General features: G+C 40.1%; 2 protein-coding genes across 3 annotated transcripts; both read right to left on the bottom strand.

Annotated features, from left to right (window-relative positions):
• Nucleotides 1–46764: 46764 nt before the first annotated feature.
• TC2N (tandem C2 domains, nuclear) lies at nt 46765–74917 on the bottom strand. The gene is made up of 12 exons (XM_033063311.1): nt 74851–74917; nt 61868–61994; nt 60960–61190; nt 57486–57650; nt 55643–55734; nt 54978–55053; nt 53703–53803; nt 52914–53030; nt 51870–52061; nt 49825–49939; nt 49151–49350; nt 46765–46875 (listed from the first exon to the last, which is right to left on the bottom strand). The coding sequence occupies exons 2-12, from the start codon at nt 61932–61934 to the stop codon at nt 46765–46767; spliced, it is 1467 nt and encodes a 488-aa protein (XP_032919202.1). The 5' UTR covers nt 61935–61994; nt 74851–74917.
• Nucleotides 74918–88496: 13579 nt separating this feature from the next.
• FBLN5 (fibulin 5) lies at nt 88497–133897 on the bottom strand. Of its 2 annotated transcripts, none has more exons than XM_033063848.2 (11): nt 133452–133897; nt 131292–131346; nt 128835–128886; nt 127458–127700; nt 104946–105068; nt 102065–102181; nt 101299–101418; nt 98417–98539; nt 97727–97853; nt 94648–94843; nt 88497–92818 (listed from the first exon to the last, which is right to left on the bottom strand). In XM_033063848.2, exons 1-11 carry the CDS (start codon nt 133541–133543, stop codon nt 92657–92659), a joined length of 1410 nt encoding a protein of 469 aa, XP_032919739.1. In that variant the 5' UTR covers nt 133544–133897; the 3' UTR covers nt 88497–92656. The 2 variants fall into 2 exon arrangements, with proteins under 2 accessions (XP_032919739.1, XP_032919740.1); XM_033063849.1 differs by having other exon boundaries at nt 128835–128883; nt 133452–133890.
• Nucleotides 133898–143917: the final 10020 nt, after the last annotated feature.

Here is a 143917-nt window from a genome sequence, read left to right as displayed (position 1 = left end):
TTTCTTGGAGTAATGAGTTAGAAAGCAAGTCTGTCAGGTCAATTCCTTCTCCCCATTTCTACTGGTTTGAAAGTTTGTGTCCATAAGGAAATATTTTCAGGCATCAGGAGATGCTGTCATTAACTGAGTTAAAAGGTCTAGGCCCCTTTAGTTCCTGTAAATAATGAAGGACCTAACCCTGACAGAAACTTTTGCCCACCAGGAACTGAGTAATAAATGATGAGATGGAGTGTTGAATGCAGTTTTAAACTTTCATATTCTTAGGAAAGTAACTACACATAAATCAATGCAATAGAAATAACCCTAAACTAGGTTTACCATAGAGAGCTTTGCACAGCACTTTTTGCACAGTCAAGACTAAAGAACAAGAAAACTTTTTCTTTCAGTTTCTAATAGTAATTTTGGGAAAGAAAATTGCATTGTTATTGTGGAGAACTTCAGGTCACACATATAAACTTGGTCTGGTGTACAAAGGCATTATGAGAGCTCCTAAAACTCCTAGTCAAATATTTTCTGAACAAAAAAAATATGTTAGGGAAACGAACAGCTTCAGACTTTATTGTGGTGAAGATTATTGCTAGAAGGAAAGTCTGTTCTTGCCTGAGTATATAGATATGGCTATACTCAATATGTGTAAACAAGGTTACAATCCATACTACACACACCCACCCACCCACTGTGTCTTCTTGCTCCCAAGGCATGTATTCTGACTTGTGCCCCAAAAAGCTGTGGAAAATGAATGACTGAGTGAAAATAAAAAAATTAAATAGAAAAATTATCGTAATAGGGGGAGGCTATAAAGAAGACATCTATAAAGGAGTCAGAATATTGTGATCAAGAAAGAGGGGAGATTCAGAAAAAATATGTTTCTAGTTTAGTGGGGAAGCAAACACAGCAGTTTGAACAAAATACGTACAGTAGACAAAAAGCAAACCTATCAATCATTACAAGTTATGAAGCACAAAAAAAATGGATAAGGATGTCAAGAAATTTGCGTGGTTGGTAGTTTTAGGAACAGCTCATGTTTCCTAAATCTTAACATTATTTTAGGCCTACTATATCAATATTTTTAAAAATGTTGATATTGATAAAAAAATATTGTTTAATAAATAAATTTTTTTCTACTTGAAAGGATGTGTGATGTGTTTGTATCATATGATGATGACTAAGTGCTTTCCTGGTCATTATTTAGAAGGATATTAAACAACTTTTCTTAGGGAGAAACATATTCAAGTATGCAGGTCCTAAAAAACTTGAATTTGAGAGTCCTAAAGAGGCTTGTGTGATCTCAGGAAGCATGAAACCTTATTAACTTTTAATAAAGCTTAAATTGTTGCAGAAATTCTGCAAGACATGAAGACTGACTATAAGTATTCAAATTGGACAAGTGAAAACCCAGATAATAGTAGACTGGTTTATCTGACCTCAGTCAGACAATAAATGCTCACACAGAATGCAATAAAGAATTACAAGATGGGCTTATAGCATTGGCAGCTGATGTGGCTTTAGGAAGAAAAATGTTTCATTTATTGTTAAATTACAAAGTTGTTCATAAAGGTAATGGTGCAGATAGTTAGAATTGCATTCTGTGAAGAAAGCTCACATCGCATGGGTCAGATTTGAGGTGACTGGCATAGCTCAAGAGGACTTACTGACCTGTGGAAATGATCCTAGATGATTATGAGAAATCAAGAGTAGGATTCATGCTACTTAGGATTTCTTGTAATGTTTAGAAAGTCAATGTAAAATATCTGTGTATAAAATCTGTATATGACTCAGAGAGCTTGGAAGAATGGCAAGAAATGTATAAGGACATAAGGGTCAGAAACAGACAGGTTCACTTACTGATGGTGCTGATGTAGAAAGAATGGCTTAGCCTGAGACGCCAGGACAGTTACTGGCAGCTGCTTCTGGCTTATTCCAGCTTTACAAATGTCTGTCAGGTCATCAGTGCTTCCCAGTAATCACTGCATTTTAAAGGCAAGCAATGGCACTTAAAATGTTGAGCTGTAAACAGTATTTGTTCAACACCTGATGGATGAGCAGCTCAGGCAGTCAGGTTGTGGCCTGGCTGTGCTCTGACCTACACCTCCTAAAACAGGACCCTTCAGATACAGCCAAATACAGGGTCACATCTATGGGAATAAATAGTAAGACAGCTCTGAAAGAAGCAAGGCTGCACAGTAAACAAATAACCAAGACAAACTTCTGATACTGCTCTTTGTCTATCAGATCCTCTCATATGGCTTTTGGGCATATTGTAAACTAGCACACTGTGGAAGAATATAGCATCAGGAATAAAAGTAGCTTTAATGCTACATTCTATAATTCTGGTGTCCTCATGACAAATTTTAAGAAACTGAAATAGGTCAGAAAGGACTGCTCTGAAGAGCTTTATTTTTTTGCAGATCCATTTGTTGCACTCCAAAATCTCAGACTCCTGCAGCATGCATTTTTGCAGCCATACCCTCTGAATCATATCTCAGATGCTGCTACTCAACTTTCACATCCTGCCACAGACCCCTGAGAAGCAGTAGTCCTGTTCTTGTACCTGAACCACAACCATGAATCTGTGAAGGTCAGCAGTTAAGATACTGTCACGCTTCCTCCTACATAATGTGCATATGAATCCCCTCAATAGAAATGTCATCTTTTTCTTTCAACCCCTATTATCATCTTAATTTTCACAGTACTGAAAACAACCATGTCTTCCAAGTGGAGCTTCCTTTTAAGAAGTTTTCTGCAACTCTACAGTCATGCAAACTCTGTATTTGTTTTGAATTCCTGTATGCCTCTCTGGAAATGCTATGCTTTATCTAAATATGTAGGCCTCATTATCATCAGACTGAAGAATGTCAAAGCACTGCTGATGCAGAGAACATGCCTGGGTCATTTATTCTTCTAGCAGTGAAAATTCCCCTCCTTCTGTGAGGGGAACTCCAAAACATCTGAATTGTGCTGGCTGTCCCTAAGCAGTACATATATCTACTTTTACATGTATTATTTTGCCTGTTGACTATGTTTGTAAAGTTTTAGTAGGAGTTATTGAGTGCGTTTTTTCCTTTTTTTAAGGCAGACCCTATTCCTAACTTTTGCTCTCATTTTTTTTTTTTTTTTAAATAAGGTTTCCAGTACTTCATCCATAACTCAAACTACAACAGGCTTCTCTTGGATCCATACATTTTACATTTCTTTTGAGAAAATGATGGACAGAGAGGCAGGAAGTGTGAGATCCACATCATAGCTTTGTTTCCAGGAAGCTTTGAAAGTCCATCAGAAACCCATAAGGGTAAAAACCACCTCAATTTTTCTATTATATCTGTACCTAATCACCTGAAAAATTACTATCTGCTGCAACACTCTCATTCAAATAAATTCCTCATTACCTTAGGCACACGCTGAGGTGAGTGTGGGAACTGCTGAAGGTGTTTCCAGTTTGTGTAAATAAGAACTACATAGGTGGATTTAGAGCAAAAAGGGAGAAAGGTGAAAAGGGATGGATAAGGGACATTGTCAGAGCCAGAACAAGACAGCAGCACATGGACACAGGTAGGTGGGCACTCATACTGACACACACAGAGTCTCAGCAGGTTGGTATTTCAATTGCAGCAGTCATCTGGGATGACTGGACTAGACCTGTGTAAATTTAGGATCAGGTTCCTGGCCAAAAGCTAGTGAAAGCGACAATGCATCTGTATGTAAGAAAGTGTAATAAATGTAAACATATGTCAGAAACCTGAAGAAATGTCCTGGGAAAAAGGCAAGTTTTTTGAAGAAAGTAATTTTAGAATCAGCCATTATACTGACAACAATTCAAATATAAGTTTGCGTTTTTCCAATTTTATAATATGAGTCACTTCAGTGTTTGGGACAATGATGGTCTTAGAGAAGCAAATAATTCAAGGATTGCACAGAACAGGAATGATTGTGGTGAAAGTTGCAACTAAGCAATATAAACAGATTGGGAGCACATCCAACCACTTGTGAGATAACTTTACTAATTTTCTTAGCTGGTTCTAGTGTCTTTCATTTTGCATATGAAGCCAACAAAGCAGAGGTGACAATCTGACCAAGCTCTGTGGATGACCTCTGCAGTAACAGAGGCCAAGCATTTATGGAGGGAAATGTGCACTTTCCTCACTTTGCCCCTGTTTTCTAGCTAAAAGCAAAGCTAAACAGACCAAATGCAAAACTGAAGGCTTTGCTATTACTGTTACCTAGAAAAACAAAATTGTTACGGAATGGGTTTGCCTCAGTAGCAACATAGAAATTCCTCTGATTCTACATTCTCAGCCTAGCCTCCTCTTTTTCTATTTATGTTACCTCTCTTCTGGTTGACACCAGAGATAGGACTTGGGCTCACACCTGAGACAGGATTTGGCAAACATCTGTAACATCTTGAAAAGCTTGAAGAAAGTCAGCAAGAGTCAGTTGTTTAATGTCCCCTCCAATATGAGAACTGAAGAGAAAGAAGTCCAGCAAGTAGGTGGGATGGTCAAAACAAGAATGATTGTTCTTTTTCCATAGCTCATTGAAGAAAGTGATGGAATGCTCTACTGCAAGGAAACATTGATGCTCAAGTCAAACTTAGCAGTCCAATGTACTAATGTACTATGAGGGTCTCTTGCAGAGTGTGGGAGGCCTTGAAGCAGAGCTCTCAAGGCAGACACTTCTGTGACTGATGGGCAAAGGCATTAGAGGCATGTGGGGATTATCAGCGGATATGCAGCAGGAAGAAGGTTGGGACTGGCACGAGTGCCAGGAAGGTCTGGAGCAGTGAGGTGCAAAGGGAGTCTGGCAGCTTTTACACCCCAGGGTGCTGAAGTGTGGTGTGACTGCAGTGACATGGTTCTGGCTGGTGCAGGACAGTGGGCTAAATCCACAGGGAGAATGACTAGTCCTAAATAAATACAACTAAGGCTACACTTGGACATTACTACCAAAGACAGAGTAAGTGCATATCATTTCATTAATCATCACTGCAGCTTGTCACTACACAGAAACCAATTATTATATTATTAGAATGATATTAAATATTCACTAACAATCGCCTAAACTAATTAATATGCAGGATTTGTGATGTTTATAGCTTTCAATAGTGACAGAACATGAGAAAATAATAATGAGAGAATGTATCGTTTATAAGAATATATCACAGTTCTATGTGTTTGTGTTTAAGACTAAAAGAGTATGGTGAGAATTCTTTAAATTTTATGAAATCTACCTAAAAAAATCTAGTAAGCATCTATTCTCTGGTAGATAGGTGTTTGAGGTTCCCTGATGTCAAGACATTCTCTACAATTTCAGATATGTGGTATAATATAACCATTCAATTTAATGTGCTTGTATGGGAAGACCAGAATTGCCAGCTGGCATTTGTGGAGGTCCCCTGAAACAGCTACCCTAGGGTCTTGATCAGCTAAAGATCTTACAGTGCTTTGCAGCCATGAAAGTATTCTGGGACAACTAGAGATAAAGGAAAACAAGACTAATTCCAGTGAGTAAAGCTGAAACCTTGATCCCTTCCTGCTTTTCACTTCTCGTAATCCCAAATCATTGGGATAATGATTTATACTTTCCTGTTACCTTTTATATATGAGATGGACCAGCCCTAAATCCCTTCCCTGACCTTCTCACCAAGGAGATCACAGATCCAATCAAGCTCATCTCCCTCCTTTACTCATACAGCTGTTCTCTTTTTATTTCTACTGTGTTCCTCCCAATTTCCTCCCAAATGAGTTGTGCTTAGGTTATGTTCTCACCTTTCATCCTGCTCATAGCTATCACTAGTTTGAAATCTCTGCTATACCATGTTCCCTACTATAGGACTGATCTTTGTGCTTGCAAGGTCCTGCACAACTTGGCTCCCCCTCAAGTCAAATACTTTTTCAGAGGTTTTTTCTCTTTCCTGTTTCATACCTGCCTTGAAAGCCTTCCTCTATCAAATGGCATGTATCAGCCTCTGGATTATCCCACGTGTGGTGTTTTTCTTCTTCACATTGCAAATATTGTTCTCAGTTTTCCCAGTAAGTGACTTTTTAGGGATTCCAACATACAATTTTGTCATTTACTTCAGTATAGTCTTTTTGTAGATATGAGGAGTGATAAGGGAGAAATAAGATCTCTGACAATATTGCAAAATAACTGTATAGATAATCCACTGTAGCCACAAACTATGATGAAGGCACAGACATGGGAAAAGTAACAGTATGGGGGAAAATTAGAAATATGAGTTTAATAGGAGATACAAGTTTTGTAAATCAATTGCATTTTAAGCACAAGACATACCATACAATTTTACTGAAGTGTAAACTCAAATCCATGCATTTCACAAAATGAAAAAAAACTTCTTAGCAAAACAAGACTTCAGCCATTTAAAGAGGAGATGTGTTTGGAATGACAATTAAATGGCACTTTTCTAATAGTAGTACACTGAATGGTACCAGAATTGGGAACAGTGCTGTTTCTTGCCTCCAGCTATCTCAGTTCAGATCTTTCATAGCAGAAGAACTTAGAGATCCTGAGGGATTTTTTTTTTCCCCCTCCAAAACACTGTACTGAAAATAACCCCCTAGGAGGTCATAGGGTTACATGGAAAATAGCAGTTTAATTTATTCATCCTCAATAGCAAAAGGCATATTTTAGCATATATTAAAAATAGACTCCTTTTATGCACTTTTTCAGTCTAGTGTCTGATTTTGCTGTTGATTTATTTCTGCACAGTGCATTCTCCTTAAAGAAAGTTGTAGGCTGTTGTTGACAATTTTGTCAGATAAATGTGCACATAAGAATGGTTCTTTTGCAAAAATGAATGCACAAGGTAGGAAGTTCTTCTCTTTCTGCATCAATTCCTAGGCACCACCTAATGGTGTCTTAGCTTTCTTAACAGCAGTTCCTTTAGGAGAGGAAAACCATTTTCATCTTTTGTATCTTTCTGTAGCCATGGTTCAGCAGTCAGTGGAACTGGAGGAACGCAATGAATTGATTTGCTACACATGCTGCCATTCTTCTGTGTTGTAATATATTCTACTACATCCCAAATACACAAGGTTTCTGGGATAATCACAGTTGTTGTAGATGTACCCTATAGATAGCTGTGTTGTGAAAATAAATTAGTAACTTCCAAAGCAAAGATAGCCATTTAAAAGAATGCAGTAAATTCCATGTTTGCACTGACAGATACAGCTGCATTGCAAAATTTGCTCCTGCCTACTAAACTAGCACAAAGGCATAAAGGGATGTGTTTGAATTTATCTTGGAATCACTCATTTCAAAACTGGCTTTCTCCTTCTGTAATGCTCCTACAGCAACGATCAGAAGACCATTTAATGGATTCCTCTGTCTTTGAAGAGTTCATAGTTCTACATTTAATGCAATAAAAGCCTGATGTTAGTTTTCACTGTATGTGGCAAGGCCATACTTACACCAGAGTACTTGGGAGGAGGAGTTGCCAATAATGAATTGGTAAAACTGGTAACAGAAATGACGTGGACAAGTATGGTACAAGCAAATCACAGCCACATGATAGGCGCCGATGTTATTTATGTGCTTGCATATTTTTAGCTATTGGCAATGCCTGTCACAGTAGAGAGGGGTGGTAGATACAAATGGAAAGAATACTTTGAAAAGGATGTTATTTTTATACTGAGCTTCTCATATTGCTCAACTGATGTTGCCTCAACACGACACTGAACAGAGAGAAAAAGTATCAGTCACAAGAGTGTAAGACCTGCTACACCGGTCAGATCAAAGCTCCATCTATTTCAGCGTTCTGTACAACCAAATGATGTTTTAAAATAAGTGTTTCCTTTTGTTTGTTTCAAATTACTACACAGCTTTTGTGCTTCTGAGAAACAATGAATCACCATAATTATACAACTGGTTTTATGTTCCCTCCACCTTTAATCATCTTTTTTCCATAAAGAAATGTGCTGTTCGGTTTCCCTTGAATAGAACCTATTTATTATTTCTGATCCCTAGTGCTTAACTTACCTGTATCTTATCTAGTGCTACTACATTGATCTTTGAGATTGATAACTAGAAGTGCATGTATTTGAGATTCAAGGTTGATACAACACTATCACAATATTTTCCTGGTTTGTCCTCTATTCTTTTCATAAGGAAATACTTGTAATGTTCAGTTTGTCTTTTCTTGCCACAGGCATGGTGTTGCCAACTCAAATATCCCAAATCCCTTCCACGAGTAATTACAGCAAAGAGCTCTGTTTTGTATTTTTCTTTCAAGTGCCTGTGTTTAAATTTGATAAGCATACACTGTATGAGAGGTTTTATTGTCTGGCTGCTCAGCATTGGTTAAAATTTTATTCAACTCCTTGCTGTCTGCTTTAGTTGTGGCTTTGATGCACTAGTTATCTTTGCAAACTTTCCTGCTCCAGTAAACACCTTTATGTTGCCATTCATGAATAGCTTGTACAGCAGGATCTGGACAGTTGTAGATCCAGTAGACCCCATTTTCTTTGCTACTTGTGGAAAATCATATTTTTTTTGGATCTCCCATTTTCTCCCATTCCATGAGAAGTTAATTTCTTCAAAAGTTCTTAGGTGCCTTTCTCAAATAAGCATTCTACAAAACCAAATACATAAAAATCACCAGCTCAACCTCATGATTACTACATTTGTTATGCAAATTCCTTCCTCAAACACCATATTGACACTTTCTTCATATTTGAATTTACTAAAATTTCTACTTGTTCTATTTTACAATCATTTCAATTAGTTTGCCACCCACAAAAGTCAGACCTTGGGTATTGTTGTTCCTCAGATAACCCCTGAGATTAGTAGCTTTTAAAAACTGGTGACATGTCTGTCATCTTCTATTCTCCTGGTTGATTGAAATGTTGGGTTAAGCACCACAGTTTTCAAGCGAGAAATTTAATGTTTAAAATTCTTGAATGACTTTTCTAAGTCCTGGAAGTCATTTACTATTTCTTTACCTGGCTCATTTGACAACCTTTCCTTATGATGAATCAGCATAAGAGTTCTCAGATTATTTTTCAGCTCTTGAAATGTCTCACTACCCCTCTATAACTTCCCTTCTGCATCAAAGTTGTTCCATTCCATCAGAAGGCATTCTTACAAAGGTTGATCTCACCCATTGCCTATAGTTTGATTACCGTCAATCCTTCTGAACTACATCTCATATTTGTAATTAAATGCATGTCTTTGGAATTGAAGAGAAAGACCAGAAAGAAACTGACTATTTGGAGAATGACAAATGAATATTAGAAATAATAATAATAAAGTAATAAGTAAGTTTGAACCAAAAGGTTCAAGAAGAGGGACATTACCTGAAATTTCATAGAGTAACTTTTTTTTGGAACAGTTTTCATTATGTGGAGTAATGCTTTGCTGACATATATTAATAAACTATCCAAGGACTGAGAATGGATGACCAAGGCATTTCAGAATAAAATTTTATATATTTTACATTAAATAAAATAATTGTTTGACTCATTCTTAACATAACTCTCCCATTTCCCAAAACTATTCAGAATAAAATTTGTATTTGAATGACCATTCAGAATAAAAAAAGGTGGAAGCAAAGCTATCAATCAAAATTTTTTTCTCCCTTCATAGCTCGCAATGGATGCATTTTGTAAATGTAATGACTTTGCTGCAAACAGAATTCCAGTATGTAGCTATCCATTTAATCCTAGTCTTCTTCTGCATTCACTTCCAGCAGTGATTGATTGCCAACAACAAGGTTTATTAAACACACTTGAAGCATTAGATAAGCTGTGAAATTGAGAAAAAATGAGAAAAATTGAGAAAAAATATTTGTATTTACTACTCTGTAGTTTAAGCAAAAGGAAAGGGAAAAAAATAATTCAAACTTTAGAACTCAATTCTATTCAAAGCTATGTGAATGGAATATGGAAAGTTTCTTTATCATAACTGTGCCTACTCCCTCCATGACACCAGTTATTGCTTCTTTACCAGTTTGGCTGACTGGCTAACTACAGTAATTTCACAACTATAAGGTGCACCCTTTTGACTAAAATTTTCCTCCGAACCCGGAATTGCGCCTTATAGTCCGGTGCGCCTTATATGATCTACAAAGTTGCAAAATTTGCTGATTCCCGGGGGTGCGCCTTATAGTCTGATGCGCCTTATGGTCGTGAAATTACTGTAGTCCCTTATACTGTAGCCAAGGAAAAGAAAGTAACTTTCAGGAAGGATATTTAACATTTTTTTGCCTGTAGCCCCTCCATCTCCACTTATTTCATGTTTTAAAGTCTTTATAAAGTGTAGATTTGAGTTTCCTTTCTGACTTCAACTGTTCTGAGCTTTCCAGCTGTTGCATTTAATTCTTTGTTACAAGGCAGCTCCCTCCCTCTTTTTGTTGTTTCTTTTATAACAGACACACACCCATCCACCCACACACCCATCCAACCCCCATACCACAAACATTTCTTTTTAAGTTTAACCATGTTAATGCATGAAAGAAAATACATTCAAGCATAAAGGAAATTCTCACAGCTGGTTTTCTTTGCTTTGATCTCAGTGAGGATTTGGGTACTAAAAATGGGATTTGAGTTTCAAGAACAAAAAGCTGAATCTGGGGTTAGAGTTTGCCTTTCTGTTTGGCTTCAAATTCTCAGTGTTCACAGTAACACAGAATAATTGAAGTTAGAAGGGACTTCTGGAGACTACCTAGTCTAAATCCCCTGCACAAAATAGAATCCACTAGAAAGGGCTGCTCTGGATTTTGTCCAGTTAGGTTTTGAATATCTCCATGGATGGAGAGTCCCCAAGTGGTATTTAAGCATCCTCACAGTAAAATAATTTTTTCTTATGTTTAAATTGAATTGTCTGTGCTTCCTTTTGTGACCACCATCTTTGCCATTGTGTTTTTTCAACCCTTGTCTGAGCATTAGCAAATCTACTGTGGCCTATGCAAATAACCTCCCAGCTCCCACATAAGTTAATAAGGATCCAAAGGTAAGTAGAATGGCACATCAGCTTTCCAAGGAGATCTGTTTCATTGGCACAGAGTTAGGTAAAAGAAATCCTAGGTGCCCCTCTTCAGTTTCAAAATGTGTATGTAGCTACATTAGTTTTCCAAAACCAGCTTTTGCTTGTTGTGCTGGCTCTTGGCAGTACAACTCTACTAGAGAGCTCACCCAGAAAGTTCAAGCCCTGTGTTCAACTTCCTCCACAGCCTGAGTCCAAACCCTTTTCTCAAGGGACAATCCTTTTAGCTTCTAAAGCTGAGTGAGGATGTTACTGTTTCCATCTTTCCTAGAGCAGAAATATTTGCTCTTAGGCATTTACACAAGGAAATGAAGCCAGAAATACAGTATGTGTGAGGAAGCATGGTGGCTCAACCTGTAACACTGCAGCAGGAAGAGTGTCCTAAGCTCCTGGCTGAAGACTGAAACTGGTTTGATTTCCTACTTGAGTGACTAATAGCAATAGTCTCAGGACCAGAGTTCAATGATTAGGTTGCAAAGTCATTGTGCAGTGAGAATCCAGAATGAAGGGCTCCTGCTCAGAGGATGGACTCATCAGGTAGCTATGGGAGGGAAAAATTTCAGCCAGAATTCCAGACACAGCAAACAATGCAAGACTATTGGTACATTTGTAGAGTAGACAAGCATCAGTGGCAGCAGCTTGTTTTTCCTTTAAGAGGCAGAAAGGTCAGACAGGTGTTACTGAAACTAGTAACTGGGCCTGAAACAAATAAACTGACTATCAAGATTTTAGCATTCTTGAAGGGTATGCATATTATATAAGCATCTTGATGGGTCACCTACTCCCATCATGATCAGCTATAAATCCTGGTGTTACTCTGATCATCAGCAGGGTGCTTGCTTAGCATAGGATAAAGGACTGCTGTGTCAAGAACACCTTGAATTCCTTCCTGCCTCCTCTGATGGGTTAAGTGTAGCTCACATCAGATGCATGCAAGAGGATTTTGTCTCCTCTGAGAGCTGGGATTTTCAAAGGTGCTCTTTGGGATCTAAGAGCATAAATCTTGCAAATTTCCTAAAGGGACCTGCATTCATAAATTCTGTAATCTTTAGGAAAGATGTCTTTGAAGTTTTCCCCCCCGATTTAGAATGTTAAGTTCCTGTATCTAGACAGTAGTTTCCTTAGTGATTTGAATGCTGCGAATACCATATGCTTGTCTTCAATAAGTGGTCCATCAGGGTAAACTCCAGCTTTAACTAGTGAAGACCAATTACTCAAAATTACACTTCTCAAGTCTGGGTGGGAAATGTTTATCTTAGTAATTAAGACAATCTCCTCCTAAACAATTTATCGTGCAAGTTTTACCAATAGAAATAACTTTCTTTACAAGACTTACCCACAAAAATCCACATTTTTTTCACACAATCAAAATAATTATCAAATCATACTTTTTTTTTCTTAGAGTAAGATTCTATTTATGTACTGATCTGTGTTACTCATTCACTTTGCTTCTATTCTATTAATTTGACCTGTTCAGCGATGTGCTAAGCACCAGCTATTTAGAAGTTGTGTATGTGACTGAGGGGCAGTAACTGTGTCCACATGGAATAGGAACTGTTGCCTTGCTGGAAAGGGCTGTTTACAAGGTTCTTTTAAATCTCATCAGGACTATGAGTTGACAGAAGATAAGAATGTTACAAATTTACTAGACTGGTAGTATTGGTAGGTAAGGAAATCACCTTTCAGTAAGAGCAATATAAAAAGAGTCAGCCTTTTTCTGAAAGAGACAAAACTTGAGGGGTCTCTGCCTCAAGCAAAGTCATGGGAAAAAGGGGAGTATAAGTTATGCCCAAAGAGTAGAAATTGGCTGAAACGGAGTATTACCTCAGGGAAGGTGAAGTAGAAGGAACAAGCAAAAACTCAGAGATAAAAGAGCAATTAGCCAAGAATTAGCAGAATAAACACTATGGAAAATGAGGTATTGAAGTGATTTGTGAGCTCATAAAAGATTTTTAAGTGCTAATAATCACCTTGTAGTTGACAACATCTTAACCTACTATAAATCACGGAATCATTAAGGCAGGAAGAAACCTTTAAGATCATGAAAGTTCAACTGTAAACCCAACACTATCACTGTAACCCCTAAACTATATTACCCAGCACCAGATCCAGATGCCTCTATAGTGACTACTAATTACTGTAGTGATCTCTCAAAGGATTACATAACAATGTTCAAAGCACATCCCACATAAGAAAAAAAAACATTTAGGGCCTATTTGTTTATAGACAGCTATAACCACATTTACATGCATGCTTGAAATAAATGGGAAATGTTTATGCATTTAAATCCAAATTATGAGTTTAAAAGCTTGGGTTACAAGCTCAGCAGAACTGTGAGGCAAGAGCTGCTGCTTACAGAGCAATAGCTTCTGACATCCCTTGCTGTTCACAAGACCAGGCTGCTTGTAGCATCCTGGGCTGTGTGGTGGCATGAGTCAGCAGGAACTTCTCTAAGTCTATGACTGTTGCTCAGGTAAGGCAAAGCCATGCATGACACCAACATGCACTAACTCAGTCGGGGTTTTGGCAGTTCAGCAGTGTAATTAACTCACATACCCTCCTGCAGTGGAGGAGAGGTCAAAGAAGGGCAAACCCCAGTGAGATCAGGGAATAAATGTAATATAAAGGAAGCTGAACTTACTTCATTATCAGGTAAACTGGACCGTAACCTTGGTTTTACTTATAGACACTTCCATCAGTGAATCACCAGGTTCCAAAACTATTAAGAAAGAGCAATGCCTTTGTAAGCCAGTCAGACCCACACTGGGGGATGGGGTGTGCATAGGTAGTTTGGCACAACAAAAAGCATAAAAATTGGACAAATGATATATTTTGAAGAGAGCAACAGGCTTGACCTGGCTTTCATCCATATATTCCTTCCAGTTGACCAGGGGTGTCCAGTGTCATGACAGTGAGCATACAGGGACCAGCAATGAGAATCACACAACAACAGAGATTTAATTACAGATGAATATTGCAACTGCTATATCATCCTTGTGCTGTGATTTCAACTGATTTTTGTAAAACTCTGCTAAATTGAACTGTCATGTAATGCCAACTACACCAAATAAGTAAATTTGATATTAAACATTAAACACCCCTCACATGGAATATCTAAAAGCAGACAGTCAGAGAGTATTGGGCTCTGACAAGTTACCACAAAGTAAATTTTGCATCTATTAGGTGCAAGACCTTTTGTGTCCTGCTGATGTCTGAACTGAGGAGAAGCAGTGATCTGGGAGCTGCTACTCACTGTCAGACATGTAAAATACTTAGCATGTGCTAAAAGCAATGACTTTTAGCTAGTATGTTCTCTGAAATTTGCATTCCACATGAAGCTTCCAAAGAAGGGGTGGACCTATTTTGAATAGAAAACAATAATATTGGAATACAAGACCACAATTCCCAGCTTGAAATATTAATGCACCCTTTACTGTAACAAATTTGAGTCATGTTCAAATGCATCTGCATCTTACTAGGATTAGAAATGCCAGTGTCCTCATTTATAAAAGTTAACATTTATATATGCAGGGACTTCTCTCCTTAGATTCAATGGGAAGCTTCTCCAGAACATTTACAATCAGAGGATAAATAATGTGACATCTATATATGCAGGGACTTCTCAGGTTCAATAGGAAACTCCTCCAGAATATTTACATAGAGGATAAATAATGTGAACAATGTCCCAGTGAGAAGTCTGACTACCAGAGCTGCTCCAACTGGCCAATAATGACAAGAAGTATAATTTTCTTACTGTTTTGGATAATTCCCCAAGTAAAAAGGTGTCCTTTATATTATTTTTTTAAATTTAGAAGAAAAAATTTCTACAGTCAAAGCAAATAGGAAAATACTACATGCGGGTAGATTCTCATAATGCTACCAGCTGGCAGGACAAGTTTATATTCTGTCATTGTACATCCTTTGCTTGTCTGCTGAAAAACACAAAGAACAATTACCTTCTTTCTAGCAAAGAGTTCATATAGCCTGGTCCATATATATTCTGTAGACATTGCCACAGTTATTGGCAGAAGGGCCTGAGCTGTTCAGTAAGTGAAACAGCTGTATCAAACTCAAACTAAGAAGCCACACTAGAATTCCTTCTAGTCTGTCTCTACACATAGACATAGCAGGATATCTGTATGCACATACATATAGAATACAGTTCCATAATCTCTGCTTATGGGAGTACTCATAAAAAGCAGTTGTTTTTCCTTTACTAAAATGCATGGTAAAGTGCCTTGTGATATCTGAGAGAGCTGTTTTGGAGCACACATTCATGCAACAGGGTACATACATCAACTGAAACTGCCTGGTCCTTAAATAGGTCCATAAAGGTAGCAAAGAATGTAAAAAGTTTCTATACAGTGACATGTGAAATGTACAGAGAAACCATTTCTACAAAGACTCGTGGTTTGGGGAAGACAAAAGATGTGGGAATTCGTTACTTTTAAATGGCAACATTTCTTTAAAAATTACCCAGACTTTTAGAATGTTACAAAGAAGGTAAGGTTGTGGTGCACATGTGAACATTATGGAAGACAGTATGGTGGAGAAATAGTGTTAAAATACCCCCAAATTTTCACTCTGTTGATTTATTACTGACTGTAGTAAATGTTGCTTAGCAAAGTTTCCTTTAAAATGCAGTATGGGATTGAAAGCCCTATCTCCCCTCCGTGTTTATTCCTACTTGTATCTAACTCTAAAAATTTGGACTAGATCAGAAAAACTTGATACAGACAGAAAGAAAAAAATATATCAGTTTAACAGCAAACACATTTGAAGAATCACTTCACATAGGGCCATGATTGCAAAATCAAGGAACACTTGTGGAAGAGAAATATTTATCTAATAAACAAGAAGACAGGTAGAAACCATAGAGTATTTACTTATTTGAAAACATGCAGCTTCTGAGAAGAGTTCAAATGATTTCCTAGAAAGGGGTAGCTAAGGACACAAATCTGTCAGGATTGAACTGACATCTTTTACAATGCCTGTCAAACTGTTTATAGATTATAAAAAATGGTGTAACCTAAGAGATTTTCTCAAATAGTTTTGGTACTAACAATCAACTATACTCACTGATGCTATATAGCTTTCTGTTTCTTGTTGTGTGCATCTGAAAACTTCTGATAAAATAATAACAATACCAATAACAACAACATAATACATCTTTAGAACTGATAACTATTTTGTTTAGGTTGAGTTGCACAAATACTCAAAAAGTAAGATACTGTTTGTTATATATGGCAGCTATCTGTTCTTGAGCTCATCCAGGAAAGGAGCTCCTGATTTTTCAGAGCTCTGTATGCATCATGGAGGTGGCCAAGTGTCCTGGGTCCAGGCAGGATAAGGTTAATTTTTTCAGTAGTCAGGAGGGAGCACAGTCTAGGAGAGAGGGAGTCTAGTCTAGTCTATTCTAGAATGCCTCATATCATTCTCTAGGTGCAAGGCAAGTCTTTTATTATTAATACTGTTACTGGTTGTTTTCTTATCTCATTGCTGTTCACAGTAATTTGTTTTTCTCTCAACCTGTGATCTTTGACTTTCATGCCCCCAGTTCTCCTCTTCAGCCCTCCACTGAAGGCAGGGAAGGGAAGAAGGGAAGGGGGAGTGAGTGAATGGCAGCCTGGTTTGGAGAGCTTCACGGGGAGCACTATTCCTAAATCAAAACACTAAGGAATCTATGAATCTTTGGAACTAGAAATAGTCTGATGACATCAATACCCACCTAAAGGCAGACCCAATAGTTTATGCTAGATAGGCTATGCCCTTGCTTTCAGAACTTGTTTCCTTCAAAGCAGAGGTGCAGTGGTGAATCAGAATTACTCCTGGTGGATTTGTTTTTGAAAAAGCTGAAAAAGTAAATATTCATAAAGAATGTCATATTTGACCATACTTCCACAATCAAATAATAAATTTCCACATTTGTTAGAACATTTATTTGCTTATAACTTCTAAAACACCATATTAAAAAAGTAAAAATAAAAGTTCTGAAGTATTTGGCCAATACCCTTTTGCTGTTTAAAAGTATTAAATACTAGCATATTAAGTATCCTCATCTTACCAAAGTGTATCACTTAGCCTATACAGAGGTTATGAATTTTTAAGCTCTTGATACTGCCTTTCATTCTGGTTGAACTATGCTCAAAAAATATTATTTACTGCTCAGTGATGTATCATGGGTATGATACATGGTCAAATAATTTGTTTGCTTCCTAAAAGGTAAAAAAATGTATAATGTAAAAATATGTAATAGTAGAAATTGAGAATACAGTAAATTCACGAATACAAGTCGCACTGAGTATAAGCCGCATCACTGGGTGTTGGCAAACATTTTGGTTTTTGTCCATAGATAAGCCGCACCCGAATATAAGCCGCTTTGTCGTTCGCAGCGAGGACCCGCGTGCAATTAGTAACAGAACCGCGGGAGGGCGGGGTTTACTGGCTGAGCTAAGGCTGTGCAGGCTCGGCCCGCTAGGGGCCGCTGACAGGGCCAGGTGGCCCAGCCCGGTGCTGCCGCTCGGGGCCGGCCGCCGCTGCCCCTGGGCTCGGTCACCCCGGGTCGGCGCTGCCCTGCGGTGGCAGGCAGGGACGGAGCTTCCCCTGCTCCTACGGCAGCGGCGGCGGGCGGGGACGGAGCTTTCCCGCGCCCGTGGCGCCGGCGGCGGGCAGGGACGGAGTTTCCCCGCTCCTGCCGCGGCGGCAGTGGGCGGGGACAAAGCACCCCGTCGGCTCCCCGGGCCGCAGCAATGGCGGCGCGGGCTGCCCCCCCCCCTCCCCGGGCCGCGGTAGGGGCGGCCCGGGTCCCCCCTCTCCTCCCCGGGCCGCGGCAATGGCGGCGCCGGGCCCCCCCCGTCTCTCCCCTGGGCTGTGGCAGAGGAGGAAAGAGAGCTCTCCCGCCTCTCTCCCCGCCCCTCGTGCTGCCTACAGGGAGCCAGGCTCCACCCGCGGTGCAACGGAGTAGCGATTTGTAACAATCGCAAAATGCCGACTTTGCAGCTGCTCGGCTCAGCACTCTGGCAGGCACTTCTGAGGTTGTATTAGCCGCTCCTGATTATTAGCCGCATTTCCGGTTTAGGAGCAAAATCTTAGTCAAATTGGTGCGGCTTGTATTCGTGAAATTACTGTAAGTTTATTTTTGTGCAACATAATTCAATAAAAAAGCCCTTGCCAATTGGAAAACTCTTGGTTTTTACAAAGAGGCTGTTTCTTCACCTCAAAATGGACATGTTGTCCATAAAATACACATCCTTTTCAAAGTTTCCTTTATTTGCTCTCAAATGGTAGAATTTGTAAGACCATAAGCATTTCTTTTTCATAGCAAAGGACTAGCTGGATTGTGGGAGTACTGTCAAAAATCTTTAAATAGCATCCAAGGTATTCTTTTCGAACATTTGCTTACAGATCATTTAAATTGTTAGCAAAAATGAGAAGTAGATGGTACAAAAGCATTGTATTACTGGTTGATGGTTGGTACTATGGAATTGATTCAGCAGGTGTAATATTCTGATGATGCTATTGTCACCAGAACACTAATGGTCAGGAACAAAGCATGCAAAGAGTGTGCCAGTACAGGTAGTAGCACTGCATTTCATGGGAGGGAGGTGACTTGTAGAGTACCACAGTTCTTGCATTCTGCATGTTTGTTTTCAAATGACTGAAAACTGAATTGGAAAGGAACGAAAAACAAGGTGATGAATGTCACTAATGATTCTAAGCACAGTACAGACTGTAGGCAGAGGGATGTCATGGTATAATGAGACTGATCATAAAAGAGCAGGTGAAATTCAATGTGGATAAGTGAAAAGGTGTAAGTCAGAAATGTAATTTTTCATATACACTACTGTCTGCCTATGCAGCAACACTCAGCTGTGTTCCATGGGTGAGGTGAACACTCAAATCCCTCTGCATCAGGCAAGGGTAAACCTGGCCACAAGGGTAGGATGAAAAAAGTCCTCTTCAAGCACACTCAGTTTGGAGGGAACTGAAGAAGGGCTCTAAATACAGAGGTCAAATAATTCTCTCTGTGGTAAAACAGGGACTGCTACATAGAAAGGATTGATAGTTATCCCTCACCTGAATTTTACTCTGACTGCATTATTGTTGTCACACAGTCCAGCTTATACATTTAAAATGTACATACAGCTGTATATACACAATGGCCTGGCATTTTTTCATACAATAACAATATTTTTGATTCAACACCTTGCAGAAATCAAATCTTCTTGAAGTTGTGTACAACGACAAGCAAACTGTTCCTTGCACATTTAAAGGATATTTTGCAACACTTAATTTTTGACAGCTGACCTCCACTGATTTTAAAACATTTAGCTTCTTTATTTCCAGCCTATCAGATTTTGACTTATTCAAAAGAGTTAAATGCAAAGCTCCCTAATGTTCACAGTACAAACTGACAACACTTGCTCTGTTAGTCTCAGACCTGGCAAATGTTTCCAAACATACAGAACTGAAATACAGGCAACAAATTAGAAATAATCACATGAAAAGAAAGTTGGGCAGCTTAAGATGATACACAGCAGAATTGAAGTTCAGTACTTCAGTCAGATCTCTTGCTTTGGCATACACCTAAAGAAACACTTTCAGAGCAAAATAGCAAGGGGAAGAAAATAATCTTTTCAGAGCAAATAGAGATGTTAACAAAATAGAATTTTGTTTTCCTAAGATACCACGTACATTTACCTTACTGTGGTCACTGCAGTGAATACTTACATGTAATAAATTCAAGAAGGTTCTACAAGAATAAAGGGCTTTGTATCTATTTACTTATCTATAGAGAATGGAAAACATAGATCTCAACTCAAAGCATGGGAAAAAATTATAAATTCCCATTGATTTCAATAATCTTTTATACACCATTTCCTTCTTCCTAAAGCATCAGTACATCTCCCTCAGTGAAAGTTACGTACCTACAATGAAATTGATAGTTTTGTATAGTAGAGGACAAGTGAGCCAAATGGATTTTAATTCTCACAGACCTTTTGTCACACAAAAATGACACATTTTATTCTCCTTCATGGCAAAATATAGTATCAAAACATTCAATTAAAATCAGCTCTTGGATTGGTGAATCAGTGTTCTGTCACAGAAGGTGGCTTCTAGAGTTGTCTCCTTACACAGGCTATTTTTTGTCAAGTGAAGAGATTAATTAAAACACAGCTGAACTAAATCTATACTTTCCTGATATCACCTGTGTAAGCCAATATTTTACTTGGCACACTACAACAAACAGAAATGGAGAAAGGACAGTCTGTCAAGATTCAATCCATACAGTGACAATACATGAGTTTTTTAATTACAGCCATCTGCATTCTGTAGCAGATGAAGGAGGAATATATGGTATATGACTGACAAGCTTGCTATGTCCTTTGATGACCTCTCAGCAAGTAATGAAGCACAACTGCTCATGCTTAGCACAGTCACAGGCTACACTTTCCTTGTTTGTGTGCAGGTATCACTGTAATACTTTGTCTAGAGCCTGCTGCTCTTCAACTAGGTAAAGAATTGTGCTTTGATCCTGCCAACTACACAACTAACCATGTTACTACTGCTTTCTACAAATCTTCTCTTCAAGTATTCTAACCTGGAACTTCATTCAGAACTTACTAACAGGAAGAATGAATGTTTCTGTCAAAAACATGTTTATGGTAAAACAGTATTAACAAAGTATGTGTGAAACTTGCTAATGCAGATTTTTTTGCAGCTGTCTTGCCACACTTCATGGCAAAAGTAGGTTTAGATTCTGCACCTGCCTTAGGGAAGAAAATTCACCTTATCACTCATGAAGGTGACCGAATGACTGTACACACATATTTGCTTGTACAATTTTTTCATCTTCAAGATTTAATAATTGAAAACAACCTCCTCCATCACTAGATAACCACACCTCTTAAATAAATAGCACTCTGAATTATTATATATACTCAGAGGCAGAGCCACTGCAGAGACTGCTTTTTAGTTGGTATTTTCTGAGAAGAGTACCCATCCACTTCATCAAGTATAAAAGTGTCATTTATTTTCATAATTGTCTGCAAACTGCTGCACATAGACTAAACGGACTGAACACAGAATCTCACTTATAAAGAAACCTCCCCCTGTGGAGATTTCTTTGTAACAACTGATTTACAGAAGCTTCTTCTGCAGTCTCCACAAAAGCCTAAAATGAAGGATTTCCACACTAAAGATCATTTACTACTGATGTTAATGATAAATAACTACTATTTTAGGAAGTCTCACAATTTAAATTACTCCAAATGAAAGAAACAGTGCAAACCCTGCAAAACAGCAAGTCCATTAATTGAAAATGTGTAAAATTAATAATTTTGAGCTTCATTCCTCTAAGTTTCTGTGAAACTCTGCAAAAACAGATATAACACAGATCTGGACTACTTACATCTTTACTTTGCTACTAAAGGGAAAAAAAAAAAAGAAAAGCTTGTTACACCAACATTCCTTTCTTTGTATACCTCATTTCCATAAGCAGAGAGGGATGACTATGTGAAAAAGCATTCCATATGGCAAAAATGTTCAGAAATAAAAACACTGGAAATATTAATGTGGGGTTCCAGCTTGTGGCCTCCTATATTGCAAACAGCAACCACGAACTTGCGCTGAAGAAAAATAACACATTAAGCATCAATATGTAGCAGTATAATGGCACTGCAGCTATTTTACAGACCACCAAGAAAGTTAAACTACAAGCTAGGAATGAATTTAAAGCCAGGAGAAGGTAAATACTACACGTGACGGAGAAGGAAAGCTGGAAATAAAGACTGAGTAACGTTGTTTGCCACGATCTCCCCGGGAAAGGCTCCTCATCCCTCCCAGCCGTGCCAAGAGTCGCAGCTGTCCCTGGATGCAGCCGCACGTCTGTGCACTAGGCGGCACTGCACAGCGAAACCATCATTCCCCAAAAAATAAAAAGAAATCAGCAGCGACTCAATCTCTTTGACATAAATCTATACACCATGCAAGTTAACTTTCAGGCAAACATAATAACAGACAAAACGAGTGGTTAGTTGTATTTGGGTATAGCTACATCACTTAAAAGCTTCTCAAGGCAAAAAAAAATGGAATCTGGTCAGCACTCTGAAAGACCTCCAAGGAAATAGCACATGAATTATTCTCCTAGTCACGAAACTGAAATGTCTGAACATAAACAGCAGCAGCACCAACACCCGCCACTGGAGATCTAATTATTCTGATTATACAGAAGATCAAAGCTTTGTTCATTCTGTTTAAAAACATCCATTTGCATTCTTATAAGACCATTCACTGGTAACATCCCAGTCAAATTCAAGTAGCTGCAACTAAACTCCAGGGTTCCAATTCAGAGTTGTTTGGCCCACGCTAAAATGTACACTCATTTTCTGGGCAACACATGTTCAGTACATCCATTTGGGAGTTTCAGCTTCTAGCTTCCCACTCCATACTGGGTTCTATTCTGAAAGTAACCTTTTTGAAATAAACAGCTGCCACCTGCCACTATTCACCTCACCTTCAATTAGCTATCATCAAGTTTCTTACCACTGAACTTCAAAATATTGAATCAGGAATGAAGGAATGAGACTGAATGAAGTCTTACCTAAACATGTAATTTCTCTTGTGATGGTCTCTAATTTTGAGGGACTTGCAAAGATGCCTAGCAGATAAGACAAAGACTAAATGATAGGCAGGGTATCTATACAGTCCCACAAGACCTGTGGCAACACAGAATTAGTGAAACAAGCATGTCAGCATTGCCATTAAAATTAATTTTTTACTTATGCAAATCACGTATGTACTAAGAAAAGCTGGGCTTTTAAAGTGGAAGATGCAAGAATGGGTGATGCTCATGATCTTTGTTGGGAACAAGACCTGCAGAGTTATACATCAGTAAAAGCTTCTCATTTTCATATTATTCCCCTCATTTATGTGATATACATAACAGCTGTTTTTCTTAGAAAAATACATGTTTTACCTTGAGAAGTCTTCTGCTAGTCTTTCTTTGCAATTAAACTGGTCAAATACTTCACATATTTCATAGATGAATAACTGATTGAATTGGTTTAATTCTTGGCACAATTCTTCCTTGAAAGCAGATGTACTGTAGCAATTCTGGGATCAGAAAGGCCATAAACTTAGTGAAAACAACTTCATATGTATCATCACTTTCAGTCTAAAGTTAACATTTGCAAGTTATGTGTTTTATGCAAAAAGACAAATTTATGAGTGAACACTGAGGATCAAATTCAAAGTCACAGGTTGCAATTAATTGAAGATGACAAATACACATTTTCAAGGTGGAAATTTCAGTTCCATAACCAAAATCAGAGTGCAAGACTGATAGCTGCTGAGCTCGCTACTTGTTCAAGTGGAACTACCCTGAGTTTATTGCCCAGGACCACGCTGGGATGCCAAGTCAAACAGCAAGGACATGTTTCCAGTTACATTTTTCATATTAAAAACTGTGTGACAAGTATATGGCTGAAAAAACCATAAATTTTGAGATCACCTCACTACCAGTCCCATTTAATTAAATAATTCTGTTCAGTTCAGTGAATCACATGCTTCAGTTCAAAAATCACACACCACAAACTGGTTAACAAACTAGATAGCTTCTCTCAAAAGACTAAACAGGTATTTAATAATACTACCACTTCCATAAAAAATAAGCATATAAAAGAAAATCCATTATTCTATGCCTAAGAAAATCTACTTTTTAAGTGACATACAGTCATCACCAAAACAGTAGTCTGCCTCTCAAATCCACATTTATGTACATTAAGATTACTAGCACAGAAGAAAATATATTCCATTTAAAATTTGTTGCTGGTAATGCCTCTCTGATACCCAGATCCCCTGGAGAGTAAAGGCTATTGACTCTTTCTCTTTTCACTCCTTGGACTAGAAGTCTTGCCTCAATGGCTTCAATCACTAGAGAGCTGAAATTCACCTGCATTTCTCTTCTAACCCTGTGAAGACCAGCAGCAGCATTTAAAAATGTTAGAGCTACCTACTGCCAATCTCTCCACCTGGGGAGTTAATACAGTGCATTTCAACTTGGAAACAATAAGATGCATGCACACAGCCAGCTGCATGGAGGGGGCAGCAGCATCTGAAGCAGCCCTCACACATCTGCTCCTACTGTTAATTGGTATGAGGTACATTATTCCCTCTGAAGGGGAATGCCTTATGGCAGGCTTTGTACACTCCAGGTCAGGTGTGGAAAAGAACAAAATCTAAAGAAAATCATTAACCCCCCTGTAACAGTTATGTCAAGACAGACTGGACTGGCATCATCACCAGTCTTTTATCAAAAACTTTTCATGCCTTATCTCAATGAACTTCTCTCAGGCAACTCCACACAGCACAGACTCCTTTCCTCCCAGGCAGCTCCACACAGCACTGACTCTTTCCTCTGCAGGACTAGCTTACTCCAAGCTGTCCCTTATCCAGCTACCTAACCCTGTCTGTCCCTCACACAGCATCTTCTTACCTTGTCTGTCCCTTGCACGACCGCATGTCCCTTACCTCCTCACAGCCAGCAGACCCTACGGCTCAAGCACCAACTACAACTTACTCTGACTAGCTGACCCACTCTTTTATAACATCCTCATTGGGCAGGCAAGGCTGTTTCCACTCCTCAGTAATCAGTACAGCTGTAATTCATCAGGAAAGATTGCCTCCTGCACTATCCTTACAAGCTATTCTTACAAATTATCTTCCCACACACTATTTTTTAAAGATGTAATTTCTTTCAGAAGTATCCATATTTATCATTATATAGACAGTGAGTAAAAATCACAGCATCAGTCAGCTCTGAATGCTCAGCATTTTCTCCTTCTTACAGAACAGGGAGCCAAGTGTGAACAAGCAGGTTACTGTACCACAAACAGCTGTGCAGCAATACACTGCTGACATGCCTGCAGTTCCACCAGCTGGCCAAACACAAACCCACAGGAAAGCCTTATTCACAGGTGATGACCTCCCAAGTTGCAAAGGAAAGAGCTTCAAATACAGGGTAATAAAACCAGGAAATAATTGGACATCTGTGGCAAATACCCTGGAACAAAGTGCAAAATGAGGAAGTTCAACAGGTGGAAGCAGAAACAGAAGGAATAAAACCAGTAGTGACACTACTGCCTGGCATAGCTAACATATGCCCTGTACATATGAATGTACATGTAAATACAAAAATAAATGTTTATAAAACATTAGAAAACCCCCTTAAGTCAACAGGACTTCAAAAGTCACAACAGTAGTAAGTCTTCTACAGTTGTCACAACATACACATAGAACATCTCTATATTACAATGCCCAGCTCATAGAGTTAATAGTAATTGCAAGTTACACTTGCAAATATCTTAAATATTTGTAGTATTAGGTATTAAGTATTATGTATTTTTAAGTATTTTTAAAATGTCAGCAAGCTGAGTTCCAATGTCCCTGAATTCCAACATGCCTGAGAACCAGACAGGCTCAGTGTGATGGTGAAAATGGGATACTGCAGTGAAAACTATTGTCCCTAATTCACCAAAAATGTCTTTGACAGTCAGGAAAAAAGACTTTTTGATCTCAGAATTTCAATTTCTGATATCAAATACTGATGCAAAGCACAATGGTAGTCTGTAAAAAGGTTTTTATGTACTGTTGGCTCACTCTCTCAAAAATAAGATCATGTTGTCATTATGATACTGGTATATTATCAGTGTAGGAGAACAATGCTTGCCAAACATAGTGTTGCAAAAGCAATGATAAGCCAGTAAAACATGACAATTAAAATAAGCAGTAGAAAGTTGTAATTAGGAAGGAAAATTGCCACTTGAAAACAGCAGGAAAAAATATTTGAAGAGGAAAAATAGAAATAAAGAAAACTTTTATATTAAAGAGAATTCTAATTCAAACTAAAGAAAACACTAATCATTATAGAGTAATCTTCTGAGTTTAGTTCTCACCAGAAGGTTAAGAAAGAAAAAAACCAGCAGTCACTGGGAAGTATAAAGAAGGTCATAGTGTAGTCCATATTCCCCAAAGCAATTTCTTAGTCTCAAGGAAGCTGAGAGAGCTTTCCAAATACTTACTGTAAATTGCACACTCCTTCCCTGTCACAGAAATTTAAAGGTCAGTGGGGTCCCCAGGTCTAATCTCTGTAAGTTTCCATAAAATAGTTCTGGCTGACTTCTTATTTTCTAAATTTCTTGCTATTACTGGGTGCTCTCTTTGCATTCCTGAGGCCTGAACTGCTTAGCAGCAGCAGCAGCAGAAGTGCAGCTTCAGAATAATACATGCTTCTTCCTGAAACCTAATCTAAAGGATCTGATGCTGAAAGAAAAAAGGGTTTGTATAAATTGATATTTGTGATAATGAGTTCTTATATTGCTGCAGGTTTTTCAGAAGTGCAGATTAGTTCACTATGAAATGGGTCATGGCCAGCAAGCATATTTCATAGAATCAAATACAAACCTGTGCTTCTTTAGGACCAGTGGTCTAACAGTGAAAGGTTGATCACTCATGGGCAATCCACCAGCATCCAGCCCCTCACCTTATTTGCTAAACATGGACGGCATCTGGAAAATTTAAGACATCTGTGTTTTAAGAAGGATTTGGCTTTCACTCTACATACTTTTTCATCATACTTGACCCTGCAATAAAACTCTAGCAGCAAAGCTCATTTTGCAAACATGGAACACAGGATCACTGTAGACTCAGCCAAATGAGAAAACAAAGGTTAAGGAGATATATTTCTCTACAAATACACTTAGCTCCAGAATTAGCAGAGGCAACAGGGGAAGTGCTTGGCTTAGTGCATCCATCTAAAAAGGAATTTTTTAAAAGTTCATTCTAGTGCTAATAAGTGTTTCTCAGCTAATGCTGGAATCATTGTTAAATGGGGGAAAGAAAATTTTCAAAATGTCCTAGGTGAACTTCATTGGCCCAGTTATGTTCCAATCCTTCTATAATTCTGTGCTAAAATGGAATTTTTTTTTTTTTGCAGTGAAGTCTTTGAAATTTATGAACCCTCAAATTGTTTGTTGGGAACATTAGGAAATGGCAGATTACTGACATTTGTCTCTTACCTTAGATTCTAAGTTCTCTGGGAGAGGTATTGGCTCTTTATTATGTTTCTTTAGCTAAAACTTGGCAGAACAGAGGCCTGCTCCCTTCCTGGCCCTCATCTGTGACTAGTGGGTCAGTCAAGGAAAAATTTACCATTGGCTTGAATGGGCAAAAAATGAGACTCCTCAGTAATATAATATGATCCTGAAAGAGTAATACCTGGAAAGAGGGTCTCAACAGGTTCTAAGTGTTTATTTCAAAGATAAAAATGATTGAAAGTGTCTCTCTTATCAATCTGGATACTAGAAAGATGGAGTAGCCAACCCAGAAAACATCTGTTTTGCACATGTGTATTTGAATCACTGGAAGCACAGGGCCATCAGTCTTGCTTTTCAAGTAGCATGGAAACTCATTCTTTTCAGTAAATGAAATGGCATAACTAAGCCATATTTTTAAACTGTACTTTTCTTGGACATATAAATTAAAATTAATACCATCCTGACTGTACATCTTGTGACCTTAAATGGAGAGAATTCCTTTGCAAGGAAGATCAGGAATTCATTCTGCCAAGTAGTATTAGAAATGGGATGGAAGGCAAGAGATTGGCTTAAAAGCCTTCTTGGACAATGGGGTAAATTTGAACTAGCCTAATGTAGTCTCTTTGTGTATGTTCTTTAGGTAAGAGAAGGTGGGTTGATAAAGAGAAATATTTCGCAATCAATGTCTGTTCTAAGTCAGAATAGTAATTAAATCTGTGTGTTTCGAACTCATCAGACAAATGCATCGATGGCTCTTTACCAGACTCTGTAGACGCCCTAACTCCAGTTGTGTGAATTACAAGTCAAAAAAGTCTCATATCCTCTGCAAGGAGGGACGCAGCAGGTTCTCTCACCTGACTCAAGGCAGCAACACGTGCTGAAATGGCCAAATCAATTTGAGAAGGCCTAATTGCTTTTGAATCATCTATATGAGGGTAAAGGACTACTCATTTACCTATAGGAATTAATTTTGTTGGTCGAGGACTGCCTAACAGCCGTTGTTTGTGCTTTCACCTGTGGCAGTCCCCAGAGTGGTGTCGGTACCATGCAATGCCATTCCCCCATTAAGACTGGAGCTAACAAGCACTTGCCGAACTCCCAGAGCCCGGTGCTCCTCAGCACCACTGCGAGAGGGGCACATGGCCCTGAAGGAGCGGGGATAGGTTTGGCAGCCCTGATGTGTGCAGTGTTCTTTGTGGGCCACCCCTGGTCCTGCCACCTCACACCAGCATCAGCCGCTCCTGGCTTCCAATGCGGCTCTGGTACTCACTTTAACAGATAAGAACGCTGTTAGAATAAATGAAACTCATCACTCTTAGTGCTCCTTTTTCCCCGCTAAAAGAACAGACGAGGAGCTTGGGAACAACCTGTGAGCTGACTTCGGAGCGTGTAGATGTGCGAGCCTGGATGGAGCCGGAGCTCACAAAGTCGGCGGGGGTGGTTGGGTGGGATTGTGCTTTTGTACTTCGAACTAACCACAACAGGGTGGGGTCATTAAATCTGCCCTCAAACTTCCCGATTAATCCGAGGCCTGACACACGATTTTCCGACAGCTCTCCACAGCAGCCACTGCGTGGCAGGAGAGATCAAGAGGAAGGTTTATTTTCTGCGGCGGGCCGCCCGGGAGGAGCGCGGAGCGCGGCGCGCGGCCGCCGGCGGGCGGCGGGCGCCATCTTGTCTCCCTGCGGGCGGTGTGTGAGAGTGCGGGCGCCGGGCACGGGCACGGGCACGGGCACCGGCGGGGAGAGAGCCGCGGCCCGGGTGTGCCGCTGCCTGCTGGTGGTTAACATTAGCGGGGCGAAAGCACCCGGGAGCAGGCAGCTCGTAGCGGACGGGCACACGTACAGGCTGGCACTGCCGAGGGCGGTGGCCCCGGCCTCGCTGCCGCCCCTCACGGAGCCGGGTGCCGGGGGCGTCGTGCCCGGGGCCGCTCCGCGGTGGCGGCTGCGGGACGCGGCTGCGGGCCCGGGCGGAGCTGGTTCTGAGCAGGAGCTGCCGGGGTGCGCAGGACTGCTGAATATAAAATTAATCCCCTCAGCAGAAGATAATAAATAAAACTCCAGGGAGTTCCTCTTTGGCACGGGGAAAAATTAAATGGTTTTAATTTTGTTACATTCCAGCAGACTAGGGAACTGTATTCGTAGCAAATAATACATTTCAGAGAAACATGCTCGCAGAACATAGTAATTACTAACCAAGTCTTATGCCACTTAATAAGAAGTGTTTTCCAGATAGCTGAAAGCAGTACAGAAAAGGACTATGCATGTTGTTACTGCAAAACTGTGACCAAACTAGATTTGTGAAGTTACATTTACATTTCCATTTCAAAGTTGATTTTCCAGGTGATACATAAAAAGAAATAAAAATAAACTATTTTGTTTTGGGTTGACTAAAATGTTTTCCATTCTGCCCAAACCAGAATTATTTTCCATTTGTTTAGTTTGGCCACTGAAGTGAGATGCTAGTGTGTCATTATTCACACACAGCAGCAGCAAAGACATCTGAAGGACAGACAGGATTTTAATTTAGCTCCACTTCAGTATTTAAGATTGACACTGAAAGGAATTACAGTCACAATATGTATATCCTGGCCAGGTGTTAATTTTGAATTAGATACTAAAAGCTTCAGGAGTGAGTCGGTGCCTCTTTGAATTAGTCACACACCTACAGAGGAAAGATGGCACCAGCTCCATGTGCTTGTAGACAACAGATGTAAACAGAATTGGGTAATACAAAATTAAAGAGAAATATGATTGCTTATGATGTAGTGTGTGTAATAAGCTACAGTCTCAGCCATTTGCTTAAGTATTGACGTACTGAAAGACAAAACCATACCAAAACAACCCAAACCTGCATCACTTAAAAGAAGTCATGGTGCCAAAACACACTTGAGGCGATACCAGACTGTGTTTAGACAACGGTGTTGAACATTGCCATGGGAACAATTGATGTTGAAATCCAAGACTACAAAAAAGCACAAGCACAAAAACACACATATGGATTTACAAAAGTTCAAAGAAACATGATCCAAATTTTAAGCAATTGTTTTTTTATATAAACCCATGAAAATTAAAAAGAAATTAAGGAATGCAAATACAATTATTCACTCCTTATTTGCTTGTGTGGGAAATGTTTAGGAATTCTGTAATGGATCTGTGCCTTATACCTTGTTTGGAAAGGACATATGTCTTACAAACCATTGCAATGTTTCAACGGCCAAAATGTTTGTCTCCCGTTTCTCCTGGCAGTCTTTCCAGAACTATGATATTAGTTCTGAAAGGCAATGTGCAGATAGCCTGGATTTTATAAAACATGTGGAATGTATGTCTGTGGATGTGGTCATTAATCTCAGTGGGGCTGTTTGCTATGAACTTTGATTAAGCTGGCAAGCATAACACTTTAAAGTCCCTCACTTCTACAAGCAACAACTTTGCACAGGTTAAACAGGTTTGCAACTAAACAGGAAAGAACTGTGAGAAAATTTAATGTTGATCAACTGAAGACACTGTTACTGCAAGAAATGACTCTGACAACACTGATCCTACTTCTTGGACACCTGATTCTCTGGCTAAACTTGAAGAGAGAGCTTTGGGTGTACATGGAATGAGGAAGCAAAATCCATGTCAGAAATGGCCAAATGGAACAAACAGAAGATCCTGGAATAAGGAAAAAAACCTAAAAGTGATTCAGATTTACTGAATTCACAATGAGCTATTTATTAATGTGATCTTTATACATAGGCCTCTTAAATTGGTAGTCTTGTGAAACTGGTTTTCATTGTGCACTGCAAAGTGAAAACCAGAGAAGCACTTAATGAACAGTCATTGGTTTGTACCCAGTTTCTGCTCGTCTATTCAGTTACAGGCTGATTTTGAAGCTGTAGAATCTGATAGTGAATCTAGATTTTTCCAGGTACCCTGCCTTCTCAAGCCTATGTGACAGTTCATCAGCATGATACCAATTTGGTATGCTATCCACTTGTCAAGAAGTTGAACTGTTAATTCCATCATATCTGGAATGTCTCCGCTATTAGCTGGCAAAGCTTTGATTTGGGGACATAGAAAAAAAAGCCTTTCAGCGCTCTTGCAGTCCTATGCCAAAAAACGTGCAAGAATGACAATTACATGGGGAATTGTTTCTTTCCCAAGAGGCTGGAACACCCCCACGTGTAATTTTTAATATTAGTTTATTATATTATATTAATATTTAATTTATTATATTATATAAATATCTCATCCTGATACTTTCAGGATCAGCGTTTGTATTGTGAACTCATTCACCTGAGGGTGTTACAAAATGTATCTTAGTGTTATTATATTTATTATGTACTTATTATATATTGTATCATATTGTGCTATATTTATTATATTTATGATAGTGTATTATATGTTTATTTTATTTTATTATATTGTCTTAGTGTAATTATATTTAATTAAGTTATAAGATTGATGAAAAGCTTGATTAGGGTTTGGCTCTTTCATTTGCCAAATGATCCAGGATTTGTTATCCTGAGGCATAGGTTTGCATCCGACACCAGAGGTGGGCTGATGATTTCTGCCAGACTTAGAATCCTGTACCACTTGGGTGAGGGTTGTCTGGTTTTCTAGTCCCATAATCTACTGCCTTGCCTGTGTCATCTTCAGAATGTGTCTTTGCCAGCTGCTCTGTGTGAGCAGAACCTGGAAATTTCTGGCTCCAGGCACTACTAGTGGCCCCTTTGTATGTTTTTCTGATGAGTGCAAGTTTGCATTTTAAACAGGATGATTGACTTAGTCATAAGCCTCCCACGTCAGCATGTTGGTAGAACCTTAATCCTTTTCCATGTTTACAGGTCATGGCAGTCCATCACCAGGCAGACTCCAAGCCCTGTGATGTGCTTAGTCTTCATACCACTCTGTATATGATTTACCTGAGCACTCTCCTGGGAGCATTTCTTTGCAGACTCATGTCTGTAAGAAAAAGCACTGAGCACAGACCTGCACTAGCCTTGTTATTTTGAAGGTATGTGTGGTTTGTCTCATTTGGGAGCTGTGTAGATACATCCACAATTACCACAGAGAAATAGTCTCACTACAGTGACCTGTTTCACTGCCTAGGCAAAAGGGACTGATGGTTCAAGTGGAAACTGTATATATTCTGGTGATGTCACAAAAAGAAGAAAGACTGAAAAAAGTCACAAGGAACCTCATAAACCTCAAGGATCTCTATCACCTCTGCACCTCATCTGACCTCCAAGCAAAATGTTTCATACAGGCAGGCCCAAGTCTTCATCTGGGCCAGCAGGTTTCCAGGAACCTTGCAGCACCCAATTTAAGACCTGGAAATTCCACTACATTTGAACTGTGAGACGTAAATTGCACTATTTAGAACTTTTGATGTGCCACATTACAAGAGCAGCAAACCCAGAGCCATTGAGGTGGAGTTAAGACTCCATTTGTCTCTTGAGTGCAAAGGATCTTGAGATAAGCATCTCTGTTAAGTATCCAAATGTACATGTAAAATACATGAAAAACTAAAATTGTTGGAGGGATGGGCAAGAACCATAATTGCTTTTCCTATACACAGTACTCAGTGCCCAAATATATAGCAAAAGTTAATATTTTAGAAAGTAATTAAGTATTGACTAGGCATGGGAAATCTTCCTCAAACAGATGTCCTGTTGCCAATTACAGCATTTATCAGCCAACTGATGATACCGTTTATTGTAAGTCTGCTCTTTCAAAGTGAAACCATATGTTGAATGGGAAAGAGTGAAAGCCTAATGTAAGATAAGACTGTTTATTAAGCTGTGCTGATGGATATTTTGTGGATGAACTTTCTTTACAATATAGTTCAGGGTTCATATAAATTCTAATTGGTATATGCAAACAAATGTGCAGACACCGGGTATAACATGATTTAAGCTAGCTGTCAGACGACACTTCTAGAAGATAGTGGGATCAGTATTACCAGTGTCAAACTCCAACCTTGTATAGTTCCCATGTTCCAGTGTATGAATAATGCTAGCTTCAAAGGAGCAAGGAGAAAGACAAGTTGATAATAATTTTTATTCCACTGCTTTTGGAAATTTTGTGTTGCAGGAAAAGGTGTAAAATCTTGGAATACAAGAGGAAGCCACATTTCCAGCTATCCCCTAAGAGTTCCAAAAGCTAGAGTCTAGAAAATGTCACCCTGCTGGTCCCTTGGAGCTGTACCCGAGGTTTCAGATTTGGCTTGTGACTCTGTCAGTCTCCTGTCGTGTTGGTTGCCTGCAATGCTTCCTTGGAGTAGCAGTCTCCTCACAGAGAGCAATTCCTAATAGAGGACAGTGAATCATTTGAGCTACAGCTCGCATAGGAAGATATGGGAGTATTTCCAAAGTAAGGCTTTTCAGTTTTTGGCTAAGAGACTATTTCTGAGTATTTAATTAGTTAATTCAAAAGAAAACAAGATTTTCCCCAGAAATCAGTATTTTTGTTTAAAAATGTGCATTTAATAAAGATCTAATTTTCTGCAAAAGCTGTTTCAACCAATGCTGGGAATTAGTCCCTGACAAAACTACTTGAAAATGGATTTCATAATCTAGAGTAAAATCCAGACAATTTTTTCCAGATGACTTTAGAGCGATGCTCTTATTACTCCTAAACTAAAAATGATAAACCAAGGAAACTTGTAATCAAGGTTAATGAAAAACTAGCACATTAAATATATTAAAAATACATCATCTGAGCATGAAAATTGCTTCAATCTCTGCTTTCTCATGCTTTAACTTGATAGTTAAGAAAAAAAGTTTTATTTGGTTTCATTTATTCCAGAGCATCTTGAAGCAGCCAGAGCACACTGAATAATCAAAGAGTCTTCAGAAATAGTTGGTATTGCCAGAGTAGCACAAGCTCAGTTCTATTGCTCATCTGTCAGCTGCCTGCTAACTTTTGGGTTTCTCTGTTCTTCTGGGGGAGTCATTCTGCACACAACTATCTTGTGGTCCTTCTGCCAGTTTCTTCTACAGTCCCTTCTGCAGATTCCTCTGTAGATACACACAAAGCAGATGCATGAGAAACCCACACCATATTTTTACTATCTGTAGTCATTTGGGCATGGCTTGTTCTTAAATCTTCTGTTTCTTTCTTATTCCAGCTTTGTAGAATTTACCTGAAGCAATGAATAGTCTATAAAGAAAATAAATAAAATTAATGGTGATTCTGTCATTTCTTACTAACTGACTTATTCTCCTTAGGAAAAGAACAGCATTAGAAATTACCTTTCAGAAGTAACTTCCTTGGTTTTTAAGGGCCTAGGACCTTACCTTGAGACCTGAACTTTTTACAGAAAGTTAGCCATGGAGCTAAATAATAATGGTATTTTGTTTTGTCTGTTCCATAAGAAAACATCTTCTGAAGAGAACGTGAGAATAAGGCATTCAATTACGGCACCTAATTCTGTTCCATTTTTCTTGTAGAGCTTCACATACAAATCTTGGAAGCATTTATGGCCATTGTTTTTTTAATTTAAATTAATACTCATTCCAAGAAAGGTCTAAGTAATTAGAAAATAAACTACATAATCTGCACATTCATTTTCCTCTGTAAAAACATCTATTTGTTATTTCTGCAGTGATGTTTTTATTGCTGTAACACAACCTATGCATTTTAAAAGCTTTCTGTGCCCAGAGGAAAACTCACAAAATCAGCTGAGCTGAGATTGAATCACAGGTGTTATAAGAGTACCTAGCAACGCTGCATAACAAATGGAGATGGGAAATTGAAAACCACATTAAACAGCTTTGGAAATTAATTTGACGCTTACTAAGGCCAAGTATGGTAATCGTAGTTGGCCTTTGTCCAGAGCTTACATTTATAAGCTTCACAGTAGTAGTTGTATATTTGGTATCAGCTAAAATTTGTTTATGAACAAAACTTTTACTTAAGCTAGAAACTGAAGACAGAAAGTACATTTGGGATTTTATAGCAGAATTCTTGCTGAAATTGATCGAAAAAAATTCTATTCTGAGAGTATCCGGGGTTATTCATGAGGCAGGTACTTGAATGATGTCACAGCTAATGCTTAGCATCATTTTCTCATAGACCAAATCCTTTCACACCCTTTTTAAACAAAAAGTTGGCATTAGACCACACAACACTACAAAAGGAGTCAAGACTCTATGCCATTCACACAGTGGCACGTTGCCAACAGGAAGCGCTGTAGGAAAAAAAAGAAATAGTTTCAATGTATAACTGAAGTGTAATAAAATATCATAATCAGAAAATCAACATGAGACATGGTAGGCCAGGTCCTGTTATACCTGAAGTTGTTCTGGAATCAGCAAAGCTGCTTGTGCGTCAAACTCTTAACAAATATGACTGGATACAGAAGGGCTTTGAAATTCAGGATGTGCTTAATCAATTTCACTGGGACTATGATACAGACTATACTATAAATGTGGATAGGTTGGGACTGAAATGCAAATAAGTCAATTATAAAAGTCTCCGGTGGTGCTGCTCAGGTTTCCAACTATGCATTACAGATATGTAAGCAAAAGCTACCTTAAACTTTTCCCTATGCATGTGTGCCATTAATACAGAATGTGGGAGTTCTAAAATTACCTTTTACTTGTTACCAAGTCAAAATATATTCAAGTTCAAGGCAGCCAACAGTTCACCAAGTTAAGGCAAATTCAACTTAAAAACCAAGAACAGACTATATTTTCTTGCTGCCAGTTGTTCTGTTCCACATTATTAGCATCGATGTTCTCTGATGAAGCCCTTGCCATCCCCATAGACAGAAACATCAGATTCCAGCTTCTAAGTGAAAAAGAAACTCATGGTACCATGAGATGACACTTAAAAAGATTAAAAAACCCTCACAGTTTAAGCATTTTTACTGATTTCTGTATGGTCCCATTTCTTTCAGGAGAGGGAACTGGAACAAATTCCAGCCTGGTTGTATACCACCATGATTTTATTGCAGGCATCTTCATCTCGTTTCATTTAAAGTCCCTGTTAATAACTACATTGGTGAAAGTGGGCTTGGGCAGTGAAAATCACTAGAGCTTCCAAAATGAGATCAGAAAACAACACTTGCTAAACTTTTTCAATAGTCCTTTATAAACTCTTATTTCTGGCTGGTGGCCTGACCAGCAAGTACTCCATGCATACTTGACACACCCCTTGCAACGAAAGGTGCCCTAGGAAGGCGTGATGAGGCCCCTGACTGAGGAAGTCAATGAACCTTTGTTTTAGCTTTTTGTTCATACATGATGTAATGGAAAGCTTTTACAGAGCAATGTTTGTGGGACAGAACAGACAGTAGGGAATTAGTGGATTAAACAAAAGCGGAGAAGCTGTGTTTGCTGAAAGTTGTGCTTTATGGTAATACTAACATTACATTTATCATGTGGACCATTACTGTATCAGAAATTAATATCTACCCAATGGGTGAATTGCTTAAGGTTATTTCCTCATCAGCGGTGAGGTGAGTGCATCACACTCCCTTTGCAAAATTAACTTTTGGTCAGTCTTATTTCTGAATGATGCCAGATTTTCTTGAAAGGATTAAAAAGTCAGTCAAAAAGACATATAATTTTGATGTCACTAAAACTTCCCATATATCATTTTTGAACTGCTGGTAAGAACTGTTTTTTAAAGACTCTTCTGCAGGACAGCAGACTAAAGAAGTAAAGAAAACCACCTTCTCATTCATCTTCAGTAGTAATCAAACTTTTAAGATAGGTTGTATCTGAGAACATTACTTTTGCTTGAGAGTTTTATAGAGATGGCAAAATATTGCTGGGCCATTTAAAAAAATCAAAGCAGATATTTTCTAGCTGAAACTTCCTTGTAATCTGTGATGACGTGAGTATTCAGTTCATCCCCGTGACATGGAGAACAGTCTTTGTCTTTCTTTTCCACAAACATTTGCATATTAGAATATTAGAATTTTATCTCAATGCTTTCTCTTTTCCATCTTCAACCACCCAGTACCTTACTCTTTACTCAGAGGTCAGATGTTTTTGTTCTTGATATCATAATTTCCTTTAAACTCTCTCTGTTTTGTTCTGTATCTGTCTTGAAAGACGGTGACTACACAACACTATTCTGCAGCTGGGGCTTTCCCTGTAGAAAGTGAAGCAATGTGTAACTCTGTAACTCTGTCATCTGTGCAAAACTCTTAACTATGGTCTCAGGTACTTCCTTTTTCTTTTTTTCTTTTTTCTTTTTCTTTTCCTTTTTTTGTTTTGTTCCCCAACATTAATATATTGCCAGTTCAAGACTCTTCATTCTGAATGATAATACCAGTTTCAAAATACCAGTTTCACCCTCTGAAAATGGGTGCTGTTCCCATTTGTGCTTTCAATTTCAATCTCCAGAAATTCCTGTGCTATAGTTTTATCCTTACCATCTCCTTCCTGTAAATTACAACAGGAGACTAATTCATTGCAGCTGTCAGAAGATGTTTCAATATTTTAAGGGTGTATGTAATTGGAGAGGCCTGCAATCAGCTTGGGTAAACACAAATTAAGCAATTAAGCTCAGCACACTGGAATATTATCCCTGGCATGATTGCACATGATTGAATGGACTATAAAGAATCAGTGCGATCATACCCCAGTGGCTGTGTGGTACCAAAACTTGCCTTTCTTTCTGTCTGATAGTTGGCTGAATCTGTAGTGTCTCCATACAAATGTGATACTGTGCTATGCTCCCTTTGCTTTTCAGATTGTTTTGCACCTTCTGTCTACACTTCCCAAAAAGGCCTGGTGTCAAAGTGCTAAACAGCCTTTTCCTGTGGAGATATTCAGCATACACTTGTGAGGATTACATGTCTGGGAATGAATGAAATTCTCTCTCCCTAAGCAAAATGTGCTCTTTGGAGATGTGGCATTTGAAGAAAGTTTGATTTTTTTTTTTCTGATTTACTTCTTTTCACAGTAATAAGCTCACTCAACAGCAGGACCACCTCCTGTGAGGCTGCTGCCTAAACTATTTGTCCCCCAGTCTCTGGGGGTGTGTGTATCTTTATGTGTGCGTAATGCCAAGTAAGTGACAGATCCAGAAGTTCAGAATATCAGGATTTTTTTCTTTGCCATCTCTGACTCTAACTGACACCAAGGCAGTTGGATACTAGTTTCCAACATAAACACAGTCCCATTAGTTTCTTAGCTTTCACTCTGTGACCCTGTGTAATAGCAGTCAGTAGCTTGTGTGGTTTCATGAGAACCATGTGCTTTACTGTCACAACGTGGTCCCCTGATCCTTCCACCTCGAAGAATTCCTTTGGTGTAGCAGTGCACTGCTTCATCTCTGCCCAGGGTACTGGCATGAACAATCTCCTGGGTGCCTGTCTCGTCTACTGCAGGTTTTGCACCTTTATCAAAATGCTGAACATTGTCTTAGGCTGTGCCATTTGCTGCAGCATGGAGAAGAAGTGTGGATTTTTCCTATAATCTCTTCTTTAGTGTTAGCTGCCTTTGTTCTGTCTTTGTTCTTTAGCCTTCTTCTGATATTTTGGTTCACGTATGTAACCATAGCATTAGTAAATCTATAGGAGCTTCTGTGAGCTGGATGCCTCTGCTTTGCGAAGTCCAGTGGTATTATCACAAATTTATTTTATGGTTTGCAGTGTCAGTTTCCAGATGTGTTCTGGTCTCCTCTTGGGGCCTCAATGAACTACTCCAAATTCAAAGATTATAACATACTTTATTTACCCTGTCTTTCTAAAAATGTGAATTTAGTGATTTTCCTTTTTTCATGGAATGTAGTCGATGTATTTCTGTAAGACAGTTTCATACATGGTTTAAGTTATTCTCACTAATTAGAAAATAGATCTCAGTTAAGAAGTGATAAAAAACTTACCACCATGATGTCAGGTGTGCTCTCAGGAGACCAGACTCAAATGTCAAGCTCCCCCCTTTCCTATTTCTCTAGGTATGCTTTGAAATTGCTGTGATTTTTATGTGTTGCAGATTCAGAACATTTCAGTTTCTTGTTAGTGAAATATTTTTTAATGTCTCCAATTCTCTAATTTTTATCCTTAGAACTAAGATTTGCTGCATAGCTCTAGTTGGCTACCATGGGTAAGACATTAGTTACCTCTAAGACTGAGCACTGTGGCACTCAGACCCTAGGGCAAAGATTGCTGGGCTAATGGTTTAGCAGATGCATTCTCAAGTATGTGTGTTGGCTCCCCTGTAAAAGACTGAGCCACAGAAATGAGAAGTCTGTACACAAGCACTTCACTGGAACATTTCTGGTCTTTCATACTGTTTTGTAACAGCTGCAGACACCTTCTGAGAGCAGATATCCTTGGAGTGAAAGCATTGCATTATTTTGCAGACTGCAGAACAGCCTCATACACTGTTACTTCCAGGGATAATCAGCTAGAGTCTTATTTGCACTTGTTGGAATTACAAGTTAGTAGTCAGTTCTGCACCTACCCTTCCTGTAGATGCTTTGCCACCCTTGCTTCCAACAACCTTTTTAATTTTGATTTGGCATACTGCATACTGATAAACAGGTAATGTAATGTAAAAATTAAACCAAAATTCAGATTTTAGATCCAATTCATTACAAGAAGTTATTAAATATTCTCTACAGATAGCCAGTTATTGAATGAATACTGCATGAGACAAGTTCAGTCTCACTCAGAGGTAATAAGGCAAATTTATTTGCATTGCTCAAAGTCGGAAATGCAGGAGTTCAAATGAAGAAAAAGCAAACATCTGAAAAAATCATTGCTAGTTTAACTCTCTGAGTTGTTTAGTAAGATAGATACAGATATATAATACTACATTTTAATGAATAAGCAAACTATTTGCTGTTATTATATTCTAATTAATAAACACTGCATTTTATGTAATTATTGATTTAGGTCTCTTCTGTAAGGCAAGAAAGAATTGTCTTTATTGCATCACATGAAGAAACAGATTTGGTGCCAGCATCAAAGAATTAGTTTGTTGTTTTTGTGGGGATTTTTTATTCAGTATCTTAATATTTTCTGTTAAAGTGGCTCCCCACTTGCAGCTCAGAAAACTACTTCAGAGAAATATTCAAGTAGCTTATAGGAGTGTTGACAAGGATCACAGCAAATATTCTTCCCTTCTACCTTCTTCTTCCCTGCCAAATCAAGAAATCTTGTTTAGTAAGATGAATACAAGTGGACAAGGATTGTTGATCATGAAGCTGTGTTTCCATCAGGAACCACTACAACAGAGAACATAAATCATGGATGTCTGAAGTAACTCTGCATCAGTCCAGATTATAGGTGAGGATTCTTTTTTCCCATTTTCATGTGAGCTGCTGAAAATGTGTTTCCAGTCCTGAACACTTCTGACACCTTGATAGGCCCTACTGAAGCTTTCCAAGAGATGAACAGCAGCAGTCACAGTCTCCTTAGTTTTTCAGTGGAAGATTGTAGCTTCTGTGGCTTGCATGTCCAGACTCCCAGATGAGCTGGATCAGATCAACCAATGCACAGTCCAGTTTATATTGCACCACCTGAGGATCTACACCTGAATACTGGATCCATGGCTTGTACTGCCAGAATTCCTGCTGAAATGTTGATGCAGTTGGCATGGCTCATGTGCTTGTACTAGTTTTTTATCTGTTCATACAGAGGTACATGTTTCAAGAAAACGTCCATGCTTTAAGAAATGTATCTTTAGAGAGACTGCTAGAGCTGCCTTGAGAACTAGTATTGCTGGAATCAGGATCAGCACTGATCTGAAAACTTCTATGGCTTGAGGCAGAACAGAAGAAAACACAGCTAAGCCCGAGGGTCTTGAAGCAGCAGAGCTGGCTTTCACTCATTTCTCTCCCAAGGTCCACAATAATTTTTGAGCCCATTAGTTATTACAGCCAAATTTGACTGTTGGCAGAGATGTCACAGATAATTCTGTCTCCAAAGGATTTAAGAAAACCCAAGAACGTTGAGGTAGAAAAGGGCAAGCCAGTTTCCAGTTTCCCAGGTGAAAGAATAATTGCCATAGGTTCAGCTCTTATTAGAAATCAGAGAATCCATCAGAGACAGAAACTCTGTAATTATGTGATTTGCAGCAAAAAGATGGCAGAAGTCTACCCTGATTTCCACAACAAAGTCAATCAGCCAGGAGGGATGTATCCATAGGAAATCAGGCATAAGTAGGTCTAGAACTCAAAGGTCAATGAACACAGCAGAACAAAGCATTATATAAATAGAGAGGATGAATCCAATCTCATGCCAGGAAGTATTGGTAGAACCTAAGCAAATACCTAAATGCGTAAGCATCTATCTTTAGTTATGTCAAATAAAAGCTTTGTCAATAGTTACAGGAATGTTACATTGCTTTGAAAAGCAATGTTTTTCAAAATAAAAGCACTGCTTTTATTTTACCTCCTTCACTACTTCCCTTTCAACAATTCCCAGCCCAACTTGCCCTTACTGCAGGAAAAGAGACAGCTAAGCATATATAGTTCCACCTCTGTGTTGAAAGGACTAATGATACCAATGCAGAAGAAAGCCAGCCCTGTTCTGTGGTGTTACATGCCCTTTTCTTCTGCTGTGTTTCACAAAGTAAGAATCTACTCCTCTCCTACAACAAGTGACAAAGCTTAGCTGTATTAAAACTAAGAAGTACATTCCTATGACTGTTTTTTTCAAAAACCTCCAAGATCTTCTAGTTCGATTTCTGCTTCACAGAAATACATGAACCATGTAATTCGTCAAAAGGAAAATGTCTCTATTTAGCCACTCCATAGCTCCAGAAAATTTTTCAAGATAAGGATAAAAAATAAAATATGCATCTGACAAGGGATCCCAGTCCCCAGGCTAATGAAGGTTTCCCAGATCATATATGGAGGGGGTACAGGCTTTCCTCCACCTGGAGGTGCAGCTTTTAATGACTCTTCCTTGAGCCTTCCTCTGTCTCAAAGGACTGCAGTGGCAGTCAAACAACACTACTGTCCTCAAAGGTCAGAAGCACAGACTGCTCCTTCTCATCACACAAAATTACTTCCTAAGGTAATTTTTGAAGGAGGAAAAAGGAAAATGAAGATAGCCAGGTACACATAAAAAATCTGTCCCATTGTTGTATTCAATGGAAGTAGACAACACAGAAATTTGGGGAGCACCAAAAGAACCGTAACACTGAAGCTGTGAACAAAGGCAGTTAAATAATGTAGAGCATCAGACAGAAGCCAAGCCCTAGGATGAAAGGCTTCTGCTTGTAACCAGTTCTTTAAACACTCAATTACACGTGTACAGTGCTGGTCCCAGTACTAGGTAAAGAAGGGGGAAGCATTACTAAAAATGCAGACAGTTAATTGCAAAAAGCAGACTTGTTTATGGACACTTTTATGCTGAGGGAGAAGAGCAGCCTACAGTCAAATCAAAGGAAGGAAAAAACTGCATGCTCAAATAAGGGGAAAGAATAAGCACAGGGGATTTATTCTAAAACTTCCAAAATCTATGGGAAGAACTACATTACATTAAGATATGCATATCCACTTTCATGAAATTCAGTTTCTACAGAAACATTAGTGTGAAGACATTTTCATCTATTTTAAAAACAGATTTTTAAAAAGTTGTGTGTAACCTTTTGTTAGATAAATCAAACCAGGTTTGAAGACTGGTTGCTTCTGCTGAAGACAGTGAGAGTTCTGCTGTGGACTGAGAGACAATGGCCTATTCCTCAGTGCAAGCTAGAGAAAAGAACATATATGTGCTGGAGCAGTGTTTGTGAAACATGGTGCTGATTTTAGTGATGGCTTTTTCCATGCACCAAGCATGAGATCATGTACAGGGCTGTATTTACATGGTGATGTAATTTTGCAGCAGAAGCTGGAAAAAACAAGGAGGGTATATCTTGTCCAGGGTGATATATGCCAAGCTTTCCACAACTATGCAGCCATGTCATATATATGTTGGCAGGATAAAAATGTGGGACAACCCTGCCCCAAACTTCTAGACAAGCTTATGTTTTGGCTGCAAAATCAACTCATAACTCTAAAGGGAACTTTCATCAGCAAACAGTTTTTGAGTGAAATAACATATGTACTTAATTGAATGCTTACAAAATCACCTTTTGTTTTACACAGATGTTCAGCCAACGAAAGGAAAAACCAGAGATGCCTAATGGATTTAACAACATGGCTCTATTTATGCTGTGAACACATAAGATCAGATGCTCAAACACAATTATTTTCCAAGTGATGTTGTATGATAATGTGGTTTACAAGCTGTTACACCCACTCATCTTCTGTGGTAGAATCTCACATTGTTTTCCTTAAAAAGAATGCCATGGTGTGTCACTGAGACATAAAAACTTGAAAAATAAATTTGTTGACCTCGTTTACATACAGAACGCTATTAGTCATAAATAAATAAAACATGATTGTTTGATTAACCAGTGAAATTATACACACACTTTTTGGAAAATTGGATGTCTATCAAAGTTTAGTCTATGGTTGGTTCCTAACTACGCAGGCACAGATCTCTGTATGAATAACATTTAATATAAGATCATAACTGTTCTTCCAGTTCATCCACATCCAGTTGGGAGCTGACCAAAATAAAACTGATGCAGCTCTGAACCCCTACTGCTCTCATCAGAATTGTTTTAGGTTAGGAAACTGAGTGAGTCACTAACTAGAAGCAAGAGCAAATCCAACTATAAACCATGTGTTCCTTTTGTCTACAAAGTGAACTAACAAAATAGCTTTTAACACTATTTTCAATGACAGTAAACTTGGATGTAGCAATCAAAATAGTGGCTGAGGATGCTTTAGAGGGACAACATACAGCTGTGACCACTAGAAGAGTGTCCCAGGACACCTCTTTTTCCTTCTTGCTTGTCAGCTGTTAACTCATTGAATTCTTACATGAATGCACACAAATGCAGAACACACCGAAGCCTGGGAATGAGCACAGGATGAAGCAGTGCCTCAGAGCAGTTCTTCAGAGTGCTGCAGCACCTGTGAGCATCTTGCACAGAGAAGCCTTATGCATCTCCTCCATGTCTGCAGTTAACTCCCCTACACACAGCACTAAATGAAACTGTGTTTGTTTTCTCACAGAAAAAGAGTAGGAATTGAGCTTCACTTTGAGATGCTGCTAAACATTAGTATAAACAATTGGGAAAAAAGAGGAATATTTGCCATTCACAGTTTTTATTATAAAACAGATATATGAAATATTGACATAGCAAAAAACAAAGAGAAAAAAACCACAAAAAAAATCAACCCCCAAAAAAAGGAGACTAGTAGGCCTTTAAAAGGGTAAGTGTCCTAAAACAGTCTCAGAAATAATTTTATACAGCATCCACTGAGTTGGCAAACTCCGTAGAATCACTTCTGTGGTAACTGAAGTCTACAAAACACTGGGATATTCCCTGTCCTCTCTTTTAAACAGAACAGCATTCTGCATCAGGAAACAGTTAGTTTGCACTTTTGTTTATTGCCACAGTGAATAAAATGTTCAGCCACAATGAGTAAAAAAGATCCATGTATTCAAATAAAGATACTCCAAAAATATCAGTTCAGCCCACTTCCTTTTTCCATTTTACCCAGCAGGCCAAACTCCTCCCAGCTGTTTTAACTGGCTGAAAATTATCAGTGTCAGAAAATTGTCATTAGGCCCAAGATCCTCTGGGCCTAATGGGAGTTTTGCAAAGAGTAAGAGCTAGAACCAATGTTTGTTCTCCAAGTAACATGCAAAACCTTTTTGTAGTTCTTTTATAATGACTGGTCAAAAAGCAGAATACATACAAGTCTGTGAAAAGCCTTCTGTTTTCAAAATATTAAATTTCAATAACAACAATCTGGATGGTTGAAGTTTTGAAAGTTCCAATTATCAACTGATGAAAAAAAAAATCTAAGTGATTCCATTTTTTTCTGCCAAAGACAAAAAACCTGAAATAAAGATGTTCTGAGCTGTATGCTTGAAGAGGATGTGTTTTCCTGTTCCAGTGTTTTCTCTTTTGTGTAGTCCAGACAGCCAACAATAAATATGTAAGCATTGGAGTTAATGAAATATGTATGTATTTTTTAATCAGGTAGTTGAAGAAGTACAAAGAAGTCTGTGCTTTTAGATTCATACATTATTAATTATATACTTGGTATTTTTCCCCCTTAAAAATAACTTTGAATAAACACCTGATAATATGGGAACTAATAGAAATTATAATCTTAGGATTTTGTTGTAAAAACACAATTTGCAATTAAAAATATGGTAATTTCTTCTTGCTAGAATCAAGTAATAAAAATATACTCCCACACATAATTTTTTATCATCCTAGACACGTAACAAATACTTCTGCAGTAGCAGCCCATTCTTTAAACAAAGTCTGAATCCCTTACAGTGCTCCATTTTAATTAACATCAGAAAGCACGCAAGCCAGTAAATCTTTGCTTACTCCTTTGTACATGTTAGCCTGTGTTTTGGCAATGTAAGCAAATGCTAGAGCATGTTGACTAGATAGGAAGTGGTTTACACATAAATATTCTATATAAGAAAGTAATCTAAAAATATTGGCTCCAATCCTAGGCAGGGTCATTGCCTCTTTGTACTATTCCATTGATTCTAGCCAGAATTTACCCAAACAGAGCAAGTTTGGAGGTCCCCTCTTGTAAAAATCACTAAGTCAGAGGAATTTTTATCTTTCCATATCTCTCTTTTGACAAAAGGATAGGGGCAAGCTCAAGCCACAGCTTTCTGAACAACCCTTCATCCAAAATGGAGATTAGAAAAGTCTTGGGTACTGCCTTACTGTGTACTTCTCTTTATGCCTTCTGCTGCCACAGCTTCCTTGTGGGAATTGGGGTGGGTAGGGAGCTGGCTTCACTTGCAGATGCAAGAGAGCTTCAGCTTCAAACCCTGGGAGACATCTAGCTAGGAGGAAGGATATCCTCTGACATCGTGGTGACAGAGCAGAAAGTTGTCTCATGGTAACTAACACCTTAATCAGTTTGTTACAAATAAGGTGCTCTTGCTGTTTAATATATGGTTGGCTGGTGGCCAGCTACCTTTATGGTTCTGTTCACTATCCTCATTGTTGACTGGATCCTGTGCCCTCCAGCCCATCTATACACCTCTGTACTTTCTGGGTTTCTGGGTCTTTGGAGGTTGCCCCTTGTACCATGTGGTTTCTACATTTGTTATTTTAACATTAAAAGTTCTTTGTTTCAAGGCGACTCCATTGTTCCCGTCTCTCTATATTTACACCATGGACTTCCCGGCTGGCCTGGTTCTGTGCTCAGGCACATGTTACTCTGATCAAATGGTGTCAACAACCCCAGAGGCTCACAGGTATCCAGAATCAAGCCACTGACACGATCCATACCCTGGACTTTGGAGTCTGCCAAAGACAACACTGCAGATGAGCATGATGTCAGTGGCTAGTGAAACAGAGTCGATTCAAGCTGCTTCTCTCCAAAAGTGAATTTCTGTGCTTTTATGAAGTCCAAAAGGGGCAAACATCTTTCTTTCAAGATGGATTTTGTGAAATCAAATGAGCACTTTTTCCAGTTCCTAAGTCTTCTTTTTAATAGTATTTAGCCAGTATTTCTGTTGATGAAACTGAATTTTCCCCATTTCCACAGAGGCATGATGCAGTGAAGAACTTCTGAAGAACTTGCATAGACAATATCTTTCTTTGAATTTATACTATTTTAGACAGCTTATTAATTTCTGTAGAAAAATTAGTTCTGAAGTTCATCTCCAGTCTTCAAGATGGACCAACGCTGTACCATTTAACAACAACTTTTTCAGGGTTTGCAATGGTATCTCTCCACTGCTCTACTGCTTCACTGTTGCTGCTATCAGAACTTAACCAGATCTGCATACAGGGGGAAAAAAAATAAAGTTGAGTTTATCTGATACAATAAACCGCAGCTTTTACTAGTTACAAATAAATATTATTAAACTGTAGAACAAGATACAACATATAGACTGTGACCAAAGCATAACAGCAACAAATACAGTTCTGCTAGTCCTAACATTTTGGCTTCCAGCTGGGAACACAGGGAGTCTGTGTTTAAATTTAGCCTCTAAAATAGTTTAGAGAACCCACGACATAATAATGTTTCTGTACTCAATAAGAAGTTTTAAGGGAAGCATTCCTTGCTGCGTTCAAATGCACATGCTGGGGTCAGGGGCTCCCCAGGCCAGCGGCGGCTCTGTGTGTTTGGACGCAGTTGGCCCCAAGCCACGCAGCATCCGGCACGAGCTGTCCAGCATTTTCATGAGCATTTAAAATTGCACACTCCCACAGCCAGGGCCAAACCTGCATTCCACAGAGGTTACTAACATGCCCATACCACACATAGTCACGTAGTAAGAGTCCGTTTCTTCTCAGTATTCAGTTAGTGGATAGTGGCCATTAAATGAGGAAATGAAGTACAAGTAGGAAATTTTCCCCCTTAACATTATCACCAGCCTCCATTGCCAAAAGAATTCTGCTTATGTAAGTAGGTAACATTATTTACAGGACTCTATTTCCTCTAGTCTTCCAAGAATGAGTCCTTTTAAGACTTCTCAGAAACCTTGACCATGAAGTACATTTAGCCTATACTGCTGGGGCATGAGTCTTAAGAAGTGAGAATAATGTCTTCCAGAATACCGCAGACAGCTGATGTTTCATCCACAGAGATTCAATGTACATCTTGCTCATGATTAAAGACATGCCTGTGAAAGCAGCCTAATCTAAGTATTGTCTGCTTAGAACAGCATCCAATTAAACACCATTCTCTGAAGAACAAAGTTAATAGATGCAGCTATATTCATTTTTTTTCCAGTTACCCAGCCAATTGCTCGAAGTACATTTTTCCCTGAGCCATATTTTATGTCTTCATGTGTTATGTGGCAATGTCTGCATTCATGAGCTGAAACAACCTCTTCCAAATAACCTCTGAGGAGCACAAGTTTTCCTCCCCGTAAAAATAAGATCCACAATTAAATGTAACTCATCAGATTGCTAGACAACTGCAAAATCATACTCAGTTCCACACCCCCCACCAAGGCAGTACAGCTAAGAAGAACAATTTTTTTTCTTTTCCTATTTCAAATCTAATTCCACCAACAGGAAGATGGGACATGTGCAACACGAGGCTACAAAAAATGGAGGAACTTCACATAACTCTTGCTACACATCATTTCTATATCTTATAGCACATGAGCGTCTCCTGTAGCTGCCTGTCTTCAGCAGGCACAAAACACGTCACCAGAATAGAACAGTATAAACTTTTTGTACCTAAGGACAGCACAGTCCTGCATCTGACATGGGACATTACACCTGGGGGGTCTCAAAATCAAGTCTACATTATTAATTTATGCATTTATTAAAATTCTGTTACTGCATCTAACTGGGTCAGGAAAAGCACAGAGTATTAAGAACAGCTATGGTTCACTATATCAAAAAGAGAGACAGAAAGGACAGGATGATGGTGAATTAGAACAAGCAGAGGAAGAGGATGTAGAGAATAATGAAACGAGACTACTAAGTTTTATGGTGGTTAAATAAATATGATCATACAAATGCTTTCAAAGAGATACTACTGAAGTTGTGTCTGTTAACTAAAAAACAAGCTAAAAATATTTTGTGTTTGGACACATATTAATTCTTGATCATACACAGACTATTGTACTGATTTCAGCATTGTTTTACCCAGGAAAGGAGTCTCATTGTAGCTGCTGATACTTCCTTTTACACATCTCTGTTGTGACTGTATTGTTATGGTAAGCCAACACCCCCTTGCTGTACAGGACACTGTAGGTTATGGAGCTCCTGTGGGTGCTGTATTTTTCTTTAGAAAGCTAAATGCAACCAGGAGATCCTATATCTCTTGGAAGGAATCTGTAACACAGTAATACTCCATACAAAACTGATTTTAGGATTTATTTTTGAAAGAAAAATCAAGTGTCAACTCCCATTCTCAAGCTGGTTTATGTTTAAGAGCCCTGTACCATATTTGCTTGGATTATATACCGAAGAGTTTAGTAGAATTTGCTATTTTTTATATGTCACCTCATTTAAAGTATTTTAAAATTCATACCAAGAAACCTGTGGAACTGGATTTTAAGTAAAGGGATCAGGCTATTTAGCAGAAACCAACCTGTCCTAGGAAGTGTTTTCTTCTCACTGAGCTTTTGCTGTAGAGCTTGATGAGAAAGCTAATTCCTTGTTCTGCTTGGCTAACTGGAAAAACCATCATTTCTCCCCACTTCACTTGGCCATTAGTGGACTTCAGAAGGCGAGTCTTCTTTTTATAGATGATCCCTTCTGTACTAAACATTCCAACTTTCACAAAGAAATCTAGCATAAAAGGGAAAGAAAAAGGCATAGCACACAAAGGATTACTCACAACACACCCAAAAAGGAACCAACAAGATCCATATGTATGCTTCAAATTGCATCAATTTCTCAGAAGTCTGGCCAAAAGGACTCTACAATAGCTTTCCTGAATAGTCACACAAACAGAATACGTTCAGTAATATTGGACTGATTAACACAGTATCCAAACAGCAAGTGCAAGCTAATGCTCTTGTATATGGGGATTAATACTGGGATAAAAATCTTCCAAAATATATAAACACACATCTTCAAACCAAACAAAATGTAATCAAGTAAGACATCTGGGGAAACAAGCCTTGGCAATGGAAATCTACCACACAATATGTTAGTCTGAGGTTTGTAAAGAATGTTATGAATTGCCAACCCATTTGAGCAGCAGTTTACCTGCTACAAACACTTTCAGACAGGAGGCATGAAACAGCTAATGTGACTTACGTGAAGACAGTGGTGTAGATGAAACAGGAAGGTTTTGTGCTTCAAGGATCTGTAACTGTATCCTCCTGTTTATTGCTTGAAAACAAGTTCCTATTTGAAGTTCTGCACGGCACACCTACAAGCAGAAGAATGTTGCCATAACCTCTGGATTAAGTTACTTACAAACTCAGGAAACACAGGAATTTTGTCATATGTTGGGCTCTCACATTTCTATCTGGGATTTCCTGGACAGAAATACAAGCATGTGTTGTGTACAGAACCTGCAGAGGCACAGTAAGTGCATCTTGCACTTGTCATAGCTGCAGTACATGTGCTCCACTGATGAGATGCTTATGTGTGCTGCACACACGGCCCTCGTGGGCTGCAGCCAGGATACTGGCCAAATCACCCAGCCCTCAGGTTTACCTGGTACAGATTTTGCAGTGATGAGAGCAGACACATACAGGGGAAAACAGATGTGCCATTGCAACTTTACTAAGTCTGGGTGTGGAAGTGAGAGAGTATGTAAGCTCCACTCACACAAAAACCATCAGAGTTCCTCTCCCACACTTCTGACTTTTGCAATATGGAGATATAAGCAATGTTTTCCATAGATACAAGACCCTGACACTTAATGTCATGAGTGCTTAGGGTGACTGCATACTGGGTAGTTTCCTGTGCTATGACAGTACTCATGTTTTCCATGCCTACACACATACACCACTGCCACACACACAGTGTATGTATCAAGACCGCCAGTGTGATTCTTGGGGGGATTTTTAGAATTTTTGCCAGTGGCAAAGTTGCACTGAGTCATCCTCTTTGCTCTCCTGTCTCTCTAATGTCTTCAGAACACTGCAAGAGCAGCAGGTAAAAGGCCAGTGGAAACCCACCTTTCCTGGCAGCCTTCATTTAAATGGACTCTGCTAGTCTTGGTTTTCTCTGAGTTTTTTAATGCACTTCAGTGAACCAAAATACACAAAGCAAGAGAGCAACAGGTTAGATAAAATAAAGGCCCCAGTTCATCAAAGAGACCCAAATTCTCTTTGTAGCTCAGCTTCAAAATTTCTGTGTAACCCTGAGAGGAAGCCACTAAGTCGACTCTGAGCTTTGGCTTTCTATTGGCAGAGAGGGTAGGGTCTGCTGCCTCACAGGGTACCACAGGGATGAATCCCCAGAGTGTCTGCAGGGCTCTTGGATATAATGGTGATGAAAGCCAGCACAGACTGAGAAACTATGAGATGATTCAGAAATTTACACTGAGATGAAATGCTTTCTAAAACGGCTACCTCTGTCACTTATCTTACTGCTTTTGAAGCAACAGGGTTATTCGCATTAGAATAAAAATTGTCAAGTGTAACTTATGTTAGAAATCAAGCATATCATTCATATTACTCAGACACACTTAAATAAAATTTACTTTTGAATTACTAATTCAAGTTTAATTTGTTGAAAATACAAATGTCTAGACACAATCTATAAAAGAAACAAACAAAGTGAGGGTAAGGAGAAAGGAAATCCCACTGTGAAAACCACCTGCTTCTTATTACACTAATGGATATGAACTGTCTGAATTATTACTTCACAGCATGCAATCTGAACATTAAATATATGGCTGTCTCTGCAGTTTCAGGCCACTGAAGATCTCAGCACTTTTCTTCCATAACAAAAGCAGATTCCATTTGCTCTGAGCTCTTGCTGTGAGTCCTAAAGATCTTCTGATGCTTTTTGGTCAGAAAAGATAATTACCTGGTGTTCTTTGCTGAACATTTCCCCAGAATGTCCCTCCCTCAAGCTGTGAGCCATGGTGTGGAAGAGTTTGCTCTAGCTCTTTTCCTAGAAACATCTACAGTTTATGACCAGAACAGCTATGGGCAGAGTTCAAAAGTCTGCATTTTTTCTCCATCAAAATGCCTTTCTCCAAGGAAGTAGGATAAAGGGAAGGAGGAAAAAGAAAAAAAACCAAAAAAATTCCTCTAGTTTTTACTAGTGAATTATTTTACTTTCATTTCCAGCTACCCTTTCTAGCTGAGATAAGAGCATACTTTCACAGTATTGGCACTTACAGGTGCTTTGGAAGGAGGAGATATATCCAGCCAATGATTCGACTCCTGTGAGCTCAGCTCCCTCAGTGCCAAGGAACATTCTCCAATAGTTTTTTTCCTGGGAGTCTGTGTCTGGATTTTAAATACCAATCTGACAGCCTGCAGGCTTTGCAGTTTAATAGCAAAAACAAAAGTTTCCATAAATTCAATGTCCTAGAAAGAAAAACAGATGGGTAACATCATCATTTTAAGAGAATCCCACTGAGCTCAAATCCTAGAAACCAAGGCATCCTGGTTCTATAGCCACTGCTCCTGACTACCACTTTGGGTTGCCATGGAAAAGCTTTTATAGTGCCAAGTCCACACACACTCACCCCCACCTTGTTACACCCTGGCAGGGCTGAAGTTCTGGATTGTTTTTCACTACCACAACAAGTTGTGGCTATCTCTTCTGGAACTTTACAACAGCACACACACCTTTTCATAACAGATTCTCTAACCTTTTGCTACAGTCTCTCCAGCTAATCTTATTTTCTTTCACCTTTGGTTCGCATTGTGGGAGGTTTATGTTGCTTTATCTTCCACCCCCTTAATATTCCTTTACTGCCACTATCAAGAATCTTGTCCCATGTGACAATTTTTACTATTATCTGTAGAGACAAAATGTGAATATTGTCTCCTGCCAGAAGAGAGGCAGTACCTCAGCTACCTTCCCTGGGATGAGTGTGCACCTACAGGTGTGCCCTGTCCTTCTCTTGTCCCCCACCACAGAGGTGCCATGGTCAGCAGCTCACAGCACAGTCCCCTGTGAGCAGATCTGTCCTGCCAGCTGGCGGGAGGAGGAGGGCAAGAGTACAATGCAAGACAGGATATAGGGGGAGGAAGTGGAATAAGGCTTTTAATGGGATTTTGAGAAGGTGGGGGAAGTAAAACACACCTGGGCAGTTATCACAACAAATATTGCACAGGAGTGGGTGTTTGGTCCATTTTAAAAATTCATTTACATGTCACATTTACTTTTCATGGGGAAAAATATGTTTCAGTATTTTGCATGCCTCTACTTACATTGCAGCCCTCCTTGGCAGAAGATTTGAAATGCACTGGCTTGGGCAGTGTGAGAATTCCCTTGACACAGATACGAGGATTTTCCCCACAGCTAGAAGGCCAGCTCAGGTCTTTGCACTGCAACAGTGAAAACAATCAGTTTAGATAATGCAAAACTTACCAGTTGATGTAGTTGCAAAGTTTCTGTCTACTCAGAGTTCCACTGCCTGAAAATTAGTCTCAGTTCCTGAAAGTATATAAAACCAGCACAACAGTATCACATTTGCTGACAAAAAAGCCTCAAGAAGCTACCTGTCCTCAAATTTCTATCAGGGTTCTGCCTGAAGAAACAGTTAGATTTAAAGTCGTAGAATCACAGAAGTCACTTGAATGGTGCCTCCACAGCTGCTCCCTCTTTCTGCCTTCAAATTTCCACAGGAAAATGTCCATAGCAGGACCAGCCTATGACCAGCTCAGCTTTCTAATCTGTGCTGAATAATTCTTCGCTTCACAACCAGAACATATGTATAGTAACATAAGGAGATACATACTATTTATTCTTATTAACTGCAGCAGAGATTGCAACAGAAAAAAAATTAAAGGAGAGGAACATTCTTTGAAGGCTAGTATTACATTTGACTGAACTTTGTTTGTATTAACACTTAAAAATATTTTTTTTTCTTAAAAATATTCATTGATGTAACAGAGAAACAAATTTTATGAGAATTGCTATGAAGTATAGTACAATAGTCATTGATTATTGAATAGTCATTATTTAAATAAATAACCAACTTATTTATATTTGCTTACATGTAAAACTGTGATCCAAATCTGTTCTACAGAGGAAACATAACACAGTTTCACATTCAGTCTCCCGAAGTCTCGTTCATCACCTGATAATGTAATAGTATCTGTGGAAGAAAGCAAATTAATATTTTTAGAAGTAATGCAGTATCTTAAAAGTTCGTTCCAGAAATAAGGGTACTCATTAGTAGGGAGACTGCTTATCTTTGCAAACTTCTGTCAAAGTAAGTTTGAAATATTTTAACACCTACATTTCAAGGACAAAGTATCCACCAAGTCCAGTAACCAGACCTTCTGCATGGCTAAAAGCCTTCACGTTTCATGGAATGGAATTATGTAATCACAGAAAAGCCTGAGTTGGAAGGGACTTTTAAGGATCACAGAAGTCCAACTTCTGGCCCTGCACAGGAGACCACACCAAGAATAACTCCATGTGCCTGGGTTATCTCCACTGAGTTTAATAACTTGTGCTATACTCAAACAACTTTTAGAAAGAAATAAAGCATGTTCCTGAGACACCCAGAACACATTTATATCCTATCACTTCCCTTAATTTCTTTCCCTGTTAAGTTTATAAATTGGCCTCACTTTTATCTTTCTCAAATTTCAATTCCAGTCTAGTAAACATTTTACTATTATGCTGTCTCCAAGTCAGAAGAGCCATTTAATATCCAGCATTACTCTGTCACGACTGGAATAAGGTCATTGCCTCAGTCTTCTTTTAGAAGGAGACTGGGTCAAACTTTGACTTATAGAAGGGTGACTTTTGTGGGGACTTGCTTAAATTTTGAGGGTTTATTTTGCCATATCTCCACTTCTTCAGCATTCTTTCATAAACAGGAATACTGTGTTTGTATGCAATTTTCTTGTTTAATTACCAGTGTAACATGGGTATTGGATTTCAGGCACTCCACACAGATAAATACCGACACATGGAAAAGGACTAGACCTGGGACCTACTGCTGCATTCTATCCTAACATGGTGACTGTTAGTTCACTTTTTAATTTCTTAGTTCACTTGGTAGTAAATCCAAATATGAATTTCTCAAAAGCATGAGAGCTTCTCAAAGTCTCATTTGCTGAATCTCCAGACAACAGGACAGTGCATGTCCAAAATTCTTAGTTTCAAATTGCCAAGTCATCTCCAGCTGACCTACTAGTCAGACTCATCTCAAAAAACCCTAAACTAAGCAAAAAACATCAACAGCAGAGTAGAAAGAGCTTGATTTTTCATGTGCAAAGGGAAATATTTCATTACAAGGTAAACAAACAAAACATTACCCAGACTCCTGTTACTGCCTTGTGAATCCTTCCTGGAAGAGGTACTGCTGGGTACGCTGGAGACTGAATCATATCTCTAGGGACAGGAAAAAAGGAATCACTTAATTCAGAGCAGCAGAGATTATACCATCAGACAAGATATGATGAAAACTAGGTACTCCATTGCAAGTAATTGCCTCATTCCTTACTAGCTTCTTGATCTAGCAGCATGCAATTACTATTTTGATGCAATGAGCTAATAGAGGACACATTTGACCAGCAGAGATTTTATTTTTTGTCATGAATATATACACAACTTCATTGTCTACGTAAGACATTATTATTATAGAAGCAATAAATAAACAGTGTTTTGTGCCAATGGAAACTGCCAGTGTTCTCAACTTCTCAACTGGTGGGAAAAACCTCAAGATGATGAACCATGACATGCTCTCTGTCCTGTCGAACTGTTTCTCAACAGCCCTACTGGGCCAGAACAGCAAATGTCAGAGGACACACCAGGAAAAAGCCTCTTGAAATTGGTCAAGATGTTGAAATTTTCCCTCTAGTCCTCCCAGTGTACAGTGCAATGCCCTCCAGTGTTTACTTTGGAAACATTCATGCAACAGGAGCAGCTGCAGTGAGTAAGCTGATTTTTCAGTATAACCCTGGCTACGAGGGGAGCTCACCTTCATGAATCGGTGGGGCGGGCTCCTGAGATCGAACATCGAACGACTGACATCAGGGGGTCCAGGCAGAGCACTGGCTCTTAGATCACTAACTAGTAAGACAAAGAAAACAATAAAAAACACGTTAGCATCATTGCTAGGGAAAAAACCCAAGTAGGAATAACTTCCACAAACTGCAGGACATTATCTGCTCAATCCTATAGATTACAAATGACCAAAATGGTTGAGACAGTATGATCTGCTGTTTCTAGTAATGTTTTCCAGGAACATGGGGATGGGGTAGGGGTGAAGAGATGCTGTCTTTTTTAAAAAATTAAATTTTTAATGAAAAAAAAGGTCAATTTTTATACAGAAGGTTGTCTGTAAAATATAAAAAAGCAGAAATATTTTAATAATAAAAAGATGTTATTTACAATAATAAGTAATTAATTTACTTTTCAGTTTGTTTGTGCGGAGATTTTGCTTTTTTTAAGATGAAAAGAAGGGACTTCACACTAAAATTCAAGAATTTACTTTTGTACCTTCCAAATAAACACATTCTGTAGTTCTAAACCCACACACATGAGACCTATCATTGCACTCGCTGTGACAAACTAGGCTTAGAGTTTTGATTTAATAGTCTATAGATGCACATGAAGTTCTAAGTTCTGAAACAGCTGTCAAAAAACTCTGAAGGAAAGAGGCATTTTAGAACTGTACTTTAGACATACTAAATATCCTTTCTTGTGTTTTAAACTTACTAAGACAAAACCAGTAAAGTGTTCACTTCACTTGAAGAAAAATGGAAAAAGAGATGATGAACTGAAAGGAAGATGTTCAAGACAGTTTAATAAAATCCATTTGGCTTCCACCATAGGTACTTACAAAGCCTGGTAAAATCATATGTATTAAAGGCTGCTAAATTCTACGTGTGCTTTGTTCTCTTAAAAAAATATATGGAATAGTCTTTTCATGTAGTCTCTATGGTGATTCAGAATTATTTTAAAACAGGACACAGACTGAGACATTTTCTCCCAGTTGAAAATAAGAATGCTATACCATTCTAAATAAAACATCTTTAAAAATGTGAGTTGTTGCCAGCTTCCGATTTCATGGAGAGCGTGTATCTTTCCTGGAGTGTTTGAGGTTTCTGAATGCCTTTGCCTCAGCGATCACAAGCAACAACTAATAATTTACTTCAGTCTGAGCAGCATCCAATTTAGGATATATACACCAACAAACAGCACAGGAGACAATTTTTACCTAGGTAGCCAAACACTTTCTATCTAAACTTTTACTATCTTGCTGCCCTCCCTCATTCTTACACACACTGAAAAGTGGGGACATTGCTGTAGCTTCAAAAGCACACTACGAAAAAAAAGTCAGCTTATAGCATCATGCCCCATTTTCACCTGTTCTTATCATCTGCTCCTGAATGTGTTTTTGTTGCTTGTTCCTCTCCCCATACATGTACTCCTCAGGCACTCCTCCTACTCAACATACTGCCTGGTTTCCTTTTTCCATCTCCCTCACTCCTCTTACTGGAAGCTGAACTCTCCAGTACTGCATCCTGGTCTGGATCAGAGGCAGCTATGCTATCTCACTTTGCCAGTTTCTCTACCTTTGTGTGATGCACACAAGCATTGTTAAGCCCCTAAAAGACAAAAAGTAACAGTGCAGCTGAAAATCAAGCAGATCTGGCACTGCAGATTGATTCACCAACCAAGGAGTGTCCGTAGCACACTGACCAGCTTGGGAACTGCTATAACCAAACAAGTCTGTAGACTAATGGCTTTTATTCCTCTTACATATAAACCCTGAAAAAGGGAGGAAGACAGAGAAGCAAGGGTGTGGTCCTTCTCACCTGATCCATATAATTTCCTGCTCTCTGATTTGGCTTGGAAGCGCCTGATGAGATCTGGCGAAATGCGGTGCTCCAGGTAGAAGGGGTTGTACACGTCATAGCGGGGCCACTGGAACACGCCGTGCAGCTCTGCCTTGCGGTCACCAAACGAGGCTCTGGCTGACTCTGGAGCACAAGTAAACATCAAATGCAAGAGTTCCAGACATAACACATGCTGCCTGGCTTCTTAAGGCAGGCAGAGTGCCTTCAGGGCAAAGGACAAAATATTTCAATATTATCTACTTTGGGTGAAGGGGAAAAAAAAAAGAAAAAGAAAACACACATTTACATTCTGTCAGGTTTCCACAGTGTGTGAGCAAACACTGGAAGTAAATTGGCTATAAAAAAACTATGCATACCCTCTCTTGGGGTTTTGCAGTAAATGCCTAGGTAGTTAAATACAGAAGGCTCCAAAGACAGACAGCAAGACAGAAGTTAACAGGAAAAGAAGCACTTTGTGTACAGAAAACCTCCAAATTATTTAGTTACCTATCCCCAGCATATTCTTACAGAACTAATGAACCCCCAGACTTTCAGGAAGATCTTGTACCAAAAGACAATGCAGCTTGTGACTGCAGCCTCCTTATCTACTTTCCATGGCAAATCTGTCCATAGTAAAATCACTGGTCCAAAATTACTTGAATTGTTGACTGAGGCGTGAGTAGACATATCAGAGACTTCTTGAATCCCAGCCCTGTACTCAGCCCATAATAATTTCAGAAAAAACATGTATGCCTTGGTCAGCAAAACAGTGAAGAGCACTGCTGTAGTGTTCTTTACTGGCTGGACTGAAAAGAAGCCCTCTGTAACAGCACATTAGAGAATGGGGTGACCTGGGTTCTGCCAAACTCTGACATTTGCTTCCTTCACTTCACCTCCCTGGACTTAACCTATCTCTTAAAAAGTTCTTTACCTTGCAATGAAGTACCTTCAGTTCTGCAAGTCTTGCACCATAAGAGGTAAACTACCACTGCTCAAAAGTCCTCTCCTGCATGTGTCAGTAAAGTAAAATCTAAAACACTGAGATTGAACACGGGAGGTGATAAAGCAAGAACTCAAGCACAATGGGCTTCAGCACAACATAAACCAAGATGAACACTAAAAGTAAAGCCACAAAGAACTGCTACACAGCAGATGATGGAAAATCCAGTGTTCCAGACCAGGAGCACACTTCTTCCTGCTAGCTTACTTCTGTGAGAGCAGGAGACACACTGCAGTGCACACTGAAGAGAAAGGCTGCCAGAACTTAATTGCTTTCAGAAGAGTTGCCAAGAGCTAACACTGAGCATGTCCTGTTTCACCAAAGGAAAATGGCCAGACACGCACAGAAAATGGTGAGGAATTGAGAGCAGGACTTGGACTTCTACAGATATTTATCAACGGTCTAAGAAAAAAGTACTCTAAATATATTTTTTGAGTATGCTGGTGCTTTGGCTAATGTGAAAACAGAATGACAGCACACTTCACTCTATTTAGTAAATCTCCCTAAAAAGTAAACACTGCATTTTTAAACACAATTTTGTGGCTTAAAGCTGTACTTAAAAAAATACGATTTATATTTGGAAAGAGAAATGAAAGTTGCCTACTTGACATAAGAGTCACTTTTCAAATATTTGTTCAAAAATTTAAAGTATTTACTCAAGAGGCTCAGTCATGAAGAGTCAGGTCATCCTGCCAGAATATCTAACAGCTTATAGCCCAAAGGGACACTGTACACCAGGTCCCTCAGAAATTATCAGGAAGCAGAATCCTCAGTGTAGACAAGTCACTGACTGTTAAGATTGTGTAAGAACAGCATGAAAAGGAAAACATTCATCTAAAGGCTGTTAGAGACATCTTCCTTCTCTGTGGAGAACATCCATGCTTCAGAGCCCTTGATGAACTTCTCTGTGCAGTATCTCGAGGACAAGATAAGGCTAAGCAAGGAAGAGCCTAAACTCAGACCCAGTAAGGAAGGGAGTTATCAGGAGCTTGTCCTGCTTTTTCATAGCATATCCAACTATGGGCTTAAAAGAACTATCTACTGAAATAGCAGGCAGCTGGGGAGATCAGGCTCAGAGATGAGGGGCCCCGCATGTTCTACCTGCAGCTCTTCAACTGCCTGTTAATGGCTGCTGACATGACAAATAAAGCCCACTAGAAGATGTGGCACAGAATGGCCAGTCTGCACTGAACAGCTCTGCTGGCTGCTTAGCTTGGCTATGGTGCCAGTGGTACATGCAGCAGTGGGTGGGGAAGAAGTTTGGTAACAGCCCTGCAGGAACAGGGAAGAAGCAACAGGAGGGACCCAGAGAGAAGGAGAAGGAAGGGTGGGAACGAAACCCCACAAACACAAAAAAACGTTAGGTAGTACTGCATTAGTTATTATGCAACATATGTTTGACTTCTTTCAGTTATTAGGCTTTTCACCTTCAGAAAGGAAATAAAGTCACATGGGACTAAGAACATACTACTAGCTTATCATGTCCTTGAGGCAAAAGAGAAAACAACTGTTCAGATATGTCTCTGAGCCAAAATTTTCCCTTACCTAATTCTATAAATCTCCTGGCAGGACTAAGAGCCTAACAGCAGCATATGCTCTGTAACTCATGTTAGTGGGACAGGATCCTATTCTTTTAAAATGCCACTGTGTCTAAATTTCACGTACCTCATTTTGGCAGTCTGAGTATGGGAGGAACAGAGAATGAAGTACAAGATAGTTGTGAAGTAGAAAAGAAATAGCATCATATGAAACCTCATAACAGGGGATCCATGCCCCCTGGCCTCCCAAAAAACAGCAAAAAGAGCAGGAGATAGTAGAGACCAAAAGTCTGCCAGATAGTAGCACAAGCCATCTATTGGAAAAATTTGAAAAGGAAGGTATGTTAGTATGTTAAAGCATACCAGAATATTAACCATGAAAGCAGAACACCCTCCTCTTTTTACTTGGGTGATATGGATACTGGGGATATGTTAAGTCTTTCCTTGTACCCAATAAATTCAATAAATTCTTTCTGAAGATTCCATTTCCTTTAAGTGTCTTCCATTACTTTTGAGTATGAGCAATGGTGTGCAATCATCCCACTTGGTTTTATTAATACAATGTCACAGAGATTCATAGTGGGATGACATACTTCCCAAAACCTCTCTGGGTGTCCAGGCAGAAAACAACCAAGCTCCCAGGCTCCCCAGGGCAGTGGTCACAGCAGCAACCTGACAGAATTCAAGTGTTCAATGCTCTCAGGCACATGTTGTGACACATGAGGTGTCCTGTGCAGCACCAGGAAATGGACTTGATGATCCTTGTGTGTCCTTTCCTATTCAGCATAATCTGTGATTCTTTGAAATGAGACCAGGCTTCTAGCAAAATTCTGCAAACATGTATTTCAGTAGGAATACTTGGCAATATTCAGCAGAAGCTGAAGAACTATTTCAGCAATACTGTCTGTATTTTACCTTTAATCCCTCCAGCATGTGAGATACCAGGAAGGTTCTTTGGCTGTACATAAGCCAGTTTGAATGGAGGGACCACAAATGGGACCTCCTGACCATCCAGGGGCAGTTTGGAAAGCAAATAATCCTCGGAACAGCCAACTTGACGCTTCACTGACACAGAAGACAATGGAGGCTGCTCTACAATAGCTGGCTTGCTTGCAACTACTGCTTCAGATTCCTGCACCATGGAAACTGCTAAAAATAAAGAGCAAGACAGACAGTACACATGTGCATTAATTTTTGAACAATACTATGAAGAGATCTCTCTTATTTAATAGTGTCTCTGCTTGATACATTACTTAACAGCTGTGAGTATTCAGTTTTACAGCATTCAGGACTAGCACCAGGAAAAGATATTCATCCTCCTGACACCTGTACTGATCCAAACTCTTTGTTGTCCAAGCTTCTATATTTATAGCTACCTTCTTCTAAAGTGAATTTTCACAAGAGTTACGCCTCTATTATAGAAGAGTTCTTTAAACAAATATGACACCAAAAAAATCCTAACGGAGTTAAAAATATCCATAGAGGTTAAAAAAAAAAAAAAGCAAAAGAAAAAAAGTGCATTCAAATTCTTAGAGTTTGAAAGATATAAGACCTTTACACAACCTTGGGTAAAAAGGCTGGCTTTTTTGGACAGTATTCTAGACTGCAAAGAGCTGACTTCAGACAAGCGCTATTTCTCAGCTCCAATTCATAACACTAACAAGCATGTGTTCAATCTCCAAGTGCAGGTATGGAAAGAATTTTGAGTGTTGTAAGAGAAATCAAGTTTATCAGGGGTAACATGGTCATTTTGTTAATGGAAAAATCTCATCACTAATGAAAAAGCAAAACTTTTATTAAACCCCCATTATGTCAGAACTCACGATCATTTTTTTCCTTGTCCATGCAGAAACACAATTTACAGCAGGCTTTTATACATTCTGTTGCCATTGTTTTCAGTGTTATAATTTAGAGGGGACCTCAATCAGTGATCCAGTGCAGCTGTCGAACCTGAAAAATATGATAAAACAAACTATAGTATATGCGAGTGAAATCAGAAAGCAGTGTTCTCAGCTATTTAATATGCAATTCATTTTTCTACACAGTCCCAGGATCAATCAGAATGTTAATTCAGTTATAAAAGGACCAGAGCCATCAGATTTCTCTCACTGAGAAAAATCACTTCTATATAAAAGCACAAGGAAAGAGATAATTTTAACATATGGCATTCAAATACTTTCAGTGATCCACCCAGTCTGGTACCTGTCTTTTGAAAACTCTAAAATTCTCCTCATTTGTGTGTGCCACTGGGCTTTGGAGTTTACTCAGCTTCACAGCTGTTTTGACATGGTATTGTCAAGTCATTTGCAAGATGTGTTTTTAATTGTTTCCCTTGTTCATGTTTCTCCTATCCTCTTTCACTCCCCTACTATTTTCACATACATCTACACATGTTTACATTTTTCGCTTGACATACTCCATACTTTTAACTTGAAAACAGGCTTTGTGAAAGATGCCAAAATTGCCTTCTTTGAGAAACTACTGCTTTCTCATAATTGCATACACATGAAACTGAAGACCTGGTTTATTATATAATTGTGTGCTGTGCACACAGAAATAAAGCACACTGACTTTCAGCAAAATAAGAGGCATGTAATCTACAAAAGAATGAGAACAAGTCTCTAACAGCTGGTTAACATTATAAGAACTTTATGACAATGCTAACTGGCCTCATTTAAATGTCTTTCTTCATATCCTTATGTTCTCTTTTCAGGGAGACACAGACAGCTGCACTGCCTCCTGTCCAAAACTTTAGTTAAGTCTAGTCCTTTTACATCCACCTAAAGTAACCAAGGTTCTTAGGAGAACACACCAAGACACAATTCTAACACAATGATGATTAGAAGCCACCAAACAGAACATAACCATAGGTTGAAAGGATGGGGAAGACAACAAGTAAGATGGAGGGAGAAAGTACACAGAAAATATGCAGTTTTACCAAAAAATGAAAAATGGACATGTTTGCTTAGTTATTTCAATTGCAAGAAATTTCTGAAAGCATCTGTGCATCAACACAGAAACCATTCCCACTGCAGCTTGAACCGTGCCATAATTTTCTTTGTATAGTCAAAGACAGCTAGAGAATCACACTAAGTCTATGGAAATAATTATCTGCAATACCCCCAAATTTTTCTTGCATTAAAAGTCCCTCAAATTCTGTAGATGTCAAGTGGCGCTACTAAGCTATGGGCACCTCCTCTAACTCAAACTCCATTACTTTGCACAGAATCCCTCTCTCAGTATTTGTCTTCATCATACAATTGCCCATGAGTGTGAGTGCAGCATGAGATCTGCATCAAAAACGTTCAGAGGCAATGCCACCAGCTCCAGAACCTGCTCTGCATCTTTACAGAAGCACAGGAGCAGGCACAAGAATTTCCCATTAAATTCTCCATGGTTCTAATGATCAGATTTTCACTGCTGCTCCTCCCTTGGAGGCAGACTCATGCTAGCTAAGGCTGCTAATTTACTTTGGGTTCCCTCGCAGTGATTTTCCTTCCCAGCTGTTATCAGTACACAGCTGGAGTTAATATGCTACACTCTTGTTCACCATGTTTAAACTGGACTGAAACAGCTGCTCTGTTTGCTCTAAGCTTTGCAACAATGGTATCTAAGCCTCAGTGGCAGTTTGCACAGGCAAAACAGACTTTTATCTCAAAATGTCCAGATTAAATTTATTTGCTACTGCTGGTGAAAAAACCAAAACGTTAGTACCGCTCTACTTTCTAGCTACATAAAGTAGAAAAAATAATTTTTCTGCATCAGAGAAAATTCAGTTCATGGTAGGGAATTGTTTAGCTGGAACATTTAATGTGAGCAAATAAACAAATGGAAATCATCTGTTATATCAGCTGCCTTTCCTTCACAGGGGTGAGTGCCTTACCTGAAAGAAAGGGCTTCATATGGGTATTGAGGATCTAAGAGTCATAATGCAGTTCAACACCTCCTGTTCTTCAACCATTAAAAAAGACCTTGTTTTTCACAGTAATGCCAACTCAGCTGTGATAGTCTCTAACCATTATCTTTTCCCCCTGTTTATCAATATGCAAATGTTCATACATTTTTCTTCTATCTAAAGACAAATAGAAAGCAATTCATTACTGCCTACTGTAAAGAAGAGTTAGGATTACAGATTGCTCTTTAGCAACAGGCAAGGCAATATCAATAGTGAATGCCAAAGTATACAGACACACATCTTAGAGCCTCCATTTTGGTTTTAGCTTAATTATAGGAGTTTGAGAAGAAAGTCCCATGACTAAGAGACTAGAACACTACTTACACGTCTTTAAGATTAAAAATGTAATTGTTTCAGTGACAAACCTTGCACTTGGGTCCCTAACACCACAGCTACATTGCAAAAAAATTACTCCATTTGCTGAGAGACAGGCCATTTAGACATAGTGCTCTCTCATTCTGCTCAGAACACTTTGCTTTGTTCATGGAATCACAACATGAATTATGCAAATTACTTAAAAGAGTTTTAATTCACTTAATTCAGCTACCATGATAAATATTATTTTTTTGGTTTGAGCAATCGTGGAAGTAAATTAGATGGCTTGGCTCCCAGTTAGTATATTTTCTTGTATCTGTATTTTCCAAGCTGCCTACAGCTATTTATACAACTTTCACTGCATGCAAAAGTTTTCTCTTAACCATGTGGGAGAAAAAGAAATTTAGCAGGTTCTGTTGTATATTTTAGTAACTGAAAATAAGCAAAAACATTGTAGAAGACTAAGCAAGTATTTAATGATCTTGACAGAAGTTGACATTTCTATCAAAGGTTAAAATTATCCCACATGCCAGATCCTTTTGCTGTTGTTGGCTACCTAGAAATCCTCAGTATACAACTGAACAGTTGTTAAAAGGTTGTACTAACATGAATTGATCTGGAAATATATTTATGAAATAAACCAGAACTGTAGAGACATTTGTTTGGTGCACCACCAAATCCCCAAGAAGTACTGACTTCCCAGCAATGTCATCCATTTTAACAAGAAGTTAAGACTCCTTGACACTATCTCAACTTTTCTGGGGTCAGTGTTTGTTAGGCAATATGCTCATAACAAGGACATCCTCCGCTTTTGAGATTCTAGACTGACAAAACAATGGGGGAAAAGAGAATTTGCCCTCATTTTCAGAGAAATAAACAGAGAGAAATCAGTTTGCAGAAGAGGGAACTGAATCCAGGTCTTGTCACTCTGGTGTCAAATTCTCTCTTTCTTGGTGTTTTTCACCAAATTCAGTAAGCCAAAGTACAATAAGCAAATGTAACTCAGCAAGAGTACTTCCACACTAAAGCAAAAGGAGAGCCAGGCTTATTAGAACATCCTGGAAATGGCAGTTTAAAACCTAACCACACACATACACTGAGCCTAGAGAATTATAATAACTATTATTTTAATGGGTTTAGATGGAAAACATAAATTATCTTAATGATTTCCAGATTCCTCTGATAGAAATTTTGACTGAGCTAAAATCAGATAAACAGAGTATCAAAGACTTCAGTTCCAAATGCCTCCAGAACGATTACAAGACAGAGATGTTTGGAGAAGAAAGTAAATATTTTCAACAACTCATTAAATAAAAAGAAGATGATAGAAAACGGATGATCGCAATATTAAATATTAAAGGCTGAAAACAGTCTGAAAACAAATGTCAGGTCTTTACTGCCTTAGGAGGAGAGGGTGTTTTGCAACAAAACTGCAGGTTGCCAATGAATTTTACTGGATTTAGTCGCAGCTCTGATCCATAGAAGTTGAACAGGTAGCACATTTATAACTACACAATAGAAACAAAGGTGAAGTAGCTGTTCTCAAACAGGGAAAGCTGGCTAAACCAGTGGTTTCAAGTATTTTGAGATTTATTGCCAGTCATAAATGTATACAATGCATTCTTAGATCTGAATTTTAGAAACATACCACAGCAAAATTCTGGTAGCAGTAAGTTCTCACACAGCAGGATGTGTAAAACAAAAGATCCGGAAACAGGGATTATCAGTTGTTATAAAGCATTTGGGACAGATCTTCAGATGACATAAGCGTCTACAAATCCATGAGCCCAGTGGAGCCAGGACACTTTGCAACAGATGAGGATCTGCCCTCTGGAGAAACTGAGCTCAAGCTTGCTAGTTCACACCTCAACCAAACACCTTTATGCTACCTGTTTATGCTCCCCTATGACTTTCTGCCTTTCAGATCCAGAAGTCAGTCCCAGTCATAGAAATCCTTCAGAGAGACTAACAGCACCAGCTCAGGTCTCCAGATGTTTAACAGAAGCACAGCGCAGCAAAAGCTGCTTCTGATGCAGGTCAGATGGATTATCTTTTGATGGTGCAGATGCTGCTAAAGGCTTAACTTCCACAGACAGCTGTTTTGTGGTTTTGCTTCTGGGGGAGAGTGTCTGGGAGCTGTGCATCCCTCTCAGCACAGCTCTTTAGGTGAAGAGGAGTGGCTGATGGCCACCACGTTTCAAAACTGGCCAACACCAGTACAACAGCCTGAATGGCTTTGAGACATTTGCCTCTGGGTACTTTGCTACTACAGCAGCAAGGACAGCACATGTATCCACACACACTTAGCAAAGACAAACCCACAGTTTAAAAAAAACCCCAACAACTGTTTTTCTGGGGACTGTAGGCAGGTCTGAGTTGTACTGCCCACACAGGAGAGACAGGTATTTCAAGTGGGTCTGATGTGAAAAAAGAGAGGACACAGCTTTCATTCCTATTTATTATAAACTTCAGCAGTAGCAGGATGTCTGCAGGGATAAGAAAAAAGGAAGCAAAAAATGTCATGCCAACACACACCTACCAGGTGCATGATAAGAAGCTCTTTTCTATACCTGTTTCTAGAAGAACCCCTCAACAGGGATATCTGCAGTAACTAGTGGGTGTGGGTGGGTGTGTACATACACCCTCCTTCTCTGCTTGTAGCCACAACTCTTGGAAGAGTATGAAAGCTCTGGAAAATTGCATGAAGAGATTATTCTGCTTCTTCTGCCTTCCAAGGAAATTATGATTATGTGAGGCTTTTTCTTTTTTTGTGACTGGAAAAAAAAGGGATTTCACCCTGAAAATAGTGGATCACAAAGAAGATGCTGAAATAACACAACAGAAAAAGATAAGTTATGAAAAGGCTTTTGAAGGACACAAACAGAAAGACATTCCTGTGAGAGACATCTCACAAACAGTTCAACAGAAACATAAAGAAGAGATGGAAAACTCTCCCAGTCCACAAAGTGAAAAAAAAAAAAAAAGAGTGCAATTGCATATTTAAAACTGAAGAGAAGACGATGCATCATTAACCTAATTTAGCTGATGGAGATTTTATGACAGACCCCTGCACAGCCTGCCTTGAGCAAAGGGGCTCCCAGTGTTGTTTAAGCAGTTATGCAGTTGAATCAGGTAACAGAAATAGATGGTAAAGTCACACTCCATGATGCAAACAAACCACCAACTGCCCAGGCTCAGGAAGCAGCTTCCCACGCTGGTAAATGATGACACAGCAGCCCATCAGGGAAAGTTTCATGTGTTATTCTCACTGATCAAAAAACAGGAAATGGAGCGGAACAGGTCATGGGTCTGAACTGTCACAGTTCCATGCTGCAACCTCCTCTCATTCACTTACAATTTACTAAAGCAGAATTTTTCTTTTGAAGACCAGAAGGCCTGTCATGAGCCCTTGTCCCACTCCCCTCAGCTTCTGGCACCACTGGATTTCAACAAGTTATGCCTACACTACACTCAGCAACTTTAGCAGAATGACATGTTTTTATTACAGAAAATATTAAAATAACTAATTTTCTTCACTACTGATATTTTAACTCTATTTCCAGGCACTATCCACCTCAGACTCAATAATATCACATGATAATCTAAGGTGAGAAAATATTTTATTTAATAACATTTGTAAGAACAAGATTGCTCTCGCTCTCACAGCACTATATTGACATTCCAAACTGTTACCAGTCCACTACTGGCTCTGCATCCTTCTGCCTGTATTTTGACCAAGTGAAGAAGATGAGGAAGTGGGAGCCTGCAGACATCAATCTCTCTTTGGTGACTGCCACAGCATTCAGGTAAGACTGTTTGTTGGGCTCTCCTACAGGTAACAGTTGCAGGCAAAGTTTAAAACTCTTGGAATCAGCAGGAATGCTTAATGTGTTACTGCTATCAGTCATAATGTGACAACTGTACAAAAGTATTATTTAACTTCAGCGAGCTTCTTTTGAGGGAAAGAAAAACACCTCAGATATCAGTTCTTAGCTTAGGTGTGGTCCTAGCAGTAAAAGCAGAACTCATTGTGAGCCCAAGAGCTTCTTTGCATGTACTCCTGCCAATGAGGTCTAGCTCTAACTGTGCCAGGGCAGAAACTTCTCCTGGAGCAGCCACATCTCCCCACATGCACTCTTGAGAGAACATGCTGTGTCTCACTCCAGCTCTGCCTTCTCCTTCCAGCTCCTCTGCCCAGACAAAGATGATCTAATGTATGTCTCTCCTCGTGCAGGCCCTGAGCTGAACCCTAAAGATCACTTGTGCAATCTAGCTGTGGTCTCATTCAGCTCAGCAGCTGCTTCTTCCCAGGGCTCCAGCCTGGAGGAGGCCAAATGGCTTTCAGCACATCTGCACACACAGCCCAGGCACAGAGCACCAGAGTACATCACAAAGAACTAATTGCTCCTGCCTACTTCCCCGAAGAAAAATAAAGCTGAGCAGGTGTGTGTGCTTGAGCTATTGTGCTACAGGAACAACTGCTTCTGCTTTTCAGGCACCCCTTGGAGAAGGGAACAAACCCTGGCATGAGTACAGGATCCAAAGTTGTCCTTCTGACAGGGGCCCCAGGGACACCCTGCCTCTGGTTTAGCACTTCAGCCTTGCACCTGCAACTCTTAAATGCAGACTTAATCCAATCCTACCCCAGTGCGCAAAACATTAATAATATAATTTACAAAGGCCAAAAGAAAAAAATCCATAAATCTGAACCAGTTTTTCTTTTGTGAGATTTATATTTGAATTAAGAAGGAAACATTATAAATCTATCCCATGATAAAGCTTAAAAATTGGGATTTTAATATGCTGAATCCCCTATGCCCTGGGCTGTAAAAGTTGATATACTGTTTCTTCCTAGTGTTGCATTAGGCAAGTAACCAAGTCATCCAATTACTGATCTGACAACAGCATTCCTGTGAACTGAAGATAAATTCACTGACTTGGACAAGAATGTACAATATTGTATGTATTGGGGCAGTAAACACAAAAGAATAAATCCATTATGTTGGACTGCAGACCTTTCTGGATTCAGATGGAAAATGGCAAAGCAAGAGTTGAAGTCAGGACACCAGAAAAAGCTGAAGAGACTAAAATATCTGTAAAAAGAACTTGGCATTTGATGAGAACATGGAAAGAATTCAACATAAGATAAGTCCTTTGCTCTAAGCAGATTAGGAACAAATCACAACAATCACCAATTGTTACTTTATAATCTAACTTAAGACTTTCTTTATGTATTCTGTGTCGGTTTTTAATCCAATTTTTTTCTCTTTCTGCCGTTAATGCCAAGAAGTCATGAAAATAGAACTGTCAGCAGTCCTTCTATAGCTCTGATACCAAAGAAAACTGGAAACATCTGGATTCATTTTTCAACAGGACAGCCAAGAAGAAGGTATTTTAGGCAAGAGCATCTGCCTGTGGAGTTCCCTAACATGGCTAAACGTGTCTAGTTTTGAAAAGATGGCCCTTGGAAACCAACTCAATGCAACACTGAAAAAGAGCATTAAAGGGCATTCAGGACTCCTCAGGCACTGCCATGACCACAGAGCCATACACAAAACACATGGATATACATATAACATCCAGACAGCTAATGCAAATAGTTTTTTGCATATTTGGGGAGGGAAAAAAAAGAAGAAAAAAAGAGAGAGAGAGAAGGAGACACAAGCAGTTTTCTATGGAAAAATAATTTCATTGCCATTAAAACAAGAGTGAAGATGGACAATTTCTTTACATACACACGGGCACACACATCTACTGCTTTAAGTGAAGCAGTTTTAAAATATTTATTGTACTAATTTATTGTAATAATTATTATCCTGTTTCATGATGAAAACAAAAAGCCCATCAATTATGGAGTTTCCAATGGGTGGGGATTCCCTGTTCAGCAGTTCTGCTCCATACTGTCACTGTAGACTCAGTTACACAGTGGTGAGAGGAGGCAAACCTGTAGTTTGTATAGATGAGAACTAAAAGACTGTGTCTGAGATTAAGAAAGGAAAGGTGACTCAAGTACATTTCATATATGAAAACAGGTTAAATGAATGAATCAAGAACAGGAAATGGGAACTGATCTTAAACAATTCAAATCCAAACCAGATTGGGGGTATGGCTCTGCAGGGCATTTGTACTGAGCTCAGGAAGCTGCCTAAACACACACTGAAATAGAAGTCCAGAAGGATACTGTCCTTATAAAGTACAACTATTTATTACTTTTTGTATTAAATCCACCCAGACCAGGAACCCAGAACACTTTAACAGCCCCAGAAGTGCCTCTCAGAGAGCTGTACTGGCTGGAGTTGTTGGCAGCTGCCCAGCCAGATGAGTGGTAACCAGGCATTGTGTAACTGAGGCATTTTTCAAGGAGTTTGCACAGACATGGGGAGAAACAGCAGAAATCAAAACTGTGTCAATTTACTGGCAGTATCTAAGATCCCAATCATTATTGCCAAATGCTGCTACAACTCTGGGACACGGTGGTGGGGCTCTGCTCCCTTCTGAGAAGACAGAGGTCCTGAGAGCAGAGGTTGGCAGCTTGAAGCTACCATTCCCTGTTTTCCCTTAGGACAGAATTGTTTAACGACACAGTGAACAACAGCTACACCATAAATGTATGGTTGGTTTTTTATTTTTTTTAAATCCTATTGAGTTTAATTCAACACTCTTCCTAAGAGGTTTTGGACCCATGATTTCACACACTAGTGAAACTAGATCTGGAAGCACATGTACCACTGAATGGAATGAAAGCCAGAGTAATTTAGGCAGATGATCTGTGTTTTATTAAGGCTTCATGGAAGAAATTCTTTTGCAACTCTGGTCACTGCTGAGAAGACAGAGAACCTGAATGGGAAAGTCAAATAAAGTTCCCAATCTAGAGGCCAACAACTCCATTTTGCAAAAGTAAATCATAGAGGAAAAAGCCCAGCAAACCAACACAGAATTAAAAGTTTTAGAATTTCCCCCATTGCAAAATTAAACTGGTCTTGAGAATGTTTTGTTGTCACTTAGCAGTGTTAAACAACAAAATTTCTTTCAGAAACAGGGGACACAACTTGCTTTTGTATTAGTTCACTACCAACCACAAAGGGACTGCTCAAGTGACTTTTAAACCTTATCCTGACTAACCCTCCTCTCTGCATGGCAGGCACTTTCCTTATTGGAAAACGTACAAACACAGCAAACTGACTGCAGGCCTGAACTTTATAAAGAGAATTCTGCCACAGCCTCGCATTTCTCTGCCCTCTCCAGCCCCTGTCAGGTCCTGGTCAAGGGCTGGGCCATCTGTAGCCACATGAACCCCCCTGACTCAGCTTCAACAAGCAGGGTGGGCAAAGCCACATCCAGCCCCTTCTGCCCAGAGGCGAGAACTCTGTGGGAGAGAGGGGTGGCATTCCTGCAGGGAGAAGGGTCCCCCCACAGCTCTGATGATCAGGCTGTCCCACAAAAGCCAGGCAGCCTCAGGCTGTCCACGCTTCAGCCACAGCTGAGGCACCCCATGTGTACATTCCTGCACCCCCAGTATGCTCTGAGGATGAGGTCACAGTGGTGTGCCCAGAGCCAGGCACCCCTGCCCAGGCTGCAGCACCCTGCACCAGCTAAAATCCCAGTTCCAGGCTCCAAAGCATAGGTGCCAAATTAATGGAGTACCATGGAGGTTTCAAAGTCATCAGGGCATGGTCCTTCTAGACTGCTTTTTCCAGATATCAAAGCTGGCTTAATTGCCAAAGGAGCATCTCCAGAACTCACTCTTCAGGCTACTGCAGTGACCACAAGGACCACCCCCCAAAAATCAACACCCTGCATCCCTAATTATATGTTCTCTCCAGTTTAAGTCTGGCTATTCACTGAAAAACCAAGACTTAAAACAAAATCATCAGGGTACAATTTACAGGAAAGATAAGCACCACATATTTTTTTGGCACTGAATCAGTGCAAACTTCAGCTGCAGTGACAGGCAAACAAATACTCATACTAAGTTTAAGAAAAGTATCCTTACTAATTCTGCATGGTTTGATGTATTAAGAGTATTAAAAAATATAATGGTACACAAGATCAAGCTAACCCAGATCCTGAACCTCTTCCACATGAGACTTCTTAGTTTAGATGTGAAGATCCATCCCAGCTGCAAAAGGTTATCAGCCTAACTTCTCTGCATAAGCAACTGTCCTGGTGGAGCCTGAGCAGCATTATTAACTAGAATGACATGGCTTGACTCAGTGACTGTTCTACTTCAAGTCAGAGCTTGCTCTGCCTTTCACTTTAAAGAGATGAGATCTTAAGTTCTCTGCTAAGAGAGATTGGGTGTTGTCTTAGATTAGAGAGAATATTTACCAGATTTAAGCTATCTGGGGAGATAGCAATTCAGAGCAAATAAAGCCATTCTTTTATAAAATTAAACAAGAGTCCAAAGAGGGAAGCAACAGGTCAGGATATGCATCACATAAAATTCACTAAATGAAGTAAATAGCATCTTAACCAAGCAAAAAAGTTCAATAAATGTTTCACCAAAGTCAAAGTGTACTTCTGTGTAAGTCACAGCAGACAGGAGAGACATGAAGGCAGGAGGCCTAAGCTAGCCAAAGCCTGGCTTCCCAGTTTGGGCTGTCCTGATAAGGCAGGTCCTCTGGCTCTGCCCACCACACTTGGGGGCTGCATCTGCCTGTCCCAAACTTGCTTAAAGGGCTGGCTGCTGCTGGGGGTCTGTTCAGCTCTGCCCTGCCAATAGCCATTCCTGCAGGACCCAGTAAACATGCAGCTGCACAGTGAGTTGGCCCAGCTCGCTGATTAGATACAAAATTAAATGACCAAAATAAACAACCTTTTTTTTTTGCCTTTAAAAAAAAAGTAGTTTTCCAACTCTCCCTGTGGTTGACAGTACAAGGTGGGGTCACAATACAGTGGGGAAAACGGGGGGGCCAGAGCAGGACTGCCCATTTCACAGCCAAGCCACAGCCCTGGGGAGTGCATTTAGAGTAACTTAGCTGAAACAAAACCACCCACGAATAGGATGAACAGAGGCTGAGTGAAAAGCAAAGCAGCTGATACTAAACAAGTGACAGAACAAACAAGGAAAACAATTGAGCCTGAGGTTTAGGACAAAGAAAAAGAGACCAGTGCCTAAACTATTTTTCCAACATTGTAAATTAATAGCCTACACACACATGACTGACTGAACAACCCGCCCACATTCATTCTTTCCACAGCATAAGAAGAAAAGAGGAATTAATCACCTGGGGATCCATCATCTAAATTAAATGCAGGGGAGGGGAGTGGAATTCATGTGACATCTGTGAAGTCCAACATACCCTCTTGGTGCAAGGTTTTTAGTAGGTGTCATTTTTATAAGCATTGGCAAGAATCAAGGGACACTTCAGTAATAAATGTATTCTCTTGAAATTAAGTATTGCTTAACCACATGTATTCTGCAAATATATATTTTAATATTTAGCATACAGTTGGAAAAAGGACAAAAAATTAAACTTCCCCACTCCTGGATTCATGCCCTAGCCACCAAGTTGTAAGATCACAGCTCACCTAATGAATATTTCTGTACTGAAAGCAAGGTGAAACAGTTGCATAAGTAAGAAGCCAGAGACCACCAGCCCAGCACAGCACAAAGGTTTATGGGTCTAGCACTCTCTTGACAAATGAAAGATGCAAAATCACAACTTGATTCTTCACATGTGTCTAACAGCTATAGATAAAACCTAGAAAGAACAGGAGGGGGAGGAAAAAAGGCACGGCAATGTATTCCCTTGCACGGTTTTTAAGTAGTCCTGGTCCCCTGATGTGTAATCTAAAGACACTTGGTCTCTCCAAGAACTTATCAAGGTACACCTTGCTTCTGGATGCCTGCACAGCTTGGACACCCAGCTAAATCAACACTGTAAAAACTAAAGGCACCTAAAGCAGCATTCAGCAAGTATCATTGGGAAAAACCTGAGCCTGCACAGATCAGAGACTGAGGGTTAGGACTGCAAGGGTCCAGCTCCAAAGAGCAGGAGCACACAGGATCTTTTAGATAGGAAGGCACTTGACACCTGTGGCCCCATAGACATCCCAAGATATTGTTATTTTCCTGCACAATCACAGTGGACTGACTGAAGTGTGCATTGTAGGAACAGTCAGGATATTGACCTTTTTGTTCTTATCTAGAGAAATCAAATCCACATCAAAGGAGAGTTACAAGACTAGCTTAATTAAAATAATTAAAGATGGTATTTATTTCAGATTGCTGTTTAACTACCAGAGTGTTCTGAAACACCCAGGAATCCAGCTTCATGGTATGCATTCAACAACTGCAAACAGGACAGCTTGAAACAGGTTACAATTATACCTGCTGCTTTAGCAGGACACAGCAGGACATAACTTCAGTAAATATATGCTTTCTGAGGCTAGTTTCATCCCATACAGAGGGAAACTGTCTAGCTATATTCACAACTTCCTTTGGAGTTTTGGCTAAACCTCATCTCTAATTACCTGAAGTGTTCCTAGAGAAGACGATCTAATAAGCTATCGCTGGCCCGGGACAACACTTACCTGTTAATTCACACAGAATATCTGCGTTTTAGGCCATTTTCATACAGCAGCACCGCGTTGAAACTCTTCTAAGTACAACTGAACCTCGGACCTAATTTACATGAAGATTCAATTCCCCAGCACTTGTGAGCAGCTCCTTTCCCACCTGCCGGAGCGGATGGGAGGCGTGGATCCCGGCCGCACCTGCGCTGCTCCCGCAGGACGGGGATCCCGGCCCGGCCCGTTCCTGCTGGCAGGGCTCGGCCGTCCCTCTGCCCGCCGGGGCTGCCTGGGGACGGAGCCGCTGCTGTCCCTCTGTCCCGCTGTCCCGCTGTCCCCGCCCGCCAGGTGCGCTCCCGCGGCGCTTACTCACCGATCGCTATCGCGGGGGGAGTTCCCCGCGGGCTCGGGACTCTCCCTGCTCACCGCAGATACTCGCTGGGGAAAACTTCCCTCCCAGGGGCTGCCCGTAACTCTTCCGTGGCGCTTGCCGGACCGTCACACCTGCAAAGTCGGTGCCTCTCGCTTTGCTAGAAGCACAGCGCTTTTTCTCTCTAAAACTCGATTTTTTCATGTTTTACGGTCTTCTTAGAAAACGGCATGTCCAGTTGGAACATGGATCCGCGACAAGTTAGGCTTTGCTAACACGTGAGAAAGCCCCTGCCACTAGAGTGCATACTTTGTAAGTTAAGTTAGCTTAACAATCAACGCACAGTTGATTGGTTCACAATTTTCGGCTGGAAATTCTGGTTTGGAAATTTCCTTGCAGAAAGGAAAAGATCTGATAGACTCAAGGTGGTTTCTCCTTGATTCTAGTTTTTGATAACTGGAAGTGCTAAAATACCTCAAGAGGCAAATATGAGGAAAAGGTGGGGCTGCATTAGTAAAGAAAATGGTGTATTTCCCCAAAGAAATTCTGTTTACACTCTGAGAGTATTAAAATTTCCAGTCATTGAAGTTTTGCACAGTTGCCCTAATAGCTCTTGATTTGCAGTCTTCAGTGGATTCCCCATCCACCAAGACTGTATTTTTTCTGTTACAGTATTTTTCATTTTAAATGTAACAGCACCACAGATCTGCTGCTAACTAAGAATTTCATGCCTGTCATCATGCAGTGTAACATTGCTACTTCAAGCTCCAGAACCACTGCAAGGGGAGAGAAACCCTCTGCCAAAAGCACAGACTTATAAATTTTGAGCTAACAAAGCATCTCTGTTCCTCTCTGCGCAGAGCCAGTTGCAAGTACTGGGTATCACATAGCAGAGAGGCTGATTCCTGTTAATGGAACTCATGAGAATATGCATGGTCACTGTTTTAAAGATATACCAGTAACCTGGTGTCCTTCCAGAATTATCTGAGTCCTCTGAGGTGCCCATTAATCACTTATTTCAAGGCATCTCACTGGATTAATTTACATGACCGAACAGCTTTAGTTTCGCTGTTCACAGAAGTGTGTTGTTTAACTACTGATAAGGCCCCTGTATGCAGCTTGCTGCTATCAAGTTACCTCGGCATTGCCATGCTCAAGGGTTTTGCGGGCTCTCAATGACCTCCAGTGCTGCCTGAACGGCTCTCCAGCTGTTGGAGGTGCGGTGCAGTAGCAGCCATCCCTTGGGACTGCGGTTGCCTCTCTGATGAAGGAAAAGACATTAAAAACAGTAATTTTGACGAGGCAGTTAAAGGAAAAAACAAACCAGTTTGCAGTATGACCTTTCCTTCTTCACTGAGGCAAGACCATGCCCTGTAATTTGAGGGGGCCTATTAACACATCCCTGTGGCTCTTTTGATGGTTTGGGACACATCTTTCAGTCTTCTTTCAGCTGCTTGAAAATTGGGAAGTTTATTTCAATAAGCACAAAATTCAGCTGTGCATGGGAAGGGATGTGGACAACCTGGTCTTGTGCGGACAGGGAGAGCATTACTGTCCTGTGATGTTTTTAGCTGGGACGGGAGACAAATCTCCTCTTTCCTTAAAACAGTTTTGTTCCAAACAAATCTAGTCTAAAGATCAGTTGTGAAACCAATTTACCTCTTTTCTTGTCTGCTGCAAATATGATCATCCTCCCCTGCCAGCCTCCTGGCAGCACCCAGGGTGCTCCATGCTCTGCTGTATCTTTCTGTAACTAAACCTTGCTTGAGAACACTGGTGATGCTCCCCTGCCTCACTGACTCTTGCTGCTGGCCCCCCTGTCCTCTGGTGACCATTCCAGACTGTCATTGCAAACACTCATCCTCACTAATTCCTGCTTCTCTGCAGCTGCTCCTGCTCCTTAGGCTTGCCTCCACTCCAGGCACCCCCGGTACTAGGACCAAGCTAATAAACTGGGCTGCTTTTGGCTGGCTCTGCCAAACCACAGCACTCTCAGCTCCAGAAATGCAGGGCTCAAATACTTGAGCAGACCCACGCAGGGCCAATAGAGGAGAATTTATTAGTCTGGGCTGTGCTTCACCTCTCATATTCCCCAGCGAGGCCTGTCTCATCTGTTTTGAACCTCTGCAGCACAGACTTTTTCACTTGTTGCTGAGCCTGTTTATACTATTGGATTACAACTTCCCAGTGTTTTTCTTGTTGAAAGAGAAGTAGCCAGAGGACTACAGAAAGTAGCTACAAGCAGGAGTCTATATTATCGTCTCTGGGACTCAAACCTTTAGGAACTGGACCCGAAATAATAAAACCCCCATGTATAAATACTGACACAAATCTTGAGTAATTATTTACATCTGCAAACACTTTCAAACAGATTAAGACCCTTTTTCTTCACTCTGTGCAAATGCTTCAGTGAGGAAAGTTTTCATGAGGAATGCTGATGGAGGCTGCAGCTTCCTATAAATCCAGACTGAATTCTCCCTTGTGATCCTCTGCCTCAGAAACCTGATCCCACCCCCTGTGCACACTTACTGACATGCCAACTTCCATGTTAAAAATCAAGAGGTTCAGAGGTTGAATCAATGTTTGCATAAAGCACACTGAAATATTTTAAACACAAAAGTAGAAAACATAATTGCTTAGAAGTGCTTGTCTAGTTTATGAAGAATCACATGAAATTAAGCAGCTGATGATTCTAAATGACTTTCACAGCTCTCTCCCAGCTGAGAATCCTTCAGAGCAAGCATTTAACACTACTAGTTATGAAATCTTTTAGTTTCAGGAACTAACACCAAGTGATGTACTTATGATCAGAGTTAAATTCCAGTATATATTGCAATAGCCAAGTGATGAGCTCAGTCACCAGGACCTAAAAGCAGGGCGTTATCAGGACAAGTCCAGCACACAGCCTACAGTGTCTCATAGCCAAACTCTCTGTGTAACCACTAAATTAAGTTTTCTGAGGAAGAGACTTTCTGAGAGAAAAAAAGGGATTTTGCAACTTAGATTTCAGTGAAATAGCAGAGTACTTTTCAGCTGAGGTCTCTAAGTAGTTAATATACCTTTGTTACAAACAACTTCTGCAGCCAGAGGATTTTACTACCATTAAAGTTTTTGCAGCAGTAATCTTTGTCCCCTGAGGGGTTTTTTGGGAGAAACATGAAACTGTTTCCTCATCCTCCTTGTCCTGCTCTCAGCTGGAGCCTGTTTTTTTTCCATTCCCATCGTAACCTTTGGGTTTAGCTGACACCTTCCCTCCTCTGCCACAGATGCTGGGTGGGGTCCACACACTTCATTATAGAAAGCTGCTATAATTCAGTCCATGACTGTTATTTATTTTCTCCTTTTATCAAATGCATGTTTAGCATCACACTTTCTTGACATTACCTGTTTAATTCTGTCCACCATCTGAGAATGCAGCCAGTTGCCTCCTCCTACAGAGCTGCAGGACAGCTTTGTTGCACAATGTCCAGTACCATTTGAAAATGTTGCTACAATACCTAGAAAAGCAATTATATGGAGATACTCTGCTGTTCAAATTAGGCACTCTCTTTATCTCATTCAGATTTGATGCAATGTGAATTTGAAAACAGATTTTCTGGCTTGTTATGTTTTGCCTTATGCTATAAGGCAGATATTCTTTGCACACACACATCATTAATACATTCTGTTAATAAATTCAAGGAGGGCTCATCCTTCAAGCACCAGAACACTTTGGTCCTGTCTCTCCACAGCCAGTCCCAAATCTGTGTGAGTTCAGAAGTTGCTTCTGCCCTGCACAGTGGCCTTTAACACTGCCAGCGGCTGCCAGCCCCAAACTGTCCAAAGGCAAGGAAAGGTTCCAGGGTGGATAATCACTGAGGCATGAGGGTGCTGCTCTGGACAGGCCATCAGCTTCAGCCCAGAGTGTGAACAGGAGTAACTGTGGGTGCAGGAGCAAATGGTTCTGTTTCCCCCTCCTCAGGAGACATTTGTTGCTGCTGCTAGTGTCTAGGAGTCCAAGATGATGAATCCAATTAACTCAGGAGGCATTATATACCTTTATGTGTTGTTGAGAAAAGGATGTAACTGAGCCAAGGCTTGCTCCTTGCAGTGTTTTCTAATCCTTTCATATCCTTTTCTTACCTGACTTCATTAAGAGCCAGATGCTCTTAATCTAGCACAGGTTTGGGAGAACATTGTCACATCTACTGAAGAAAGGTAAGACTAAATGTTATCAACATATTGACACCTTCAGATATTTTCTAGAGGTCTTATACCTGGAAGATTGTGGGTAGGTGATTCTAGCCCAGCTTTAAAATGAGCTTGCTGCATCAAAAATTAGTTGACATATCAAATGTATCATTTAGATCCAAACAATTCCAGTAGTTTCCTCTTTAATTTGATTTTAAGACAATTTATTTATACAGCCTGCAGTTTAAAAACTGCATTTTTCAGGGTTCAGGATAAGAGAGAAACTTAGAACCTTATCTGCTGCTGATTTCAGGAAAGATATGACAGATGAGTTATCTTAAAAGTTTTTGTCTACCTTTCAGTGCAGTAGTCTGACCTGGTTCAATAACAGGGTTTCAAATTGTTCCCAAACCTTCATTGTTAGGGGAAAAAAACCTTACAGCAAAACAGGAAAGACCTGTTTCAGGATAGGCTGTTGTATCACTGAAAAACAGCCCATGGAACACCTGACTCTGAAATATGCTTATTTATTATAAATAATTTCCATGGCGTCACATTAACAAACATTAAAGGTCACGAACTCCTGTATTTGAAGAAAATGTGTTTGACATCTGGGATCTGGCAGAAGTTCCTCCTGTGGGATAGATTGTTTGTGCAGAGCTTTATTGAAGAATAATATTAAGAATGAATTACGAAATATTAGTGTAACCTAGTAAGAAATGATTGTATTTTACAAGCCAGAGACAGATCTTACAGAACTATTTCAGTTCATCTGATGTAAAAGCACATCAAGGAATGCTAGCTGAGACCAGTTAGCAGTGAAAATCTGCAGGGCTTAAAAGCTGCAGTTAGAAATGGACTGAAGGGAGAAGTGCAAATGCAGGCAATGGCTTAAATGTACATCTGTGTTTTTGTACACCCCTGCTCTATGAAGGGAGCGAGGAGGGAATTGGCAGGGAGCCGCAGTGGCTGGGGAAGCCGAGGGCTGAGTGGGAAGCCAGGCCACCCCTGTGCACCCCCAGGCAGTGAGCTGGGCAGCATCCCCAGCCCAAGGCATCGGAACCTTCCTGGGGCTGGGGGGGACAGCAGGGCTCTGGGGAGCTGAGACTGTCACTCCTACACTTTATCCTCTCTGCCCTCTCTTACCATGCCAGTGAAAGTGTCACAGGCACAGCCCTTTCCCTGCCTGGGGAGTGATCCCTGGGCTGTTTGTGAAGCCCTGTCTCCCAGGGATTTGCTCTCCCACTAGGCTGGGATCATACCACCTCATGGGCTACTTCTGGGGCATCTATTAGAGTCCCACCTGCTTGTGATGCTGCCCAGAAATGCCTCTTCCAATGTGGAAGAAGGGATAGGAGCAGCTCACCCTGTCCTCCCAGCCTGCTCAGTGCCTGGGTCCCTGCCTGGCCAAGCAAAGGGCAAGCAACTGCCTGGGCCCTTTCCTCCCCTCTCTCTTTTTGGGAGCTCAGGACCAGGTGCTGCTGTCCTGCCCTGTATTTTCACACCATCATCTCTCTAGAGTCTGCTCAGAGCCTCGGGGCTGGCCTGTCTCCCAAAAGCAGACACCAGCCTGGCCGAGGATGAGCAGATGTTCCTGTCCCCGGGAAGAAGAGGCCAGCCAGGTGTCACCCACGCACAGAGCAAGGGCAGCACACAAAAGATCCTTTCTGAAAGGGACTGAGTCAAGAAAAAGGCCAAAAAACACAAAAATAATTTACTACTTCCAGTTATAAAAAAAATTTTTTTGTCTTCTATTTTCAGGTGAAAGCAAACTTCATTTACCTTGCTGGAAGGGGGTGATGACAAAAAGCCATTATAGAAATCACTGAAAACTCCTGGCCCCATTGAAGTGAGGGAGCTAGGAAGAAGATCCATGGAGGGCAGTGACTGGTTGCTCACAGAAACTGGAACACTGTTCTTCCATCAAAAACTGTTTAGTTCAAAAGGAGAACACACACTGACCTCCAAACTGCAGCTTTGTGTACATCCCTCTGGGAAAGGCAAGGTACTTAAAGCCATTTAAGAAATTACATAACAAGAAACAGAAGTTAACAGCCTGCTCTACCCTAATTTTTACACTTTAACCCAGCTGCAGGTTGTCTTGCTCTGTTCCCAGAAAGCACACCAGAAAACAGCCCTCTTAGGGTACAGGAATAAGGGAAAACCAACCTGCTGCCCACGTTCCCAGCCTTCCCTGTGCAGGACTGGCAGCAGCACTGGCAGCTCCTCAGCCTTGCACCCAGAACCACTGGGAGGTAAGTGTGCTATAGCCACAACCCTTACTGATATCATTAGTGATTGTAGGGCAGGAGAAAGGATGCACACTTCACCATAAAGCTGAGGATTTGCATGTTTAACATCTGTTTGGTTACATACAAAAATATTCAAAGGGGAGAGAACATACAGCCCTTGAGAGACTGCTGTGCCAAACAGACTGAAATGGGTTGCATCTTGGTACAGCTCAATCATCCGAGTGGATGGATGCACGTGCCACAAACCAGTGTTTCACCGGGAAGTTTAAGAGCTGGAAACTGCAGGTTATTTGTTCTTCGCAGTATTTTCTTGAGAGATTATTTTCGGGAATCCTGAGTCAGCACCAATAACTTTAGGCACAAATATTTGTGTGTGGGACACAGTATCTTTGCTGTGCTATTTACCTGCACTCCCCAAGCCCAGAAGTTTATATATGTATATATATGATTAAGGCTGCCTTTCCATGGTGAGCAAATACTCACTTGCCTCAAGTATTTTCAGTTGTCACTATTGCTTTAACTCTTAGCTCTATAAAAACTAGATTGTATGGTAGCAAGGAATTAAAGGGTGAAGGGTTAATTATTTCAGCGCAGCTCAAGGATTTAGCTTCACATCAAAACCACGTGCATTTGTATCCAACCTGACTTAATGAAATGTGTGGTAGAAGACAGAAGGTGCAGTCATACAAGCAAGCAAGGATTTATTAAATTAGTTCTTCAAGATCTTAGAAAATCTAACCAAACACTTCTCAGCCAAAGCTGTGGCTGTTCCTTTGCTTAAACTGATATGGTGGGCCCATGAGTGGCAAGGACTTTCATTAGCAGGCAGGTGGAGGACATGTTTCAATTCTGGATTTTAGGGGGCCTTAATGATGATTTTGGAATGGTATGGTGACTGAACTGTGCCAGAGCCCAAGAAAGGAGGCATAAAACAGGCTAGACAGAGTAAAAATAGGAGTGTAGATGTGCTGTTAAAGATCAGCAACCAGCTGCCATTCAGAACAGTCCTTACAAACAGTGGCACAGACTATAAACATCATTGTGAAAGAGCTGAGATCACACTTGCTGTCCTAATGAGTTACTGGCGTGAGAAAGTGTTCACCTGTATGAGACAGGGAGCTGCTGTCTGACTTCCTGGAAAAAACACATAGGCTCATTTTTTCCATCACTGATTTGGTTATGTGCAGGCTGACACTGAGGACATTTTAACAACATTCAGCAGTACTTGCAAGCCTGAGGAGGAACTGGTGCCACCAAAAACAGAGAGGGAGGAGGGAGCAGGAGTTCTGGTACACAGAATACAGCCCATGGGACTTCTCAAGGAAATACAATTCATAGCTTACCCTTAAGGAAGTGCAGCAGGAGGTTAAATCCCTGCAGGGTGTCAGTTTTATAGCCCAGCAAAACCCCATCTCTCCAGCAGTGCAATGTCCTTTACCAGCTGGCTGGATAGTACTGACAGATGATTAAGTACAACCTACTTCAGGTTTGTCCACATTTGTGAGTCAGCTTTGGAGAGACCATTTCCTTATCCACAGAGCTCTACTCCCTTGGCTGGGAGGACAGGGGCTATTGTCTGAACAGATTGGTCTTACATAGTGAAAAGAGCAATAAAGGGGAGGGGATCACACTATTCAGTCCCATGTGCAACCCCATGTGAGACACACATGGCAGCATGTGTAATAACAACCTCAAAAGCAAATTCTAAACAACTAGAGAAAGAAGGATAAAGTGACTCAGATGTGGAAACCCCATATTGGGCTACTTCAGCTGTATGTCAACAGCAAAGTCAGAGCAGCTGTGTTTTGTGAAGAGTCTCAACCACATTTAGTGGAAAACCAGCCCCTTGTTACCTTCACTCATCAGGCCACTTCAACCACGGCACCCCAGAGTGGACTGTAGACCTGTGTTTGATCAAGGGTCACACCTACTTTCTCATTTTCTTTGAGTAGTTCTAGAGTGTTGTTCTCTTCAAGAGAAACTTTGCAGCTCAGCATTCTTGCACTTGGCCTCTCCTCTTTCAGTTTGCATGTGCACTCATTTCAGTGTAATTTTTCCTGAGCATGTGATTCAGAATTAATGTGTTTGCAGTGTAGTGAAGGGAAATGGCGTGTCCTCATGGTACTGGAAATGAGCAGTGGCATTTCCTTTGACTGCATATCAGCTTTCTGAGTGCCTTGTAAATCATCACAAGCCCAGTGAATGGCGTATTACCTACCTCACTTTGTAGCAAATTATTTGAGTGATAAGAATGTGAGAGAGCAACTGAGTGACATAAGTTCCTTCACTTTCCACAAAGCAAACCAGAGCCAGTTTTGGCTGTCCTTGCAAATTGCTGGAATCAGAACATTCCAGCTGCAAAACACAAACCCAACCAGCAAACTCAAACCTCATTAGGCATGGGTCATTGAGTATCATGTGGGTGCAAAAGTCTTTGTTGTACTGAAGTCATAAGATACGTTGTGCAGGTGGGATGAGAACTAGCCACTGGTTAATGATTTATATATGAGGAAACCAGCTCAGTCTAAATTATCTTATAGTAACACTACCTGCTATGGAGACAAGTTTATGCTGCCCATTGGAAGCCAAATTCTGGCCATAGCTTCACAGTTACTGTACAAACCCCTGCCTTCACTGGCTCCAAAGACCCAGGACAGCTGGGAGAGGGGTATAGCACCATGTCAGGCTGGGAGGAGAGCTCATCTTCTGGGATTCTCTGGGAACACTTCCAAGCTATGGTACCCTTCTGTTCACCCTCCAAATATGCTGGATAAAGCATGGCTGGTGCTTGGGGGGAAGCTGGGCAAGGGAGCCATCCCCATCCTCAGAAGCAGTGACCTACTCCATCCTTCAGTGAAACTGCAGAGGAAAGAAACACCTCAGATACATCAAGCTCCTAGTACAGATAAAGTAGTATTACACAAAACGTTGATTTGAGCCTTATCACACAAAAACCCATCAGGAAATGAAGGTAAAATACACATGTGTACCTCCAAGAATGGGCAACTGTACAACATAAAAACTGTGAAAGAAATTTAGCCTCTGGAAAATTAATTGTATTTTGCTTTGAAGTTTTCTCTACTGCTGCCTGTATGTTACTACTGTTTAAAACCAGTGGGTGTACCAATATCACTGATCCTCATTTACCTTGCTTTCCAGATAGGTTACATAATTCTGCCATGCATACTTGCAGTGATCTTGTAAAAAACCACTAAACCATTTAATGATCTAAATAAGCTAGAATTCAATTATTTTTTTGTTAGCAATATATTTATTTTTTAAAAACTTTAAAATAGTTCCTATTGGTGTATTCGATGTAAATTGTTCATAGTAATGGTTATAGGCTAAAGGGATAGGATGAGGGATATTATTATTCTTAAAGCAAACAAACAGAAAAAAAGGCTGCAAGTAAGAATTAGGGAAATGACTGTTTCAGCAGCATCACTAAGGAGCACCCTTTGAGCTGGGCAGTGAGTTCCCCTCCTTCCACCTGTACTGGCTGCAGGATAAACTCTTGATATGAGATGGTACTAAATGTGCTATACCTAAAATTGTACTTAAAGGTCACTGGTATCCAGTGCCTCTCATTAGGTGACAGATTGGCCATCATTTTTTTGTCAACCGGTTCTGCATTCCAAAGCATGAATGCTGCCGCACAGCATTTTTATTGAAGTGACTGTTAGTATTTCCCAAACAGAACTAAAATCCATCATACAGCAAGAGATATCTGTCTCAGAGATCCTGCGCACCAAGAACGTTCTTTAGGAGTTTTACATTATCTTGGTATATCTCCCCCTTGCCTCTGGCCGTGCCTGCCTCTTTTTTTGGCTCGACCATCAAACAGCCATTGTGTCTGCATCCTGATAAGGATCAACTGTGCTTAATCCTGCTGTGGGAGACAGGGATGTTAGAGGTCAAGGAGCGAATTCTTCCTTCTACAGATGTTGTCTGGGATGTTTTAATTTCAGAGCTATTTATAGGCACTTATCTTTCTAAGGAGATAATCTCCTTTTAAATATTTTTGTGTTTCTGGTTGAATATTTTTGTCCATGTCAATGACATCATAACCAAAGCACTGAAGGTTAACTAATCAGCAAGCTCTTTTTTATTAACTTTCTGGTTCAATTGTAATTGTATTCCTCTGTAATTCTCTTCCATCCTTGGATATGACTACACTGCTGTGAACCAGCTGCTGTCACTTCACACCATTTTTAACTTGCACCAAATCAGACTGAGAAATTCCAAGTGAGCACAACCCTGAGGAAAGGTAGAGGGATACACTAAAGCTTCCTGCATGTAGTGTATGTGTGGTAGGTAACAGCTGGGTCGTTTTAATTTTGGTAATCTTAAATTTTCCATTTACACAGATGTATAAATGCAGTGAGAAATTTTATAGACATGATATAAATCTCCTCTTGATATCATTCAGAAGTCAGTGAAATGACCTTAATCTCTGTGTCTCTATGAGCTTTGTTTCTTCCTCACTGACCTGGTGTGTAGACCAGAGCAGGTGCTTCTGGTCACTGTAGTAGCCCAGGGATCTCTGTCCAGCAGCTGCTGTTGTTTTGGAAGCAGTCAGTTTTTCTGTCCCCCTGCCCTACTTGAATTGCATCAGATGTCAGGGTCCAAAGGAATATTTTTAAGTGATGAATTATATTCCAGTATTTTTGGGGATACTGATTTTAATAACAAATCTATGTAATCTTGGCAGGCCTTCTTCCTTTTTGTTTGCATTTGACATCATCTACAAAGCAAGGTTATCGACCAAAATGTTTCTGAAAACAGGAATTTCTTATGAACACCAGGGAACTCTGGTCCTGGATTTTTGAATTGTGTTTGCATTATGTGCAGGCAGCCAAGAAACACCACTCTTTGAAGATTTTTGTCGAAAACTTACCTTTATAGCTCTGGTTTCACATGTTAGTTGGAGAACATGTGCAGAAAGCTGCTGCTGAACAATCTCCAGACTAAGGTCCCAGTCTGGACAAACACATGCATGGAACACTGCAGAATCTCAAGGAAGTCAACATACTCCCTCATAGGTTACAGAGAGGAACAATTCTGATGAATGATCTGACTATGCAGAGGCTTGGGTGTTGCTTCATGTTTTAACAAAACAGAATCTAGTGCCTGGCTGGCCTTTGAAGAGCAGGAGTGAGGAATCACTCATGGAAACACATCAATGAATGTCTTGAAATTCCAGAAGAAATTTTGAAATGTTAAAGGTTATCTCAGGAAATCTCAAAGAACCCAAAGATAGTGCCCACAAAGAAAGAGGTACTGCAATCATACTATTATTTATTTACAGGGAAGAAACCTTCAGTTCTACTCTAAAAATAGTACATATCTGCTTACATGTATACACTGACACTGAGATATGAAACTTAAAATAAAACTGGGGTAAATCCAGACCTGAGGTGAGGTGTTTAGTGATCACTGATTTTAGCATAGTGATGATCACATTGAACTCTGGCTTGGACCATGTACTCTGTTTGCAGATTGGAGGAACCTCATCCAAGGTTTGTAAAGCCTAAGGGTGTATTGCATAAGCATGTCCTTATCAGACTTCTTAAAAAACCTTGAGACTATCAAGCTGACACAAAAACAGATGCCATTTCCAGAAAAATTGGGACCTAGAAGAGATCTTTCCCCTTCAAAACTGGGGAGTTGTGGGGTTTTTAAAATCCTGTTCACGAAGGCAGGCTCTACCAGCAGGCTGGGCAATCCCTTCAGCCATTCACAACTAATACTTTGTTGTAGAAGTGCTTAGAACTTGGCAGTGCCTGCATCTCCAGTGAAACACATGAAAAGCTTGCACAGGTGGTGGATGCAGAAGAACATGATGGTGAGATAATCTGCCCTGAATATGAGGAGAGCAATTGAGTTCAGTCAGTTGCTAGAAAAGACAAATAGCCTACAACTGATCTCCAGAAAGGAAGTGTTAAGTAGTGCCAGAGAAGGGGAGTTCACTCAGCATGTGCATATGCACTTAGCATGACCATAATGAGATCATTTGTCCAGCACAAACCACAAAGGGAAAATTAGTGACCTCTGGGATATGGGAAAGGGAATTGAATATTTCAGGAGCTCTTGACTGCTTAGTGTTTCCTATAGATCCCTTCACTACCCTTCATTCCTCAGTTCTTACACTGAGGTTACTGCATTTACCTCCTGGTGTAAAAGTTGTACCCAAACTCTCCCTTGTGTGACTTCACCAGTATTAGTTGAGGTGCCCAGAGGGATCAGTTTGCAAACCACTAGAGCAATCTCAGAAGTTTGAGCTAAGAATGGGAATAGGTGAGATTTCCACAGTTGATGTGCACAGTTAAAAACTTCAGTTACACTCTGCAGTTGAGGAAAGGGGCAGGTGCAGATAGCAGTCAGCTGTCACTGACATCCCCACACAAATAACTCTGGACCATTGCACTGGTCCTTCAGCACACGTCACCTGTCTAATGGAGGCTTTCTGCAGAATCTCAAAAGGCTAGTTATGGTCATCACCCTCAGTCTTCATGCACAATGCCTGCTTTGGGGTTGAGCTATTCAAAATTGGTTCAAAGACTTAAAACAACAAAATGTAGCAGGTCTAAATCACTTGCCTGGGCTTGTGACAGATGAGGAAACAGAATTTGCTTGTGCCATGTTTTCTTACAGCTCTTTGACTTCCAAATGCAGAGCCACACTACCACTTCTGTAGCTTCTGTAAATTCTCTTGTATACAGATAGGAGTGCAGTGCTTTACACATACACAGGGAAGATTCCAAGGACACTTGTTACCTTTTCATTGAAAAGCATCTTTCATGCAGATTAACACTGGCTGACAGTTTTGTCCATCCAGGATAGAGATTTATTTTGACAATAATGCCTGTCAGGAATGAATAACATTAGGACATACTTTTATTATTTTTTTTTGTTTTTAACATCTTTATGTTATGACATTTTCATTGTGCTCTAATACAGCTACCTGCTGTGGAAGATATTCAGTAGCATATTCTGTGAATAAGCCAGACTAGAGAACTTGCATGACCACAAATTGTACTGATTGTATTGTTCTGCCAAATCTAGACAAGAGAAAAATTATTATGCAAGTTCTGCTGATGCTGATACCATGTTTATGAGACAATAAAAGTTGGCTCTTCTGAAGGCTAAGTAAAAAAAAAATTGTAAATATGAATACAGGCCCCCAACTGAAGAGGAGAGAGCTCGTATGAATGGCCCTGGACATTACACTCAGTGATGATGAGTAACTAGGTTCTCAAAAGAAGTTGAGTTATTTTCAACAAAGTTATTGTAGTCAGAGAAAATCATCAGTTCAAAAGCAATTCTGTGGGATCCAGGAAACTCTTGGGTGAAAGAACATTTTGTTGTTTGTGTCAAAAAAGTCAATTCCCTAAAAATATCTCAAAAGTTAAATAAGCCAGATGATAGGACCCATTCTACTCCCTCTGGCACCGAATCCAACTAGCATGAATCAATTTGTTCATTTATCAGAATAGCTTCTCCTTCCCAACCACTGTGATCTGTGTCAAATATCTGCTTTCTTTTACCTTTATTCCAGTTATTGCACTGGCAATAGGTGCTATACAAACACATGGTGGAGGGCAATTTTTCTGCTGAGGACCTATGTTCAAACAGACATGACAGCTGACAGGCAGGAGAGGCAAAGAGCTGTTCCTTCCCTGCTTGGCAAGGGAACAGCTCTGCCAGCCTGAGCAAGCAGAGCCAGAGGGAAGTCACACACACCCAGCCAGGGTCTGTGCCCTCCTCTGGTGCTGATCAGAATACTGAACAGTAACCATATGGCAAAACTTGTCATGTTAGTGGGTTAGAATAAAGAGCAGACCTGGAATTCTGTCTGCTTTTGGCCTCAAATTTCTGTCTGTCCTGACCTCAAAGAAGAGCATGAATATATGCAGCAGTTGTGAGTTTACATTTTTAACTTTCATGCTGTAAAAAACCTGACATGCGTGGTCCTCTTTTTTTATTTGGTGAGAATTGCTGAAATATTCAAGTCTGCAAGGGTCTATTGAAAACAGACCCCTGACTAGGAAACAGAGAGTTTAGATATTATAAACTGCTAGTAATTTATTATTTTGAGATTGGCATATATTTTGGCAAAGTTTATGTTGGCTGGAGTGATAGTGAGTGATGAAAGATGTTATGGCGGTTGAGAAGTGGCTGAATTCCTTTGTTTCCAGACTTTTCACTTTTTTTTTTTTAAGGCGCAGAATGTTTATATAGAAAGTGTAATATTGTTTTATGAGTATTTGCTGGACCCTGCTAAAACCAAGCACTCAAGCTCTACTCTTTTAACAAAGTGTTTTGTAATGGAATTCCTCTGGGTTCTGATGTTTCTAAATTAGGGTTAAATCAGGTTGGTATGTGGGGGCCATGGGAGCACAGGCCAGAAGTGACAAACTGTCTGATGTCTAGCAGGGTGTGCTTCACTCCAGGAGGTGATGTGGTGGCAGGAAGAAAGGACTCCTCAAATGGGCATAAAGAAGACCTAACATAGGGGCACAAAGAGAGAGAAAAAGGGGATTTTAAGCACTGGGAAAACTGTCAGCATTTTAAGAGTTGGACATCTCCAGTGCAAGACCCTGCCTGCCCCTCAGCTGCTCTCTGGTCCATCAGAGCCTGCATGTCTCCAATGTTTTATTTTCATCCTCTGGCATAGGAGCACTTTTAGTCCCATGGTTATAAATTACCATTCTTCCTTCCTGATCATCTCTATTTTTCCCTCCAAGACTGTGGTACTTGATGAACCATGATACAGTCAGGAAACAAATTCTTGTTTCTGATATTTCTCTACCCATTTCCTCTGCATTTATCTCCTCCAAGTTGACTGCTCATAAAACTTGTTGGCTTTCTGCCTTCAGCTTGGCTCACTAAACACTGGAGTCAGTCTCCAGACTTTTTGTTTTTACAATAAAGGACAGAGCTCTGAGCCACAGCATCCCGGGATGTTGTAGCAGCAGAGAGAAAACCTTTAAACCATTAAGAAACGGAAGCTGCTAAACTCAGTGTTTCATTGCTGAGAGCATCAGGGCTTCCTTCAAGCTGAGTACAAGGAAAAAGAGCAGAGTCTCTACCAATTCACAAAACTTAGTATGAACAAGAGTCAGTTTTCTGATTGTGTCATGCAGTCTGTGTTGTAACCTTCCAAGTCTGTATTCTCCCATTTAATACTCTACTTTAATGAAGACCTCACATTGCTACTCTGCTCCTAGTTGTTCACATTATAATCTTTGTAAACTCCTTCTCCCAAGTAGCACTGAGCACTTCCAGTTCTCAAAAGACAAAGCAAAGGTTATCCTTCCTGTCCTAGCAATGCTAGAGAGCCAATAAGCCAGTAAGGAAAAACCAAAGCAAAAGAGCTGCTTCAGACAAATTTAAGAACAAGGCATATAACCCTCATCTCTATTAAAATAAAAGACCAAAGTGCCAGTGGCTTCAACACGTATTACAGCTCCAACTATACAATTTTTAATTTTTTTCAAACTATTCAACATATATATAGATTTAACTTATGATTGAGAGGCCTCAGCTGGAATACTTTTCACAGTTTTGGGCACTGCACTTCAAAAAAGATGTGAACCAACTGGAGAGAATCCAGATGAGAGCAACAAGAATGATCAAAGGTCCAGAAAATGTGATGTATGAGGAAAGACCAAAAGAATGGGGTTTGTTTAGACTAGAGAAGAACAGTCTGAGGGGAGACATGACAACAGTCTTCAGACATGTTAGGCTGCTGCAAAGGGGAAGATAAACTGTTCTCAATTTCTACTGGAAGTAGGCTAAAAAGCAACAGATTACAATGGTGATTCAGATTAGACTTCAGAAGAAACTTTCTATTGGTTACAGCAGTTATACCTGAGAAGACAGTGCCCATGGAAACTGTGGGATCCCATTGTTTGGGACTGGAGTACAGGTAGACTCTGGTCTGCTTTGTGGTAGAAGCATGAATAAGACTGGTCCTAGTCCTTTTCAGCTACTTCCCCCCATGAGATTGCTTCTCCCCAGAGAGATTGCAAGTGAAACAAAAAAATTAATATTTTCTGAAGAAATTTGGACAGGTCTGACCTGCGTGGTTGTTGAACAGGAGATTAATTGCAGCCAGAACTGCAGAGTTACTATTACTACCTTGTGGCCATTACAAATTGTTTGCAACTATCACATTCAGTAAAACAGAGAAAAATAAGATTCTGATTCTTATCTGCTCTAAAGTCCCTACTTATGCTGGATACTATTCTGGCAGTGGAGGCCTGTGTCAAAGATCTCGAGTGTAAACAAGCATAAAATCCTAAATGTTGTAAAACACACCATCCAGTGATAGATTTCTATGAACTCTGTTATATAGAAAGATTTAATGCAGAAAGGAACCCAAACATGTGACACTTTGTCAGAAAGCAAAAGGTTACATAGTACAACATGTTTTTTGGAGTGAATTTAAAATTAATTTTAACTATAAAATAGAATGAAATAAACCAGGTGAAACTAAGACAAATGCAGGGTGAATTGAAACAAAGTGCCTGACTGATAATTCCACAGATAATTTGGAATGCAAATTAGGACTTCTGAGGTCCCTTGTTTCAATAGGTGGGTTTTTTGTTTCTTTTTCTGCATGTTTGTCTGCTTTTCATTTGTAATGAATTATTTTTTTTTTTAGAAAGGCAAGATTGCAAAAGCCAGCTTTTTCCTCAGTTTTTTTTGGTGCTTTCTGCTAAGCAGCCTTGGAGCTACAAAGGTTCACAGTCTTTCACATAGACTTATGCCCTAGAAGTGTTTACAGTGAGAAGAAGAGTCCTTAAAATACATGACCACATAGAGAATCATATGGAATCTTCAGATGTTTGTATCCTGGTCAGGACTGTGCATGAAGAGGCCTCCCTGCTCAGACAAGCATAGGTCGCCGGGTCTGTGGAAATAGTGATTTGGTCTGGAGCTGCTATAGGAACTGGCTTTTGAGGAGAGAGTTCTGCAGAGGAGGAACTGTCTCTTTTGGCTGAATGTTTCCAGGTCACAAACTGGAGGTTTAGAAGGAGTACTGTGATACGAATATCCTCAGCCTGATGACAGAGCTTCCTCTGAAGTTGATGACGGTGTTAACAGTGATCATTTCCAAGTCCAACTCAATGGTACGGGGCCCCTTCACGGGGCGGGTCATCACCAGAGTAGCACTGATTGGTCCTGTTTGCTGTGCATAAAACAAGAGAAAGCAAGTGAGATTGCCAAAACTAGCTCTTCAAAAAATACTGTCTCACTACAGTCTTCAAGCAGCAAAAATAGGTGTTTTCTGCTTCATTGTTTGAAACCACTTCAACTGGTGGGACAGAGTTTCATTTTTGCATTTGGCTTCTTTTCAGTGTGAACCATCACCTTCTACAGTTTGTAAAGCCTTTGGGAGCCCTGCACATTAAAGTAGTTATTGAACATAGACACTTGATATCGCCCAAGAAAGAAATCAGGTGAAAACATGGATTTAGGGTATAAACAAGTAATGATACCTTTTTGGTTTCTTTGTTTGCTTGTTGTACTCTTTAGTTTGATGTAAAGAACAGTGTTATTGTGAAGCAGTGCACACCCAGAAGGGGTTTTGTTAACAGAACCTGGAGAACCGGTGTTCCCACGTGAGGGGGGTCTGGGTTTGTGGTTTATTGTGTATGTTAATGGCACAAACCTTACCCTCCAAAGAGAGCTATGAATGTGAAATGGCACTTCAGAAAACCACTCCGTTATTAAATGGAAGCAGGCCTTTGCAATATCTGACCAGAACAGTGAATTATGTGCATTTAAAAACCAAATCTGCTGGTGTTAAAACCAACTGCACTTTGTCTTCCATCAGGAACTTGCATAGACACAGTGGGTCATGTTTTACCTGTCAAATTTTACCTCAAAACTGGGTGTTTGTTACCTTTGATCAGAGAAGGTTGACATAGCCATGAGGAGGTGCTGGCAGGTTGCCTGGTCTGTGCCAGGCTGGGTCCTGGTGCCTCAGCAAGGGCACAGTGTCCCCATCACCCAGCCATGCCTCGCACTGCACAGGGAATGGCTGTGTGGGAAATCTCTGGAACAGCAGGCTCGGGCAATGGGGGTGGGTGCTGGAACCTCAGCACCTGCTAGGTCAGCCCAGATGAGGGGAAAAGGCCAGTGGGATCAGTAATGACTTTGCAACAGGAAAACTCTTGTGAGGTGTAAATTATTGTAATGGGACTGTCATTTCAGGATTTTGAAACATTTTCATTTTCCTTACAGTAGGAATCTGAGGTTCCTGTGAGAAATGTGTCCTAGAATCTATTCCACCACCCATGTCTGTGAGGGATGGGAACCTTCAGTAGCCACAGAATGGGACTTAATCAACCTCCTGAGTGTCACTGTCCCTTGTGGATGTGCCCCATTCTCTGCAGACACCCCTGTAATCTCTGCATGTTGGTGGTGTGGCAAAGATTACTGGGGAACAAAGGGATCTTCCGAGTAAAACAAATTTTTAAGCCCCAGATAATTACATTTTCTCTAACAGTGTCTGCATAAAATGTGTATTCTCAGTGAAAAAACTTCATAACAAATGAAAGCAAAGAACCCTAAAAGTCAATTGTTGGCATAAAGGGGTGGGGTTTTTGCTTACTTTTTTCATTTTCAGGTTTTTCAATTTCCAATAAAATGTTTAATAAAACAGACAAGAAACATTGAGCCTTTTGGTTGTTGATTGTTCATCAAATAAAAAACTGGTCAGCACAATAGTTTCTCTTGAGCTTGGGAGACCTGAGCTATTCTTAGACACGGGTACAGCTCTGGGCTTTCCTAAACCTACGTCTCATAGGAGAAGCATGTTTGCTTTGGGTAGGTTACTCTCCTGAGAGTTCCAGCAGTTCCTGCAGATTAGCACACTGCTCTGTGTGTCTGTGTGTAAAAAATGTCTCATACTGAAGGTTGAAGTTGTAGTCATGAAAAGCTCAGTTATGCTATCAGGACATTCAGCTAATGACAAGATATTCCACGTTTTCCCCCAGTGAGCACCAGACTTACCCGCATGTAGAATTCCCTGCCCTCGTTCCCTGATTTGATTTGGAAGATGTAATAGGCTCCAGGGTAGCGAGTTGTTGCTTGCATCTGAAAAATGTCTGAAGGCACAGACCTCCCAGACACCATCTCCATCACTCTGTACAGGATGGTGAACGGCTGATCTCTGCACCCGGGGTTTTCAGCTGGACACATGCAGCGGCTGATTGTCAGAGACAGAATTGTCATCAGGGGTAACAAATTGCTGTAGTATCTGATTTGTTATATGCTAATATAGGTGCATATAGGTGCATAAATAATTGTTGACCAGCTAAAAGAATCAATGAAACATTAAATGAATTTTCTCACTTTTAGCATTCTGTGTTGTTACTCTGGCCTATATCCTGCCTTCTTTTTCTTGTCTTCTTGGCCAAAATACCTTGACATTCTCCTTAGATCACTCAAAAATATTAACTTCCTTTGAAGCCGCCCTGCAGGTGTAGAATACTCAGTACATGTTTGTTCTGATAGTAATTTAAACTGAACTGTCCCCAAATTATTATTAGATCATTTCACTGATAGCACTACTAAACATTAGTGATTTTTGTTTCACAAGTTTTGTATATCACGTGTAAACACACAGTAGACATCCTGGATCAAACCAAAGCTCTAACATCAAATGCAGAGGCTTAAGGAAGAAGAGGATGGCAAGCCAAGCATACGACACTTCCACCAACAGTCTCCAATTGTTTGTGACTCAGGGACTCCTTGAAACAAAAATTTCTTCTTTGTATTTGTCAGCTATTAATGTATTTCTTATCCATCAATCTTTCCAGCTTCCCACATGAATGTTTGGCATCCACAGCCTCCTGAGGCCAGGAGCTCCACAGCCCCCTTCATCTCTCTTTGCACAACCTCTTTCTGACTTTATCTGGTGCTCCCAGCTGTTCTACTGAAAGGAGGGCAGCCTATCAATCCCTGCTCATCCTCCTCATCCAACTCAGGGCTTCATATTTGACCCAGTTCATGGCTAATATGCTCTAACTTGGCTGTTCTTCACAAGGAAGCTGTTCCATACTTTTGATCATCCTCATTGCTTCTTACGAACCTTTATCCAGTTATATTTCTTTTGTCAGGAGGGGAAGGAACTGCACAGTCTTAAAGATGTGGTACACAATAGCATGTGCTCCAAGGATATTCTCTACCTATTAACACTTGAAATTCAGATTGTTTTTCTGACCTCTAGTGAGTACTGCAGATCATGGAACTAGAACCCTCAAATCTCAGTTTGCATGGATTATGATCAAATCTGTGGTCCTTATTTAGTCTGTGAATTTGGGATTTTCTTTTTACCTTGAATTCATCTACACTGAATTTCATCTGCCATTTTTATTGCACAGTCAGTTGAGGCTTATTCTGCAATATTTTTCTACCCACTCTTTTATCTACTATCTTCAGATACTGTTGGAGACTTTGCCCATCTCTCAGGTTGTTTTTCCCCAGGTTGCTTATGATGGACCATGTAGGTCCATCTCAGACTTCCTCCGAACTTCAGTGGGAAAGTTGGCAATTTAATACAATCCTCTGCTAATTTTTTATCTCTCAGCCTCCTACTCTTCCAGGGACTTTTCTGTTACTTACGATAGCCTAATTTCCATGATAACTATGTGAGGGTCCTTTCAGAAGCCTTTGGAAATGCAAACAGTCTGCATCAGTCCATGTGCCCTAGCCACACACTGCTGATTTATTCAGAGAGCTCTAAGAAAGTTGTAAGGCAGGATATCCCTTTAGAAAAGCCATGTTGGGGGAATTGACTAGGCAAGGGTCTTTTTAACAATTTTGTCGATGACCTCCACTACTGACATCAATTTCAGACAGAGCATCTGGCATGTTCCCCATCAAGAGGCTCCTGGCATTACAATCACCCAATTCTTTCCACAGAAAACACAGATGCAAGAAATTCACTTGGCTGACCACTTCTAGACATATGTCACAAATTAAGTGCAGTCCTATCTAGACATGAGCCAAAGCCACCAAACACAAAGCTCAGAGATCAAGTTCTGGTGCAAGCTGCTCTGCAAGGACTTTGTAGTTGGGCTTTGGGGAATTTAGATACAGAGGATTCAGTTATTTTAAATTGAAGTTTAAGACTTTATCACCAAGGTAGGAAAACCCAAAACTAGACAAACACTGTGTCCACTCTTCAGCTGCCCTAGTTCAGAAAGCAATGTAAATATATTAATAAATTCTAAAGGAAAGAAGCTTATTATTAATCTCTTGCCTTTCTATAAAATATATTAGGCTACCAAGCAATTCAAGGTTGTTATTTAGTACGAACACTGTGGATGAAATAATGTGGACTACAGTATATTGAGATCTGTCTGGAACGGAAATATTTTGAGCCCCAGCAAATACATATGAAAATGTAAAAAACAGGCTATTTTTAGAAATGTAGGGTTTATTGTTTCCTTGCTCAAATGATTCCCAGTTGAGACAGGCAGTGCTAACAGCCCCATCCAGACATACCCAATTTCTGGGCAAGGTGGATCAATCTCTGAACTGTTTAGAACTTTTAACCTTTAAGCAATAAGAAACAATTTGTATCCTGCTCTAACTGTCCTCTAATATTCTAAGTCGTTCCCAGGCATAAACTAGTTACCATTTGCAGGAAATATTCCTACTAATAAACAGGTTGCATCTGAAGATATATGAAGTCAGTTAATAATGTAAGTAAATGTCTCTTATTGCATCACAAGCCTTGCTGCTTTCTCAACTAACTGATAGTTGTTCTTCCAGTCTAACTTCACATACATCTGAGTGTGATATACCATATCATATCTTATGTGTCATATAATATCATATCATATCACATCATATCATATCATCATATCATATCATACCTGGTGAACTGGCGAGGAATTGTAATATTTTATTTTTATAAAGCTTACCAGTGGTAAAGGTAGCAATAGCATGTATATATAGCCCTTTAGACAGACTTCATGGCTGTGGTGTAAAATTTCAGCTTATTTGGTTTACTTTAGATTTTGTTTACTTTACAACTCTCACAGATAGAATTTGCTTTTGTGGCTGTGGGTATGTTACTCACTTCTCAGTAATCTGGAGATAAGGCTCCTCACATCGTACTGGGTCTAAACATTTATATTCTCCTGGGATATTGAAACATGTTTGCTGTGAAGTGCAGGTGAAGTTTCTTATTTCACATTCATTGATATCTAAAACACAAGGAATGAGAGAATGGCTAAAGGGGGGAAATACGTACAAAATATGACTCCTACAAACTAGTTTCCATCTTAAAGAATTACCCCAAAATTCATAAAACTCTTGCACTGTGAGAGGTGGCTTTTTATAAGTGTCCTCTCTTTTAAGATCAGTTTTTACTTCATTCATTTCTGCTTATTAGAGTGCTCCCACAAGCTAAATGCTGGGGAAAAAAAAAAAAAGAAAAAAAAAAGAATGGAATTGGCTGCTCAAACTCTCCAACCTTAGAGAATGGGAAAAGTAAAGACATAAAGATGTGCAGCAGAGGGGAGAGCATTTGAGGTCTTTCCTGTGTAGCTCTTTCCTAGCCAATACATTCTTACTTAAAAGAACATACCAATTCACCTCATCAGGAGTATTCACGTGATGACATTCTTACCAGAATTGCATAATTGGCCCCTATGAGTATTTCACTGTGCAATGCCAAGACCAAGAATCTCAATTCTTGAAAACCTCTTTCTAGACACAGGATCCATTTTCTGGTCCTCAGGGGTTTTAATCAGTGCAGGAATGTTACCTTGGCAGCTTCTACTGTCATCAAGCAAGTTATATCCCGAGGGACAGGTGCAGTAGTAAGAACCAGGCCCGTTCACACATTCGTGCTGGCAGAGGAACTCTGAGAAGCTGCATTCGTCCATGTCTGCAGTGGTAAAACAAAGTTTAGTATCTTTGGCTTTACTGTCAAAAGAGCAGTCCTGTAGGCAGGTAGCCATCCAGACTACTTGCCCATTACCTCAGCTGGAGGCTGGCACTCTCCAGCTCTCTAGGGCTCTGCAGCAACCTGACAAAATGCTATACAACAAGTTCTTCATTAAACACTTTTTTCCTAAGGAAACCAAAGCTGCTGCTGAACACAATGTATGGCTTATATTTATTTATTTTTCTTTTCTAATACCTGTCACCAGTTGGCCATGTTTTCATTTCTGTTTTACGTCAGAGATATACTCTGACAACAAAGCTGCGACTGTAATTTAACTGGAAAGACTTGGCAGTAGTTTTCTTTCTTTTGTTTTTTTCCTTTTCCTTTTTTTTTTTGGAGGGCAAGCTTCACTTTCCCAGGGCCACATGGGTTCCAGTAGAACTCCTGCAGCCAGCCCTGTCTGTTTTATGTTTCTTAGACTCCAGTCAGTTACTTCTAAGTCATTCCAGCAAGACAACAAGAGCACATCCCCGCTTGGGTCACAAATACTGGAAGGCCCAGCTCTCTCCCAGATACCCAGGAAGATAGGCAGTCTGTCAAAGAACTGACTGAAAGCAGAAACTGTGCTTTTTACCCCTTGCAGTCATGAATTGACCAGTCATTGTGTTCTGCAGAACAGTGCTTGAGTGAGAAAGACGAACTTGAGAGCTGCACATGGAGGCATGGCTGACTGAGGGGAAAACACATGCAAAGGCACACGGCCCAGGGAGGCTGCCACTAATCATTTCCTTATTTCCCTGTTCAGGGGAAGAAAGAAACAAAGGCCAGAGCCCTAGCCAGGAACTCCCAAGTTCTTATTCCCAGCTCTGACATGTTGACTCTCCCAGGCAAATCACTTTTACTCTTCAGACTGAATTTCTCTTTCTTCTAAACTGGGCTCAGTCCATTTATCCACTTCTGGTGTTTTGTGCAGATGGATTGGAAAGTATTTGAAGTCTAAATATATCCAAGTGGCTTTAGAGCTGAAATCAGATTATCAAAAGGGAGATGAAAGGAACTCTACACCTACATAGTCCTGTTATTGTGTGAGTTCCCCTCGTGAGTTCACTGAAATAAACACCTTTTAAATACATGGACTGAGAGCTGACTCCATAGAGTGGCTGAGATATCAACCACCCTCTGGCATGCTGGCCAAGACCTCCAGCATATTGGATTTGTATAACTGGTGCTTGGCTGCTGTCAGGTGCTGAGGAACTTAGAGCCCCGAGGGTCCTACATTTCTGCTGTTGAGCCCACAGAGCTCCTAAACACTCCTGGCATTCTGCTGGCTATGTGCAGACAACAGGATGGTTGTCATTTCAGAGCACATCTAATGCACTTGGAAGACCTCTGCAATTAGAAAATTATGATATTGGGGAAGCCAAGTTGAAATCTCTGCCTCTCTCCTTGAATTGAGGCAAGAATGCCTCCCAGATTCAAGGTAAGTTGGCTGCAAGGCCATGGACTGGCCCTGCTCCTGTTGAAGTAAATCTGAATCCTGGGTGTCTCATAAGAGTGTCCTCCTAACCAGGCATTCCTTCTGCAAGCCTCAGATATCTAGTGATGGCTGGGAAGTGGAAGAAGCTCATCCAGAGAAACTTGACCTGCTTTGTCAAACATTTTCTTGCACAAGATTGTCAGGACAAGATTTTCTGCTCTGTATCTGGATGGTGGAAAGACCTTTTTGCTGGCTCAGCTCTCAGACATGGATGAAGCTCAAGCATCCCTTTATTGGGCATTGCAATGAACTTATCTGGTTCAGACCCCCAGGTAGCTCAGGAGGTGAACACATAAAAAACACTCAGGAGGTCTAACTTAGAAGAAGAAAATCCATCAGAAAGCAGAACACTAAGTATTGCAGTCTAAATGTTTCATTCTTAAAACACTTTAGATATTTAATATTTGTTCCTTCCCTTATAATAAGGAGATTTGCAGGAAAAATATCTTGGGAAACACTAATCATGTATGCTACATCTCATATCTTCTCTCTCAGAAACAGCATGTTACATCTGTTTACTGTAAATTAAAACTCAAGTATTTTCCAGTGCATTTTTCCTTCCAAGAAAGATTGGCTGAATTCTCTAATTTTATCAGGCTGATGAAACAATAAGTAAAGAAATAAGTTTTGCCTTCAATTAAAATAAAATAATAAAATAAAAACAGGAGAGGAAAAATTACACACACATAAGCACAATTTATTCTGCTGTGTGCTGAACAGGTCAGCAATAACTGTACTAAGAAATCATATATTGTTTCTAAAGTAAAGACAGAGACATACAGAGGAAACTGGGGAAAATTTCAGGCAGGAATGAGCAGTTGTTAAGAGCAAGAGAAATACATGCATTCAACAGACAAATGGAAAAGTGCTTTATATAAAGTATTTCTTTAATCATGGAAGAATGTTCTAGGACTATCTCTACTTGCTCTAATAAAGCTTCCTGTTCAGCATTACAAAGTGCTTTCCTATGTTTTGCTGTTACCTTGGAGCTTTTGAATATTTAACTTATTTCTTTAAAACAATTTATGGCCCTCCTCCACTGAGCTTTTCTGGGTATTTGCTGAGTGCTTGAGCTGGAAAGAAGATCATGTGAGTTGCAGCTATCCTGATGCTACCATGGCCCAAGGCAAAAAACTTTTAAAAAAGTACGTACAAACCAATACTTTTGAAAAAGTAAATGTAGTAGTATTAAAGAAACCCAAACAGTAAATAGGACAGTTACCACTGCAGTTAACTCCATCAGCTTCCAGTTCATAGCCAGGCTCACAGCGGCAGAGAAAAGAGCCGTAGGTGTTGACACAGGTCTGAGTGCAAGGGTTTTCACTCGTACATTCATTCACATCTATGGGAAACCAATGCCAAATTCATCAGTGATTTCTCCCCAAACTCCATCTTGATTTTTTTTACTGCAGAGCATTTCAGAGAGATTAGCTGCACAGTCAGAATTACTTGTTCTGAAAAAATATTGTCATAACAGACCTGAGAAAAAAATGCAGCAGGACTTTCCTGAGAAAGATAATACAATTATGAGCGGTCCTTATGGAAACCTCAGGCTAAGGCAAAAGCAATACTTTTTTTCTTGTAGGACATTAACAACTTCTGGGCATCATTAGCACAGACCTTCTCCTGCAGCATGTGGGAAGATGTTCCCTGCTTTGCTAGGGAGACTGTGATGAGGTTGTGTTGACTTTGAGGTAGCAAATCACAGCAAAAGGTGGTCTAATGCTTAGGATTTCAGTCTGGATCTTGACAGACTCTGATTTACTGATCTGACAAATGTTTCCTTCTCATCTGGGTCACACAAACTCAGATTTTAATAATACATTAAGTGCCTGAATTTGGTAATTCCACTGAATTGAGTGAATTGAGGTTTGGGCCCTCTGTGCATATTTTTCCTGATACACCGGTCATGCTGCACCCAAACCCCTCTGATGTAGTGTGAAACTGCAGAATTACAGAGCTGCAGCCATGGTTTACCATCCACATACCTTGGCACGATCTCCCATCATCATTCAGGGTAAAGCCTGGGTTGCACGTACAGGAGTAGGAGCCAGGCACGTTGGCACACAGCTGCTGGCAGTAGCCGTAGCGACATTCATCTATATCTGTGGGTGGGAAGGATGGAAAGTAGAGTGGTCTGCATTTCCACGAGATACAAAGCAGCCAGCACACTGAGCCAGCAGTACTGATAACACAGAAATAACCCAGCACGCTGGTCATGGACGTAATAGCCAAACTTCCCGGTGTTCAGACGTGGAGTTAGAGCTAAAATATACCTCTCCCCAGTAGAATGTGGTAATGTGGTTTTATCCACATATGACATTTACAGTGTGTCTGATGAATTGATTGTCATTGCTGCAATCTTCAGTTTAAATCAGACAGCCCAGTTTGTTCCTTTAAGCAGCTCCCTCAAAGGATACCTGGCAGCACAGACTGCCAGCACAACCACAGCCAGCATTGCAGTGACATTTTGGCAGAATCAAAATAGAAACCTTCTTTGCCTCCACATAAACCAAAGCTGCTCACTGGAACAGCAGTGTTTGTTACTGCAGGCTTCTTTTTTTAGCGAGGATATTTTTGAAAGATTTTTTCCAAATAGTCACATTCTCTTATATGAATTTTTAACTGACAAATTACTGTATAAACAGTTAATTTAATGCCAAATAGCAGTTTGGGCTGAATTGCCGCATTAGCAATGCATGCAACTGAGTGCTATGAGCACAAGAAAATGCTACATAAGATATATAAGATGGTAAGTCCTAGAAGATTTTTGCCTTAGAACTAAAACTAAAACAAAACACCTGGAATAGTTGTCCTTTCAAAGCCTTAACGTTTCCTTTGGTATCAACTGGCTTTTGATTTATGGAGATGTAAAAAAAGCTTTGAAACTGAATTTATGCAACAGAAAACCCAGTATATTATATGCAGTCAGCAAGATAACCTAAAGGCCAGGTCAGTAGTGGTGAGTACACCAGCACCAGGCTTCACCAAATCCTGCAAAAATAAGACAGGTTTTAAGTAAATTAATTCCTCATTGCACTGACACAATGCATTACATTAAGTACATGCTTTATCTTTTGCAGGACTGTCATCTCAAGAGTGCTACGTTTTGAGGATAAGAAATTCTACAGGGCTGGTTCTTGTGCGTGGGTCATGGGGATACTGCTGCACTGGCTCCTCTGTGTAAACTTCACAGGATAATCGCAATAGCTAGAAGTGCAGATTTTGTAATGGTGATTTACTAACAGTAATTGGTAATTGGTAATTCCACTGAATTCCACTGCACTACAAACAGTGCACAAAAAAAATCTGTTTCTAACCCCTAACTTGGCCCTCTGATTACAGTAAATATTTCTTTACTGCTTTATGGCAGCAAAATTCACCTCTCCAAAGCCAGAATAAAGTATAGAAAACTGATACTTCTTTGAAATTTAGGGAAAAATATAGCAACTCTAAACACAATTTACTTTTCCTTTTTCTCATTGCCTTGCAATAATCCACGCCATGATTAAATAGGGCAATACTAGGATGTTATTCCCTATTTTAAATAGCATAATCAGGTACTCAAATCAATTCATCAATGCAGCCATTTCAGTTCTCTGCTATAACAATCAAGCAGAAAAGTATTTTCTATCTATGTTCAAATCCTGAATGCTGCACATAACCCTTTCATTTGGCCTGTAACTATGAGAAGTAAATGGGTAACAGAACAGGTGATGCACAGCAGAATTTGCCTTGCCTCCCTCCCTCTTCCCCACCCTATCACATATGCCTGTACATTCCCCAGCACAAGCTTTGTTTTTTTTCCCAAGAGAAGTTGAATTGTCATAGATTAAGGAGTAGGGGCCTTGGATACTTATCCCAGGGGAATTACAAGACAATGGCTCCCTGAAGAGGCTCTGGCTGCACAGAACCCAGCTTGGACAGGGCTCAGCCTGGTGCCTGCCAGGTGAATTACACAGAAGCTGTTTGCAGTAGTCAGGAAAGCAGCCATCAATGAGTCCTTCACTGAATTGGTACTTGGGAGGAGAAAGCTGGAAAGTAACTGGAGATGCTCCAAGGAGGAATGGGCAGGGAAAGCCCATTCTCCTTCCAGTGGACGTGTGACAGGATAGTCCAGCTCTGCAGAGCTGGCACCAAACAGCCTGCACTGCAGGAAAAAAAAACTAATAATGGGGAAGTTTTCTTTAAAAAAGTTGTATGCTGATTCCTAGGTCCTACCTGTGTACCTAAAATTAACTTCTACATCATCATGCCATGAGCATGTCAAGTGAGGGGAAAGGGCTGGAGGAGAGAAGAAAGGTTTGTTTTCCTATGCTGTTTGTTGGGCGATGTTTTTTCGACAGGACTGAGCTAAAAGGATGGACAGGACATTGCTGCAAGGAAAATAATAAAATTGAAATAAAACTGCATGGAAGATTGTGAAATGGCACCCAGTTCAGTTCAATTTTTTCCTCACCACAAAACAAATGGTTTACATTTCTTGGTACCAAATACAGATCCCTTCAGGTCCACGTTGTTACAGTAAGGAAAGCACAGGTTGTTTGGGCAAAAATCTTTATGCACACATGCTTGCAATTGATCTTACATCAGGAGGAATGTAAGGGAGTCCTTCAGACTGGGAATATGAAAAGCCCAGTTATCACACTATTATGATGCTAGTCATATGGCATTTACATCTACAGGTTTGTCCCATGAGGAATCTCTCTGCCAAACATCTCATTGGCACTTACAGAGACAAAAGACAGTTTCCACATAGCTGAAGGTTTAACTGTGTACTTGACAAAAGTTCTTAGTGACATTATTTCAGGGAGTCACAGGCACACACTCACAGATACTCAGATACCATATATCACATGAGGATTTTACCTAAACACTGGCCTTCTAACAGCCAGTAGCCTTCAGTGCAGGAACAGGTATAGCCCCCCTCAGTATTTATGCAGATCTGGGTGGGGTTACACTGGTGAGAATCTGAAGCGCATTCATCTATATCTGCAACACAGAAATACAGAAGGAAAATGTTAGAAATAGCAACAACAAAAGATGTTTTCATACTGTTCAGTGTATACACTGCCTCTCTGCATGGAATCAGAGTCTGGAGGAACAGAGAGAATGACCATAATCAGAAGGAAAATAATAGATAACAAATGTCTGAGGGCAGTGAGAAATGAGGATGCATATAAAATCTGTCAGTTTTGCAGGTGACCCAGTGTTTCAGTTTTTCTCCTCAAGGAAAGTCTCTCATTATCTCCAACTTTTTGTTACTTCCACATTTGCTATGTCACTGAGTTGGGATTTCCATGCTACAGAGCAGTGTTCAGTCCTAGGGAGAGGCTGCTGAAAGGGTCTTGCAACCCCACTCAAAAGTAAAAGATGAAGGGGAGTTTGAGAGATGTACAAACACAGAGACATTTTAAAAACTACTTCCTATCCCCACCAAAGCAACCCATCTGACTGTAATTTTTCAGACAGAAAGTTCAACCAAAAATCAGCCTTTCCCTGACCAAAAAATGTATACTTCCCTGGAATCAATTTCCTGGAAATAATACTATTTTCTTTTAATTTTCCCCCCCATCCTTATTGGGTTTAATGTATCTGGGTTTTTATTACAAGCCCTTAGGGTGTTTTTGTTGTGGGCTTGGTTTTTTTGTTGGTTTTTTGGATTTGTTTTTTTTTGGGGGGGTGGGGCGGTGTGGAGGTTTGTTTGGTTTTTTGCTTTTTGTTATTTTGTGAAGGAGGTGAATAGCATTCCTACATTTATATAAGCCAGGACCCTGGAACTTAACTGATTAAAAATGCCTTTCAGAGTCAGAAGTTCATTTTGAATCACCCCTTGCTCAATATCTTCCCTGATGTTTCAGGCATCAGTTTTGCCTCTAGATGTCAGAAATGGAAATGCCAAAAGATAAATTGTGTCATTTTTCCAGCCAACCTAAATTTCTATGTTTTATTTATTGATACCTAAACATTTTTTATTCCAGCATACTTTGCACTAGCCTTTGCTGAAGCATTATGTCATCCTAGCAGTGCTACTCCCTTGATCCTCCCTTGATTCTTATTAACCCAGACTTAGGTCATGAGTGAAAGTATCTCACCAATGCCCTGGGCTGGAGCAGGCAGCAGAGGGCAGGAATTATATCTCTGCATCTGCCCCCAAGGCAGCAAGCACAGCCAGTTAGCTGTACAATCCCAGGAGTCATGAAATAACTGATGCAGTCTACCACAGCAGTATGTCTAACATGTTCAGATATATAAATAAATACATACATATCATACATATGGAGAGAGTCTAGAGTTCTTATCTTGCCAACATCTGTAGCAAAGCAATTTATGGTGAGTCAAAGCTGGTAAGATAACAAGAGGGGCACAATTAGAGGTAATCAACTCTGTCAGAAATCGGTTCCCATGTATTTATTGGCCAGATGAAGGTTAGCAAAATGGTGGAGGAAGTGGGAAAAGGGTAAGATAACAAGTCTAGACTATATAGGTCCAAAAATATGCTGTTCAGTTCAGCTATTGCTTCTGTGATTGGGCTAAAAAATCTGATCCTCCCTTCATAACATATCACACATAATTGGTAGTATCTGAACAGAGATTTTATCTAACCATAAATTTAATAACAATGACATTAATGTTTTCTAAATGGAAAAGCTTTCTATTTGTCATGCCTGCTTATTGTTTTAGGAGTGGTACCTTGGGATCTGGCCAATTCTGCTTTTCTTTAGTCTGCACTTAGCTTAAAAAAGAGATTTTCATTTTCCATGTTCCCTACTTCCAGTAATATTAATAGGTGAAGTGAAGTGAAGTGAAGTGAAAACAAAATGAGGGCCATGGTCTCACCACATATGGTGACAAGACTGCTTGAAGACGACAGATCCTCTACTCTTTTGTGGTGCATTTTTCTTGCAGGGGTACAATGTCTTTCACTTAAAGCAACAGGTGGCTATGGGATTGGTTCCCAAGTCATCCTTGTAGCAGTTGTTTGAGCTCCGCTCCAGAGAAGTAAGATGTTGATCCTCTTCCATTTGCTTTATAACAAGCAGATTTGTTTGCTTACTCCCAGTCTTCACCTTTTGTGGTGGTATTGGAAACGTATTTCCATTTGAATGCAACATTTTTTACAATGGAGGTCTCCTGTGGAGTTTCTGACAGAAAACCTGAAGATCCTGAAGTTGTCTATGCAGAACACTTTGACTCCTCACATTTTGCACTGAATAGTACCTTGGTGACTTCACTAAAGAAGTTTTATGCAACCAACAGGTATAAACAGTTTTTCTGGTAGCAGTACTAGTGACTCTGGGTGACTCCTTTGAGAGAGCAGTTGTTCAGCACTGTATAAGCCCACTAGAGAAACCAAGGCAGGATAGATGGATCACGGTTCAAAACTTCTCTTGTCAAGGAATGCTTGGCCAAAGCTGGCTCTGGTTGTTTCAGCTCTTGATTATCCTGCTGTGTGCTATTAAATGAGTGGTCATCTATATTCTCTCACCCATCCTTCCAATTGTTGTATTCACTTCTCTTATCCATCTTTCCAGTTGATGTATTCATGTTACTGCTCCAACAGCTAATTCCAAAGGCAGAAGTTTGGGCAGGACTCCAGACAAATTAAAATCTGACTTGAAATGGGAACGATTCACTTTGTTACTTCCCAGAGGAATACTGAGAGCAGCCACATGGCCCATCCAGACCACTGCTCTCTGCCTCCTAAGAAATACCACCTACAATGAACAGAGCCTCATGGCTCCAAGCCATGAGTTTTAAAGATCTCTGGGTTACTGACAGAATGAGAGAATAGGGAGATGGCATCTCCATATCCATTTGTAAGGAAACTTGTGCTGCAAGAGCTGAAGCCTGAACACTCCAAAATTAACCACATCCCTCTCTCTTAGATCAATGTGTTTGCCTTAAAAAATTATGGCTGTGGTGGTTTGGTTTAGCAGCTCTGTTGTGTGATGTTGTCTTTACTTGACATTTTGACAAGAGGTGAGGTGGCTGGGGCAATGGGATTTAATTTGGGGATTGCAGGAGTGGAGAAAGGGTTTTTTTGTATTTCTGGCGGGCTGCCTGCCTTTTGTAGGATGTGATGTGCTGACGCTTTGTTTTTATTGGTACAGATTGTATTTTTAATGGATGGCAGGATGCCTGTTGACTGGATAGATATAATTTACAATGTCAAAATAAATACATGAACTAGTTGTGTTTAGCATGCAAATTACAGGCTTTGTGTTTTATTATCTGTAAAAGCTAATATTAATGGACATTAGTGGATTCTTTAGAATTTAGCTACATCATAGAACAATGAATGAAATTTTTAATTCACGGCTCATAAATTAAAGAAAAAATAAATAATTTAAAAGCCATTCATACACAAAAAATGAGGCAACAAATGTGAAACTGCAGCACTACACTACATCTCATGAGGGAGGCTAATTTTTATCAGGATTTTTTTTTTGGTACTGACTTATGTCCACCCAGAATGCAGGATTGAGACCACTCTTCTTTGTATCAATAATATTGCAAGAAATCACAGCATAAGAAGAAAACCAACACTCTAATCCCTTGAATTAAGACAAGACATATTCAGTACTTCTCAAATGAAAGAGATTGAGACTAGGAGTTTAATAATCTCAAGAGAGAATCATTAATGTGGAATTCTGAGGGTCTGGTTTTGGCCCACTGCTTTCCACATTTGTGATAAAATGAAGAGGATCACAAGCTGGTGGAGTTAAGAGCTAAAATGTCAAATGAAGTTTTATATGAAAGTATTTTCCTAGGTGTGGTGGGCACATTTGAAAGTGCTTTTCAAGACAGACAAATGCACAGTCATGTAACTAGAGTAAAAAAAATCTGTCCAGAAAATAATTCTGGGGTTGTTTCAGGTAATCACTTGAACATGAACTTTTCCTGACATCATGTTGCTGAAAAGATAAGCATAACCATGAGAACACTGAATAGACACAGGAAATTGTTCTTACCACTGTACACTGCATTAGTGCAATAATTGCTGAAATACATTTGTGGTGTCAACGCTTCAAAAACTGATATCACAAAGAGATACCAAGAGATTCCAAAGAGTTACTCTAAGCCACAAAAATTGATCTTAGAACAAGATAATGCTCCATTTAGTAGTCTATTTAAGAAAAGCTTTAAGATATATTTGCCTGTGATCTGTAAGCATCTTCATGGAAACTATGTTCTTATCTGGAGATGGTCCCTAAAGCTAAAGCAAAACACATGAGATATTATTTGGTGTAGAAGAACAAATTCAAAATAAAAATAAGATACATTATTTAGTGCTTCTGATTAAGCATCTGAAAAACATAAAGCACATGGTAGATGGTGCATGGAACCTCAAAGTTTCCAGTAGTTACTGAAGTAGAAAGAGAATTCTTGATTTAGTCAATGGCAAATTAAAAGAATTATCTGGCTTTCACACCTCTTCTTACCCTTACAGATAGGACTGTGAGTATTGCTATGAAATTACATATGAAAAAAATTAGGATGTTAAAGATTGTTCCTGTAGTTTAGGGTCTTATACCTCAACAATATGTATTGTTTCAAAAAAGCTGTAGCAAAAAACAATCTTCAAAGCACCATTTGATGGGTAAGGCTCTGTGTCCTGGATCGCAAAAAATACAGATTATGTGGTAAAAGTGGTGTCTTAAAGAGTTCACTGAATAATTTAACACCTTTCAATGTTTAGTTATTTTTATCTATAACCATAACCATCATACCTGAGATTTTTTGTTTGCCTTATCTCATTTTCCATTTCCTACGCCCTTAGGAAGTCTAACTGGGCCAGTGAAAGTACTGAAAATGGGGATAGAAATTTGCAAAGTTCTTCCAAATGATTTTTCCAATGCAAATATTTAAATATATGCATATTCATTTTTTAAAAAAATGTGCACCTTAATCAATTAATCAATAAAACTGATTTTTAGTGAGAGAAATTGTACCTCTAATGCTTTCAGTAACTTCAAAAATATGTGAAAAACATAGAAAATGTTAATAACATTTTTGTGCTCGGAGATGTTAAGTCATCAGCCTAAATATGTTGGACATGCCAAGCACCTTCCTTTCAGTACACTCAGCATGATTGCTTCTTTGTGAAGGATGAACCAAGTAAAAAGGAAATCCAAGTTATTACCACAATTTGTTGAATCAAAGAGCCTCAAGAGGACTAAACTGCAGGTTAAAGAATGTGGTCATGGAGGAAATGGTAGATTTTTCAGCAATCTAAGTAACTTTAGGAGGTGAACAGCCAAGGGAATAAGCCAGCAGAAGACATGAGAAGGAGCAGAGTTGTTTAGGAACTGGGAACTCCTGCCCTCTGGAAATTGTGGTTGAAAAACTGTAAGCAAGGACTGCCTTTCTTTTGCTCAGGAAAAAAAAAAAATTGTGCATAAACGGGACTCTATGCATTAAGGAACACAGAAGGGAACAAAATCCTTTAGATAAACTCTTCAGAGACTTTTAAGAGGCCTTCAGAGCCCAGAGGTAGGAAAAGATTTTCTTGACAAAAAGTTACTTTCAAAGGGAAAAAAAAATCTTGGTACTTATGAGCATATGATTAAATACCAGAGTAAATGCACAGAGTGGAAAGTTTACCAAGGAAGTTCCATCCCAAGAAGATGGTTTACTCTTGCCCCAGCAGGAACAAGGGAGGCTGTTGTCCTTCAGTCCATCCACTGGTGTTGAAAGTGGTGGGATCTGTGACTGTGCTTACCCCTCCACAGGCATGGTCTGTGCTTGGGGCACTCTGACCATTCCAGTCCCTCCATGGCAGCACTTTCCCAGCTGGCTGACAATGGAATAACAGCACTAGCGAGAGCTGTCATGGAAGGATGTGGGCTTATTATCTCTGAGCTAGAACCACGCTCTTGGAGACTATGACAATTAGAAGTGAAACTTTGCTTGGACTCTGTGACGAAGGGGGAAGCCAATGTGGACAGCAGATTTCCAAGACAATATGCTTTTGGCAATGTGTGCTGTTTCACAGATGGACTGTTACATTTTGTTCTCTTTGGAACATATTTAACATGCATGACTTCCTTTCTTAAGTAATGAATTCTGATAATCGTGCTACAAATTTCTATGGGTCACAGTAGTAGCTGTGGCTGTGTTTCCTTCTTTTGATCAGCCATTGACAAAAGGGAGTGTGTTTTTGCCATAATGTTTATTTGAGAGCCACTAGCACCATGGGGTTCAACACAGTAATATTGAAGATTAATTTGACAGTTGTGAGAGCACAGGTCTTGCAGATTGGAAAACATTTGCCATGGAAAATCTTCTTCCCCCTTTTACAAGGAGGTGTGGGTGATTTTGGGGCCCTATATCTTTATTTTATTCTGTCTGTGTTTTAGTCCCACTGTTTTACTGTCACAACCCCAGGAGCTAACCCAGCTCTTAAGATGCAATGTTCTGGAAGAAAGGCTCAAAGCTGAGAGCTTGTTCCAGAATCTCTGTCTGCTCAAACACTAAAGCTCATTCGGTCATTTATAACCCTCAGGGCTCCATTTTAAAATAATACAAAGATTGGATGTCTGTATTTTATAGGCATAATTGCAGGCCAGGACTAAACATCCGAGCTCAGTAACATGGGTATCAGTTCCAAGATTACTTGGAACAGCACTTTCCCCAAACTTCTCCCCCACTCCTTATTTGGACACTGAAAAATAATTTCCTCAGTAGTAGATTTTTACTCAGTGAAATCACATGTTTTTTCAAAACTTTTTTTTTCTCAAGATAATTACATTTGATAAGAAAAGGGAAGAAATAACAATGCCACATTCCTAAAGTGCAGACTGAAGCCAAATTCAGACTGCTGCTGTGTGGGGTCAGTGTTTTTTCCAAGGACAACTGACCCTGCTGAGCTTGGACACAATCCAAGGTCAAGTCCCTAAACACCTGTTTAATTGCATATTTCACTGTCTGAGGACTGGCCATTAATTGCTGAATTAATTTCCTATCTGCATCCCATATGCATTAGGTTATTGGTTGATGGCTAAACAAGGATTAAAGCGGGTTTTTTCACACAGAGGGTCAGTCTGGAAATGGATACTAAATAAGTGTGAGGCATGAATCTGTAATTCTGCTCCCTCTGCCTGGTATGAAAATTGCTCAACATGTGTCACAGGTTCTAGGTCTCCTGCCAGCTATCTGAGCCTTTCCTTAGCAAGCGCACTTTTCACATTACTCAAAGATGAAAAACAACAGCTAAACTGTGAAGGACTTCGTTCTTTGCAAAAAGTTCTAGTTCTACTTTTGTGGCTGAGATTTACAGGACAGCCATACAAAGAAGGGCATAGCAAGGAAACTAAAGGGCCAGCAGCCTCTCCCCTCTCTGCTCAGAACAGACCTGTGTGTGATTCAAACACTTGGTATTATCTACATCACCACAGATGCTCACTCCCACCAATTCACAGGGCTCCCTGTTGGTACAAGATCATGGCCACTTGTGTGGACTACTCCTGGTGTCCCATGAGGGCTTTTGCACAAATGCACAGTCAGTATGCTGACCTTGGGATCAAAAATAAGACAAGTTACTAATCTCAATGAAGAGCTTTGCTCTAAGATGGAAACTCCATGGACTGGAACATAACCATATTCTCTAGATTCATGATTTGCTACTGCAGGTTCTGCACATCTTATGAAATGCATGATCAGTGCATGTGATTTGGGAATCTCAGCTATTTCTCTGCTGCACTCATTCTATGTCAAACGGCTGCAGCATGGCAGAACAAGAGTGACCCAAGTACCCTGCTGAAGTGAGGTAGACACATTACCATTCCACTGATGACACTGAACCTGCTGAACTAGGACATATGAAGAAGTTTTTGCTCAACATGGTTTTATCTTTATCATCAAGAAATATATTTTTCAGCTGAATAAATGAAGTGTTATTGTGGTTTCTCAAAGTTCCCTATTTTGTTTGACCACATGCTACATTGTGATCTGCTGGTAGGGTGGTAAGAGCCAGTGAGCTTTTATTGACAGTACTCCCAGCTGCTGAGAGGTTATCTAAGTAGTGCTTTCTATTGTAATGGAAACAAAAAATGTGCAGTCAGAGCCAGGAAATGCACACTCAGAAATAAGAAAAAAGATCCTTACAATCATCAGTTTGTTGCATGATATGAAATAGTCTCATGCAAGAATCTCTAGAGAAAGCTTATAAAATTTTACAGAAGAAGAGTAGAACCTTTAGTAGTGAAGAAATGAATTTTCTATGGCTGAATTTTTTATTTTCTCTGCAATACTATGGGTTAGTTAAAAAAGACCTTGGAAGAAAAAATATATCAAAAATATACATGCTTAAAACATTATTTATAAAGCTTTTAAACATGTCGGTTTTCTATGCTTCTCCTCCAAAATTTTTTTCAAAGACTTTTCTGTTAGAGTACAGAACATGAGACAACTAAAAGCAGAGAACTGCTATTCCCACTTTTGTTCCCTGGGGAGCTTCGAGAAATCTCAAGCACAAATAGTCCAGCCAGCTGGTTTAGCCAATTGGTGGTCAGTTTACATTTCCTCTAATAAGTGAACTTCTTGACCGTACATTTTAACTGAGTCATTAAGAGCTCCTTTTCCAAGTGTTTTGGCAGGCTAGAGAGGTCTGGGACTGTGAATAAACCACAATAACTAGTAAAGAAGAGAACGGTCTGACTTTTAATGCAGCAGAAGAAATTGATCCAAATGGATCCAGAAATTAAAGCCACAGTGAAAACAAAGGGACACAAATATCCACCTGCAGGTTATAACAGAAACTTTTATTGGAAGGGCTGCTTCTTCCATTAAAATGCAGCCACTTTGGATGTGCAACATCAAGCGTGTTGTGCAAACAACTGAAAATACAAGTGAGATTCTAGGTGAGCAATATGTACGTACCCATAGAGATAATTCAATATGAATGCTGTAATCACTCTCACAGGATAACTTGAATTCTTCAATATATATGAAAAAAAGACAACAAGGTGTCTCTGTAATGGGAAACTGGAATAGTAATATGGGATTTGTCACTAACTGATCTCTCACAAAAGCTTCAGCCATAATCACCAGCATCACATTCAGTAAAGGACTGGATTCAAAACTGCTCGGCTTAAGCATGCAAGGAGGCACCAGTTGGAGGTGGCATGGCTGTAGATTGCCTCATGTCACTTGAAACTGCGTGAGTGTAACACACCTACAATGGGCACTTTGACCTTCTCCAAGGGGTTAATATCTTATTCCCTTAACCTAGCCGTTAAAACCAGGGAGAAGAGCCTGGCTTGCAGAATGCATGTCTGGAAGTTCAAAGAGTGAAGTAGAAACAATTACCAGAAATGTAGGACTATTTTTTTTGTTTCTCAGTGAAATGACTTTTCAGTTTCATGAAGAGAAAATTCAGTCAAGATCTGGAGATCAATACTTCTGTTTCATGTCAGGATCAGAGGAAGAGGATCTGCTCTTATCTCTATTCTTTGCTCTGTTTCGGCCTCACATCTTGTCCTGTCTGGGAGTTGTGCAACCATCTAGAACCTGTCATGGTCCTGCTCAAAACTGGCAGTTCTTGGGACTAAAAAAACCACAACTTTCTGCCTCTAAAGGCTCAGCACACCTTCTTTAAGATCTTGCTGTATCAGAATGTCACAAATCTTGAAATTTTCTGTCTTAATTTTGGCCCGAAAGGTAAATGAATGGGGAGAGAAAGAGAGAGACTGAGAGAGAGAGAGAGAGAGAGAGAGAGAGAGAGAGAGAGAGAGAGAAAGCCTTCTGAGATGAAATACTTCTTTTTCCAGGGAGCCGTGAACTGAAAGTAAGGAGAGCAGGAGAGCAGGAAAACTGCCAGCAGACATCCACATCACACACTAACTGGAACAAAGTAAACCTCTCATATCCACACAGTTTTCATTTATCCAGGACGGTTTGCAACCCAGTTGGCTGGTGGCAATTTTTGGAACATTGCAAGAAAATGTGGTTCAAGCATTATAAAGCAGTGAATGCCAAATCTGAGTAAAAGCCAGTTATTTGAGCAGGGCTTATAGGCATTTTCCAATGATCACCACTACTGAAATAAATAAATAGATGGCTTGCTATGTATACGCTCAGAGGGGAATGTTGCCCAACATTCATAGCTCTTTGCTATTAAGAGTAATGAGGACACAGCTGTCTGAGTCTGGAAGCCAGTATTTGCAGATATTTTTCTTCTCCACTGGCTTTCTTCCACTACCCATTCTTTGCTTATAAAAGAGCCCAAAAGGTCCTAACATTTATGCAAGAATTACCTTGGCTTTGTGGCATTTTTGAGATTGTTATAAAGCATGCTGACACATGGACAGATTTGAAACTCAGATGAAATATGAAAAACAATTTTCTCCCCTGATAACATCTCTGATGCCCTTAATGCCAAGCATAACACTCTCTTTAGTCAATCATGACAGCTCCTGGAGCAGTTGGCAGGAGTTGCTGCCACGGGCAGAGATCTGAAGGTCTCCCTTTGTGAAAAGGACTTCTCACTGCAGACCCTGGGGTTGTGATGTGAGTTTTGAGTCACATGTAACTGGTCAGTTCCACAGAGTCTCCAAAATAAATATAAAAGCACCCCACCCCATTCAAAGATCTTACAGCCCTTTAAAATCAGTGCTAAAACTCATAGTCTTTGTGACAAAGGGAATAAAATTTCATTTTATGGGAGCCTTCACTATATTAAAGGCTAGACACGGGCTACTGCACTTCAGGCACTGCAGTTTCAGAACAGTGGCACAAGGCATGTTGAAGTTGACTTCTGTAAGTCATCTGGTCCCAGCCTCCACTCAAAGCAGGGACAGTTCAGTCAGGCTGCTCAGGGCCTTTTCCAGTTGAGGTTTTAATTTCTCCAAGGGTACAACCTTTAGCTATAAAGTTTTTGAGCCTCTGTTCCAGTGTTCGACCACGTTCACTCTGATTCACATTTCTCCTGATAGCTAATAAAAGTTTCCCATGTTGCAACTTTTGCCCATTCCTGTCCACATGCACCTCTGAGATGGATGTGGCAGTAAAATTCCCTTATAAGTCTCATACTCTTAAGGCAGCTTAAATCCAGTTCCCTCAACCTCTCCTTCTATGACATGTGCTGCCACCCTCTAACCACCACAGTAGTCCTTTGCTGCACATCCTTCAGTGTTCCCAGATCTTTTTTATGGCAGGAAATCAGAATGATTGGGAGAATTGGGTGCCTGTGAAGCCAACAGAAATCGACTGCACTTTGAATTCTCCCCTGAAGGTAGTTAAGTGAAAATACTTAAAATGTGAATCTTTGCCTAATTTAGTAGCAACTGTTAAGGTCAGTGAACTATTTCATTGGATGCTGAACACAGAACCAGACTGCACTACTCACACATATACAGAACCGTGCACTTTTGTCCCCAGATCTTCAAGGTAAGCCTACCTTCTTTATACCAGAAGTCAGAAATTTCTGACTGGCGCTACATGCTGACCAGACTGGCCACATGACCAGGGTCACAGACAGTCCCACCAGCTCTCATGGTGAGATTTTCTATCCATGAAAACTCAGAAAGATACATGTTCAAACTGAGCATTCCCAAGCCAAATGGTTAATTTCCAAGTGGTCTGGCCTGAAAAAAAAGCCCCATGTTCTCTTTAGGTAATTAAAAAAGGGAAAAGTAAATAAATAAACAGAAGAGACAATGTTCCCAACCAGCAGGAACATTTAATCTCTGTGATTATTCCTGGAGCAAACTCCTGCTTTTACTCTCTAGAAGGCACATCCCAGTGAATTTTCCATCATGTGGGCCTGCTGTGGTGGAAAGTAAATTTACATTTTTTTCTTTACCATAGTACTTTCTTTTATTAGCCCCTTATTGCCACAAGGTCTCAGGTCACACTGAGTCATGCAAGGGAGCAGCTCCATTTTAGAAGGCAGAGTCTCCAGGACAGAAGCGAGCCTAGCAAATTCTTAGCATGATTAGCATTCTACAATTCATATTCTTTCTAATCATCTAAAATCAGATACTGCAGACCGTGCTTAGTTTAGCATTTCATGTCCCTCCCCAGGTCAAAGGGAATGAACCATGGATGGATCCCGTATTTCTGAAATAGTTTAATGTCCCAAGCTTCTAGATATCAGCTTGCAATTTTTGTAGAGTAGAATATGATAGTATTTTATATCTTTAATACATCTGTTAGCAGCTTCAGAATGCATGTGACCTGCTGGGCCATTAATGGATGTACTGCAAATTGTCAGCCACTGAATATCTTTAGAGGTATTCTCTAGTCTGTGTAGGATACACCATAGTTCTCTGGACTCAAATATATATTTGGGCTTATTGCCTGAAGAACATGGAGATAAACTTTTTAATTCTTTCAATTAAATTCATGGGCAGTGTTTGAAGTTTTATGTGCAACCCTGTAAAGTTCTCTTATACCACTTTTCATCTATAACTAGTTAAACTTCTTGAAAATGTTAATGAGAACAAATTTTGTCCCAAAATGCAATGTACCACCTGAGAAACATAATACCGGTTTTACAGAACTGTATCTTCAAACAGCACGGATTTAGTGGGGAAGAGCACCTCCTTTCTAAAGTTGGCATGCTACAGTCTTTTGGGATGAGTGCATGAAATCAATTGATAGCTGTCAATGCACAATTCTGGCCTATTCCATCATAAAGTCAGCCCTGCTTTTAATTAAAATAATTTCAGTCTGCTCCTGAAATAAAGCTCCAGATGCAGTGCTTAGCGATTTGCTGGCAATGAGTGCTGTATATATTGCTGCAGTCTACCTCTGAAGAGCAGGAGCACGATCCAAGGCTGCTCTGGCCTATGCCAGGTTTGGGATTCCCCACAGGGTTTGCAATAGCAGGAAATTAGCAGCATGCTATGGCTTTCAGATCACATCTCCTCTCCCTGGCCTGGTTCCTGCTCCAGGATTAAGGAGTGGCAGTCTGGCAAACGCACTCTGCACTGCTCCAAGATTCCTCCTTCGGAAAGGGGATGTCAGGCTACCCGTTTAAGCTATCGCAGCTTTGCGTTGCTCAGCCACAGGGACAATAAACGTTGTTCAATGGGTGGAGGCTCTTACCCATGCTATGAGCTTTTCTCTGCAGAATTAGGGAAAGCACACTGTCTTCTTTTGTGCCTCTGTACACGCTGCAAGCTGGAATTTATCAAAGGACTCAAAAGCACAGCAACCTACACCTGACAGTATCTATCGCATGCCCAACTTGTGTGAGACTCTTTCTAGCTAAAAATTGTTCCAGGAAGCTTTTAAATTATTCTACTGTTACATTTTGTACTACTCCTCCACTACAACATACCTAGTGTGTTCTTGTATAACCTGATACACTGCAGTACCACAAAGGGCTTTACTATTCATTCTAGAAGTAATTTTCCTTCCTTTCAGCAAATTATACCCTCTTCAGCAATAATCATTCTTTTGAACACCCACCATAGAAACTTCTGCTTCTCTGTCATTTACAGTTCCAGCTACTGTCATCTTACCCTAAGTTTTACAATACACTTTACTCTTTTGATCAAAGTCAGCCTCAATAATGCCCCTAACTTGCTGCTGCTCTATACTGAGATTTCTGTAAGCTTGTCTACGTTTATCTGGTAGGAAAGTACTTACACCTAATGTCAGTAGGTTGGAGCCATTTTCAACAGAACATACTGAAGTACTATTTGCTGTCTGTTCTGGAATGAGAAGTCTTAGTAACATTGCCAGATAATGCCACACTGCTCTTGATATCACTGCTTTCTATTGATCATCTTCCACTAGATGACCATGTATTTGGTTACCCTTTCACCTGAGTTCCAGTCCCCAGTTTCCTGATCACAACTGAGCTTTCCTAGACTTCTGTGTATTACACAATCTTTACACAATCTTCCCATTCGGTGTTACCTACAGATATGTTGGTTGTACCACAAAACCAATTAATGCCTTTTATCCAACCAGCAATTTACTGGCTCACAAGTTAATGCTTCATTTACTTAGGGAGCTGAACAGAAGACAAGAATTTTACTGTACAAAAAAGGGGGAAAAAATTAGAAAATAAAAGCAAGCTCAAAATATTATAAAAAAGTAGAGATTAAAATTATTTTGTGGAAAAAAAAAACCCAAAAGGAAACCCAAAACAAACAACACAGTCTAAGAGCAAGCAGTAGATTGTGGATTCTTTCAGACCCTGCCAGTTTATGGTGCTTTCCTCTCCCTCTCCTCCTAGATGCTCCCTGTTTAGCTGAAGCACTTCTTTTATTTTCAGTATCTGAATGCTTCATGAATACAAACAGATTTAGTCTCACTGTAGTGGCATGTTACAGATGTAGAGCTAATACAAAAAACAAGAAAATTTTCCAGATGGACTTACGTGTTTGTATGTTCAAACTTGCAGATATCCAAGAGAAGACACCATTCACATCCCAACTTTCCGTAAATGCTAAAGTCTCTGTCTGAAAACTTAGACCCCTCAAGGGTTTCCAGACAATTGCTTGGATATTGAGATTCCTCAGAGAAGCAGTCAGTTCTGAAAGCAATACTGAGCAAAGAGGTCTGAGGTTGCACTGTTAGCATGTGACAAAGGCTGCAGACCAGACCAATGGGCATTTATGCACTAAACTCCCACGGAGGATGTAGGTCAGTTAGAGCAGGGGACTTAACCAAGCTTTGGGGACCTGGGCCTGCATTTCAGCTGTCCTGACACCTATACTACTGCCTGTCTCCTGGACCATCCTTCTCACACTACAGTGAGGTCTTATACCACAGAGCACCTGCAACCTGCAGTTACAGCTGAAAGAAGAGACGTTTTTGCTGGTGTTAAAAATGAACATAGGTTTCAGCACATCTTGTCATCCCCAATGGGCAAAACATCCCAACTAAGAGGCAGAATGCTGAAACAACTGCCGTGAACAAGGCTGGTTGTAACTCACCATTATCTTCTAGTAGCTTTATTTTCTTTGAAAAGTTCTCTCGTGTCATTGAATTAGTAAAATGGGAAGGCAGAGAACTGGCAGATTAAGGGGTCAGAGCATGTTAAACTCCATGCAACATCTTACTCCAGGCAGCTCTTCTATTTCTGTGTGGCAGCTCTGTCATGGGTCTGGTGTTTTAGGGACATGACAAAAGAACAGTGCCAGCACATTATCACTTCCTATAGAGTCTGGAAAAACATATGGTCCGTTTGGCTGATTTATACTGGCAAAGAAGAGAATTCATATTTTCTATATATTTTGGCTTAACATCTATATTGTGACATATAACCATGGCCAATTTCAATCTGGAACCAAATGAAAAGAAACAAGACTGACCCAAAAAATATAAGGGAGAGGCCAAGAAAAACAGTGACTTTTAAGTAATTGAGAACACTGCCATCTCTAGACATTGTGGGTGATGCAAATAAATGCAAAAATTAACACAGGCCTGAGTAGCTATGACGGGCACTGAAATAAACCATCAGGTGAGGAGAGACTATCACGTACTGAAGTCTGCACATTATGCCACAAGAAGGTAGAGAAAGTGTCACTCATAGGAAAGTGAGAGAAAAACAAGCCAAAGAGCTGACAGAATGGGGAAGGGTACTCATGACACCTGTCAGTTCTTCAGCACTGTTAAGTGACTTGATTTTCTTTTATGCCCTGGAATTGTCTAGTTGGTGGGACTGTCTTGCATGACAGCTATTCCATAAAGGAAAGCTCATGAAATCTACTCCAGAGCAGACAGAGCTAATCAGTACATAGTGGCTTTAACTGATTTGGCACTGCTGAAATCCCTGGAAGTAAGACATAATAAAGGCAAGGCGGCAACAAAGCCCCACGTATCAAACCACTGTTAGCAGTGCTTCTAAGGAATCACTCAGAGATTAGTGGCAGGGGTGTGAGCCCTGCCCTGGCCAGCACATGCCAGAGGATATGGCAGGCTGGGCACGATGACTGCTCCTCTGAATTGAGTCACATATAACCTCCTGCCAGCTGACTCTGGGTGACAGCTGAAGTCTGTGTATTGTTTGGCTCAGAGCCCAGTGACCAATAACCCCCAATTCAGAGACCAAGCATAACTGAGGCCATTAAACCAGAGTATCAGTTGAGCTTCTTTTCTTTGCATACCCTTTCCCTCTCATCTCAAGGGAGATGAGATTCCTGGGTTCTTGCCACTTTGTATACCAAAGTATTGTACAGTTCCAAGAAAGAGGGACAATTGAAACACATCATGTAATGGAGAGGTCACTGTCTAGAAAGTTTTTAACCTTCCTGTGTCTGGACTATAGCCTGCACATCTAACAAGTCATGGACACTGACCCTTCTGTGCTTATGCCCCTTCTCTGCACACAAATCCATTATGTTTTGTAACATGACCCGTTCTAATTCAGCTGTCCCCTTCAGTATGCTGCTGTGCTTCCCTCCTGGCTCACAGCTCAGTAAAAAAGAAACTAGCAAACTTTCAATCACTCCCAAACAGCAGATGCACACTTCCACAGACAGAATCAGTTTAGCTTAAGGTAAAGTTGAAACCAAATTCAAACATTCCTGGTGGTCTCAATTTTTAATTATAACACGATGGTCTGACCACCTGTGTTTTCTGACCTCGAAATGTCAAAGAATGTCACAAAATCTAGGAAATCCTTATTGGAGTATCAGTATTTTAGCAGGAGAAAAATATGGTACCTGACTCTCTGACCATAAGATACTTATGGTTAGTTTAAGACAGCTTAAAATTCACTACAAGAACTTCTGCTTTAAGATCTTCACCAAAATCAATAAGAACTGTAATCATGGATCTAAGTGTTTTTGTCTCCAGTTGTTGTCCAGTTACTTACTCAGTATGACAGTAGTCAGTTGTGGCTATACTGTAGTTGTATTTATTCTGTTTTCACTTTTCACACCATCACACATAAATACAGTCAGTGAGTGAAAGGCGCTGACATGCAGAATGATGCGCTTGCTCCTACTGTTACACTTTGGATACTCAGGAGCCTGCTATTTTTCATTCCAGTGTACAGAGTGCCCGTTCACTTAATAACATGCCAGCATTATTGGCTTGCATGTTATATTTCTTGGTTCAATTCTACTAATTTCTTTGTTAGTAGCAGAATTTTCACAAATAAATTAAGCACTTGCCTGTGCTTTAACCATCAGACTGTTCTCCTCCCACACTGCACTTAGGGAGGAATGAAAGCAGGAGCAAGCCAAGCCACAGCAGGCTCAGCTTACCTTGCTACAGATCGATACGTACAGCAGCTTTTTCTATCAAGCTGACTTCTTTACCACAAATGGATTAAACTTCAGTGTAAAACAGTATTTTGACCCTCATCCCCCCCTGGTAACTGGGACAGGATACCTTTACTGATGGTCAAATTTCTGTAGGAATACTCTACTGATGGACCCTACTGTAGTGGCTGGAGGAGTCTTGCCTTTCCTCAGCCCCAGCCCAGCCTCTGTGCTGGTGCAGTGGTTTCCTGAGGGAGGAAGAAGCTCTGACTGTTTACAGATGTACCTTTTAACCCATGATTATTTTATAGTCAGCTTATGATTACCTTATGAAGATTGTGGGGATTGTGAACAGATCAGGCCATCAGACCAGAAGCACAGAAGCTGGATCTAAAAAACTTATAGTTATGCTTGTCTGGAGCTGTACAATGTGGGTTTATCCAATGGGACTGGATTATGTTAAGTATGTCTCCAGGATGTTAATGATCCTTCTTTCATTACTCTGACATATGGTCTTGTACCTTAATGTATATAGTTTGTATTTTCCATATGTTTATTTTACCTGGCTTTTATAGTCTCATTACATTAAATAATCAAGAGGAAACCATCTTGGGTTGTGCTAAAACATGAAACGAATACAGCCTAAGTGGAAGAAGATTGAAAAACTCCAGGATCAAATAGCTGCTAAAAGCTTTTGTAGCACAGATATTCCTGAAGCAACTTGGAGATATGGGAAAAGGGCTTGGGCTTCCTCTCTTCTCTGATCTATGCAGAAACATAGAGAAAAGTGGCCACTGAATTCCAGCCAGGTTAGTGCATTGGTGTCGTGGCTTAAGAATGGTGCTTTCCAATTTAGTACTCCCACTAAAACACCCATAGGCTGGTCCCCCTCACCCACTCCTATTGGAGGCACAAAAGGCATCACAGGTTGATGTAAGAACAATTTACTGGAAACAGCAATGAGATAAGAAAATTAAGGATAAAAGCAACAATATTCATTACAAAAGTGTACAGAAGAGAGTGATTCACATGCAAAAATGCTCACTGCAGCCTTCAACAACAAACAACCCTGGATGAATTTTCTCAGCTGGAAGAAACACCTACTTCCTGGAAGACACAGTCCCTTTGCCCACCCCCATCAATGACATGGGGGGATATAGGATAACCTCCAGGTCCTGGCTGTGCCCCCTCCTGGCTACTGCAAAAAAAGACCCCTGTCTTCCCTGGAACCAAGACAACTGGGGAAGTAACTGAGTTCCACTTGTCTCACCTTGAGCTTCACTGCTGTAGAATTATTAAACTGGACATTTTCCTCCTGTCTGTGTATCTTTACAGGATACTAGCCTAGAAGTCACCTCCACACCTATCATCCCCTTGTGAAATTATCCTGGGTATAATCGTGAAAGTGAATATTATTTCACTTTAGCTCCAGAATACCCAGCACAGAATCATTTGGGCTGGAAAAGATCTCTGAGACCATTGAGTCCAACCTTTGACCATGTTGTCCCCTAGCCCATGGTACTGAGTGCCACATCCAGGTGTTTCTTGAACACTTCCAGGGATGGTGACTCCAGGAATGGCATGCTTTATGGCAAGTCCAGGAACTGAACACAAACTCCTCCAACCCAAGTCTAAGCCATCAATTATAAACTCTTGAGATGCTTGAGAGGAAACTTTCCCACTGCTATGGCAGCATAAGGTCTCAATTCATGTTTCCTTGTACAAAGCCCATCAGGAAAACCATACTACAAGTAAAGGCTACATATCATCTCTCTTAATTTAATCAGGAGCTGTCAACATTACTTATAATGAGTAGGAGTACTCAGACTGCTATTCCAGAAGTCTGAGCTCAGTCTCTTGCAGAATCTGTTCTCATATAATCTTTTCTGATTAATTTGGACATGATGGCAGTCATTCCCTAACAGCGATCATTCACAGCCTTCAGGAACTTGCCCTCTGGAGCAGCAAAAGAAATTGTCTCACAGAGCAAGAGGAAAAGGGAAAGACACAGAGCTGAACCAAATAGGGTTAAAAAAAGGCAATGGCAGGAGCAGATTCCATTTGTCTTTACTTTATACAAAGCTTTCTAAGGCATAATCTCCTTGCTGCATTTCCCTACTTTTCTTCCTCTTGTTTCTATATACCCAGAGAGGTCACTAGGAAAGTCATTAGGAGGAGGCAGCCTGGCTTGGTGGCTAAACCATTGGATAAGGAACTCTGGGCTCTATCCCAGCACAGCCATGAGCCTGATGCAAGACCTGGGCACCTCCTTTCAGTTCTCTGTCTCCTAATTTCCCTTTCCTTTCCCCACACAGGCACATCTGGTTCCTTCATTTTGCTTGAAAACTCATCTAGACATAGGCTGCGCTTAATGAGGTTGGGCACAAGACAGGGCAGTACAATTGCAGGCTTGGATGTGGGGTTTAGGTATGCTTGTAATATAAATGATAGTGATTTAAAACCCATCTGTGCAAAGGTAATCTTTTGAAATCTTTTGTTTCACTGCACAGTGTAGGACTGGGGACACATAGGTGGGGAACGTAGGAGGTCCTGCCAATCTTTGAGAAATGAAGAAAGCTGAAACAATGACTACTGCACAAATGGGGCATGAAAAGCAATTCTCTCTTACACTTGGAGACAGCATCCTTCCATTTCCTTCTTCCTTTTACATTTTGCTTTAAAAATAACAATTACGTTGCTTTTTTTTTTCTTCTCTTTTTTAAAAACTTATCTCCTCTGCTCTCCTCCCTTCTCTTTGTCTCTAGGTCATACTCATCTTGCCTTATGCTTTTACTTTTCCTAACATTTACCTCTCTGTCTTTGAAGTCTGCTTTCTCTGATGTCTCTGTTCAACCCACTCCAACCCCATCATCTCCTCACATTGTGAGCTTGCATTAATTGGAGAGAAAGCAGTAATAAGAGCCCATCCAGCACAGTTCTTTCTACAATGCCCAGAAGGATCTGTGTTTGAGGCATTTTTTGAAGATCATTGTAAATCAGGAAACAGAAGGTGGAGTGAAAGGAAACTGGAAAGAGCTCTCAGCTTATGAATGTATAATGCAAGAACACAGGCTCTCACTCCAGTAAACTAGAGCCAACAGTTACTAGACCAAGTTCCTTGAGCAAAAAGTCATTATTATGACTAACCCATTCTAAATTTATAGGGAAGTAATGTTAGAAGATAAACAGTTCAAACAGTGCTTTTGCACTAGATGTTCTTTGCTTTTTTCTGTATGTGGTCTTTTATTCCAACATTAATTGTGGTTGTAAATCATTCCCAACCTGCTTTGCAATGATTTACAAAAACTCCGTGCTGTTGAAAACACAGACCACTTACACATACAAAATATAAAACACTCAGCAACTCCAGGGGTAAAAAATACCATGAATCAAACCCACAGAAGACTTCAGAAGTAATTATCATTAAAATATTTTTTGTCTGCTACCACAAATGGCTACAGGTACTTCTGCAGCACACAAAGGACATGAGTGGGCAAAGTCATCACTGACAGGTGTCTTTGAGAGGCACTTGAGCCAGGAAAAGTTTTGTTTTCACAAAAGACAAGATCTGGAGATGAAAGAATCTTGGCAAGACTGAGTGGTGGTAAGGATAGGGAAGGATTTTGAATGCTTAACCACTGCCTATGACTATCCAGGCCAGAAAGGATGAGGCCAAAAAGCTTGAAAGGGAGAAGAATGGATTATATTTCTTTTTTTTTTTTCTGCATTGAAACATATCAGTCCCATGACGGGGAATGTTATGTGATCAACCAGGGGTGCACATTCCCTTGAGAGCCAAGGAATGTGAGGACTTGGCAGGCAGGCCAGGTGCCAGAGTGGGACAGAGCAACCTTCTTGCAGCCTCCCTACATTTTGTGGAGAGGTAGAAAAAAAAAGAAAGAGCTTATTAAAACTCACACAACTTTCAGATCAAATTTTTGTCCTGTTTCTCTTTGGAAGTCTCTTGAACAACCTCAGGGCTTCAAAGCTGAGGCTGCAAATCTCCCAGTCTCCCAGAAAATGCTCCTGTATTTAATAAGTTGTTTTAACTGAAATTCAAAGTGAAAGTAAAGACTTCTGTTGTCCTAGCAGTAGAAAATGTGACCTTGATCTGTAACTCCATATCTGACCAGACAAAAATGTGCTCTCTGTTAAAATCTGCAAATTGCACAGACACATGGGCATGAGAATAACTCTGGTTCCTCTGCAGTCAATAGCAGAAAATCTCATCATCTCTAATAGAAATACCTGTGACTAATTTTATTTGGAAAGAAGGTGCTAGGGGGTGGTGTCTGAACACCAACATAACAAACCTGTAAGTTACATAGTGGCTCAACTACTGGGCAAAATTACTTCTAGTTCACTGTTTTCAAACATTCCACCACAAAATTAGCCCTTGAAGTGCTTTGTATCCTAAGAACATGCTGAATATGAACAATGAGGTAAGCATAGAGCAATCATTAACATGAGAGATGCTTATAATTGGTTTATGGATGCCAGGATTCCTGTGGTTCAGACCTTCTTGAATGACTTGGGTAAAATTTTGGTTGCTCCTGAGGACCCTGTCAAGGCTCCCTTCTGTCTTGCCTCCAAGGACTTCAAGCATGGCACTGCACATAACCCTGTTAATTGCTCCAGGAATCCTGGAAACAGGGGATCAGGCCTTTCTACCATCATCACAGTGAGACATGGACAGAATCACTCCCTTTGGTGACCACTTTCCATCCTAGGGCACACAGATACAACAGTAAATACTGCATCAAGACAGTGAATGTCTCCAGAGAATTTCACTAAATAAAAAATGAAATCTAACCTAGCAGAGAACCCTGACAAGTTTTGTTTCTTTTAGTTTTGTCTTTCTTCCTTTAGCACATCATCTACCCAAATTCAAATCTGGTGTAGACTTATAGAAACTGCTCCCAGCTTCCTGTGGTACTCAAATGGCAGCCTGTCCTTTCCCATGCATTCTCATTAATGTGTCTCATCACAACCTTTCTTTACAATTAAATCCCAGATATTTGAAAGTTAAAATGACAGAAGTGAACAGCCCTGTCTGAAAAAAGTACTAGTCCTCTCATTTCTGCCAGCATGGATAGAACATATGTGCCTTTTGGAGGCTGGAAAGTTCACTGTAAAAGTTTCCTGCAAGACAATGTCAGACAAGCTTTAATATAAATGAAAATATAGAAGAAAGATTTCTAGTACTTACCAGCACACTGATTGTTTTCATCCAACTGGAAACCAAATCTGCAAATCAGAGGTCTTGTAGCAGTAGGGTAGTTAGGAACAGGGCCTGGTGCTGGGGGCGGTGGATAAACATTGGAATAAGGACTCAGGTACGGTGACCGATACACTGGGTTTGTTCGGGGGACGCATAAATAGCCACCGTTCTGGTTGACACACACCATGTCTCCTCTGCAGGCCTCAGGAATAGTCCGACATTCATCAATATCTGGAATGAAATTGCAAGAGTTTAAAGAGTGATTGCTTCTTAATGGGACCTATCAAAAAATAGTTAACATGCCTTTCTGCAAAACATTGCAAAAAAAATGATATTCTACAGCAAAAAGGCTAATCCTTCCTTGTGGAACCTCACTTTGAAATTAGATTGTACTAAAACAGGAAACATCCTTTATATTCAACATATCCTGTGATCTACTAGTTTTACCTCACAATTAGAGGACAGAGGGGGAGGACAAGGCCTGTTTTGCTGTTCCATAGAACTTTGGTTTAAACACTGATTTACACATGGCTGCAGCATGCTACTGCCTGTTCCTGCTAGAGGGTCTGTCCAAACCACAACATGCAGATCAGGATTTCAGAAACTGATGGTTTGGTCTGTCCAGCTGTGAAATTTGGATCCTGCTTTGGAAATCTCGAGTTCTCTCCCACAGAAAAAGTTAGGGATGCTCGGATCTGGGGACACAGTTCAGGCCTCTTTCTTGCTTTGACTGAGATTGTTGCTGAATTAAATTTAGAAAAATACAACTGGTTTAGCCAAATTGAGCAGTCCCCTGGTTCATGGGCCACAGAAACAGTAGGCAGGGCAAACAATCTGCTGCAGGGTTTTCTTTTTCTGTTTGGGGGACTTTATTGCACGTAGAAGATGCTGCCCGGGAGGCTGAATGCTATTGAAAAAAAGATGCTACTGAGCAAAGTGCAGAATTCCTTACACTACCTCAACTCAGTTTATTCAATTTACATTCTCAGCACTGAGGATGGAAGCCTATCTGAGCCTGCAGGTGGAGACAATAAATCCTGAGGTTGAAGGAGAAAGAGAAGGAGGGTGAACAGCCTTCATCCTTTGGCAGCTATACTGAGCTCCTATCAAAATGCATCATTGTTGTTTGAGTAGCCCTGACAGCCTGTTAGTATCTCAACAATGTCAAAGATCAATGCTATTTAAACACACACACATATTTATATATACACATTATTTTTGTATATACATGTATACAAACACACATATTTGTCACACAGTAAGAACTTTTCAACTAAAACATAGTAAGAGCAACACAGTGTTAACTCAATAAATTCAGGATTTCTGAACCCAAATTTAAACGTTTTGATTTAATTAAAGTCCTACCTAAGCATTGCCCAGAGGTACGGTCCAGGTCAAACCCATTAGTGCATTGCTGCTAAAAACAGAGAAAAAAAGACACTCAATGACTGCGAAATGAGAGGTTTGCAGAGTCAAATGCTCATCTGGATTATTATGATTAGTACAATTGTTCAACACAATATAGCACATCAAAATAAAGTCCCAGGGGGCAGTCAGCAAGGCATGAACCTGAGGTCTCAGCACAAGTTCCAGCCCCTCAGCTCAGGAGTGGCGTGCTCAGGTGGGGGCAGTGTCAGGCTGTTCCTCTGCCCAGGGGTCACCAGTGTGCCATGTGTTACGAGTAGTTAGCACAGAATTACAGTCTTTTAGTTTGGGGTCTTGTTTTTGCCAGAACAAGGGAGTTTATCCCGAAGGTTACTTGCTACACCTCTCACAGGCTCTGAAGCTCCCCAGACAGCCCATTCAGCACACAACATGTTAGACATTGACTGATCCAGAGCCACAGTTGAAACATAACAAACTAAGTAAAAATAAGGCTCTTCCTTTCCACCAAACCGTGTAATTTTTAGAGGATAAATCTTTAGACAACATACTACAGGTATTCAAGGTTATGGAAGCCTTGTCCCTTCCTATTCTGTTGTCATTATCAGGGCTGCAGCCTTGGGTCTTCAGCGCCTGCTCAGTGACCTCAGCATTTCTAACTAGGTGAAAGTCCTGGTGATGATGGTTTCAAAGCCTGTTAAAATTATTCCCTGCTCTTCCTAGCTTTTCACTGGGCCTTCAGCTATCTAGCAAGGGGCCAAGAAATTGATTCAAGCCCATTATCTTCCAGTAAATAAGTTGTACTAAGGAATGTTTGCAAGAGATATCCAGGAAACAGGAACCACTGAAACAACCAGGGGGCAGAGGGATGGAGTGTGTTCAAGATTCTTCGCTTTTTTTGTTGTTTCTTAATGATAAAGACATTTATTTTTGGACTTTATGGAAGAAATGAGTCAAAGAGTAAAGTACTTAATTGATGTTTGGAAAAGTATTATTAAGTTGGAAGACCAAGGGTTAGAGGGGTGAGTCAGTGGAAGTGGGTCATTGCAGGACCTTGGGACAGAACATGAAGTGAAACACATGGCACTGTTTGGACAGCACCTGCCACTTGCACATATGAATACACAAAACCACTGCTAGAAGTGTTAGACGAATATGGAGGAATTCTGCCTTCATTTATTTTGGCATTCCAAGATGTTTTGGTATCATGTTGTGGAAAGCCAGGATATACTAATGGGAGAATGTATAATCACTCTCATGTTTTAAAGAATGTATGTACTCTACCTTTTGTTCTCTTTTTTGTGTACATACACTATACCTAGGTTAGCTGGAAAAACTGAAATAGTTTTTAACAAAATTATTATGTTTTAATCAATAAATAATGATTCAGAAACACTGAAACTACTGTAGAACTGGTTTCAACAATTTTCTAGAACTTTGTTCTAGAAAAGATTCCAATATTATCAAAATTACAATTTTCTGTATCTTCAGAAAGAACTCGTTGCTGTCATTTCAGCTTCAAGGTGCTTTTTCAAAGCAACTTCAAAAATCAATTTATGTTACAAGATGTTTTTATAAAAATTATAATGTAAACAATATTTTTTAAATTATAAAAACAAACCCTTAAAGACATCTCAAAAATTCTCCAGGGGCATGAAAAGCATTTCCCATACAGATCCAATATTAAAAAAAAATATTAATAAGCATGCTCTGTGCAGAAGATTTTCAATACAATAAAAGAAAAACAGCTACATTTCAGACACTTTTGGCAAAGATATTTAGTAACACAGCTCTGGAGACCAAATATATCTGGACTACCAAGTAGAAATCCAAACAACATGCCTTTAGGAACAGTTTTTCCTGATTTAAAGTTACTTGGAGCCCAAGCACACAAAGAATTACTGATTCTGCTATTTCAAGAACTGGACTGCTTTACTTCCATCCACCCTCTTGAAAAGAAATGGGTTTGGGCATAAGTGAAAATGAAAACTGGGATACAGTCATTCAGGATCACTGTCCAAAATTAAACAATCTTAAGACATGATCCTAAACAGAGAAAATGTGTATTTATATGAATGAATTTTCCAAATATGGATGTTTCTCACAATAGGACTGAGCAGTCTCTGATCTCATGGGATAGTTTTTCTTATTTCCTGTTCCAGAAGCGCTCAGTTTAGAGGCAGAATCAGATTTTCATTCAGGTCCAGGTTTCTACAGGGATATTTTGCTGAGCTGGCAAGAATGAGTCAATAAGCTCAATCCATGTTCAACTCCAGAATCCTGTTGGCTCCAAGTTCTCCCCTCTAAACCCTTAGACCACACAACTTCCTTTTCATGTAAACCCCAGACCACAGAGCTTCCTATCCACCTGCTAGCCAGTTAAGTTTCATGCTGTATAGCACTTCAGTACAAACCAGTACATACATCTCTGCATCTCACCTGTGCTTTTCCAGGGCTTGAAAGGCAGACGGCCAGTGTGAAAGCAGTCAGTATCCTGTAATGTGCATAGAAAATAGGCTGAAAACCTTCTGATATCCAGGCTTATTACGTAGGATTAAATACACATGGACAACTTAATTTCTAGTGACCCTTCAGTGTATTCCACAGTTTTACTAACGTGAATTTGGCCTCTGGAGGAGTAATTGTCGGCCACATTCAAGTCTCAGAGCCAGTGACTCTGATGGTACGTTGGTTTTATGCAACTGGGATTGAAACCAGACTGCACATGTCTATGGACTAATCTAATTTTTATGACACCCCATGCAGCAGCTGTTAAATGAACAAGCATGCAATATTCGATATAGTGGTTTCGCCCCACTCTGACACCTTTCTTTTGCAAAAATGAAAGCTTCCCTTGCACACTGTGCATGTTTTACAGATGGGTAAACCAGAGCAAGGCCCTGCCTGAGCTCTCAGTGCAAAGTGTTGGCAGGGCTGCAGACACGTCACGCAGGAGGTCTTGAATCCAAGCCAGCTGCTCCGACCGCTAAACCGCATTTCATCCCCAGGAGGCTCTATCTGAGATGAATCCATTTTCTTGGGGCCAGATTCTGTCCCTTTACTTAGTCTTGAAGGAAACACAATGTGCCAGGGCACCAGCTACCAGAAGATGTTATCTTCAATAGAGCTTTCCCCAGGTATATCCTCTTCACATCTAGTGGTCCCTACTGGGTCTCACTCCACTGCAACTGAAAGGATTCCTTGCTGAAAGAGCCCTACACCTATTTTTGGAGCTCCTTACCTGGAGCATAAAAATTATGGTCAAGTAATCTCCCACCTTGAAATATCTGCTAACAGATAGTAAATTATGAAAGGACAATCAGAAACTACTTTTTTTCTAGGTCCTGTGGACTTTTCAGAGTTTTGCTGCTGATTTCTATAGAATTTCCCAGTACCATTAGACCCACACCTTGCTTATCTTGGATTGTAATTCTAAATGGTAATTGTATAAAATACATTCCCACAAAACCAGTACAGGAAGCAGGGGATATTTTAGGTAGCCTTAGTTCTCCTACCCATGTGAGCTGCCAACTTTCCCTTTTAGAGCTGTCCCTGATTTTCAGAGTGCAAACTGAGCTGCTGAACAAGACCTATAAATGCATCAGACAAAATCACACACAATGACCGACACATTACAACAAAATTGTTTTAAATGAGGAGACAGGGACAAGCTCTGAAAAGTAAACATAAACGCTAAAATGGTTGTTCATAGTGCTGTGGAGACAGATTGTGCTTGTTGGCAACTTTTGAGTGACAAGGAAAGGCAAATTCTGCACAGAGTTTTCCCTGAACTACAATTTTATCCATTTAGCCTTGCACTTAATTTATTGATTCCTCAAATATTTTTTAAGAGATTTTAAAATGTGCACTTCTATAAAGACTGCATACTCACTTTGCATATAGCAAGAACAGCACTGGAAGGGAATAAGGGAATACAACAGGTTATAGCAGAAGACTGACATACACAGCAACTGGGCTATGCTGCACATTGCTGCAGGACAGTGCACGATAACAAAATCCCTCATAAAACAGTCAGACAAAACTCAAACATTTTTAGACATTCTTTAGTTTCCTTTGCTACAAGATGATATATTCTTTCCTCTTGGTGGAGGGGGTGACCTTACTGCCTCGTACGTGTTCTGTCTGCACCCATGATCTCAATTTGCTCGTTACTTTAGATCTAAAGTCCCCTCAAGAATTATTAACAGACATGCAGCACAACCTATCAACACTACATGCAGCTGGTCACAGTAGCTTGCCCAGCAGGCAAAATATTTTACACTAGTAATTAACTTCTGCAATAGTAACTAATTAAGTTCAATCAATCAATCAATCACTGTAGCCAGTGGGATCTGTGCTGCTGCAGTTCAGCACTCCCGCAGATGCGCAGAGTATAAGCACAGATCAAGAAGGAACTCGTCAGAGACAGCACAGCTTTAATAACAGGCAGATCGTCTTTCCCCACCTCTGACCATTGAGATCCTGTCTCTTTGCAAATGGCTTTTGCAAGTGGATTGGCATAACATGTTCCTGCCACAGCTATTTTCCACAAGTAGTTTTCCCGTCAGTAAATAAAGAAGTTTCATGCATACCACTTACCTTCTTAATCCTTGCATGTCCAAAACCGTTGGGGAAAGGTGGAAAAAAACCAGAGTCTGTGCTGATGAATAACTAGAAAGTTTTCCAAACATTACCCTCTGCTAGCACTTCAGTTCCTCTGTCATTTATAGTCCAAAGAATGAAATGGCAAGTAATGGAGAAGATCGGGAGCCGTCTGTACCTCCTCAGACACTGGAGAGAATACAGAGAAAGCACCTGGTTTTGCTTAGTTCTCTTCTGTAATTCAGCATTAAACCAATTGGAGGAGGAATGTTAAAAATGAACACTTCATTTTCTAAGTATGTTAAACAATGCAAATGGGGGCCTCAGCCTGGGACAGCTGGTTTAGATTACAAAGCTCACCAACTGGCTAGACTCCTCACAACAACCTCGAGGAGCCTGCCAGGATAAAACACTAACAGCTTGAAGGAAAGCCTCTCCCGCTGCAAACTTCACAGTTAAATGTGCCTCAGAGCAGAGAGCACCGTTATTGGACAGAAACCCTTATCAAGGGACTGGAGAAGGGAAGGGATTGTTTTCCTTGCTCTGAGAACAAAAAAAAGTCAGGCTTTTTTGGAGGCCCTCTAGCTGGTGTCCTGGACAATGAATATGCAACATTCACTTCTCTGTGCCAATGGCATACTGATGAAAGGTCTGACCCTCTGGGAGGTGAATAACTCAAATTCATGACGATCACAGCTACAGGAACTATATTGCTTGGGGATTATTTGAAAACAGGAATAAACAAATTAAACATTGAAAGGGAAACAAATAGCTTGTTTGCAAACACTGGCCCTTCTTAAACTGACCTCATGCTTAAGGGAGCAGTTTATGATATGAAATACTTCTTCAGGAAAAGCATAACTTGCAGATCTTCAGTTATGACTGAAGAGGAAGGAAATAAAGTACTTTTTCAGGTGTTTTGCAAGTTTGCCACAGGCAGGGCTTTAGTAGGTCAAGCAGAACATTTATGGGATGTGAAAGGTAAGCAATCAGATGCAGCAATGATTATAGTAGAGTCAAAGATGAACACTGAAATTAACACAGACATGGACATTAAACAACCAGTTTGAATTACTTGTTGAGTGTCCCATTTGAGAAAATCCTTAATTTCTACAGAACCTCAAATTGTTATCATACATCTCTGTGTAACAGATTGAGAAACAGAAGCACAGTTGACATAACAGATAATGATAAAATCAGCCTCTAAGCATCGACATCCAGCTTGAGATACAAAGACTGACCTGCTGTAGGGGCCCTGAGCCCCCACAAGTTGTATTGGAGCCAATGGGAAGCTCAAGAGCTCTTGTTAACTAGCTATAATTGTCCAAATTAGCTTTCAAAAATGACAGCACCAGAGGTTCTGGGCCATTTCTGACAGTTTGTCTCTCAGTGACTTGCTTGCATCACTTGCACTGCATGGAAAATTAAACACTCACCTGGAATCATTTAGTGTCTATACATTTGCAGACAAACAAGAACCAATTTGCTTACTTTATTTAAAGTTCCCAAAAGGCTAACAAAAACTTGCACAAGGGACTTCTGAAGAAGTTGCTGGGCATGCTCTGAAGGAGTTTTGTCATGGGTCAGAAAACAGGCAAGAGAGGATAGAAGGCAAAGACCAGGAAAATTTTCATTGTGGAAAATATTTAACAGAGAGTATTCTCACTGCACCATACCACCAGAGTTTCTCAATACACTCAGTAACCTGGAGAGCTAACATATCTAAGAGTAGCAGTGCTTACTGTATGTTAGAAGTGTGAAAATCTACCGAAACAATGAGAAACAGCTTCACAGGAAAGCAAATGCTCTGTGAATCCATCTGTGTGGATGAAGAGCTTGCCTCATCTGATGATACTTCACTTGCTAATCCACTGAATTTTTCTACAATCACATGGTAAAATCATTGCACGCATGCCAGAACCACTGTATGAGTGCAACACCAGTCTGCTCCCAAATAATTGCCTCAGAGTTCTGATGCATCAGCCAACTGGCAGAGGTGCTTCAGCCCTGGAGACAGGAGGTGAATTCAGATCTCATCACCTAAGGGGCTCCCTTAAGAAGAAATACTGTACAAATGTTTTGGTTTTTCCTGTCTCCATCTGACAGCTGGAGTGGATAAAAACCAGAGTATAAAAAGTGTACCAAACCACAACCTGGACTAGTTTACAGCATGGTGACTGTTTTTTTTCCAAAATAAAAGGATTTGATGTTGTGGCTAAATAGAATTTCTGTAGTACCTTTCTCTAACTATCAACAGTCACAAAATTGAGATGCAGCCACAGGCACAGCCTTTTCACAACTCCGTTTGGTATGAAGGGTTGCATAAAGGAAGGATTTTGTGGTGCATAAACCCACTTTTGTTCACCCTATAAAAATGGACATCTCTATCCATCTTTCAACACCCTGTGCTGACACCTTCAGCATTTATGCTTAAGATGGTGGATAAACTTCATGAGTAGTGGTGCCTTCACTTCAACGGTCTCAAATATACCTCTGTGTACTTTACATGGATTAGCTTAACACTGCCTTTGTCTTCATGAGGAAGTGCAGAACTGTCCTCAGTATAAAATGGGGCTCTGTGAAATAACTCTGTTCTCCAAGTTTGCTTTGTGCACAGGTAGGGTTGAAACTGTATCACCAATTAAGACTTGGATTTTGAAAATTACATGCTACATAATAAGAGGGACATAAACTGTGTTGTATAACTTTACTCTCTTTGGATGAGACAGCTGCACATATTAATTGAAACATGCTCCTGCAGATAAAGCACAGCATTGGATGAACAGGAGCCCTCAGCACTGGAGAACATATTCTGACAGATTCAAAATGCTAAGACAAAAGCTGTAAATAAGTCAGGGAACTTAAGAATAGTTAATTACCCTCAGTACCCCTGCTCAGAAAATCTTCCTTGCAGAAACAATTCCTCATCCTCTAAGTTCCACAACATTTCATCTCCTTTTTTAACTCTGATTTTGTTCTTACATTTCTCCTGAACCACATCTGTCAAACATACTTCTTGGATGTTCTTGTCATTTTTAAGAAGTCCCCCATTTTGAACATTTTCAAGAAAATTTTCAAACTGTGAGAAGAGTCAAACCATACAAATCTGAAGGGTGGTAGCTCTGTGAGCCCAAAGTCATTCTACAAGCCAAGTCATAAACATCTTTTAACCCTGCCACACTGACCTAAATTAATTAAAGGAATTTTCCAATAACTGACACTTTATGCCCTACATGTCCAAGCTTTAGATTCTAAAAACATTCATTTTGCTCCTACCAAATCTTATGGAACCAAATGTTTTTACTAGCAAATATGGTAAAACCCTCAGAGCAAAACTGCTGGGCACTTGCAGAAACAACTGTGTTTTGATAGTATCTAAGCTCCATGAGATCCACAAGTTGAGCTTTTGCCTGACTCTGGAAATTGATCTAAGTGTTCTTGGAGACTGCCAAGTAAGAAAGCTTTTGATATTGTCACATGTTGATGTTACAGTGATTTGACATACACACACCTCACCCTACTGCCACATGAATAGCACCAAGCACATTGGAAACATGGCCTCAAACCCTAATTCCACCTGAGAAAGAGTAGGGTTCATTTCTTCCACCTCCCAGGAAAGAATCTCACTTGCAAACTCCTGGTGTTTGGGGAGGGTTCCCTATAATTTTTAAAAGACTACCTTAGATTATCAGCTGAAGTCTGCTTTGTTCACTGTCTGAATTGTAATTGCTATCTCATAACATGAATGATGCAATAACGTGTTCCAGATGGCTCAGCCAGAAGCTCAAAAACACAGCCCTACATATATTTTCCTTTTGCTAGCCAAACATAACACAAGCTAGAATTAACAGTGAAAATTAGCATAGTATGTAATTGTAAAGACATCAGTAGTGCTAATTAAAATGTACTGGGAATGTTGGGTCTCTGAGATGTTGTGGTGTGTTGATCTGCAGCTCACAATACAATTTTTAGGAAGGAGAAAATGTAACATTTCCTGTTGTGTTGCCATCTCTTGGGGCTCAGCTGCCTCAGTGTGGTACAGTTCCCACCTGCATGAGATATCCATGCAAAACAGAGCCAATACAGCACCCCTTCCTTTCTCCTACAGGGATGTCACCTGTCTGTCTGAGGCACGTGTTCCTTCGGAAAAAGCATACTGCTGGTGTTATTGCTTCCAAAGAGCAGCATGCTGAGCCCCACTGCAGTGTTGTACCAGGTGGTCTCATAGTGCCCAAGAACATGGAATAAACACCTCAAGTCTTTGGTTTACTCCATGTCTTTGTCCAGGTTTCAGCTGGGATTAAACCACACCACCCCACAGCTGTAGTCTCTTTATAGGTCTGTGGTCACTCTGGTACCAGTTATTAACAGACAACTTCTTTTAGGACAGAAATTACCAGAGGAAAGCCCAGGCATCACTGGATCCATTCTGAAATGCAACAACTGTAAACATGGACTAGGATCTCACTCCACTTTATTGCTTTGAAAACTTGTTACTTGTCCCTTTAGACAAGGAGCATTGGGATCTAGCAGGTACATACCAACACCCAAACAGTTTAAAACAGTCCAGTGAACTGTAAGACAGAACCATTTCAGGAATATTCCCTTTAGTGAGATCAGGTTTGATGTTCATGATCACCTGTTTAGCTGTAGTACTTTCTAGGACAGTCTAAGAAGATGCCTGATGCAAAAGAGAGCAATATTCTTGGAAGAATTCTTCAGTATTGTTCAGTGCTTTTTTTAACCCAATAAAAGTAAGGTAAATAAGCAAACAAAACTATTAATGTAACTTTCTCAGGGAAAAAAAACAGAGCCCTTCACAGCATTTTTGGTGTATGTGACAACTCTCAGCAGACAGTAATAATTATTAGTAGCAATAGTTTGCAACAGCCTGCAATATTCTCCTTGAGTTTTCAATACTTACTACGATTAACATTTGTACTTTTAAAATATTTTCCTGTAAAAAGTGTATGGAACATCATCCTGTACCTAAAGACAAAATATGTACTTGAGAACTCCCATCTCCTCCTTGGTTGCTCTAAGTATCCAAGAACAAGGTGCCCCAGCACACAGTACATATTTTACTTATTTTTTTGTTGAATCTGAGCACAGCTCTGGTAACTGCAGTTCACATTTTGCCTGAAACGAGACAGATATTTTAGTTTGTTTTTGTTTATAAGATTGGCATGTACATAAACTGGGCTGAAGCCTTCTCTGCATTTTTCAAATGGCCTAGACAATGTGGCTGAAAACAATGCTCTTTAATCTTGTCACAAAATGTTTACCAGCCCCTTTTAATAGCAAGCATAAATTCTTTATGGCCCGTTTCAGCTAATAATGACCTTCCATAAATAAAGACCTAAAACCCTTAATACTTCTGGACCAAGACTAAAGTCTGTTTCACAGTCAGAGTAAGCCAACATTCAGTCTTCACAAGTGCCTGGGATACATAAACCATTGGGCTCCAATTACGACCAGACAGTTAGAAGTATGTACTAAAACCTTCCTTAGAAATATTCAGGACTGATTTATTTTATGCTAAAATGCCTCAAGACTGCTCTGTCTTTCATAGTTTCCCAAGCCCTTTACTAACACAAGCTCCACACTGGGCATGTCTGGCACAGCAGGATTGGGCAGCACCTTAAAACAGCTGACTGGAACCAGTGGTTCACCTTTACTGGTTAACCTGGTAGCTTTCCCTGGCTGCTGGGCATCAGTGCCACTAAAACATCAGCTTTACCTGTGCTTCTTTGGCTCCCAGGTACTTTAATTCCACCACGTGGAAGTTAAATTGTAGGTGGGCTTTGGGTTTGGGGCAGGTTTTGTTTTGGGTCTTTTTGTCTTTGTTTTTTTGTTTTTTTTTTTTCAGATTTAGTTGGGCATCCTTTCTCTTTTTATTCCACTTTGGCAATTCACTTTGTTTTTATCCAAGTGAAAGATCAGTCACTGTAGCATTAAGCATATTCTGCATTTTCATTAAAACACATCAGGTTCTGAATAAACCCAAATAAGTCTGTGGAAATGCCATCTCTCAACAGGGGTGTTTGAATGTTCACAAATATGTGCACTATTTTTGTAAGGGCACCTGCCAGACCCCTGGTGATGAATCCAGAGTAGAAAATATTTGACATCAACCCTCTCTTCCAGAGCTTCTCTTCTTCCAAGTGGTGGAAAACAGTCTCTTATGAACACAACATAAGCAAAGACTCCTGGCTTCTTTTTCCAATAAGATACTTGGCACATTTTCTTTTCCTTATCTTAAGATTTTTAGGGTTATATGTTAGTCAAATATAGGAGCAGCAGAAAGTTTTCCTATAAGGAGAGAAATAATTTTAACTCTGTTGTACTTTCTCAATTGTTTTCCTAACCCCAGAAGACATTTATAACTTTTCTTAAAGAACTACTACAATTAATTTACTTATTCCCACAGCAGGGATTACATATTTCACAAATTACCTGTTTACTTTTGTGACCTAACCATGCCATTCATAAGAATTGCCTATGAAACTGGGTGGTAAACATGATGTGCTTTGTCTGTTTGTTTTCAGACTGATTATTCACTGCTTTGCAGCAACAACTGCTGCTGTAAGGCAGCAATTTAGCATGCTGAACAGAGAAATCCCACTGAGCAGGGATGTACTTCCATTTCCTAGTTATGCTGTATGTGATGCAGAGCTTACAAAATCTTGCAACAGAATGCATTTTCTAAAACAGAGTGTTTGGTTTGGTTTTTTGGGGTTTTTTTTTTGGTTTTTTTTCAATCTTCTGGCCTTTGCCTTGAGTTGCAGTTGTTGCCACAGCAGAAGGAGCAGAGTTCCCCATTCAGAAGCAGCCTGGCCATGCCCGGGGCTCCCATCCATTCAGGAATTGTGGGGTACCAGAACCTCAAGCAGCCATACAAAAAGTCAGTGGAACTGGACCCATCTTCCTACAGAGGCACTCGTACTGCAAAGAGTCCATAGCCAGAGCCTGATAAATCAATCAGTCCCCATTTTGTCCACAGTTCCATAACAAAATTCAAGAAGTTGAAGTTGTGCCAGACAAAGAAAATAGAAAAGAACAAAAACTGTGACAGGTTAAATGTGAAAAACAGAAAGTTAGGCCAAGAAGGTTTGAGAAACAAATCATAAGAAGCATAAAAGCTAATAATAAATTCTTTTTCAGACACACCAAGAACAGGAAAACTGCCAAACAGTCTGCAAAGCCAACAGATGAACAAGGTATAAAAATGCTTAGAAAAGATAAAATCACTGTAGAAGGTGAAATGTTTCTTCTTCATCTGGATTTGCTAGAGAAACTTCAAGAGATTACCATAGTGGAATTAAAAAAAAAAAAAAGAAAAAAGAAAAAAGAAAAAAAAAGTAACAACAAACAAATCCAGTTTGGGAGGATATATCTAAACAGAAATGCCAGCAGGAGAGGCTGTAGAACAAGTAAGAAAATTAAGAAAAAACATTCATCAGAACTCACTAGACATTTAGAAATTGTGTTGTTAACTCAAATACAATTTGCAACAGCTGAATTGTTTATCTGAAGTACAATCTATCACAAAATAGCCTTGATGCTGGCAGAAGAGAAAGTATCAAATACAACCCTGTATTTCATAGGTTTATATATAATGGTTGATAAAATACAGAACAGTAAATGCAAAAGATCTGGAAATCAGTAGCACAGTACAAGAGACAGTGCAATTCAGGAAGAATTTCATCATGGAAAGGGTTGGTAAAGCATTGGAATGGACTGTTCAGGTTGATGGTGGAGTCATCATCCCCAGAGGTGTTCAAGAAATGACTGGATGTGTCACTTAGTGCCATGGTCTAGTTGATCTGGTGATGATCCACTGAAGGTTGGACTCAATGGTCTTAAGGGTCTTTTCCAACCGTAATGATTCTGGGATCTTTTAGGCATAGATTTTCTTGGAGATTATCCTTAAGGACTACATATCTCAGAAAAATAGCTCTGCTGCCTGGTACAGAGGTTTATTTTTGCATTACTCTAGTTCTGTGCAATTGAAATAGACTCTAGCCAACTCCATTTGAGTTTCTAGTGAGAATCTTTCCTTTCAAGAACTAGATCGCCTAGTCCCATTTGGCCAAGGCAGTGAAGGCTTCAGGTTGCCAGCAAAGCAACCTGTACAAGGCAGATGGAACCACTAATTCAGTTCAGGAGAAGAACATCAGAGCAGAGTGTAGCAGGCTCCCTGAATCTCCAGCCCTGCCTATTTGGCAGGTTCTGGGAAGCACACCATAGTTGCTGTTCTGTTCAGAGTCCAGTAAGGACAGAGGTAGCACCTGCAACCCCTCTGCCTGCAGTGGCACTCTGCAGGTCATTCATCCATCCAGAGCACTCTGCAGACAACACGCTATTCCGTCTGCACTTGGGGCCAGACAGATCTGGCAATCCTAGTTATGACTCATTAATTTTCTTTAGAATCCTGTACTCCTCAATTTTTTGTAGTTTCATAATACGCCTTCTCTAAGTTAGCTGAAAACTGTTACATCTGTTACTGCTCCTATTGTCAAAAATAAGGCAGTGTTCTGTTTGCCTTCATTTTTATTGGCACCAACTACTTAAGCATAGAGCAAAGTGCAGTCTAAATATTTTCCAAATCCATTTCCAGAAAAAGTTTCAGTTTTAATTACTATTTTTCAATGCTCCAGTCTACCATTCAAACCACTTTCTTTACTATAGTTTTACTCCTGCTACAATTTAGTGTTGTATCTATGGTATGTCATGTAAACCAAAACATACAGGTGAACCAGAATCAACTCAGTAATTTGCTTGTAGTTCTGAAAATACCCTTTTAGTACAAACAAAAGTATCACTCAAATACTTTAACACCTTATAACAACAAAGTATTGCAGAAAATAAGGAAACAGTTTTATATTTAGGTTAATTTTACAATGTGTGATTAGCTTTCTCCATGACTAGCTGAAATCTGATTCCCTTATTTCCCTTTCTCTATGTAGCTTCTTGGACACTTGCACCCAAAGAGTGTCTGGAATCACTCTCTGATATCTATTCTCCTGAGAAAGTGACCTTATCAGTCTCTACAACTACCTTAAAGGAGGTTTTAGCCAGGTGGGAATCAGTCTCTTCTTCCAGGCAATCAGATGAGAGAACAGCAGCCTCAAGCTGCCCCAGGAAAGGCTCAGGTTGGGCATCAGGAGGAATTTCTGCACAGAAAGGGTTGTCAAGCAATGACACTGTGCCGTGGTCTAGCTGACAAGGTATCTTTGGTCAAAGCTTGGTGATGAACTCAATGATCTCAGAAGTCTTTTCCAACCTAATGGATTCTGTAAAATAATGTTTGCAGCTTATATCTCTTATACTTGTTCTCATTTAGGAACTAATATTCTTTAGCAACTTCTTATCCCTGATTTACTCAAAACTGCAACTACCTCTTACTTTGCTCTATTTACATCCAGTTGCCACTTTGTTGCTTACTAAATATATTTTTGTTGGTAATACTACATTAATGGTTCAGGAAATTAATGGATTCAGGCTACCTAAGTTGTACAAACGGGAGTAGCTTTATTTAGTTCTAAAAATCCAGCTGCCTCTGCCAAACTTAATGTGGGCTTCTGTCTTTCTCAACAGCCTTGAAAAGGTCAAAATCCTTTTCAAAACCTTAGAATAGCCTTAGCTCCCTACTCCAAAAAAGTTAGATTTGAACTGTTATAACTCTTGGTCTTTCTGTTCTCAGAGGGCTGTGTTTAACAGTGCTTCTCATTCTAGGGAGTCAGGAGACACCACTGGTCAGTTTTTATTAACTCAAAATCAACCGTCTGACTTTGCTCACCTTGTAGGAGAGCCTTGGCAAAGCTGCCAAATGACAAAATATGCACCACTTGGAGTGTGTTAACACATTTCTTTTTCTAATCCCTTGAACTATTCCATCAACAAACATTAGCTACTAACTGGCTGTACTACAATGCTGGCTAATAGCTACTATTTCATAAATGACATAAATAGTTCCTAGCTGCCTCAAATCTGTAAAATGTCCTTGGTCTATACTCCATCTCTCATCATACTGCAATCCAATCCACCTTGCATGACCATCTGGAAATTCACTGGAGGAAAATGCAGGCAGCATCTGACGTCAAAAATGAAAACCTTGGGGTTAACCACACAGTACTGCCAAGATTCCCTTTGCCTTTGTGATACTGGTTGATATTCAAACAGTATCCAGGCAGCTCTCTGAAGAGTTAGATGTTCTTTAAGGGAGATAGAACATTCTAGGTTGTTGGTACAAGGGTCAGTTCATTTTGTTAACAAACACAAAAAATAGGTGTAAGTAATTTGTTTCCTGGATATAACTGGTCTGTAGTCTGTCAGTGCTTGTTGCAATGCCACATGTCACAGCGCTTCTAAACTCTCTTCTATCAATGACTGGTAAAACACTCTAATAACAGTTAACCATAACTCAAATTTTTTTTCACTTGTCCCATAGACTATAGATT

This window comes from Catharus ustulatus, chromosome 6 (genome assembly GCF_009819885.2).
Source record: "Catharus ustulatus isolate bCatUst1 chromosome 6, bCatUst1.pri.v2, whole genome shotgun sequence".
Classification (NCBI taxonomy): Eukaryota; Metazoa; Chordata; class Aves; order Passeriformes; family Turdidae; genus Catharus; species Catharus ustulatus.
This window is presented reverse-complemented; position numbering and strand designations above follow the sequence as displayed.

Excerpts from the sequence above, each read along its gene's own strand:
- TC2N (XM_033063311.1), bottom strand. The coding sequence starts at position 61,934 with ATGGCAACAGAATGTATAAAAGCCTGCTGTAAATTGTGTTTCTGCATG. Across the intron at positions 55,735-57,485 it reads CAGGAAATTATATGGATCAG|TTAGTGATCTAAGAGCCAGT; the intron begins GTGAGAAGGACC and ends TTGTCTTACTAG. Across the intron at positions 49,940-51,869 it reads CTCCTCCTTCCAAAGCACCT|GTGTGCCGTGCAGAACTTCA; the intron begins GTAAGTGCCAAT and ends TTCTGCTTGTAG.
- FBLN5 (XM_033063848.2), bottom strand. The coding sequence starts at position 133,543 with ATGTTTGGAAAACTTTCTAGTTATTCATCAGCACAGACTCTGGTTTTT. Across the intron at positions 127,701-128,834 it reads TACCTCTGGGCAATGCTTAG|ATATTGATGAATGTCGGACT; the intron begins GTAGGACTTTAA and ends ATTTCATTCCAG. Across the intron at positions 92,819-94,647 it reads GCAGGGAATTCTACATGCGG|CAAACAGGACCAATCAGTGC; the intron begins GTAAGTCTGGTG and ends TTTTATGCACAG.